The sequence below is a fragment of the Drosophila sechellia genome, chromosome 3L (genome assembly GCF_004382195.2).
Source record: "Drosophila sechellia strain sech25 chromosome 3L, ASM438219v1, whole genome shotgun sequence".
Classification (NCBI taxonomy): Eukaryota; Metazoa; Arthropoda; class Insecta; order Diptera; family Drosophilidae; genus Drosophila; species Drosophila sechellia.
In genome coordinates this window covers 21,441,887-21,563,782 of record NC_045951.1, presented here as the reverse complement: position 1 = coordinate 21,563,782, position 121,896 = coordinate 21,441,887, and the positions used below count along the sequence as shown (strand labels likewise).

General features: G+C 43.3%; 10 protein-coding genes across 12 annotated transcripts; 5 read left to right on the top strand and 5 right to left on the bottom strand.

The window, feature by feature from the left end:
* Positions 1 to 17,181: 17,181 nt before the first annotated feature.
* On the bottom strand, positions 17,182 to 17,561 carry LOC6616539 (male-specific opa-containing protein). Its single transcript, XM_002040862.2, has one exon. It carries the CDS (start codon positions 17,505 to 17,507, stop codon positions 17,304 to 17,306), a length of 204 nt encoding a protein of 67 aa, XP_002040898.1. The 5' UTR covers positions 17,508 to 17,561; the 3' UTR covers positions 17,182 to 17,303.
* A 2,256-nt stretch (positions 17,562 to 19,817) lies between these two features.
* On the bottom strand, positions 19,818 to 19,985 carry LOC116801175. The gene has a single exon (XM_032719230.1). The coding sequence runs from the start codon at positions 19,945 to 19,947 to the stop codon at positions 19,840 to 19,842; it is 108 nt and encodes a 35-aa protein (XP_032575121.1). The 5' UTR covers positions 19,948 to 19,985; the 3' UTR covers positions 19,818 to 19,839.
* Positions 19,986 to 22,885: 2,900 nt separating this feature from the next.
* On the bottom strand, positions 22,886 to 24,345 carry LOC6616538 (60S acidic ribosomal protein P0). Its single transcript, XM_002040861.2, has 3 exons — positions 24,238 to 24,345; positions 24,033 to 24,126; positions 22,886 to 23,958 (listed from the first exon to the last, which is right to left on the bottom strand). The coding sequence occupies exons 2-3, from the start codon at positions 24,084 to 24,086 to the stop codon at positions 23,059 to 23,061; spliced, it is 954 nt and encodes a 317-aa protein (XP_002040897.1). The 5' UTR covers positions 24,087 to 24,126; positions 24,238 to 24,345; the 3' UTR covers positions 22,886 to 23,058.
* Positions 24,346 to 24,570: 225 nt separating this feature from the next.
* On the top strand, positions 24,571 to 25,741 carry LOC6616537 (dnaJ homolog subfamily B member 4). Its single transcript, XM_032717988.1, has one exon. The coding sequence runs from the start codon at positions 24,749 to 24,751 to the stop codon at positions 25,133 to 25,135; it is 387 nt and encodes a 128-aa protein (XP_032573879.1). The 5' UTR covers positions 24,571 to 24,748; the 3' UTR covers positions 25,136 to 25,741.
* Positions 25,742 to 25,840: 99 nt separating this feature from the next.
* On the top strand, positions 25,841 to 27,485 carry LOC6616536. 3 transcript variants are annotated; one of them, XM_032717987.1, is made up of 3 exons: positions 25,841 to 25,930; positions 25,987 to 26,969; positions 27,102 to 27,485. In XM_032717987.1, the coding sequence occupies exons 2-3, from the start codon at positions 26,000 to 26,002 to the stop codon at positions 27,197 to 27,199; spliced, it is 1,068 nt and encodes a 355-aa protein (XP_032573878.1). In that variant the 5' UTR covers positions 25,841 to 25,930; positions 25,987 to 25,999; the 3' UTR covers positions 27,200 to 27,485. The 3 variants fall into 3 exon arrangements, with proteins under 3 accessions (XP_032573878.1, XP_032573877.1, XP_032573876.1); XM_032717986.1 differs by having other exon boundaries at positions 25,842 to 25,930; positions 25,987 to 26,743; positions 26,876 to 27,485; XM_032717985.1 differs by having other exon boundaries at positions 25,845 to 25,930; positions 25,987 to 27,475.
* A 1,849-nt stretch (positions 27,486 to 29,334) lies between these two features.
* Positions 29,335 to 33,872, top strand: LOC6616535. The gene is made up of 5 exons (XM_002040858.2): positions 29,335 to 29,541; positions 29,638 to 30,410; positions 31,018 to 31,804; positions 31,968 to 33,252; positions 33,310 to 33,872. Exons 2-5 carry the CDS (start codon positions 29,667 to 29,669, stop codon positions 33,380 to 33,382), a joined length of 2,889 nt encoding a protein of 962 aa, XP_002040894.1. The 5' UTR covers positions 29,335 to 29,541; positions 29,638 to 29,666; the 3' UTR covers positions 33,383 to 33,872.
* A 10-nt stretch (positions 33,873 to 33,882) lies between these two features.
* On the bottom strand, positions 33,883 to 35,194 carry LOC6616534. The gene has a single exon (XM_002040857.2). It carries the CDS (start codon positions 34,987 to 34,989, stop codon positions 34,411 to 34,413), a length of 579 nt encoding a protein of 192 aa, XP_002040893.1. The 5' UTR covers positions 34,990 to 35,194; the 3' UTR covers positions 33,883 to 34,410.
* A 486-nt stretch (positions 35,195 to 35,680) lies between these two features.
* Positions 35,681 to 71,969, bottom strand: LOC6616533 (tyramine/octopamine receptor). Its single transcript, XM_002040856.2, has 4 exons — positions 71,433 to 71,969; positions 39,843 to 40,274; positions 38,185 to 39,273; positions 35,681 to 37,286 (listed from the first exon to the last, which is right to left on the bottom strand). The coding sequence occupies exons 2-4, from the start codon at positions 40,164 to 40,166 to the stop codon at positions 36,894 to 36,896; spliced, it is 1,806 nt and encodes a 601-aa protein (XP_002040892.1). The 5' UTR covers positions 40,167 to 40,274; positions 71,433 to 71,969; the 3' UTR covers positions 35,681 to 36,893.
* Positions 71,970 to 77,389: 5,420 nt separating this feature from the next.
* Positions 77,390 to 77,722, top strand: LOC116801119. Its single transcript, XM_032718841.1, has one exon. It carries the CDS (start codon positions 77,446 to 77,448, stop codon positions 77,665 to 77,667), a length of 222 nt encoding a protein of 73 aa, XP_032574732.1. The 5' UTR covers positions 77,390 to 77,445; the 3' UTR covers positions 77,668 to 77,722.
* A 1,135-nt stretch (positions 77,723 to 78,857) lies between these two features.
* On the top strand, positions 78,858 to 80,909 carry LOC6616532 (glucose-6-phosphate 1-dehydrogenase). The gene has a single exon (XM_002040855.2). It carries the CDS (start codon positions 78,979 to 78,981, stop codon positions 80,578 to 80,580), a length of 1,602 nt encoding a protein of 533 aa, XP_002040891.1. The 5' UTR covers positions 78,858 to 78,978; the 3' UTR covers positions 80,581 to 80,909.
* The last annotated feature ends 40,987 nt before the right edge of the window (positions 80,910 to 121,896 follow it).

Below are 121,896 nucleotides of genomic sequence, written 5' to 3'. Positions count from 1 at the left end.
TTTATGGCTGGCAATTCAAAAGTCTTTAAGATTTTCACATTCCATGCATTGTGTGTCTGCCAGGAACAGCAGTGGGACGGAGCCAGAGCCATTTTTTTATGCACGATACCCTCGCTGTTCGAATTCCGTGGGAGTATCAGTGCTGTATAAATTCAAAAGTGCAAATGTCCTCTTCTTTAGTCACCAAAGTTTTCTTTCTGTTCTATACAGCAAATACCCCAGAAGGAATTAATCAAAATGATACTCTGAATGGGTCAAATAGTTGGCATTCTCTATTAGTTCTCTTAAAGCTTAAATATAATATGTCAATAATGACATAATGTGACCTATTTTTCCATCTTGCTGAAAAGCGATCTTTAGTTACACAGATGCACTTATTAATGATCTTAGAAGAAAGCTGAACTCTTGCGACATGTTCTTTAAAGGTTTATAAACCCGAACTAAGTTACATTGGAACAGAAATTAATTTATATATTAATATATTTTATAGGGTAGGAACTTATCAAAACCACGTTGTCATTAAACTCCAGAAAATAGAAACGCAGATGCATCGATTAAAGTGAGATTTTGAGTGCTGTCATATCCCTACAGTGGTGATAAAGAGGAACCCATAAGTCGATATCCCGACATCCTTCCGCCCATTGAGAGCTCCTTCGCCTGGTGGTGAGGGTGGTGGCACTGCGAAGAGGACTGCGTGCAGTGCACATAAATCGAGATCCGCACCTTCTTGGGCATTGTCAGGATACGAGAGGAAGTCATCCTTGCCACCGTCTTGGCTGTAGCCCCTGGTTTCGCTGCCTGGGTGCCTGGGAGTTTGGTGGTCCGCCTTGGTTTTGGCCCGGCTTGAATGGCGTGGATAGCGCGGATGGCTTGGTTTGCCTTGCCCTGGTTGGGTTAGATAGCGATAGCGATGGCGATGGCGATAGCGGAGGCAAGTGGCATAACTATGACTAGGAGCGACATTGTGCGATATGATAGCAGGAGCGGGACGCGCTTTTATTGTCGTTGTAAATCGTTGCCGTACGTTTCGGCATTAATAAAAGTTAGCAAATAACTTGACAGACCGAGATAGAGCATGGCGCGAGCGAGATGGGAAGACGATGGAGAGATGGCCGCAAGTGAGGCGGGTTTCGGTTTTCATTTTTATTGTGCTCGTCCCCAAGTTGATTGTTGATGACTGCCTCCAGCTGCCGGGCCATGCGAAGCTCGTCCTCTGGGAGCATCATGGCACGCGGTTGGAGACCTGCCACCAGGGGACCAGGACCAAGAACAGGGACAGGAGCAGGGGCAGGTGCAGACCGGGGCCCATCTCCCGGGCGGCGATATTCATGCCGGGCACAAAGAAATTGAGTAATTTGTTGGGTCAGGCGGTCTGCGTTGTGGTTTGCATAGCCAAACAGGTTAGCCTCTCAGCCGCCTCTTCCTGCGTATCCTGTTTCGGAGCTCCCCTTCTGATTGATGCCTCTGAGTGTGGAATCTTGTCCCAGTTGCGAGGAGGTCGGCAGACATAACTGCATTCGAAAAGCAGTTAAGAGGACTGCTGGTGGCAACGGGGTTTGGGGGGCACGTAGCCAACTTAGATGAGATTCTTGTTGCTCTAATCTTTTCAACGGATTTCAATACAGACGCTGTGTGTCTGGCCTCCTAACTGCCAAATTGAATACCTAAACTAAAGTTATTTTCAACCGCAGCCCAAACTATTAAATAAATCGTTACCAAACCTAAATCTTTTTAAAATCAATTTAAACCCTAATTTACGGAAAATGCAGCAAGCTGACGGATAAAATTGAACTGTAAACCTGATACGACTAGCTATCTTAATAAATAAAAATTATAAATTAATTATTATTAAAATAAATTATTATAAACCAACAAAAAAATGGAATTTACAATGAATTGAGGAATTCCAATTTTGTTTGAGCACAGCAAAAACTAAGGTATCCAAAAGAGTGTATATTTTTAAAGTGTGCTTTATTTTATTGGTATCTATTTCACGTAAATTTAGTAGCATTTCGATGAATATTTCGTAATCAACTTTGAAATACTCCGTACACTTCCTATTCCACATTCTTTTCAAACCTGATCCTGATCTTAAGTTCCCTGTAATGGATCCTTCGTCGTCGATCTGACCGTGTCAGGGGCCACAGACGCGTCCTGTCAGCAGCAAAGGACTCTAAATTACAAGCACACAATCTAGCAAATGAGAAAACAACAGCGAGCAGAGGAGGAGAGGAAGGGGGAAGAAGGAGTCAGGTGGAGTCAGGAGCAAATAGATTAGGCAATGAATTGATGCATACCTGCCAGCCAAGCAGGATTCAGAGAGGACTCAGCAAGGACCTGGCAGGCAGAGGGAGCTAAGAGTTTCGAGTTGTGATAACCTCAAACCGCAAGAGGCGGCAAGAAGAAGTTGCCTGGCGGAGCAGAAGTCACAGCCAGAGCTGCATATTGAGCAGAGCTTGATAAAGGGCTTTTGCCCCGCCATGAAATTGGTTATTTTAAGTCGTTCTCTTTTTGTTGGCCTCGGACTTGCAACCTGCAAGTTTCTGTGGCCCAGCCAGCCACCAGGATATGCAAACACAAAGGAGTAGCTCAGCAGGATGCCCGAGCCCAAGATTAATGGCAACAGAAACACGACGAATTCGGGCCAAAAGTAGCTGAGATCTTTAATGAAGGAAAGCTTAAGCCGCAGCTTCAGCTTTTCAAATGGCACCTCGTTAGCGCTCAAGTGATTCAACAGAATGCTTAACATGCCTAATGTCATCTGACGCAGCGCTCAAATTAATAGCCAGACACTTTTCACCTGACCAGTGGTGGAGGGGGAGGAGAAGGTGGGCTGGATTCTGCTGGAAAATTCTTACGCACAATGAAAACGTTACGCTGTTCTTTCCGCTGCTAATCCGCAGCGCACACATCAAAAAAACGGCGAGGGTGCTCAAGTACGGAGCGTTTATAACAGAGCCCTAACAATTCCACATAATAAATGGCCTCGACTCGGTTCAGGACTTGGTTCGGGATTGTCCTCGGTTGCTCTCCGATTTTATGCGTTTTCCTTCGCAATAGTACTTGGCAATAAAATGCGAAATGCCAGTGCCAAGTCTAAGAGAATCACATATATGCACTGGACAAAACTACCATCAAGTAAATCAAAAGTCACATTTTAAATATGGTCATTCCTTTCAAATTATGATCCTTAAATCAAGAGATTTTAAATGGGAGCTTTCACAGTTTCATAATAACTATCTGATTGTAAAAATGGCGCAGTTGTTTAACTTATTCTATTCATTTCTAATAAACTTACAAATACTAAACAAAAACAATCGAAAAAAGTATTTCTAAGATATATGGTAAATACCGAATAAATATCTTTCGACGTTTTTATTGCCAGATTAAAAGTGCTATCTTCTTTTTTCCCATGTACCGATCCACACTCATACATGCGGAGGCGAACTGGCCATTATGACTAATGGTTGACATTTAACATAATCTGCTTAAGATGATTATTGAAAATGAGTGCCACTTATGCCAAATGTTGCGTCATAAATATTCATGCACTCTCTGCTTAAGGAAGCAGCAGTCCGAGAAGTGGGCGTGGTCGGGGATACAAGCCCGGGCGGTGGAGATCCAAGAACCCCCCACCACCACCCCGCATTTATAGGAGACGCCTGTGCTAATAGAAAGTCGTCAACTCGTCGAAAGGCATAAAAACTTGGCAACATGATTTATACATAAATATACGTACTTGTACTATATCGTAGGTTCGCCACCCCCCTGCCCAACCACATCGAACATAATGCATATGTATGCCGTGTATTTCTGTATTTCTGGATTTTTATGCCCCCTCACCAGCGCGAGAAAATAAAACTCATTTCGAGTTTCGGTTTGCTGTGCGTGTCGGCCAGCGAGTGTGAGTCCGTAGTTTGATTTATTGGAATTTGGCGTATATTTTACAATTTAGCGGCCATAATTCATTTTGTCGGTTTTGGCGATGCGTTCCCTCTGCCCTGAGTGGAGCATTAAGATATGCATATGCAGTTTGACACTTATGATATACAATGGGGCTTACACACTCGCCGAAGATGCGGCTTATGAGATCCCAGATGCGAGTGGGTAGCGGGGTTAGCAGGAAGATCAAAGGGATGATTGGTACCCACAAATGGAGCGACCAGACGTAATACCCCGGCATTAGGTGATGCAAAATGCAGTCGGATTTAGGAGTAGCTCATTTCAGAGAACAACACATTGTATTCATAATAGTATTCATAATTTATGAATAACTAACACTGATGGTCTTATTTTTCCGATAGGTCTTAAAAAATGTCAGGAAAAGAATACCAAGCTATCATAGCACCATTTCATACACAAACTAACTAGGGATTGTGTTCGCTTATCCTGGCTTGTCCTGGCACCCTACCACGCCACCCGTAACCCCTAATCTCTGACCGTTTCCCTTCTGGGCTTGACCCCGCTCCGTTTTGGCCCGGGCGGCAGCTGTTTGTTGGAGGCCTTTCCCGGGTCTCCCGGCCATATTGCAATTGGCAAGGCCAGGCTGGAGGCGTGGATTTCGGGCCTGGCCTGCGGTTATGTTAATGAGCTTGCACACAATTAGCAGCTGCTGATGATTCTGGGAGAGCAGGAGCCTGGAACGGACGCGGGGATCGGAGGTTGCCACTCCAATTCGTTCCCATGTAGTGGCATTTGTGCTTGTCACTTCAATTATGGTAAATATTTAATGCAGGAGGAGTGGAGGAGGGAGGAGGGACAGGGACGCATGGGGTGACCATATAATAATCAACGCAAAATCAGTTGCGCATTCTAATAAATAAATAAATAATCCTGGTCCTTGCTTTAATTACAGAACGCAAAATTAAATTGAAAATAAAATGCCGCAGATTGTGTTGTGTGTGGAGCCGGGATTGGCCAAAGGATAAAGGATACCAAGGGCTGTATTAGGGCAATTGATATGGAATGCTTCACAAGCGTTTCAGCATCGAAATGTTCAATTAACGTTGTACGCCGAGTTATCAATGGATTTTCGTCGAGCCAAAGTACGCATTATTTTAATTTTAATTAAATGGTGTTTGCAATATTCTTTAAACACTTTAGCATTTGGGAAAGAGCTCAAACTCACTACTTCAACTACAATAATTGTGCAATTGATGGCTCAATGACTTTCTAATTCACAATTAATGTGTTAAGATTCCTACAATGGCAAGCAAATACCTTGGTTAATTAAGCATAAATTATGATGAATTGCATTTGAATCTTTGCCAAGATAGTTTGCCGGATAGTTTATATTCCTGGGCACTCGACAGTCGAGCAGAGTCCTGGACTTTCGGCGCTTTTTTCTCGGTGGGATACTTCGATAGATTGCATTCGCAATTTGCATTTGAATATTTCAAACACGAATCTAAAACCGCCAGCCAGCCAAGTTGCTACTCAGTCAGCCATGGTCTGGCATCATTTGAACTATCGAACTGAAAAATGTCCTTTTAAATTACAAAATTGCAAATTAAACTGTAGCCAAGAGGGGCTGGCTGGTGTAGGAGTCCCAACAATCACTTCTCGGTCTTTGTCTGCCCTGCTCTGAGACACATGCTCTCCCTGTCTGTTGCTCGGTCACATAATTCAATTCCAGACGAAATACATGCAATTTCTTTTGCCAGAAGATAGCACAGCAATACATAAGTAAAACATAATTGAATTCAAATTTGTGCAATCGTAAGTAACTAAGATACAATTATGTACGTGGCTGGTCTGCTCCATTCTCCATTTCTCTCTACTTCAGATCCCTCTGGCCCGCTGACTTTCTCCCCTGATTCCACTAGACCGACGACTGTCAGTCTCGTCATGACTACATTTTGACACACAATTGAAAGGCAGCGAGGACACACGCACACTGCACAGAAATTCACACTCGCACTCACACCAGCACTCACACACCCACAGCGACCCAGGACTCAGGACCCAGGACTCGGGACTCGGCAGACAATGAAACGTAATCACACTAATGGCTCCAGGAGCAATGAAGCGCACGTAATTGGTAAAGAGCTCTCTAGTATGTGAAGCAGGAGTGTTGAACACCGCCAAATGCAGTGCTATGTAGTGCAACGGTAATGCTCCGAATCCCTGATCTGTGATCCTTTCACTCCGATTTCGAAACGGCAACTAAAATTAGAGCACGTATTTCTTTTTTCTCTTAGGTAATAATGTAGTAATTCCATGATTCAAAACATTTTCTAAGCACCCACGTGTTTGTGTTTTCTAATTTCAATCCTAAGAAAGACCGAAAGTAGAATTTGAAACAACATTAAAGTATGTTTCTTAAGTAAGTTATGATACTTCAAGCAACCGTTTACTAGCTTTAATTATTATAAATATGTATATTTATAGGCGATTGGTTCGATAGCTATGACTGCCAATCAATAATCACAGCTGACTGCTATGTTGTTCCCATCTGTCTCTGAACCATTAGTCTGATGATTGCAATCTACAAACGGTGAAATTTCCTTGAAAATCACTTGAACCGTAGCATATCACCCGTTTCCACCCAATCCGACCCATCCACCCACTAACCGACATACTCGTGCCCAGATCTATTATGTAGAACACGCTTTTGTGTCGCTATATTGGTTAACTTCGGTGGTTGGTTGTCCCAGAGTTCCGCAGTCCTGGCGTTCTGGTGTCTTGGTTGTCCTGGAGTCCTTTAGTCCTGGAGTCCTGAAGAGTTTCGGGTCCCGCTGGGGCTGCCGATGCGTTGCACTTTCGTATAGCATAGTTTTTAGGGCGTAAGCAAAAGTCGTTGGCGCTCGTTACCATTACCCGCACACAACCACACACGCACGCACACCGACGTACAAATGATGACATGTGATGTGATGTGAAGAAACCTGCGCGCCAAAGAAATGCAATTACATGTTACCGTTGCTTTCTCCCCGATGCATGTGTGTGTGTGTTAATGCGAGTGCCGCTGTGTGGGTGTGTGTTTTATTAATGAGTTGAGTTTCAGCTTGAGTTTGAGTTGGGGCTCGAGTTCGAGTCCTGTGCTCTGCAAAGTTTCGACTTTGCAACGGCATATTGAAAAATGATGCAAGTGTCTCCATTCCCTTGCTTTTTAATGCGAAAATGAGCGACTGTCAGAGGGATAGATGGATTGGCACAACGACTAGGGGGGTGAAGAAGGCCTGCACTTAAAGAAACCGCGAAATGTTGCATTTGAGGGGGCTTTTCCTTAAAGTCATAAATCTGAGGATACTTACTGAAAGGTTTTGAATCTCCAATTGTTTACTTAAGTCGTATTATTACTAAAATAAAATATATGCTCACTGAATATCTATGTTTTTCATGCATTTACGGCTAAGCAAACCAACCAAAAATTAATCCTTTGAAGCGCCTCAAGATAACATTTAATTAGAATTCAGTTATGGTTGGCTATTATATTTCTAACGATTTTTTCTCAGTGCTCCGGGCCTTGCTGCACTTTGTGATGCGAGAAAGAAAGAGTTTGGGGCTGATTCAGAAAGTAATGAAAAGTTTTTGCTGCTGCTGCTAGAGAATCTCGAGAAATGTCGTGTGTGGTAAATTAAAAATCAATACCTCATTTGCCAAACGTCGTCAGGCAAAGTAACACAAAAGTTGTCATAACCAATAACGGTAACGATCATCAGACCCGAGATAACCATCATGTCGAGATAATGGGCTTAAGGTGTACACTTTTGCGAAGAAAGAGTTATGAACAATATCGAAGCGGGTCGGGTTGGGTGGCCATTAAAAGTTGGATGTGGGCTAATGGCATTAAGGAAAGTTTTAACAATTTCACAGGGGTGTGTAAAGTTCCTTAAAGAGTCGGCTGGCTGATAAAACAAAGAATCATCAGTAGGTAAATTCCATCAAGTTATCTGTGAGTTTGTCTTAGATTTGTACTTGAATGAAGCTTGGTAAACAGCGCTTTAGTTCGATACTTAAATATCTGATTCAGATTTGATTTCCTTATTGAATTGAATTTCTTCCCGTATAGATCGGTTAGAATCACTTCTAAGCCACACCACAACTGACGCAGTTAGTAGTTAACCTACATTCTAAACAAGCCCGCCAGCAATAATCTGGTAGACAGCCCAATCACCTTCTCCGAAAGTGCAATCCCCCACATCGAGGCGCCACATTGGTTTGGCCTCCGGACAAATGGAGATAGACGGAGGGATCCAGTGGGATGTGTATCGCAACGATCCCTGTCGCTCACCACGATGCAGAGGAGCCGAAAACCACAGTACTGACAAATAATGCTAATGAGCGTACAAAAACTGTCATTTGCTAACCAATGAACTTCCGTCAATTGGCGTCGAGTAGGCCACAATGGACGGGACGTGGGTGGCGGTGAAGCCGAGGGGTTTTGGCCTCGTGGACGCATCGGACGCAATGGTTGCAGAAACGGCGGCGTTTTGGCAAGTGCCTCCAACCAGGCAGACAACCGAATTTCTGTAGCACTCTCCGCTATAATAATAGTTAGTAGGGCAACCGCAGGGCAGAAATCGGGCCGAAAAGGGATGTGTCGGGGACCAAGAGCAGAAGGACACGTCTCCAAGTAGCTGGGCGTTGATTGGACTTTCTCCCGTCCTCGCCGGAGTCTTTTCCTCAGTGCGCCTGCCCGACTGCCGGCGGGCATTTATGTCAGTTTGTCACGATAGGCGATGGAAGCACAGAGATTACCTTGGTTAAGCTTAACAATGGCTCCATGCCACGCCAGACACCAGGATCCACCCCCAAGCCCCCTCTGGCCCGCATCCACGTCCAGCACCGTCCTCATCCTCGTCCCCATCCCCATCCCCATCCGCATTCACTGCCACATCCTTACCCTCATCCACATCATCAAAATGCAGCGCCATCCAGTGCCTGAGCCCAGAGGCTAACTGGCAAAACGGTCGACGATGTGGCACACTGGTGTCAGCAGCATGCGCTGATCAAGTGGTGTGAAGAAGATAGGAGAGCACTTCCTAGCCAGCTAAGGCCAAAAGCATAACCAACTTGCTGGTACAATTATACAAATTGAAGTATTTAACAGTAACATATATGTTTACCTTGCATGATATTCTAAATTTCATTCTATATGATGGTAAATTAGTTCAAAATAATGCTGATCGAATAGAGGTGAGCCCAATCTATTTTCACTCCAAGTTCCAGGGTCCGTTGACCACTGTGCGGCTCTGGAGTTGGAAAACTAGCAAAACGTTTTGGGCTCGCGTGCAGAGCTGTTGAATCGCATTAAAATCAGTTTGCTGCATCTTCACTGACTGCAGTTTTCGGGGCAAGGACAACACCGGCATGCCACTGCGAAAGGGGGTGCGGGTGGTGATGGGGAAAGGGGATCGGGAACGGGGGCCTAGCTCCTCGCCTGCTCGCTCGATTGGCTGCTGTCAGCAGCATTTTATGTTAATTTTCATTAGCACTGCCAGCGTCGCTGGCTCTCTCTGCCTGGGCAATTTGTATGGAAAGTGAATTTGAAACTTGGTTACCCGCGCCAGCACTCCCACCACTCACCTCCCCCGCCTCCACTGGCCATTGCAAAAAAGTGTGCCAATGGGCAAACTCAATATCTGGCCACTGAATGCGGAGGTGGATGCATATGTCACAGGTCATCAGATGGGTTTCTCTTGGTTCGGCAAAACTACAATTGCCAGATGGTATTTTAATTGTTTTGCATTGTTACAAAATAATCCTTTAAATATATTTCGAACTTTTGTTGAAACAAGCTAATGGACTTTATGATATACGCATGTCAGCGGAATTCAGTCACAATAACAATAAATACTCATTCTTTCACCTAGTTTATTTAATTACATAGTGGTTAAAGCATCGAGTAAAAAATTGAGATACATATGGTATGCATCTAAATACCAGTTGCTTTTGATAAGTTTGTAATGATATAACGACTCAAGTGTTTTTTCAGAAGAGTAACTAGGTATTGATTTTTTACCGTGGCTGTATCTTTGTGCGTGTGTGTGTATGCGCTGCAATAAAATTGGACAACAAAGTATTTTTCAATTAGCCATGCTGGAGTTTTCTCTGGATGGTGGAGGGGGCGGGAAGACCGGAAACGAGATGAGCGAGATGAGCTCGTAAAAACAATAAATGCAAAAGTGTCCCCCTCCTTGTCTGCCACCCGACTTCCGTCCCTTTCTATGGCGTTATGGCAATTGTAGCATTTGTGAGACTTAAACGGCAGGCACAAAACATAAAATCGAAATGACCTTACTGGCGTTTTAATGCCAGAAGAGCTCCATCTCCAAGTCTGCGAATTCCAAGATGTTTCGTATTATATAATTACATTTAAAACCCACTGGAAAATACGCCAAACTTACCTTGCACATGTGTCTTTTGCAACCCAAGGAGTTTTCCACCCCATTTTCTCGATGTTTGTGCCATGGCACTTATCCATTAGCACCCACATTAGTTGTGAAACACGCGCTTGATTTAGCACTTCATTTGTTTGATGATTCGTTCCTTGATTTCGGCTGGCCATTAGGCAATCATCGCGTCATCATCTTAATGAATTTCCAAAAATTTGGCGATAATAATTAAACGATAGCGCAGCCGAGGCAATGTCAAAGTTCATTAATGCAGCTACCCCGCGTATCGATGTCCCCTCCCCCCTCGCATCACTCGATCGCTGTTTATGGCTGCCTAATTACGGCAATCAGGAAAACGAAACGAAATGAAATGTAATGAAATGAATTGAATCGAAAGCAAGGCAGCAGCAGTCGAACTATTTTCCCACAGTTGCACACACACGAAACTCGAATGTAGTTGAAGAAATAATTTCCACTTATTACTAATTAGTGGGCCCATGTGGGCGGAGGGGGAGTGGCGCCGATGGACGCCATAGAAGAGCGCACGAATCGTGTAAGCAAGTCGGTGCAGTTAGTGGGTTTTATAGGCCTCTGCGCTGCTGCTTCATTAAGCTGCATTTTCAGGCCAGTCAGCAACAGAATCGGCATAATCGAGAACATCCATTACGCGGCCCACACATCTGCACTGTCCACAGTGTGCATTAGCTAATGAAAACCGCTGCTGCATGTTCTCGGGTTAGAAGAGAGGACGTGAGCGGACCTGATCGGCCAGTTCAAGGGTTACGTCGATATTACAACGACATGTTGTGCTGCGACTCACAATCAACTTTGATTTTTCGTTGGACTGTATAAAAACGCTATTGTCGAGCTGCTCGACTATCAGATACCCTTTGCCCAGCCAGTGGAATTGCAATGGACAAATTTCCAAAATTTGTTTGGCATATCGATAGAAATTCGCAAAACAAGTAATATAATTGAAAATTTCGAACTTTTTTCAAATGGGTGGGGCTCTGCAATGATTCTCAATAATAGTCTGCATATGTACTTATTCTTAATTTTGTAGATTTGGTAGTTCTCGGGAGCATTACATATCATTATCATACGGACGGACAGGTGGATATGGTCAACTCGACTCGGCGAGTGATCCTTCCCTCCTAAGAGGCCTCACTGTACTGATTAATATACAGAGGTGCGTATGTGTGTAAGTGGCACTTGACTTGTTCGACATAAACATGAAAATGATGATGTCACATTTGCACAATTGTGCGTACAGCAACGGCAGCGGCAAAAACAACAAAAACACTGTCCTTAGGAACGGCCGTAATTGTTATTGTTGTGGAAGCCTCGGTAGTGCATGCACCTACCTACTCGGCACCATCCACACACAGATCCAGATCCCAGAATGCCGCCCCCATTTACCATCCTGTGTGTACTTAATGTGCGTAGTAGATCGGGCAAGCGTGAATCTGTTGATATGGCGATTAAAAATCGAACTGCCAAATAAAAAACGACCGTGCTTCGATGTGTGAGTGTTTTAAACAATGGCAGACAGAGGATTTTATTTTTTGCATTGCCGTTTTTTCTGTGCAGTTGCCGTGTCCTTTTGCGTCTCTGTGTGTGTGGGTGTTTGTGTTTTTGGCATTGGACAGGACAGGCGGCATCGGCGGCGATAAAACAAAAGCCGATTTTCAGTTGAAAAGTTTAATTGAACAATGATAATGTTGGGCGGCGTTTTTTATACCAGCGGCAACAAAATGCCGGCGCACAAAAACAATCAAACGAAAACGTATGAGTACACTATGAGTATACTCACACACCCGCACACATGGGTGTGCATAATGGCCGGGCACTTTGCCATCACAACAAAGCAAATTGGTTAAAAGCTGAGCCAATATTGCGATAGATTAAAGATCAAGCGGCGCGATGAACAGTCGCGCCAATATCGACACTAATCAGCCCTCCGGAGTGCGGAGTCCTTCGGCACCAGCACCAGCACTCAACACTCAACACTCAACACTCAGCATTCTGTCAGTATTTCCCCGACACTCACGACTAATTTGGCCCCGAGGCGCATTAACTCCATTTAAACTTATAGTCAAAGTTTCAGCGCGACCGAAACGAACTCTGAAATCAATTCATTGCATTTCCATTTCAGGGAGTTAGTTGTCCGAGTGCGAGCCTTATGGCAACATAATTCCAACCGAGCAGGAACTAGAGTGCATCTCGAGTCACTGAAAGAAATGACGGAGGGATGGTCCTTAAAAACAGATTAAAGGAGCAGGGCCAACTATGTTTTAAGAAATAAAGAAGAGACGATTATGTACGTATTTGTCAGCCTTATATTGGTATATCTAGGCACTAGAGTGCCACCAAGGTAGCAAAAAAATGGAAATTACTCGAAAAAATATCCATGGCGTTGAATATTTATCTATACGATCTATACGAGTTTAAGTACACACTATAAATTCATACTGGATTGTGACTTCAATGTCCCTTAAATTGTATAACCCTTTTGTTCGCAGTGCATATTTTTTGGAAGTGACGAGTCTCGCCCGAGGACATTTCGGGCACTCGCTGTGAATGTTGAAAGTTCTTTGGGGAGCGGGCGGAAAAGCCTTCGTCGGTTAGACGCCCTTCCCCTGTGAATTTCCCGGCGGGGAGCTGATCACAGTCCATTTGTTTGGCTTTGTTGCTGCCACAACAATTGGAATGCAGGGCGATTGTGAGGCGGAATCCAGCTCAGATATCGCCCAGCTCTAGTTGAATAAAATCTATTCCTCTCTGCCGCCTCGCCGGTATGTACATAAATATATTTATGCATTAATTACGAGCTTACAGTGCGGATGACACACGCAAGTCGGGGGAGGTGGGCAAATATGACAAAACAATAATGAAAGCTTTGACACGACTAATTGCCTGCGGCGTTTGCCGTCTGCTCGAGTTTCGCTCGCCCAAACTCGGCGAATTTGTAATTGAAATAATGCAATTTCCGTTACTCGTTTCAAATAAATTTTACAGGAAATCTCAAAGGGCTCGTCGACATTTGCCACACCCCGTGTATCTCAACCCGACCCTCGACCTCGCTGAAAACTTAAACCAAAATTCATTAAAACTTTGCATTGTTTCCCCATCAAGTTCAGTTTCCCTCTCGCTAACGCGCACTCTCTCCCTCTATTTGTGTGCCAGTGTGTGTGTGTGAATCTTATTTGAATAGGTATCCATTTTATTGTTTATTCTAGACTTTTGGTATAAGCATGTCGCGACTAATTCCAATTAATTCAGCAGACAAATATCCTCGAACGACGGAAGCGCAAAACTTGCAAACTTCCGAGCCGCCCCTAACCACCCACCACCCCTCTAAGCTCCAGCCACCCCGCACCCCCCTCGGCTCACGAAATGCTGAGCATGCAACTTTGTTGGGCAGGATGGGCAGGAATTGTGGGAAATGGGGAAGGGGATTGGGAAACGGCGCGGACTGTGAGCTTTTGGCTTCGGCTTCGGCTAGTTGTATGCCATTGATTTCTGTTGTTGTTGGATCAGCTCATGTTGGCGTCATTGTTGTTGGTGTTGTTGTTGCCAAGGTCGTTCTCGGCTGCAAGGCGGAACAAACAGAGAAACCTGAGTGTGATGCACAGTGGTAGCCACTCAAAAATGACAAGGCTAGTCGATAGTAATGCAAAAGGTCAAATGATAATCAAATCTTAAGTTCATAATCTTAGGAAACCGCAAGCTAATCAACCAATGCTAACCAATAGATATTTCAACACAATCTCACTTTTTAAACATTAAACACAACCCTATAAGTACTTAAGCTCATTTGAATTAAAGTTTAACATCTTGGATTAGAAATTTGTAATGTTTATGGGAAACATTTATTAAAAAAAAAGCATTCAACGTATTTTATTAGTGTTCTTAGAAACAACCAAAAAACAACCATATTTAACATTTTTTCATCCATTTAATAATTATTATTCTTTACGATATTTGCCAGACTTAACATTTATATTAAGTCGGCCCCATAAATTGATTATAATCTTGCAGCTCGGCTAAAAAACTAGCACAAAAACTAATAATAAACCAAATCCGACGCTTATTGTTTATAAGCATTGATCTTAGTGAAGATTGTATATATAAGCATAATATTTTTAAACAGTAATATGCATTGCAAAAACCGTTTGTGGAAAACTTTAAAACTTGCTCTTTGTAGCTACATTGTTCTATGGTGCTAAAACTTAAGAATATATATTATTATCAAAATTATCAATTTATATTTTATCGATTATATATTGTCGATTATCACAAAATTTACATTTTTGAGCATCCATCACCACTGTGCCAGATAATCAAATTGCCGAAAATGCGAGCAGAGCGAGAGGGCAAATCGGAAACATTCAGAACCTGAATCGGAGTCCTGAAGTTCTAAGATTCCTGCCCCAGCATGTGTGCATGTGTAAAATCAGCTTAGAGCCCCTCGCTCCCTCCATCCCACCCCTCCCTTAAATCTCCACCCCTTTCTAGGCTGTGTGCGAGTGTGCTTGTGTGTGTTTCGGTTGGCAGCTCGGGGTTTATTTAAGCAAGTTGAAAGTTTTGGCTTGCAAGATTTACCTTCTGCCAGTGGAAGACAGCTGAAAACTTCTTTTTGCACCACCATTGACTTTTGTATTTGTTACAATTTCTTCGGGTAATTCAGATTTTAGCAATCTGCAACGTGCAACCTGCCGCAGCCAGCTTCCTAGCTTCCTTTCTCCCTCGGGCAGACTGTCTGTCTCAAGGATTCTCTCTTTTTGCTGAGTTCGAGTAATTTGTTTGTGCCCAAAATGCTAAGACGCTGAAATGAAACCCACACAGATTTTACTTAAGTGTAAACAAACGAGCGGAACTCGAAAATACAGGCAGGATTATTGGGACCACAGCTACAAGTAGATTTGTAATTCTTCCCCTGCTTATACGAACAGCTTATCTTATCATAATATTGTTGGTTTTAACGAAATATATATATTTTTGTAAAATAAATTAATAAATTCGTGATAACGTCTTGGGAAATCCGTACAGATCGTTAAACTGAAATCTTCAAAGGAAACCATCCGACTTAATTTGCATACCCAAAACACGCCTATGCAGCAAATTCATTAAGCCATATCCCTGCTCATTAGATGTTCAAATAACTTTCAGATACTTTGAGGGCAAACATAGCCGAAAAGTTCCTGGCCCGACGGATAACATGGCCAAGGGTTAATTGGCTGCAGTCGGGCCGAAAAGTGAATGAAATGGCTGGGACGGCAAATCTCGTTTGGATGTTAATCATGTTATTACTTGGCAAGGCAATTAATTAATGTGAGCTATTTATACATTATGCATGCGCCAGATACAAATGTATCTGTATCCGCATCTGCCTATCAGCACACACTCGGTTTCCTTGGCTGTGGGAGGGCGACTGGAAAATGTGCTGAGCCAAGCTGTCAGAGAGTTCGGTCATATTTGTTTTTATTATTATATGCATATGTTGACATTTACAAAGCCAACAGAAAGCGGAAGCGGAAGATGGGGAGGGGTGATATCAGCTTGTGCAAATAACTTTTTGTATCTATGATCCATCAGCAAATGCAATGGACGACAAAGTTTTCCTCGGCAAAAACAAGATTTTTTGGTCCCAACCCTCAGCTCCCCAAAGCCACCCCCCTCCAAGCCTCCTAGCATCCAAGCCTTGAAGCCTTGAAGCCCACACCACGCCACCGAAACCATAAACCAAACACAGTAAAGACATTTAAACAAATCAAGCAATGAAGCTAAAAGTCTGTCAACCGTATCACACATGAGACCCCTCGTCGCCCCGAACCCAAAGCGGAATGCTTCATTTGGCCCAAAAATGCCAGAGCTTCGAAAGGGTTAACAGCACATGGGTCGCGGGAGGGGAGGTGCAGGCAACGGGGGAACATCATACTGGTTACTGCTGTCTTAAGTGATGAATATCTGGAGAGAATTCGGATGCGCTTTAATGGATAGATTGCGTTAGAAGAACTAGACCTCTGGGACCTGGTGGCAACGTAGAGTTGAGTGGGCAGAAGCGTAACCCTTCATATAGGGGTTACTATTTTATTGTTAATTCGGAAAACAGATGTTTCGTTACTCTACTTGATTGACCGCCAAGCGGAATCAATCGAATTACTGGAGAAATTACCAACCCTAGCACAATGCACTAAAATCACAATTTATTGAATACTTTAGTTCCAGTGCCAATTATGCATCTGCCAAAGCAGCGAACTAGTAAATTGATTTTCTTTCGACTCTGAAGAGTTCCTTATGGGTCTCATATGGTCGCTATTATCGCTATAATAACTAAAGTGAATGTGATATGCATTTTATTGGACCCTGAAGTAGTTAATCCTTTGTTTAAGTGGACGGTTTCACAAAAATTAGTTCCAGTTTTCAGGCCTTATGTAAAAAATCTAAAACGAAGTAGAACTGAAAAACAAGACAGAGCGATAAAGTCCAATATCGCAACTATCAGATACCCCTTACTCAGCTACATGCAGTGTCAGAGCAATACAAGCTGCAAGCTGCTTTATGCGCTAAATTGGGAGAAATACCCAACGTGTTATTGAGATAAATCCAATGATTAGTTGAATGGCTTCACAAAAATATTGCAGTTACAAGTTTTAGTTGAAAGAAACCTAAGGCGAAGTAAAACTGAAGAATAATACAAAACGCTGAAGTGCAGTGCCCGCGACTATCAGATACTCTTTACTTAGCTAAATTCCGTTTCAGCGAGATGAAGTTCCGCGAGTTCTACGCAAGCAGTAAACTGCTTTTGTATAGTGAATTGAAAGAATTACCTCACATTGCAACGCAAATAAAAATAATTTATTAACGCAGTTTTACGCCCATATACATATATTACGCTTTTCTTAATGCCCCCAATGTGTTCTTAAATCAAGGTTGTGGCCTTCTTCCTTCCGAAGAATTCTATCCAATGGTTATAACGTTGTGATTGACATTTTTCTTTCTTCCGGAGCCACCCGCTGGAGGAGCTGCAGCTGGTGGTGGTGCTGCTGCTGAAGGTGCTTCTGCTGCTGCCTCTGGAGCTGGCAGACTAGCCGGATCCTCCTGTGGTCTGGCCAAGGTCACCGCGACCAGGACGAACAGCACGCCGATCTGTAGGAAGTTCATGGCCAGTATGGTATGAATGACAGGGCGGAAGCGGTGGGGCCCTTTATAGCTCGCACTGATCCGGTGGAGCCAATAGGTGGAACCAATGCAAATCGTATGTCTGGCGATGATCTCGCTCGTGGGACAGATTCGGCTTCCAGCGGCCTGTGGCAAAATTAAATTATACACAGTAATTTGTGTAAGTGGAAACATTTTACATGACATTTAAGCTTGCGTTCCCTGTTGCCTGTGGTTGTCTGGTGGTTGCTCCAACCCGAAAGATACACCGCACACATGAAAGATATACACACTGCATAGAGGGGTGTGGGAAAGGGCTTTGCACTTTGTCTGCTGGGGCGGAATATGCCGCGTTCAGTTCTCACTTTGAGCTTATTTTTGGGACCCCGCCCCGCCCACTTTCCATCGACCATCCCGCTCCACCCGGCAAACTTTCCACGCAACTGCAATGGTGTAAGTGGTCTCGGGGGATGCGAATATTTGGGGCGGAGGAGCAGAGGGGGCGGGGCACTCCCTCAATGCGGTCGTGTAGTCAACTTCAACTTCACTTAAAATCCTTTTTGCCATTACGTTTCGATGCATATGAGGTTTTGTTTCGGAAGGCAAGTGCTGCTGCTCCTGCTCCTCCTCTCGGTCTCGTTGGTTGGTTGGCCCTTTCGACCCGCCCTGAGCTTATTTATAATTTAAATTTGGCAAAAACTTTTGCCAGGTTGCATTTCCAACCATCCGAGTGGGTGAACTTTACTCTTATGCAAATGACACACACACACCTCGGTTCGATGTCATTCACAAAGTTCCACCTGCTAAAGATCGAGTTTTTCGGCACAGGCCCGAAACGAGGAGGAGTCATTATGGCCTATCATTATGGCTATTAGAGTGCAGCTGTGCCTCGACGGTGGTCTATGCGTCGGTCACCTGGTTCTGGATCATCTTCCTACTCCGAGAGCCGCGAATTCGGCCGAGTTCAGCTGGAAAACATTTATATACGAGTTTATCTGTGGGGCGGCAGCAGTTCTAAGCACCAGAAAATAAACACACTTTTAATAGCTTTATCAAAGCCGAAAAGCCTCCTTTCCATATAACCAACGACGGCCAAAGACAGTTGGCAAACTCCGACCAATAAAAATTAAAATATTTAAGCAAAGCGTAAAGATGCAAAGCTGCGCAGTAAAGAAAGATACATGACCCTGTGTAAACGCCACGAGGAGTACACTCAGAAGAAAAAAACATGAAACTGGATGGCTTAACAATATGAAATAATTAAACAGATTTCCCAGTAGATAGTTTGTTTGTTTTATTACGCAAAAGTAATCTGCTCTATCAGGTGGTATCCTTTGATTCAATTTCTCCATAACTCTATTGATTGAAAGGGTCAGGAGAGGCGCTGTCCATATGTCATAATACCATTCTGCAGAGTACTTACTATTTTTCTCAGTGTGGGATCAGCACAGAGCTCTCAGCTCCATGGCGGGTTCTATGGCAGATTAAAAATTCCACACAACCTGGGTGGCGGGATGAGGATGGGTGGCCTGCGGACCGAAAGTATCATTGCAAAAGTTTCATTCGCTCCTCTGCAAAAGATTTGGAAGCTGCGGTATAAACGCCTGGCGGCGGAGAAGCCCCCTTCGCCCCCTTGCCCCTTCATTCGTGCTCTAAGTATTTTCTCAGTTAATTATGCAAGATATACGGTTAAAATTTTGCAATATTACGTGCATATTTCAAATACCTAACGTGAAAATTCGTAAGCGTAAAAACGGGTGCCGTAAAAATGCCTCCAAGGAGCACGAGCATCCGAGGGCTCCTGGATTCGAAGGATACCCCCCACACACACACACCCGCACACACGCGCGCTGGGTGACAGCTGTGCTGAGATGGAGGCCAAAAGGTTATGCCTCGTACGTGGCAAGGACCGGAGTGCTTCCCTCTCTAGGATGTGGGCCTTGGGTGGCAACTCCCCTGGCGCACGGCTTTTTAATTGCTCGTTTGGCTTGCAATCATCACTCGTCGTAACGGGTTTTGTCGTTTATTGTTACCGTTAACACAACCGTTAGCACTGTCCCAAGGAGCCCCTGCATCTTATTGAAGCGTCCCGTCCCGATTTCGAGGCCCCCAAGCCGGGATAAACTTATTTAAAGGGATTGCGCTGATTTAACGCTCTTACAAAATACATTTTATATACTATTTTATTTAATATATTATCTATGTATATATGAATTAATAAGTGGGGTCCATATAAGTCGAGATACCTTCCTTCCAAAACGAACTGGGACATAACCCTAAGTACGTATTAGTACTATCCACAACCACCTTCAGTTTAATTACATATGTATTTATTTCAAACTTTTCCAATCACGATGTTGTTTTCATTCGTGTTCACATTCTTCTGTGCCGTGGCCAAGGCCGAGGACATGAGCAGGACCAGTGCGGCGGAAAGGAGCTTCATTCCGAATGAGAAGAGTTACCCAAGCGACTCGCGCGTGGCCTTATATAGCCTTTCTTCGGACGGCGCTAAGATCGAGCGGAAAGAATCGCGATCCGTGGCTAATGCGGCAAGTTGCAGACGCAGACACCCTCCGATTTTCCGTCGATTAGGCCAGAAGCTAAGCACGACGCGAAAGGGGTGTTGTGGGTGGTGCTCGAGTGGGTGGGTTGCAGGGTGACTCCTGGATGAGTTGCTGGCTGAGCCTGCGTATGCGTGCTGTTGACTGTGATTTATGTGGGGCAGGGCTCCACTTTCGGGCTACCTCAGCGCGAGCTCGTGCTGTTGTTGGCATCTCAAAACATATGCATAGATAAATTATACGCGGTAAGCGCCCCAAATTATTCCCCGTCCGCAACTACAAAACCAGCCTCGGCAAACAGAGCGATGAGCAAACATTTTGATGTGACGAGACTAAATTGAGCATGTTGTGCCGGCGGATGCATGGGCGTGGAGGCGTGGGTGGGGACGTGGTCGGCAGCAGCCCCTGCTCCCCGACAAACAATCCCGTGAATGTTTCCCGATCTCCATTATTTCGTTTTTTGGCTCCCCTTTCGTGCCATCCTCCCCCCACACCGCCACACCTCATGGCACATCTCGGAAAATGTATTTGTATTGCACGTCAGTCAGTCGGAAAATAGATTTCTGTTTCAGTTATCATCTCGGATCCAGCCGGATGATGCTAACCAAAGCTTCGCCCATTTGAGGGGGTTTGGCTCCCGCTTCAACTGCTCACTGGATTCAAGCACTTTATATTTCGCTTTAAAGTGAAGAAAATCAATTCCTAGCTGTCAACTATAGTAGGAAAAATACTTAAGCAATTCATGCAGAATTATACTAACTGTTAAAGTGCATGTATAAGAACGACTCAAGTTATTTACTCCACTAACGAGTAGCTGATAGTCGAGGCACGCATGCCATACAACAACAACTGCAGTCCCTGATTACATTTTGTTGATCAGAACTTTGGCTAAGTAAACCACTTGATCCTTTGATGTCGAGTAGCGTATGTCCAAACATATTCTCGCGAGTGAAGTCATTTAGAGTTTGCTGGAGCTAAGTCCGTTTGGAAATTCCGTTTCCGGTTCGCAGTGCGCTGGTAGAATTCGCCGGCAGGAACAGGAATCGTTTAAGCCATTCCACAAGAATTAAACCGTTTTGCTCCAAATCTTTTGGGCAAACAAATCACAGCTGAGCGCACAGGGGGAGGCGGATGGGGAACTTGGGGAGCATGCACGACAGGAGCAGGAGCAGGAGCAGGACCAAGAGCAGGATCAAGAGCAGAAGCAGGAGCAGGAGCAGCATCGTTATATCGATGGCATTCACATGTTTAGCACACAAACGAAATGCCAGAGCAAAAATATGCATACAAATCTATCTGTGCGCATTGGATAGCCGAAATCGAGTCCAGTTTCGGGGGATTCCCGGTCGGCGGAGGGGCTTGGCACTTGGACCGGAGTCCTGAACTCGAATCTGAATCTGAATCAGAATCAGATTTCGAATCTGTCGACTGCTCCACATTTTGTTGTGCATGGCAAACATTGCGATGGAGTGTGTGATGTGATGCGATGCGATGTGTGGTATATCGTACATTGTCTGTATGGGTCCCTCGGACCACTCCTTCCGGATTTCCCGGCCCGATCTGCCCCTGCGCAGGCCACCGCATGGCTGCTGTCCCAATCAATTGTCCAAATGTCCAAACTTCATTTATTATGCGCATCACAAAAATTGAAGCAAATCATTTTGCCAATCGCATTTTGATTTCAAATGCCGCTTGCCGCTTGCTGATTGAGTGGCAAGCGATGGGTGGTTCGGTGGGTGGGGTATCCTGGGTGGTGCGGTGCGGGGCTGGTCAGCCGCCCCACAGTTTATGCTAATTCCTGTGTATATTTGACGCCAGCGGCGCCTGAAATTATGCAATGTCTTTATTAATTTATCTCAAAACCAAATGGGACTCTAACATACCGAGTCTAGGGATGACCACGTGACACGCACGTGGTAATCCTTCCGAAGGGTAATTTAAAATAAAGACACCCAATGGTTCGAGCCTTTTTATACCATTTAAGGTTTTTCGGTGGGGCACGCCAATTATTTCATATATATTACATATATACCAAAACATTTTTAACGAATGGTACTTTTTTTTGGCAAAATTTCCAGACATTTTCCCACAATTTCGAAGAGTCGAGAGGGCTCTGTCAAGGAGGGTATAATAACCCTATAACATACATAGACTGTATAGCCTACGACCCAACTACTTCCGAGGTGGCTCACGATCCCATCTCTGAGGCCCAAAGAGGCCTGCGGAGGATTTATTTTCGTCAGGGCCTTTCATTTCGGCCCGGCTATTTATGCAGTGTTTAACTTGGCCCGCGGCTCCTGCTCCGCCAGCTCCCATCTCCTGACCACCCCCTCCTGCGCACCGAGCGCGACACATCGCCGCGAGGGCGTGGCACTTTCACGCCCCAGTCGCGTAACTCATTTTCGCTCGCCAGACGAGCAGAGCAAGACATTTGCAGGAAACTGGGAAAAAGGGAAGGAAAGTTTCTTTTGCCGCCACTTGGCACATTCTTAATTTCTTGCGTATTTTGTCAAGACAAATTGAATTTTTATGAGCGTCTCTCCTCCGTCGACGATGTCCTTTGCGAAAAGCAAAAGAAATCGCAAAAGTCGCAGCCGACGACGGCAGCAGAAACTTTAAACTTTTCTCATCTTGTGAAATTCATTTTATCGCAAGTAATTACTTTGTAAATATCCGGATGACCGAGAGCAGCTGCAGGCGGCACCTGCCGTCGCTCGGATATTTAAAGGGGAATGAAATGTCGCAAGCCTTCGGATTTTGGAGTCCGAATCCCACCATGTCCACCCCTCGAATCGCGTGCAAGTTTAAAAGACAGTTGAGTGCGCTTCCGAGCAGTTTACAGCATGTTTAATGCAACTTGCCATTGGGTCCGTCAAACCGCGGCAATAATTTGCACATAGAAAACATAACAGCGGGTCTTAGTGGGTAAACGCCGAAAGCGGAAGCGATGGTCCGCGGGCGCCGCAGAGGGCATCCTGGAATCGGAATCCAGCTTAGTCGAACAGACCGAAGCCCATATCATCGTCCTCCTCCTCTGATTCGGACTCGGGCTTCTTGGCCTCCTCCTTCTTCTCGGCAGCTCCGCCGGCGGCGGGGGCAGCCGAAGCCGAAGCAGCGGCGGCGAACTTGCTGGGGTCCTTGATGTACTCCTTGATGGTGGTCGCCTCCTTGAACTCCACCTCGGTGGTGGCAGCAATGGCCAGCAGGTTCTTGAATCCGTTGGCAATGCTGTGCGGGGCCGAGGCGATGGTGGGGTAGCCCACGGACAAACAAACGGCGGCCAGGTTGGCCACTCCCTGTTGGAACTTGGCGCGCAGGTCCTCGGGCTTGATGTCCAGGATCTCGGGCGAGAAGATCGAGCCGGAATCGTAGACCTGGTTGACAATCAGACCGTACGAGAAGGGCGAGATGTTCAACATGTTGAGCAGTGTCGCCTCGGAGGCGCCGACCTTGTCGCCGGGCTTCAGGATGGGCACATCGTTGATGATTTCAATTGTTCCCTTGGAAATCTTGGTCGGGATGGACAGGGCCTGGAAGAAACTGGTCTTCTCGGGTCCCAAGCCGGTGTTCTGGGCCGGGATAATGACGTGCAGAGGGGCAATAGCGCCGGGACGGGCGGGGGCGCGCACCTTAGACTCCAACAGCTTGTCGCGCACCTCTGCGAGATCGCCCTTGGTGAACACGAAGCCCACGTTGCCCTTGATGTGGGGCAGCAGCTTCTCCAGCTGCGGGTTGTTCTCCAGATGACCGCGGATGGCCTTGCGCATCATGGTGTTCTTGCCCATAAGCACGACGGCCAGTCCACGCAGGCTGGTACGGATGTTCTGCATCTGCTTGGAGCCCACGTTGTCGGCGCCCACGATGAAGCATTTTGGGAACTCATCGAACAGTTCCTGGAGGAGGGAACAGTTAACAGCATAAGCCAGGCGCGAGCTAGTAAGCTATTTCTAGTCGGTTTTATACTTACCACAACCTTGATGAAGTACTGAGCCTTCCACGCTGCCTTGTTCTCCCTAACCATTTTGATTGTGTATTAGGGACTCGTCGGGTGAATTTAAGAACTGTGAAATACGTGATAACGATTAGTCGGTGCTGGACCAACACCGTGGAACAGTTATGGACCCGAAAATGGTCGGGATGCAACATTATTCCGAACTTTTAGCAACACTTACCAAAGCACAGACTTTTCGGTTTTCGCTCACAGAACGGAAAGAGGGAAGTTGGCGGCGGCAGCCAGTGTGACCGCTTCGGTGGCGAATAAGATACCGCACGGTCGGGAAAAATACCAAATCCGATAAGCGATATGAATATTTTCCTTCTTCGTAATATGTAATTCCTTATAACGTACTCGAAAAGAAAGATTTATCAAATCATAGATTACTAATAGGCTAGTAATGCTGCTATACAGCTGCTACGCTTGTCAGAATACCTTCTGTTAACTAACAGGGCTTCTGGTGGTAAGGTAGGGTCACTCTGGCCACTGTCGGGCGATAACTTATCGATTGACTGTTAGTTTCTATTTATTTGTAATATTGTGTTTAATCCGCGAATCGAATCCGCAATATATACTCGCAATACCACATAAGCACCAACAAGTCGACGCGCTGCCTCACATTCTATACACGGCACAACACCGCTGGACGACCATCTCAGCCAGCACAAGGAGAATCCCATTTCGCCACAATGGGTAAAGATTACTACAAGATTCTGGGCATCGAGAGGAATGCGTCCAGTGAAGACGTCAAGAAGGGATACCGCCGGATGGCTCTCCGCTACCATCCGGACAAGAACGACCATCCGCAGGCCGAGGAGCAGTTTAGGGAGGTGGTGGCCGCCTTCGAAGTGCTCTCCGACAAGGAAAAGCGCGAGATATACGACCAGCACGGCGAGGAGGGACTTAAATGTGATGACGAGCCGGCTGCGACCTTCGCCCAGCCCACGTCAGACATGCTCCCCTTCATGTGCGCCGTCGGTGGAACTGTGCTCTTTGCGTTTGCCGCCTACAAGACATTCCAGTTCTTCAACCGGAAAAAAAAGGATTCCCACGGCGATGGATCCTCCTCGGAATGACCTAAGGATCCAAGGGCTTGGTGAAGCAATCTCGCGTATCTAGAGTTCTTCGTTGAATAGTCTTTAAGATTAATTTATAGGAACTTAATTATTGACTGTTGATCTAATGCATCCTGCGTTAATTATTGATTAATTTATTTATTTAGAAAGATAAACAAAGATTATGAAGTGCGGCCAACTTTTGCTCGAAAATAGACATAGCTTTAGCCAAATCGAATGATAAAACGGATAAATATTGGAGAACGAACTAATAGCATACAAAAATCACGTTTTTAATGTCATGTTTAGTTTTTGCGATTTAAAAAACGTTTATGCGATATAAATATTAAAAAAAAAACTATATAGTAGAGAAAATTTAAGGCAGTTGCTTATTCAAAGTTCAATAAGCAGAGCCAGTCTGCTACTACGTATAGTATGCTCCACATAAGACGGAAATACAATTTGTAAATCAAATTTTTTAACGGTTTGTTGTTCTGAAAAAAAATGACATATTTTTAGATGTTTCTCTTCCCACTCGCATTATAGTACTCCTTCGATGGCCACCTAAAATATGATATGACTCGTATTCATAATAAAATATGATGGCATCTGCCAGAGAGGACCGAATTTGTTGGTACTTTTTTCTCAACTGTAGAAAAGAAAGACGCATTTAATTGTTTTAAACAATTTTTTCTTGGCGCCAAGGCGAATAATGGGCGGCTGATACGATGTCTTTATCGATGTTTTTCCATGCAAATAGCATCATCGTTTCGATAACACACATTTCCCCCATCTTTGGCAGCGCAGCTAGCTCAGGTTTTCTTAGTATATTTTTTCTTTTCTTAATATATACATATTATATATATTCGCAGGTGGCCGACAAAAATGAGCGACGTCTACAAAGATCACTACCAGGTTCTGGGCTTACCGAGAAACGCCACCGACAGTGAGATTAAGGAAGCTTTTCGGCGGCTGTCCCTGAAATATCATCCCGACAAAAACGAGGATGGAGCGGAGGAGTTCCTTAGAATCAACGAGGCCCACAGCGTCCTGATTGACCATCAGAGAAGGGCCATGCACGATTTCTGCTTGCAGTCCGTGGACTTTGAAGTCATTATTCCCGCCGAGAACGCTAGTTGCCAACTGTCTGAATTGGGAAATGCATTGTTCCCAATGCCACCCGAAACGCCGCCAGGTAGTTTTCACAAAAAGCTCAAAGTTGCTGTCTTCATCGGAGGCATTCTGGTTGGTACATACGTGGGGTACCGGGTATTTCAGAAACCGCCGCCATCGATCCCAGTTCCCCGGCCAATCACTCTTCCAACGCAGGAACTAAGCCATTCGCATCTCGGATCCCTATGGACATTGACCTCCGGGCTATTGGCATTGAGATCGAAAAGAATACTGGGACTCGGCAAACTGGTGCCAGGAGCAAATGGTCGAGTTTCTCCTAGGACTCTGAACGCGCCCTTATCTTCGGCTGCCGAAGTCGTGGCCAAAACAGTAATCCGAGGCCCAGGAGCCGTAGGATCTGCTGCAACTTCCAGTTCGTCCTTAGCATCGGCTGCGAACGTGGCTGTGAAATCCCTACCAGGCAAAGCTTCAATGAATTCTGCTACGGAAACAGTGGCTAAAACACTTTCCCAGGGATCACGAGCTGGACCATCTTCAGCTTTCAAAACATATTCGTCCCCAGCGGTGTCATACTTGCGCTCTCTTCTAAATTGGGCAACTACACCGAAATGGGGCAAGGCACCACAGGCTAAAACACTTTCCCAGGGATCACGAGCTGGACCATCTTCAGCTTTCAAAACATATTCGTCCCCAGCGGTGTCATACTTGCGCTCTCTTCTAAATTGGGCAACTACACCGAAATGGGGCAAGGCACCACAGGCTAAAACACTTTCCCAGGGATCACGAGCTGGACCATCTTCAGCTTTCAAAACATATTCGTCCCCAGCGGTGTCATACTTGCGCTCTCTTCTAAATTGGGCAACCAGAGCAGTTGCTGCCTTGCTGTATGCATGCTCTAAAATATCTTCGTATTTGCGTGCTTTGGCCGGACGCTTTAGGAAGCTCCTTTAGTCCCACCCTTAGACGCCTCCAAAGACACTCTTTTCAAGGGAGTCGCCGCCACTTGGGTATGGACCGAAAATTGAAAAATTCCATTGGTGACTCCGCTAAAAACGCGTATAAGGCAACTCAAACAGAGCGGCGCCAAAATCTAAAGGCAAGTCCTAAAACATGAGAAGTTCCACAAGTAAACAGAAAATTAAAATAAAAGGGTGGCCAAATAATTCCCCGACATTTACGGGTGTCCCAGTAAGCTAAAACAAACAATATATACTTTTCCAAAATAAATTTTCTAAAATATTGTTTTCATACTCTGCAACGGATTTGGTTATATATATACAGCTATACGGTAAAATTCTGTCGAGCCTCTGCAGCTGAGTGAGGTCCGATCGGGTTGTCATAGTGTGTTAGAGAGAGATGACAATGTAATGCACGCCAGTGTGAATAGGACATTAGAGAATATGATGAAGAAGGGACATGTAAGAAAATCCCTTCCATGAAGGCTGGTAGAGTTGATCGGCACTTGCTGCGCGGCCGCACCAAATCACAAACTGAATAAACAAAATGGATGAGACTCCTCTATTGTCGACATATATATTTCAGTGGATAAAGGACAGCACTGCCCCCAGGAGAAAAGAATGTTAATTCTAAAGCAAAGAAAGGAAGGGTAAAAAATCCCTTGAATGCTCTGCCCAAATCGTATCCGATGCCATAAAACCGATGATGACTTACCCATTTTGTATATGTATTCTTGATGGGATTGAACTATGTACATCCTATAGCTCCCGTAAAAGTAGACTCGAAAACTATTGTTGCGCGACTCGACTAACGGATACTTCTTGGTCTGTGCAGAATTTTTAAAATAAATATATCTTCAGATAAGAAGGACCTGGGTTACATATATGCATAGAATACTATGAAGACATTATGTTAAGCATATATTTAGGTCTGGATACTAAATACATATAGGTATTAATGTATATTATACTCGTTATTTATAGAGTAAAAGGGTACATATACTAGATTTGTTGAAAAGTATGTCACAGGTAGAAGGAAGCGTTTCCGACCATATAAAGTATATATATTCTTGATCAGGATCAATAACAAAGTCAATTTGGCCCGGTCCTGTCAGGAACTATGAAAGCTAGAAGGTTGAAATTAATTATAGCGATTCTAGAGACCCATGTTGCCACGCCCAATCTAACGCCCACAAGCCGCCCAAAACTGCCACGCCCATACTTTTGAACATTTTGGGATATTCTTTCATTCATTTATTTGTCTTTTTTTGCCATAAAACTGTTTGCCTTGAAACCATCATTTTAAGTTATTTTTATTCACGTTGTTTCTCTTTTAAGCTCTCGATTCAAACTCTTCGACCTTGATATATATAGTTAATTCTATCGATATAAGTCTTTCCTAGTATTTTATATTTATACACAGCTCACAGCCTCTCCCACAAACAGGCCAAAACTTCCACGCCAACATTTTTGAAATATGTTTTCATTTTTTTTCGTTTTAGTGTTTGTCTTGCCAAAAAAACAAACAACTTGTATAGAAAACATTTTTACCGCGTCCCTCTTTACACCTGCAAGACCCCCAAAATATTCACACTTTTAAACCATTTTTAAAAATTTTCTGATTTTATTCCCCAATATCTGTCGATATTCCAGAAAACATATGAAATTTAGCGTTCGCACACTACTACCTGAGTAAACGGTATCTGATAGTCGCTTATCTCTACTATAGCATTCTCTCTTGTTTATATTAACTAAAACCTCTTCTGTTCACAATTCCACTTTTATATTTTCGGAATTCCCTTTCATCTTTTGCTGCGTAAGCAATCCTAGAATTTGAGGGCTTAGTACCCAATTAACAGCTCTCAAAGTTCCCGAGATATCGGCGTTCATACGGATGGACGTAATACTGACGCTACATATTTAATGTTTTTTAGAATTTATCCGCTAATTATATAAAATGGCGATCATATTAAGAATCTCATTTATGTGCTTAACATAATGTGTTCATAGTATTCTAAAAGAAAATTCCAAAAATTTAGCGATTTTATACCGAAGCAATTGCCTGGCTTGAAAAAAGCTGGCCGCCAACACAGCTGCCTATCGATGACGCGTGACTGATAGCGCCATCGATAGCCTCCGCACAGACGTGGTTTTCCCAACTTGCAATGCAGCAAATTAACGGATGTAATGCGACGCATAGCTCCCCGTTTTCTGGAAACAAGCAAACGAAGCAACAGCCCGCAGGTTGATCCTTGCATGACAACCGATTGAAGGAGAGAGAGTGAGACATCAACGCGCAGTTACGGCATCAAGGGATTACAGTCTGGTCAAATATTGGTGAGTCCAAGACCCGGATGCGAATTCGGGATGGGGAGTCTGTTGTTTACTGCGCATTACGTTGGTCGATCCCCCCTAAACGATCTGCTTTCCCAGGGCAAGCTAGCAAAAGGAAAACAAACGCCATGTCGACAGAACGAAGTTCGGATTCAGCTGAGCCAGCGGATTTGGCGCTCTTGTTGGACCGCATTAACATCAACAACAACAATAATAATAATAATAATAATAATAACAACAACAACAACAACAACAATAACAATAACAATTGCGGTCGCAGCAAGAGCGGTGGAACTCCCAGGAAATATGCGACTGCTGGAGCCCCAAGCTCCATTAGAATGTGCCCCGCCAGCAATGTGAACAGCAACCAGAGCAACAAACAACTAAACTCGATTTGCCAGCGGGCGCAGGCGGGCCACAAGCTGATGATCATAATGCGCGGCCCTTCAGGCAGCGGTAAGAGTACACTGGCAGAGTCTCTGCTGCGCCAGGCGCACCTACTCGATCGACACCAGGTGCGCGACTTTGTTCTGAGCTCAGACGACTACTTCAAGACGGGCCGCGGCTATGTCTTCAACCCCACTCTGCTGCCAGCCGCTCACGAGTGGAACCAGCAGCGAGTGCGCGATAAGGCCGCCTCCGGCTGGAGCCCCATCATCGTGGATAACACCAATACAATGGTGTGGGAGCTGCAGCCGTATGTCCAAACCGCAGTGCGTTACGGCTACGTAATTGAGCTTCTCGAGCCCAATACTAGTTGGTGCAAGTCTGCCAGCAAGCTGGCCCAGAAAAACGTCCACAACGTCCCACGGGAGAATATTCAGCGCATGCTAGAGCGCTTCGAGCGCACGACTGCGGGAGAGCTCATTCGGGTAAGAAGGCACTTTAAGTGGTCTCCATACATACATATGTATATAAAGATTGAGATTTATTCTTAACTGCAATCTCATTGTGAGTCAGCCAAAAATGTGTAATTGTATGTATACCCGTTACGCGAGTGTAAAACGTTTAACTACGCTCGATTAAAAGTCTTTAAGAGGTATATATTTATTCTTGATCATTATCCCTAACCAAGTCAATTTCTCTTTTTTGGATTTCATTATTTTTTCCGCCCAACATTTTTTTGAATTGCAAAAAACATTTAGACCACCTGCAGAAACATAGAAAGGGCATTTTTGTTGGCTACCTAAATTTGTAGGGCATACCACGGTCAATAAGTCAGAAAGTCTTTGGAAATCTGAGAAACAGCCCCTTTTTTGCAGCTCAGTGATCGGAATGTGGCAGTCTAGCCACAAACAGTTTCAAACTCTGAACTTAGCAACTAAATTGAGCAACTAGCTCGTTTTCATTCTTTATGAGTACAATTTTTGTATAGTACGTCATAGGTTGTATTTTATTTCGTACCCCGAAGCTTATTAAATAATGGCACTTACTAAATTTAGTATCTTTCTCTTCCTACCGGAACATTTTATGCGACAGTTAATGAAGGAGACAAAGTATACTGTGGAGCTGCCGCAACTACGCAATCACCCGCCCCTTCCTGCCGTGCCTATCATCACGAATTTTGAAGAGAGCAAGCCGCTGGCAGCCCCAGTCCCAGCGCCAGCGGAAAATACCTTTAAGCTGAATGCTAATGCCCAAACGTGGGTGCCCTACGAGCACGGAGCGCCTTCATACTGGTCGCAAACAGTGAAATCGGCAGACACAGGCGCCGCGACAGTTCCGGAAATTCCCGACGCTTTGGGTGCCGCAGCTCCCGTAAAGAGCGAAGTGTCTATTATAGATCTGCTCCGCGAAGAGAGCCAAATAAAGGAGGCACCGTCCAAAGCGGAGTCTAGCGAGGCAAAGCCCTTTCAGAGGCACAGCCTAGACTGTCCCAATGAACCGAAAGGGTTTGCACACCTGCGCCAGATGTATCCCAATAAACAGCTGACCGGCCTCTGGGACCTGTTTGTAAAGTGCAAGGCCGACGTGGATTGGGCCGTTGATATTCTATTGAAGGAGGACGAGCTCAACGCGGCCACTGCTCCGGATCGAATCGGATTTGAGGAAAATGTCAATAGCGAGGAGGCGGCGCAGTTTCAATGCGACTGCGACAAGGCGGCCGATGCCCTGGAATCTCCGATTTCCACTCCTATCTGCACCTCACTAACTTTACCGGTATCGAAGACCGAATCGAAGCCGCAACGTCAACCGCGCAACAAACGAGCATCGGCCCCCACCAACAAAGAGTTGCAAATGAAAATCCAGAATTGCTTTGTGTTAGGTAAGATATTATTCTAATAAGAGTCAATTTAAAATAAACTTATTATTTCAATTGCGTCATCAAATTCACTAATGAATCAAATGTATCAATTGAATGTATTTCCATTATATTATGTTAGAGATATGAGTTCGATGTCTGATAAATAATGTTTATTGATTTTTAGGCGACGAACAATACTCGGAGCACACTCGCAAAATTCGCGATATTCGCAATGGAATCCTGGATCAACCGATAGTGCCTAAACCACCGGAAGCTCCCGAAGGACCAGAGCTAGAAGAGCTGGAGGAGGAGGACCCTGAAGAAAATACTCTGCTGGAAATCGATTTGGGCACCTCTTTAATTGAACAGCTGCGCGATCAGTTCCACACAGAGGACGAAATGTTGCCGCCGGAACAGGAGCTTCCTACCGCAACAAAAATATTTATGCCGCGTCAGCTAGCCAAGCAGCTTTACATGTTGTGGATGGAAGCTGTCTTTAACCAGCTAGAGGAGACACGCCAGCAGACAATGCGCGATGACGAGCAGTTCGCCCGCCTGCTCAAGCATCCAGGTTACGCCGATTGCAGCGAGTCTCCGAGCAACGTGGCTGAGCTTCTGGATATGGAGTTGGCCTGGAGCATATACAACAGCGAGCAACTGGCCGCTAAGAAGGCAGCCGAGTTGGCCGCTCGCAAACAAACGCCCAACGATATAGCTACCTACCTAACCAAGATGAAGCTGTGTGAGACGTTCCCGGACGTTCCCACCGACACTGTGCTTGAGGTCTTTGCGGCAACCGGCAGCAATTACGTTCAAACTGTCGAGGTCTTGGACAGCAACGTAAAGAGTATGCTGAGCAAAGCGGAACTCTATGATAAGGCCCTTCGCGAGGGCGAAAAGCTTAGTGAGCAAATGGCGCTGGAAGAGCGGAAGCAGCAGCAACAAAAGCAACAGAACTCCTCCGGCCAAGGCCAGCGCTCCATCTCCAGTTCCTCCGCCCATGCCCGGTCGCCCCAACTGCAAGAGGAGGTCAAGTGCGCTGCTCTTCGCGACTTTGAGGAAACGCGAAACATGGCCGCCCATCACTCCCAACTTAAAGCGGAGTGCTATCTAAAGGCCAAACAGGCGGTACAGCGCGGCAATAGTAGCGTGGCGTTATACTACTCGGAGATAGCCAAGTTACACAAGCAGAAGGTCGACGTATTTAACCAGCGGGCGGCCAATTGCATAATGGAGGTGCATCGGCACACCCAGAACAACCCGGACCTGCTAGACCTGCATTACCTACACACGGTAGAGGCGATCAGTTGCCTGGACTTGTTCCTTGACCGCCACATAACTGTGCTGCGCAACACCACCCGCGTGTACAAGCACGTATTCATTATCACGGGCCGTGGTCTTCACAGCGCAAACGGAGTGTCCACCATTAAGAACAGGGTGAAGGCCAGGCTGGGCGAACGCCGTTTGCGGTTAGTAAGGGGCATTTTTCGTTAAAAGTCGTCTAGTTATTCACCCACCTATTTCAGATGGCAAGAGGTCAATCCAGGGCTGCTGCGCGTAAAGGTGTTTTCAGCATCGCGTCATTCAAAGAACTTCTGATTGGAGCCGAATTGCACTACAGGACTTGCGGGACAAAATGCGTTTCACACTGCCATATAGAAACAAAAGCAAGTGTTATTTAACTTTTGTAATAGCCTACAAAATTGTAAAGTTAAGTAATCATTTTCCCCTGTCCTGGTTGCTGTTTTACTTTCGAATGTGTTCTATAACCTATGAGACATTCCCAATTTTATTACTCTATATTACTTTCAATGCTCGTCCCAATTATTTTTAAGTTGGAATTATGCTTCCAGCGTAGAGTTCGTGTAAGACGCGAATTCGCAATGCGACTCAGGAAAGTAGTGATTTAGTATCTTCCAACAATATACCTAATCACAGAATTACTTATTTTTATACTAGTTTACTCAACTTAGTGTAAAAACCGTAGTCCTAAGGTACACGAGGTCCAAAAATTACCATTACATTTCAGATTGGTAAGCAACTATTGACATTTTCTTCATAAATAAATCGAAACGTGAGAAGGATATTATTCAGACAAGTTTTTGAACGAGTAGTACACTTAGGTAATTTATTTTTCAAACTGTTACATCAATCGATAAATTCTATGTTAGTAAACGCATAAGTCTGGATTCGACAATCAATTTGTACTAGAAATTACGCAGCAGCAAGATCGGACAATTAGCCATCGAACTTTCCAGTGTTTACATTAGTGGTTTAGTTCCAGGCACTGCTGATCAGTTTGTCCTATGAGCAATGTGAACCTTCCTTCTGCCTACCTGGACCATCTGCCAGGCAGGGAAGAGCATAACCTTGGTTTAATGTTTGAAACATGGAAAGACGACAATTTTTATTTACCACTACAAAATCTGTTAGCCTGGCATCGGAAAACGCGGGACACGAAGCTTAGGTAAACTGAAGGATCAGACGAGGATACACATCTGGGTGTACACCTGCTGACCGCTGGATGTGAACCATACATTCAGGTAAATGGTAACTTATTCTAGAACATCGATGGCAGTCTGAGCGAGGGCTCCATGGCTTTGGTTGGGTCGGCTGGACTGCGGTCACTAGGTGGGGTCCTTGAGCGGAGAGGGCAAATGCGGGTCGGAGACTCGCGCTCCCGGCGACTGGTTCTCCTTGCCCCCGTGCAGCCGGTTGGCCATCAGCTCGATGAGATTTGCACGTCCGCGCTTGGGCGTAAAGCGGGAATTGCCCGAGCTGGAAGCTTTATCACGGGGCGGGGTGCTCAGGAAAACGCCCTCGAATATCGTCTCCAAGCTGTTGGAGTCGTCGGCGTCATTGGGCGGGCTGATCTGGGCGTTTATCTCGTGCAGGGCCACGTACTGAGGATCGTTCTGGCGTTCCTCGTCCGGAAGGAGCCTCAGTGGCTGTTTGGGCGTCTCGATGTCCGACAGATCTAGATCGTCGATGGGCGACGGGGTGCGTCCATGCGGCGAGAAGGCGCGGATCTCGAAGGCCGGCAGCTCGTCGCAGCCGCCATCCGGGGTTTGCTCCTCGCGCTCGAAGGCCAGCGAGAGGTCACTCTCGCTCTCCATGTCCACGGAGGACATCGAGCACTGCAGGCGGAAGGAGCCGTTCAGCTGGTCTCCCTCCTCACACGTATTCACCGCTTCCGAGGTCTCCATTGGTCTGGCTGGTCTCTCAAGTGCGTCTCTGTCTTTTATTCATCACAGGGATGCGCTTCGCGGTCTGCCTGTCTGTGACCGCGTCTTGCTTCGCGGAAATCCGCGCTCGCAGGTAACCAATGTTTGGGATCAAGCCCTGTGCACCAGACAATTTTAAATTTTAAATCCCAACAATTTACAAGCCGTCACTTTGCTAGTGGTGAGAGACAATTGCGCTACCTGGAAAGAACCGGCGTTCCCTGCGAATGGCTATCGAACGCAGCCGATAGTTGCGGGCAAACAGCTAGTAACGATATGGTCGACCCATTACTGGGTCTTCCAACCATGTCGATAAAATGTAAAAAACAACTTATTCGTTTTCTGTTTTCACTTGGGCCAAGGGGAAAATGTTCTGCTGAAATAGTAAAAAAAAATTAATTATTTTCTGTACTAGTAGCAATAAGAATGTTTTATACCTCGAAACCGTTTATGGAAAGGCAGTTTCCAAATTGTTTAGTTGAAAAGTATATGCAAAAGAAATACATAGTGACGAAGGATACATAATGTGAGTTATCAAAAGCTGTCGCTAAAACTACGGGTCTTACTAGACCAATCATGTTTTCAGCTAAATCTTTTGAAAGTCTCGTTTTGAAACCTAGGTGTACTATCGTCCAATCTCCATAAATTCAAACGCTTTTGTTCTTATAACTTTAATTCGAATCTGTCTTTTATTTGTTTCGTTTATGCTTTGCTCGCTCTTGCTCGTTAAACAAGTTAATTAGTGAAACTATCGTACATCGTCGTTAAAAGACATAAATTGTGATATACATTTACGATATAGCATGTACTTGAGTTAACACATCCATTGAATTACGTCCTTTCCCCAATTCTGTTGCATTTCGTAAAGTGCAGTTAAACATTTATCTATCTTAAGTAAGTTTCGATGTGCTAGCTTTAAGCTGCCCACTCAACACAATAGTTGCTATGCCATAAAAACAATTAATTGTTAAATTATTTAACAAATAGTCCAAAGCGTTTTTGAAAGTATACATTAGGTATAGTGGTTTGGTTTATCGTTTACCTACAATTAAATTACATATAAATACAAATTGTTAAAGTAATGCCTAGAAAACGTTGCTCTCTTGGAAGTTATTATTTAGCTTAGTAGTTGCTTACATATCTTGAGCGCAGATTTAATTTAACTAACACCTTTTTGGTTTTCCATACGCTTAGGGTGAAACACGAAAGTTGCCACAATTCTTGTGCCTAAACATTTAATTTAATTGTATTAAATTCAATTTGATGCTTTTCTCGTTTGGGATGTCACTTAGCTGGAGTATATGTATAATGCATGTATAATTCTTTACCATGTAATTTTGATGATTTTCCTAGTAGCTGTGCCTCGAGCGAGGTAACATCCTCACTTAAATCGCAGCACAACCCATTTTAGTATGAGTATTGAACAGTCTACGCTTACTGTGGTGGTACATCTCAATCGAATCCGAACAACAATATATTAACAAAATGTTTAAAACTAAATAAAAGTATATTTTAAGTACAGCTAGAAATAATAGCTTAGCTTGAAACTATATATACACTCGAGTCTCAGCTTTGACTTACAATGTGGTGGATTTCAGTTTGCCGAAACGTTAAACATATAAATTATATTAAGCTTTATCAAATTCAACCACTTATTTAAAATTAGTTCCCCAAGAGAAAGTATAGTCCCGCATTTGAAAGTATATATGTGTTAGAGCAGTTCAATTCGGAAGTTCACCAACTGGGGGTCCAACTGTACATAGACTGAGATCTCCGCTGATCGCAAACACGACCATTTAAGTTTGGCACAAACTTTGAGTAACGCTCTCCCGCTCGAACCTTGGTTGGCCCGGCCCATATCTTCCACCCGCCCCCGCCAGCCTGCCTCAATTCAGGCCCAGAAGTCGCTTGAAGGCTCGGCGGTAGTCCAGGTTGAAGATGGTGTAGATGACCGGGTTCAGGCCCGAGTTGATGTAGCCCAGCCAGGTGATGAAGTTCTTGAACTTGTTCGTGGGGCAGCAGCTCTGGCAGAAGGGCAGGATGACGTACATGAGGAAGAAGGGCAGCCAGCAGATGACGAACACGCCCATGATGATGCCCAGGGTGCGAGCCGCTCGCCGCTCCTTGGACAGCGAGATCTTCTGCTTCTCCTCAATGAACTGGTTAACCCCGCTAGTCTTCTTCTGCAGCGGAGTAACAGAAACGGCGGCGACTCCCGTCGAGGATTGCGGCGGGGTCAGCTTGAGGGACGTCTGCTCTTCCGCCTGAGTCACGCAGACCTGGAATCGAGGTGAGGAAAAGTTTTAAGGTAAGGTAATTAATTAGCTTGAAAATGGTACAGGTATGTGTTCCTAAAAGCCATTTCTCCCATATAAAGACCCATAGTTGGACAACTTATATCGGCTTATCCATGTGGCTCTCTAAATAAAAGACCACTTTAGGTTTTGAACCTCATTGTCGTTTTCCTCGAATATCAGATACCTTAGCTGGTGAAAGTGTCAAGAAAATGTTTTAAAACAAGAGAGAATGCTGTAGTCGAGTTTCCCGACTATCAGATACCCGTTACTCAGCTAATGTGAATGCGAACGGTAAATTTCATCATTTTTCTGGGATATCGATTTTGGGGAATAAAATGACAAAAAAATTAAAAAATTTTTCAAAAGTGTGGGCGTGACTGGCTTGGTGAATTTTTGGCAAATCGGTAGAAATTTAAGCGACTAATCACATTATGAAAAAAATGTCCAAAAATTTTTCTAAAATGTGAGATTGGCAGTTTTGGCCGGTTTAATGGCGTTAGAGTGTCTTGGAAACATGGGTCAACAAACTTGCGCTGCGTCTATGTCTCCAGAGATCTCGACGTTTATACGGACAGACGGACATGGCTAGATCGACTCGGCTATTAACCCTGATCAACAATAATATACTTTATACAGTCGGAAACGCTTCGTTCTACCTGTTACATACTTTTCAACGAATCGAGTATACCCTTTTACTCTACGAGTAACGGGTAAAACTGGGTAACGGGTATAACGAAAGGTATTAAAAAATCTGTCCAAAAACTTATAACAGTTGTGAAACAAAACCCTTTATAATAAATATTTTGATTTAAATAAATGTAATGTAAAATGTAAATCAATTATGGGCTTGCAATATCTTCACGATTACGAATTGTCTCACCTGTATGCAACCTTTGGGATCGCTCCCGCTCTCCGTGCTGATCTCGGCGTCCGACTTTCCACCTCCAGAGTGGCCTCCGCCGGCCTGGCATCTACCGCCATCCCCGCCGGCGGGTAGGAGCTGTTGTTCGCCGTGGGGCTCGCAGGTGGACGAGGACTGCGACTTGCGGCCACCACGGGCCTTGCCGTGCTTTATGGAGTCCTTGATCTTGGCGCGACGCGACTTCTTGACCAGCACGACCACGTGCTGCTGTTGAGGATCGCTGTTGCCATGGGAACCCACTTTGGAGGAATCCTGCGGCTGGTGGGTTTCGCTGCTGATGCTCTCCTGGTCGTTCTGGATCATAGGCGTGGCGAACTGGGCGCGATCCCGGCCGCAGCACAGCCAGCTGGCTAGGAGGCGCGACTTGGAGCCGGAGTTGGAGGCGGCGACGGGCGAGGAGTTGGCCATCGGCTCCAGCTCGGTGGACTTAAGAGCGATCGTGTTGAGCTTGTTGGCCCTGGCTCGCTCCCTTAGGCGGCGCCGAGTGGCCACGAAGATCTCTATGTAGACGATCGTCATGATGGCTAGCGGAATGAAGAAGGAGCCCAGCGAGGAATAGATTACGTAGCCGCGCTGCGAGGTCAGCTCGCAGGGCGTGGCGCTGGTGAACTCGTCCGGCCAGTCGTTCCAGCCGATCAACGGCGGACTACTTATCAGCAGCGAGAGTAGCCACACCCCGGAGATGAGCAGCAGGACGCGACCCACGGTCCGCTTCTGGGCATAGTTGATGGGGTCCGTAATGGCCCAGTACCGGTCGAGGGCTATGGCACACAGGTTCAGGATGGAGCTGGTGCAGCATAGCACGTCGCAGGTGAGCCACAGCTTGCACAGGTGGATGCCGAACTCCCAGCGCCCCAGGATCGAGTAAGCCACGTTGAAGGGCAGCACCAGAAGGGCCACCGTGAGATCGGCCACCGCCAGCGAAACTATGAAGAAGTTCTGGACGATGCGCAGCGGCTTGTAGGTGAACACACTCAGAATCACCAGGATGTTCCCGATGATGGTCAGCACGATAATGACCGAGAGAACCAAGGCGGTGAGAAGGGCCTAGTTAAAATGGAAAACCAGTTAGGGAGAGTTTTGAAAAAACATAAATAAGATCAATTGATATTCAGACTTATTAAAAGAGTAGGAACTACTAGTTCGGTGTTCTAGGGTCTAGGAAGAGTCACTGGCTCTGCGTGGTAACTGTCACATTTAATATAAGCGAAATTTGTGGGTGGTAAATTTTCAAAAGAAATTGGCAAAACAAATGATAGAATCTATTAAAATGAAAACATATTTTAAATTTTGCCTAATCTCAACTTTCTTTTGTTCATTTTTTTATAGTTCTGATATCATGGTGTTTATACGGACAGATATACGGACGGACAGACAGAAGTACGAACAAACAGGCGGTTAGACTAACATGCCCAGATCTCTACGAGTAAAGGGTATAAAATACTTTATCAAAATAATGGTGAATAGTAAAATGGGATTTATAAGCCAATATTTTAAAAGGTAAGGTTTGTATGTGAATATTTTATTTCTGCTGTCAAACGTATATAATAATAAAAAGCCAGAAGCTATCCATTACTATTAATAATGAAATGAAACACTATCATTGTGCTTATTACCTCCCACTCCGGCACAGCCAGCTGGAGGCCCAGGACGCTGGCATGCAGCTCCTCCACAGCTCCTTCGCACTCTCCCGCGGAGTCCGGATCCGCCTGAGCCGTACTCAGTGCCGCGGTAACGGTGGTCAGGCCCTCCACCAGCGAGCCGGATATGTTGGCCACCGCCTCCGTTCCCATGCCCGCATCGGCATCCGAATCCGTATAGCCCCGTGCGGCGTTGTCGCTCCCGGACTTTGTGGTGTTGACGGCGGCCGCAGCGGTTAGAGCCGCCGCCGCCACCGTTGTGGTGACATTTACAAACAGGATCTGATCTGCCGATGGCATCTTTCCCTGCCCTGCCACTTGCCTTCTCTGGGCTCCGGTTGCGTTTACATGCGTCTCGGTAGAAGGGCAGACGTTGAGTGTGATTTCCCCGGCTTCTGTGCCTCTTTTCTGCGAAGGCAAATGGAGAGGAAAGCAAATTATTGTGATTTCAACACTTCGTTGGGAGGCGGGAATTTTCCTTGGAATTTTCCGGCTTACGTATGGATATTAAATGGCACAAACTCAACTGCATTGTATGGAGAGAGTAAATAACAATGTATGGAGATGGCATTGTACTAAAATAACTATACCATAGCTGTTTGCTTATATCAATTGGAAAGACTCAATCGGCTTAAACTTTTAACTTCCATATAGATACTTCATTTCGTTTGAATAATAAGCTTAAATATAGGCTTATCCATTGCGTTTGGAAGGAGTTCAGCCTTACGGATCAGAGTGGACAAAGTTACCGCACAAGTCTATAAGGATCATGTCATGCCAAATTATTTAGAGCTTGTCAACAAGCCCAAAGGACATTCGATTGATGGAAGGACCCGTCAAAAGAAAACCGAAAGGAATCACGATGGGAAGGTCCCTAACAATTTAACTGACAAATCTTGTCGAATTATCTGAACCTGGGATTAATTATTTAAAAGTAATTAAAAATGTCAGAACGAATCGGGTCAAATAGATGGTCCTAAGTAAATGTGTGTCGATTAGGAAAGAGGGTTCTAAGATGTTCAGGGGTATCACTTATTGTCCTAAGTCAATACACTCCCCACTCCCCTTCTCTGGTCATCGAATAATTGTTGCTCTGCTCTTTCCACTTCCGCCTGACACTTCACTATCCGCTAAGTCCTTACCAGCTTTGCTGAGTTTTGCTATCGGGCTCCTTTTCTCCGCCGACCAAGCCTGATACCAGTTAAAAGAACATTAATCAAAATAACCCGCTCATAAACTGAACTCTGTGAAAATGGGGAAAGGAAGGAGCAACTTTGAAGCAAACATTTTCATTCAGCAAAAATGCTGTTCCCCTTTTCGCTCCTCGGGCTGCCAGATTGCTAATGCCCTGAATCCTACCTTGATTTCCGCCTGCAAATGTAAAGCTTTTAGCGGGGGAATGGTAGATGTATTTTCTTTGTATTCTTTTTTCAGCTTCTACAAATAGGCGGGTAAAAAGTTTAAAGCGATTTTTAGTTGGTTTGACCGCCATATTCTAGCACAATTTGAGATCAAGAGTGCTTGCGGCAAGCTCACTGGTTGAGCCACCAAAAAGTCAAGAAGAGTTCGGAAAAGTACATTAAGTATTGTTTAAATGCTTGTGGCGCTTGTCTTCTTCTGTTCCTTTAAAGCATTTAGTTTTATGATTTAATCTATATCTATATTACCCAATACTTTACTAAACAAAAAGCCAAACCTTCCATACAATCCATTCCAAATCTATACTTTGCTTTGCCGTGTGAAACGAATTGGTAAGCCGATTTTCTGTTGGAACCTACGCGACATAATTGAATATCTCGTGGCAGAGAGAAACTTGGCACTAGTGGCGTGAGAAAGGGACTTTCCACTGTTCGTTTCTGCCTGCCGGCCGATAAGCTTATTACAAAAGTCCCTGATTAGGGACCCAGCGCCCAAAAACAGTCAAGGAATTGTGTTTGAGTTCGCGTGAGTGTGAATGAACAGCTTAGGATAGTTTGTCCCTTCCCTGGCCTGAGTTCAGTTGGGGGGAATGGCGAAAAGTTTTTTGAACTCGTTATGCAGTCGATGCGACCTTGACTGAACCGGCTTCCGCATACACACATACTCGTGTAGCTGAGCACACATGTATTGGCAGGCTCCAGTCCACATGGGCATGTCCTTTTTGGCAAACTTGTCGCTGGCGTTTGTGTGCTTGCATCTGCGAATTGAACGGGAGCAGCGAGTGGGCCAAAGTCTGGTAACTTAATGTTTGTGGAAAACTCGTATGGAAATTCAGCAAGTACTTAGATAATACCTGGCCCGACCAAAGCAAGGGTATCCGAACTTCGTTGGCGTTGTCGAAGCTGCTTTGTTTCCTCAATTTACGCCGTGTCCCGCTCATTAAATATGCAAGAGTTCCGGCATATCTGCAAGATACACGCATCCACGCCAGCAAAGCACCCACCCACCGGGCGAACCACCCACCACGCCAGCTTTATTTATAGCTCACATTAGGCACTTGGGCAGCTAAAAATACTGGGGCTCGAATCGCCTTTGATGCTGATCAAGTTGGCCACACGGAACGAAGAGATACCGATAAAGTGTACTCACTGCCACATGCATCTTGGGGAATTTCTGCTAATTGGCATTGATGGGTGTGTGAGCCACGCCCCCTTCGCGGCAGCCAGAGCCCGCCCTAAATGTTTCATTTCATTTGCATGATTAATGTGGCGTATAACAATTCCAATAGGCAGCATCTAAGAAAATTGGGAAACACATATCAAACGAACTTTGAAGGCGATGAAAATTCGTATTTTTGATTCTCTTTGAGCTGCGAGAATTTTAAATATTTTACGCGCAATTAAAAGCGGGCCAAATTGATTGGAAATTATGAAATGTTTTCGTGCCTAAGTAAACATGATTGGACCATTAAGGAATGTACGGTTCGGCTGGGCTGGAATGGAGCGGTGGCGCTTTGTGGTTTTCCTCCCCATTCACCGTTCAGTGATTTTCCACTTTCTGGGGCAATAAAAGTACGTTGATCTGCCGCCCAGTTGACAACTGGCCAACCTGCAGATAAGGTTCTCTTTGCCAATTTCCACCTGCGTTCATTTACTGGTCTGTTTCTGAATTTTCCAGAGCAGCACTTCAAGAAAAACAATGAACATTTACAAATATAAACTAAGATATATGTTAATGTATTTATTCATTAAATGCTATGTTTTATTTTATGTTTTGTTTACTGTCTATAGCCCTTTATAAAGCACTTTGCATAAGTTACAAACAGTTTTCGCCGAGTGTATCAGTGTGAACTACATCGCACTGAACTAGGCCTAAATGAAAATCGACCTGTACTCAATAAAATGCAATTCGAGTCGAGTCAAGTTGAGTTGCGCTCGGTGAATGGAAAGAGCGTGGAAGGAGTGGCCAGTCCCGGGCCTTATCCACTTATGGCAGGCTCTGCGGTCCATTCGAGATACCCAGGATACGCACTGCGAGTCCCACTTTCATGCAGTTTTGCGCTTCTATTACGCGAATATCGATAGGGTTTTTGGCTGGAAACTGGGTTAAGTGGCGCACTTAAACTCTGCGACTCCGTCCGGATTGTTATGGCTCCAGGGGGTGGGGGGTGAGTGAAACGTAACAACAAAATGCCAAGTGAGCCGGGGCTCAATGCATTTTAAAGAATCGGATGAACCCGTAGATTAAGCCACGGACAGCCTGCAAAGTTGATGTGCAGTTCTCTTGCGTAGTGGACTTTGGTACGTCTCGGGTGTCCGCTCTGTTTTCCCGCATTTTCCCATTTTCCCGCTGGCTGTTGCATGTGCCATGTGGGAAATTTCCCCGCCCGATGTCATTTTTCCTTCTTTTTGTTTGGCAATGACAAGAGCACACTGATGTGAAGAGCAATTGGACAGCGGAAGGAGGTTGGCGACGGTGTCCTGAGATAATGGCATGTGTGAAATCCGGACTGCTTCCCAAATGAGCAGCAGATTGATGAAGCAGAAAATATTCCCCGTAAAGTAATGAGCGCGGCTGCTGCCAACTCGGCTGATTGAACGGAGATGGCCATTACGAATTGGTTGGATCTTTGTAGTACTTTTCATTGCCTTCATGAAAGCAGCATTTTTGATTGCGATTTCCAGTTCTTGCCGTACTTCAACTGAAAGCCTTAAAGTCGAGAAATGTTGCATTAACAACCAAATGGTTTTAATATTACAACTTTTTATAATCCTTGAAGTAATTATATTTGTATTCAACATTTTGATTGGGTTCTTAATTAGGCGTCACTGTTACTAATTCTTCTGAAACCATTAGAAAAGTCAATAATGATGATTCACCAGATTCACCACCGATGATTCAACTATCGATGATTCTGAAAGATGTGTACACGTCAGTTAATAAGGCATCTTTTAAAATGTAGCTTTGCTTTAGCCTTAAAAATAACCAGTCCGATCCAAATTATGGCAATTGTTGTTGGCTGGACATGTTGCAATGTCAGCCATTTGCCAGCTGCCCAGAATCCATTCGGTCGGGAAACGGAAGCCTGGCACGTTTCAGGGAGTTAATGCGAGCCAAGTTATTCGAAAATTGATGTGCACTGTGGCAGAATCGCAGAGCCATTGAGTGAAAAAAGGAGAGAGATGTCAGTCCGGTAGACAGGAGGACAGACTGACAGACAGACGGATGGATGAATGGACCTGGGTTTGCATACCTGCAACTGATAAACATGAAAATCATCATCATCGGCAAAAAGCAAACCAGCCATGAAAAGTGCTAGCTATACGTGGGTGTACATGAGTGTTTCGATGTGGGTGGGTTTTTAGCAGTGACCCTCCGATAACTTAACTTCACATCCTGCACTAGTGGTTTCCTTTTACTTCATGGTAGCTTAAGGATTAATTCACAGAAAAAAGGCTTGCAGGAACTGGAATACAATTCGATCGACAATTCGCTGACAAACAAATTTGCCCAAGACCCACATGAAGACATTAATTTCGTTGGGGCTGGGAAAAATTCAACCTATGGAGGCTTCCCTGTTTGCTCTGCCTACATACACATTCCGTCAGTCAGTCAGTCAAAAGTTGCACTTCAATGCACATTTTGTGCCCTCCGAATCGAACGCCATCCCGAGACCCATCGCACATCGCAGGACGCGGACTCGCCAGAAGGATGCGCTGCTCTGCGATGTCCTGACAGCGAGGCCAAAGTTGCAAATGGAAATGCATTTTCCGCTGGCACACGTCCAACGTGGACGCCTTCAGTGCAGATTCTGCACCAATCCAAGTGGGATTGGGCATGGCTGCAATGCCTGTGGGGTTCCGGCATATTTAAGCTTGGCGAGGGTGTGCTTAGTATTTATTTGGACTTCCCTACTTTCTCCCAAGCTTACTTCGCCTTTGGTCGCCCTCCAGTTGGCCCTTCGATTGGCATCTCTGCTGGGCTTAAGACGAGTTTCTTTGACAATACATTAGTCAGTCAAAGTGAACTAGTCAAGGGGTGTGCATTTAAAGGGCGCTTTGAATTAGCAATTTCCATTTGCCATTACCTTACTCTTTGATGTGATTCACACTTTGAAAACAACTCAACATGTGTTTGTTTTATGGAGGAACTGGTGGACGCGACTTCCTGTTTCAATTAATTCCCTGCTGGTTGACCCTGAAAGTTTTGTTTTTGTTTTGGCTCACGCCAATATGTTGAACTATTCATGAATGGTTGGCCTTTTCCCTCTTTCCCGACAATCCGCACTGTGGGCGCGGCAGCAAAATCAATTTGCTAAACTAATTAAGGATATCATCTTTCTGGCCGAGTCGTGTATGTCTGTTTTGGCTTTTCAATTAGCTAAGAGCTACTCTACTCTGCTGCATTTTGTCCAAGTCGGAGTTTGATCTATATTTCCTGGCCGAGAAGTCAAATGAACGGTGCGATGTTTGGTTTTCAAACATACAAAGCTCCAATTGATTTCTGTTGATTGATTGACTCTATTTTCTGGTGTTCGGTTGCGTTTTTTCCGACTCTGACCATTGCCACTTTTGATTTTTACCCAAACAAATCAGAAATCCCACAATGCTGGTCTTTTTTCCTATCTGCCTTAAATGAATGCGCCGTTTTTTGCACTGTTTGTCTGCCGATTGTGTTGCAACTGGTCATGGAATTGCAAACTGGGTTCAAGTGGGTTGCTTGAAAACTTCTTTGATTGCAATTTGGCATGATTTGATTTGTTGTCCAGCAGATGGTTAACTAAGCTTATGGCCAATCAACCTGACTGCCTCCGGTGTGTTATTCAGTATCATATTCCGAGTCAATAGCCAGTGCCACTCAATGTTTTCTTTGGTTTCCTCATCACTCTCCCAAATAAACTATAGAAGAACAACTGCCAACATCTGCCAGTCAGTCAACCCATGAGCAATTTTCTAGGCCATCCGCCGCCAGCTGCTCCGTGCTTCATTATATTGTTGCTGTGCCGTTCACTTAATTAAACATTTTCGTTTAAACAATAGACTTGGGCACTCGCATTCACCCAAGAACAACAGAATACAATACATATTGGCTTGGGTGCTGCGAGATTACTACTCCATTGGGTTCGTGATCCGAAAAGAATAACAGCAAACGAAAATGTAGTAAGCATTGTTATAGCCAGACTTTCTGCTGGCCACCATCAGAGCAAGGGATTCCTGGGGGGCCTGTTTGGTCCTTTCGGAACGCATGGAGTACGTGTTGAGAGGTTTGATTGAAAAGCGATGGTCGATCGATGCAGTCATAAAAACTAAAAGGACATCGCCGTCCCACTTGGCGCAAGCTCATTTGTAGGCAAAGTGCCCACACACTGGGTCAAAGTGGCGACTTACAGACTACACTGAGCGAAATTGAGTCGGAGGGCTTATGATTTGAACCTTCTTGGCAGGACAAATCTTAATTGAATGGAGAAGCGATTGGGCTTGGTTTGTTTGGATGCGGATGGTCGCAAGTGCACATCACTCATTCGCACTGTTGGCAAGCAAACTCGATCTTGATCTGATACTACATATATCCATTATTGTTGCAAGTGTAGCTTAGTCGGCCCCTCAGACGTTTGCAATTGCGAATAGCACAAAAGAGAAACAGGACACATCCAACCAGAACTGAGCAGACGGTCCCATTTCTATAAAAGCTTCATTGGCTCTCAATAAAGTGGGTCTGTTTATGGACTCTGGCATTGATTGGGGGACATGTCTGGGCGTTTGGCAATCGAAAACCGTAATGCGACTTGATTTGCTTCGATTATATTTATATAGTTTTCCGATTGCGCCAATGTGGCGTAAAAAGTAACTGAATTAACGCCTAAGAAGTTTTCCACTTAGCCCGCTCATCATTTCTGGATTTTGGCTGGCTTTGACCCCTTGCCGCTCCCTGGCCATCATTGCTCCCCATGAATAAATGCATCAAAATCAAAGGGAAGTCAGATCGCTTCTGTTTTCCGAATTTTCCCCTTGCCCTGCTGCCTTGCTGACCTGCTTTAAAATTCATTGCATTTCTGTGCCATCCCGCCGATAGTTGATGATCATCATCAATACGGGCCCAGAAAGCGGAAAGCTACAGCTCGGAGCCGGCGAAACTGGAGGCATCCCTGCAGTGCCAGCATTGACATTGAGCGTATTTGTCAGGCACACAGAGCCCAGTCCCCCAACAATTCCCCAATTGATAGTCAACTTGCTCGGTGTTTGTGAGATGGAGATGTAGATGGAGCCGGAGCCGTAGCCGGAGCGGGCGGAAAAGGGAGCTTTTCCCAGCGCCGTACGTGCCTGGCAATGGAAACTCTTTGCCTTTGACGTTGACTGCATGCGACAAAATTTACTTGTTCGCATTTATTACATGCAATTTGGTGGCCCAGTGGCGTTGCCTTATGTTGTTTACTCAGCCAACTATGTACATTCCCTCCGATTCACGCAAAGATAAAAAACGAAAGCCAGAGAGATTTGATAACTTAGTTGGGTTAGATGGAGGGGGGAAATGGTTTAGTCTAGGTCGATTCGCCAGTTGTTTAAAGGGGTTGTCAGCAGAAACGTATTTTTATTGGCATAAGCTCAAACTAATCATCCCCTCAGATTATACAAGATCAGAATGCTAATACGTTTCAATAATATTTCATTTCTGCCCAATGCACTCCATAAAATTACCCAGATACGTTTCCAACTAAGAAACAGCCCATTAGTTTAATCTAAACAAATGTATCAAAATGACAGAGTTGCAATAATATCGCCCACCTGACAGCTGTCACAGGCATGATGGATTAACCATATAGGTTCCGACTGCGGAGATAGCAATGCCGAATGATAATGGCTACAAGGGGATCCGGCGGGAAGCAGTGGTCCTCTCTATAATTTCCCGGAATCAGAGATAATCCGTGCGAATCAGCTCGTTTGAAAATGAACATCACGGTAATTTATCGCTTTAAAAATCATCTATCTTCTTGAGGATTCTTCTCGAACCATAAATATTTCCCTCGATTTCTCACAGCAATCGCCTGTCCTAACGAATGTCCATATATATTTTCCCTGTCACATTTTGTACTTTCGCTAGCTTTGACATGGACATTGCCTATAAATCATATTTGGCAGCCCATTGCCACGGTCCACTCTCCCACTCCACCGGGGCTACCCACTGCCATTATAAGTTTGTTGATGGGAAAAAGTTTGCATACCCCTATTTTCATTTCCAGGGGTCGTTTGGGGTGGCAGGCTGCCAGAACTCAGCTCCGTGCACTCACAAATCACTTGAAATATTGCAGTGCTTTGAGCAATTTGTATGCATCAAATGCAAATATATAAAGCAACGTACGTCGGGCAGATATGCGAGTATATTACACAATTATGCCCGATTGTTGTTTATTGTGTGTTATACCGCCAGAGGCATCCCATCCCCCATCTCGCCCAGATGTGTCCACCTTGTTTTTTCCCTGGCTGTGATGCCGAGCAGCTGCAGGTGTCGTCGCACTCGAACATCAAGCAGCCAAGACCGGAAAAGCGTGTGATGGCTGAGAAAATATACGGAGACCAGGGAAAACTTTGCCTACTCTATGTCTATAGTGTATTTTTGCTAGCATTGGTCAGGTGACTTTTATCCACCCAATGGATGCGAGTTTCCGAAGTGTTTGGTGTTTTTTAAGTGGTGTTTTAAGGGGAGTTCTCTGACTGCAGGCCATATATGTATATTTGAATAAATGAATTTTGGAAATAATTTCTTAAGAACGGTGTATATATTCACTTTTGCAGTAATTAAGAAGTAAGCATTAAGAACATGCCAAACCGGTTATTATTGTTTTTGTTATCATTTGAGGATTCGGAGATCCCACTCTTCACATTTGTTCCACACCAGCAATCACAAAGAACTTTATTCATAACGCAATTAATATTTACTGAGCTGCCAATTGCTTGTACTTCCTCTGATCTGCAAGGGCGATGATCCGATCCTCCCGTGAACACCGATTTCCCAACAGAGCCAACACCTCTTCGAATCATTTTAGCATGATTTAGCCAGCATGAAACAGTCAGTTGGCTGATCTGCTGGCCGAAACAATCGCCTGTATATTTAGCGCACTGTTTTTCAATTTCTTCGATTTTTCCACATTTGCATGTGCCGAGTAACAAAAAAAAAAAAAAAAAAAACAGAGGTATCCATAAATAACCGATTCGGTTTTTAGGTATCGCCCATGCCTCAAGTAGTGTGTCGACAACTTTACGGCCCCACAAGGATTGCGATGGAGTGGCGGGAGTGGCGGCGGGGGGAAGGAAAATGGAAGGGTGCCTCAAGTGGTCGCTGCTGGGAAACTTTCGCTGCTCGCTTTTGTTTCGCCTTTATTTTTCCTGATGAATTCAACAAATATTGACAACGTGCGTGCCAAACACAAAATAAATCATAGTCGATTCTCGCTTTTATTTTCCATTTCCCGGCCTTTTTTCTCGCTTTTCCTCGCATATTTATTTACATGCCGGAAGAAGAACGCCGAACGGGAACGAAAATGAAAATGAAAACGAAGTCGACAGCGGCGGTGGCAGCGACGCACGTCATTAACAGCTCGTTTTCCCCATGGAGGGGGGTTTTGGGTGGGTGGGTGGTTTGGTGCTTGGTTGATTCTCGGCGGCGAGTGGGTGGGTTGGTCGCCGCCTTAGGCGCGTATCTGTGTGTCATATTGGGTTCGCCTCTTGGGGCCATCTAGCAAATGGAAATAAGTTTGTACATTGGCATGGAAACTATTTTGTACTTAGCATTGAAATAGTTCGCTACTTTGATTTGGCTTTGGAAGATAGGAAGTTGCTTGAGTGCCTTAGTGGAATGTTTGTCAATGCTTCAATCGAAACAGTCAGCTGTGTGGGTTCTCTATATGTATTTATATTTCGAGATTCTAAGAGATGTGCTCACTCAATTGTTTATCAGTGCCTCTTTAAATACTGATCTTTAAATTAAGTCACTATACATATGTATATACACACATGTATACAGAAAGGTAAACCAAGTTACTTTTCTAAAATTAATATCTTTTTACTCATTTCTTATTAGTATTTTTTTATGACTGGCGGCATAATTATAAATGCCGTGCGAAGCCTTGTTTTATGTCATAATAATGCTTATATAAGATATTGACTTTATCAATGTCTTATATTTGGCATAACAGTCTTAGTTTGGAGAAAGGGCTCTGGGGGCTTTTTCGATATTGGCTCACTGTGGGATTTGCTTCTTTTGCCTTCCAGCAATTGCCTCGCCTTTTTATTATTTTTCTTCTGCGTCTTTCCAAACTTTTGGCCTGGCTGTCCCTCAATATCTGCTATGGCCCAAGTTTTCCCATAAAAATTAACTAAATTGGCTTACCAATTATCGCAACTCAATGGCAATTAGTTTTGGAGCCACTCTTCTGGGCGGAACCTCGAGTGGATTCGACATTTTTTCTCAGTAGAATTGCTTTGCTTAATTTAAGCTGCATATCTTTGGGACTGGGAAATAAATGAGCCTTGAATTTTGGGAAATTGTTGATGTGTTCGACAACAAAATGCAAGCTCCTAACGCAATCCGCTCCTCCTTTTCCGCCTTCCCCATTCCACACAAAGCAAATTAGTTACGCCTAATTTGCAATTCATTGCAGGCAACAATTGACTTTGCCAATGATACAATTTGAATACGACCACCCCATCAGACCCCCGCCCACGACCTTCGAATCCCCTTCCACATGTCGATGCTTCTGGGAGGCTGTCTATGAGCTGCTCACTTTCCATGTGAACGCCTCAAGAGCCGTCTAAGATGATTGATTTTGTGTGCTTAAGTGGAACGGGGAGCAGGAAATCAAATTAAAAATCCTCACACCACTGGAAACCGCTGAGCGCAGAAATTGTGGTGCAAACCCCGGAATATACTCCCTTCAAGGGCCAATCCAATTTACATTTTATATAGATACATATTGATATTCGTAAAGCAAGAAAAACAAGCCTGTCCGGAGGCCTGACTATAGATTACACGATCAGACACTTAGAACTTGTATTTTCAAAAGGATGGGCGTGGCAGTATGTTAGAGTGGGCGTGGCAAAAACAAGTTCGCATGCTTAATTTTTACCGTTTATACGACAGACGGACATAGCCAGATCGTCTTAAATAGTGATCCGGATCAATAATATTTATTTATTTATTATGATAGATAGAATAGTTTACAAAACTAGACTAACTTAGATAGTATAGCATTAGCTACGGGGCTTACAGCTATATTTATTTACAATGTTTATTTACAATCTTAATTTAGTTAATATCTAATTTGGTAACTAATTGCTGGCTTGTTATGTACAAATGCCTGTTTTGTTTTTAGATTTTGTGGTATAATTTAGTTTCTTTGAGGAAAAGTATGAGTTTTTGTATGTTATCTGGATTGGGTTTGCTAAGAAGGTCTAGAGGGTTGGTGTTGTTAAATATATCTAGCTTGGTTTGTAGGAGGGATGGGCATGAGTTTAATATGTGGTTTAAAGAAATATCACCTTGGCAAAACGGACAAGTTGGTATTGAATTGGGATTTAGGTAGTGTTGGTGGGTTATGTTTGTGTGTCCTAGTCGAAGTCGTATTATTTTTATTTGGTCGAGTCTGGTCCAATTTGGGTGGGATTGTTTAAGGTAATCGCATGTGTGTGAGGTGTTCGTGTTAATAGATTGGTACCATGGACTGCAGTTTATTATGTGTTCTTTCTGTTTTGTCGCAAGGTCGGCTTTAAGGTGTTTTTTTATATCTGTGGTATTTATGTTTGGGGTGAGGATAAGTGGCATACTGCTTGCTGATTTTGCAGCTTGATCGGCTAGTTCATTTCCTTTTATTCCTGAATGGCCAGGAATCCACATTATTTTAATTTTAGGTGCGTGTTGCGTTATTAGCGATCGTATTCTGCTTGGGTAAAAGCTGTTATTATTTGTGTTTTGAATTGAATCTACTGCGGATAGGGAGTCGGAACAGATAATAAATTTGCCTCTTCGGTTTTTAGTAAGTTCTATTGCTTCTAGGATGGCGATTGTTTCGGAGGTGAGGACGGATGAATATGGGGGCAGTATGCCGTATTTCAAGACGTCTGTCTCCGTTGTAATGGCGAATGATATTGTGTAATTAATTTTTGAACCGTCAGTGAATATGAAATTATGTGTTTTGAGGTTATTCTTTGTGTGTTCGTATAATTTTCTGTATTGGTCTGGAGATGTTTGTTCTTTCTTATGGATTCTAAGTGACGTGTCTATTAGATTTGGGAGGGTCCATGGTGGTCTGTTTTTATGGAGTTTTATCGGTTTGTAGGGTAGATTAAGTTCTAGGCTAAGCTTGATTGTTCGGTCTATTGTTGATGTTTTTTTCTTATTAGCTTTTTTAGGCTTCAAGAACTTATGTATTGGTGTGTTTTTGGAGAAGATTAGGTTTTGGGATAGTTTGGCTATTTGAAGGTCTCGTTTCATTTCTAAGGGGGGAGTATTCGATTCGTAAAGTAAGTTATTTATTGGGGTAGAGCGATAGGCGCCGAGAGCTAGACGGATAGCGGAGTTAAACGGTGTTTTTATTTTGTTTAGAATGCTTTTGGGAGCATGGCCGTACAGAAACAAACCATACTCTAGTTTGGCTATAATTGTTGCTTTTGCGACATTAAGTAGTGTATGCGTGTTGCAATTAAATTTAAGACTAGATAGGCATTTTATTATATTTAGTTTGTTGTGTAGTTTGGGTAGAAGTAGTTTTATGTGTGTGTTCCATTTGTATTTGTTGTTTAAGGTCATTCCTAGAATTTTTAAGGACGTAACGCTAGGAATTTGGATGTTGTTGCAGCTTATCTTGCATGTGCAGTGACGTTTTCTGCATATGTGGAGGTGTTGACATTTGGATAGGGAAAGCGATGCCCCTGAGTAGGAGCACCAATTTTCTATATCGTCGAATAGATTGTCTAAGTTGAAATTTGTATTTGTGTTTTTGTTGAAATTTATTATAAGGAAGAAGTCGTCGGCATATGCGTTGAATTTAATTTCTTTATGTAGGGATATGATATTGGATAATTTGTTGAATGCTATGAGGAAAAGTATTACGGATATGGGTGAACCTTGGGGGATTCCGTTGAATAGGGGTAACGGGCTTGATGTATGCGGACCGACGCGGACAGTTATTTTTCTGTTGCTCATGATGTTTTTAATGTATTTTATTATTTTGGGACCCGTTTTCCATTCCTGCAATTGCTGGATTATGGAGTGCACACCTACTCGATCGAAGGCTCTTGAAAAATCAAGAGTGACGAGGGAGGTGTGCATTTTTGACTTCGTTATGAGATAGTCTACATAGAGTAGACAGTCCGAAGTCGATTTGCCTTTTTTGAATCCGAATTGTTTGTCGTTAATTAGGTTGTTATATGTCACTAGCCACCAGAGTCTTTTCGCAATTATTTTATCAAGTATCTTAGCTATACAGCAGTTGAGGGAGATGGGTCGGTATGAGGAAGTTTTCGTTTTATCGGTGTTTGGCTTAAGGATTGGTATGATTAGGCTTGTTTTGTAGGCTTGAGGTATGTGGCTATTGAATATTTCATTAAATAGTTTCGTTATTCGGTTTTTTGTTGTGTGGGAGCTATTTTTGATCATTTGATACGAGATTCTATTTAGTCCTGGAGCACATCCTTTTAATGTTTGTAGTGATGAGCTAAGTTCTAGATACGTTATGTTCTCTTCTATGGTTTGGGCTATTGGAGAGGGGGTGTAGAGATGTAGGTTGTTTCTATATTTATTGTTCCGGAACTCCTCTGAAAAGTTCCAGTCGCCGGAGAGGTCAGAGAAATGTTGTGCGAATATGTTAGCAATTTCGTTGCTAGCCAATGTAGTCTCATTATTTACTGGGTTTGTGATGGCATGAATTTGTTTTGCTGGGTTAAGTCCGCAGAAGCGTCTTATATTGGCCCATATTTTGGATGTGGGAGTAGTGGGATGGATGGTTGAGGTGAAAGAGCTGGAAGCTTCTTTTTTCCTCTTTTTTAGTTCGTATCTAAATATTGCGTTTTTGCGTCTATAGTCTAGAATGTTGTCAACAGTAATTGTGCGGTTTAATTTTTTCCAGGCAAGTTGTTTTTCTTTACGTAATTGGTCGAGGTGTTTGTTCCACCATGGAACCCTGTATGGATGTGTGTTAGGTGAGGTTTGTGGGATGGAGAGGTTTGCGCTATAAAGGATGATTCTGTTGATTAGAGCGGCTTCTTTGTTTACGTTGTGGGAGGTGGGGTATTTCTTGTTGGTTTGGTGGGTAAGAGCGTTGAACTGTTCCCAGTTGGCTTCTTTGAGTTTAAAAAAGGGTCTGTAGAATTTTTGTGGATTGGTTGTTGGGAATAGTGTTGTGATAATAGGGAAATGGTCGCTACCGTGAAGATCGTTTAGTATTTTCCACTTGGCGTGGGGGGCTAGGATTGGAGAGCAGAGTGTGAGGTCTATGTGTGTGTATGTGTTGTGTGTTGAAAAGTGTGTGGGAGATTTGTCGTTTAACAGGATAAGGTGCATGTTGTCAATGAATCTATGAGTTATTTTTCCTCGTTTATTTGTTGTTGGAGAGCCCCAGGATGGGTGCCATCCATTAAAATCTCCCGTAATTAGAGAGGGTGTTTGTTGTATGTTAAATGTGTTATGGAGTGTCTGGTTAGTTATGTTTTTGGTCGGAGAAATGTATGTGGAAAATATGTTTAATTTAAGTTTAGATTCTATATTTATGGCTATTGCTTCTATATCGATTGTTATGTTGAGGACAGTGTGTTGTATTGACTTATGCACTAGTAGTGCTACGCCCCCAAATCTGTTGGTGGCAATATTTGTTAATAGTTTGTAGTTTATTGGGGTTGGGATGTTATTAGTGTATTGTATATGGGTTTCTTGGAGGGAAATTATGTGAGGGGAGTATTTTTTGATTAGAATAAGGAGATGGCTGTAGTTGTTTAGATATCCTTTTAGATTCCATTGGATTATAGTTAGTGACATTTGAGAGAAAATTAAAGCTTATAACTTACTTAAAGGTAGTGTTAACGGTTGGGGTTTTGTGTAGAGTTTAAGGTTCTATATGGATTCGCTGTCGCTGTTGTTAGTGTGTTTGTTTTTGTGGGCTTTGGCCTTTAGTTTAGATGCTTTAAGGTTTATGGATAGGTTATTGGACTTATCTTTCGGGAAGATTTTTATTTTTAGGTCTTCTGTGAGTTGTGATGAGTATGCCGTAGATGGTTTTCTGGTAGGTGTGTAGTCGGTATCCATGTCTTCTAGTTTGTCGTAGCTGTGGTGGTGGTGGTGTTGGTGTGGTTGGTTGGATAGCAAGGTTGTTTTGGCTGGTTCAGTTGTTGGTGTCTTAGATGAAGTGTTTTGTGCTGCTGATTTGGGTGTGTGGTGCGGATTTTGGTGTTGTGATTGGGTTGTGTTTGTGTGAATATTAGGTGATGGAGTGTTTGTTGTCCTCTGGGTTGTGCCGTTTGTAAGTGTTTTGGCGTAGGTGTTTTTCGTTTGGAAGCCGTGACGTTCGAAATATATGTGTTGGGCCGTTTTATGGTCAACTTTTTGTGTGGTTTTAATTGCTGTTAATTCCTGGTTTTTTATGAACGTAGGGCATTTGCGGTCAATTGGGCTGTGTTGATGGTCAAGTTCTGGGTTATTTCGGCAATTTAAGCAGTTTTTTTCGTTTGTGCATTTTTCTCCGTCGGTTGTGTGTTTTGTTTCAGAGCAATTGATGCAAGTTTCTACACTTTTGCATATGGGTGTTGTCTCGTACTCGGACTGTTTCGTACCCGATTCGTACTATCTCGGGGAGCTTATGCGATTCAAAGGTTATAATTATAAGTCCAGTTTCAACTAATGTGATGTTGTTGGTGTCGGAGTTAGAGTTGGGGTTTTGCCGTTTTATTATTTTTTTAACTTCAGATACTTTTTGTGGTTTTAGTTCTTGTAGAATTGTGTCTTCGTCGATGTGTCTAAGGTCGTTACAGTAAATAACTCCCTTAGAGAAGTTTAATGTTTTATGTTCACTTGCTGTTACATCCACATCTGCAATTTTTGTTAGTTTTAGGAGTTTTCTGGCTTGTAATTCATTTTTGGTTTTTATTAGCAGGTTGCCGTCTCTTGTACGTTTGCATCCCTCAACTTCTCCTCCACAGGCAAAGTCCACCGATTTTTTTATGATGAATGGTGAAGTTCTTTCGAAAGAGTTGTTGTCATTTCTTTTAATAATTATAAATTTAGGTTCGCCTAATTGGGATTGGTATGTTTTTGAAGTGATTTTGTAAATGTTTGGTGGGTCTGTCATGATTGTTGGTTAAGGGCTTGAGCCCGGATTAGCGGTATTGTTGTTTTTGTTGTTAAGTTTTTTATTTTCTCTTTGTGGTTGATATTTGTTTATCAAGATTTTGCTGATAAGAGTTTTGGGCTTACGCGAAGCGAGGCTTTAGACTGAGTGGCACGACTTATCTCTTCGGAGGTTGAAGTGGTACTGGATCAATAATATATATCCTTTATAAGGTTCGAAACGGTCCGTTTTACCAGTTATATTCTATCCAACGAATTTAGTATACCCTATTCCTCTACAAGTAATGGGTATACAGAAAATGGATGTAGAATGAAAGAATGAAGATTTTGATATATCAGGATCACTAGATCACCAGCTAGATGATGTACCTAATCAATCTAGTCAAATAATTTCTTAATATTTATATGGTATTTAGGTTGTTTATCGATATCCACGCCTAGGAGCCACACATGTTTCAAGCTCAACTATTTAAAACTATTAAACTAATGTTTTTATCCGAAGCTAGTACTTTATAAAACATAATTATAAGCAATGATTTGAAGTGAGCAGATGGTGTAACTCCTATGCTGCGTAGACAAATGCCTGTTTTCCCTTTTAGAAGTATACATACCTGTCATTATTTACCTGCCACTAAAAAATAATTACTTTTAAATTAGTATCAAAAGCGTTGATTGCATATTTGCAGTCAGCACATTCCATTGCACAGCACAGCACTTCCACATATCTTAGCCGAAGGTTTCTGCCAAATTCGATTGGTTATAAGCAGAAAAGGCAACACACTTTCGTTGGGATCTAGTTGTCTTGGGGGTAATCCCGTACACCGAGAATAGATGGAACGGCAGAAAGAGAAAGGAAAACAATGTACTATAAATTATATTGCCTGAATTAATTTTGCTCCCGGACAAGCCCGGAACTTTATCACCTGCTCTAACTGGATCTGTTGCCAATGGCAATTGCAATTGCAAGGACACCGCATCGCCTCTGCGTCTTTGGGGCGCCATGTGCAGCTGGCAGATACATGGGGTAGTGTATCCATTTAGTAAATGCAACTCTCATCGGGGTAGTTGCAAATATTTAGCTAAAATATGCCACACTTTAACATCCTTAGACAGCAGAGCAGTGCAGAGTGCTGCCACAGTTCCCTGCCATTCCCTCGATGTGCCCGAGGCTCCTTTTGTTGCCGACTTGGTTGTATAATTTAATAAGGTCTGGTAAAAGGTATTGGCCCCGGCACCGGGAACCAGGCTAAAAGGAAGTCGCACACACCCGCATACACACGCACTGGCAACGGTCGCTGGTATTGCAGCACGTTTTGTAGTTTTCGACAGGTGGGTGGTGGGCTGGGAATGCATAATTTCATTATGCTTACCGAACAAAGGCTCTGGGACCAGGCAAAGGTTCTGGGCCATCGCGAGACGCAGATCCAAGGGTTAGAGATGGCAATAGAAGCGTATTTAAGGAGAAATCATTAGGAAATTTACATTCCCTGAATTAATCATCGAGATATGTAAAATACTTGAGGGTAATTCCCAGAGCACCACAGTTTCCTTTTCACATTCCACGGCCACAGCACTTAGACAAAAGGATAACTGGCACTCTGCCAGATCTGCGCCTTCGTCATTAGTTGGCCTGCCCGCCTCTGTATGTTTTATTCCTGTCCACGTCCTATAAATTACTTAGTGCCTTTCGGTGCTGAAGTGTTGCTCTGCGGGTTGGCCAGCAACCTGGCATCTTTCCCGACTATCCGACTCCCCGACTCTCCTACTCACCGGCTTTCCTGACTTCCTAGACGCTTCATAAATTTCAATTTATCTTTGGGACCGTCCGCCGCCTCACTTGTATCCTTGGACCATATTTATTTGCAGCTGTTGACAAGTAACATTAGGTTTAGAGCGATGGCAGACCTGGGGGATACAAAACGCCTCTAATGCATAGGGTTCCTGGACCAAAAGGCTAAGAAAAGGAGCGCTGGACACTAGGAAGACGGAAAGTTTTTTACGACAGGCCATTAAATTTATCTACCTAATGGTCCATAAAGTGAGTACAATGCACGTTCGACAAAGTACATTATATATGCATTATCTTCAAACTCAACCAAGAGATATTGGCTATCAATATATTAGGAGGTCTGAACAGAAGATATCTCAAAATCTACAAATCGCAACTCTACTTAAAATATTTCGTGTTATAATACAGTCTGTAAGGCCTTATGTTATCAATGGCATTATCTATAGTTTCAGTATTTGACAAGAATGTCAGTCATTAATCCGCGTTAAAAGTGCAATCTATAAGTGAATAACGAAAGGAGACTGTAACCTTAATACGTTCTTCTGGCGGTATTGAAGTTTTCATTAAAGTTTTATCCACCTTCATCCTACAAAAAGTTTTTCTTTTGGACGAGAAAAATGGGAAAGGTGGGCGAAAGTTGTACTCATTAGCATGCGGTCCGGTGTTTCGTAGAGGATGTCAGCTCCTGGCTGCTGGTTACTGCTTATGCGTGAGCAACTTTCAACGGCTGACAACAGTTTTGGCTGTTCAAGGGTTAAGGGGACCGATTGCGGATGGGGCCTTAACCGCTTGCTCCCCCAAAAGACAAAAGTGAAACAGCACGCGGGCAAAAAAGTTTCTCTATGCTAGGACCAGGATCCCAGATCCTGATACGGTCTGTGCCCCCAGTTCCCAAGTTCGGTTATCCCGCCCAGTCTGAGTGTGTGCATCTGATGTTCTGTCAAAACTGTTTGCATCAATGAAAGCGAAAACTAATACCCAAAACACTTGAAAAAATCGTGTATGGATCAGGTATACATAAAAAAACGATAAAGGTCAAGACGAAGTTAAAAATGTATATGAAAGAGGCAAGTCTTAATGTTTACCAGCACGTTTTTTTTATACTTGGGATTATTAGATGAATATAGGTTTCTTGGGAATATTACAAGATTTTTAGAGTGAACAGTGATTTCCAAAAGTAGTTCTGATATTCTTCTGTCCCCATTCTTAAAACCGTAGGGCTCATTTTCGTGCTTTCGTGGTTTTTAATTGATTAAAAACTGCAGAAATGTTACTTTATAGCGTATTTTGGTTGAGTGTTTCACCCACTCTGCTTTGTTTTCTCACATTCCCCACTGTCTCCGGCAGCTCACTTAGCAGACAAGTTGAGAGCAATCCACATGCATAGTTTTTCGAGTGCAATTAAGTGAAACTCGTGTTAGTTAGCGCAGGGGAGTGGATGGATGGGCAGGATGGTCGCCCAGGACATGTGGCAGCGAAGAGTATTAGCTACAGGATGGGTGACACACACAGAAGCCAAACTTGGACACGTTGCCATGACAGTGCTCCACGTTGAGCCACTGATCCGCCGCCGAAGGAGCGGCTCAGAATTCCGAGGGACTCCAGCCGAAGTTGTAGCTGCTGGGTTCTTTGATAATGTGAGTCATATGTAACACGCGTTCGCATACAAAGCATGTCATTAAAAGTTATTCCACCTCCACTGGAAACGTCGCCCCATTTCGCAGTGTACATGGATACATGTGACCCATAGCTCTGTGAAATGAAGGAAATTTGAATATGAAAGCGTGGTTGGCTGAAACAGTTATCATCGTTTTAATGAATAAATACAAAGACTATTATTACCATTTCCGATTGTATTTGACAAGAACATTCTTAATAATGTTCTTTGCGTCGTGTGCGCGTTAGGCATGAAGTACAGTAAGAACTGGCAAAGTGTAATACAGTTGCAACTCAATATTCAAGTTATAGGAACTACGTAAATCATCATGTTTATCTACATGCGCAGGGAATTTTTCAATTCTAAATTCATCGTAATACTCTGCGTTAAGTTCATCCTGTAACTTTTGTAATAGTATTTACCCCCAGCACCACTAGGGCAGGACGATCTAGAACAACAAGAGCAACATGGTCATCATATAAAAAGTATACGAGCCGAGACAAAATTACACGAAAATATGTTTGCACAACTGGGTCGGGTCATGTCCAATGAGGTTCGTCGCAGCTTTTGTCGCCGGTGGCCAGCAGTGTGCCTGCGTGTGGCATGTGTCCTTGTGTCCTTGTGTCCATGGGTCCATTTGTCCAGGAACAGGACATTGGACATCGGACAGCGGACAGCGGACATCGGAGGCGGCGCTCGTTGGTCGCTTGGCTGGTGTATCCAATTCCATTAAAATCAATTTGTCTATTTATTTAACCGATAATCTGCCGAAGCTTCAAAATCTGCCGGCCTGTAAAGTTGTCGGCTCCCTCTTTCCAATCGGAGCAAGTGGAACGGGGGGCGGTGGCATGGGAGGGAGGCGTTGGTAAAGTGTACATGCATTGAAAGGATACGACAGGTGACAGTGTCAGCGGGGGTCAGTGCTAAGGGGGTGAAGAGGAGCAACCACTTTTGTCAGCCTGATGCCATAGGAAGGCTCTAATTTGTCAACATCACGCCAGGTGAAATGTTTTAATTTTCTGCCCTCACTTTGGCGACCAAACGTCGATTTATTATCATCCCACCATGTTTCCTAGTGGGGTCGCTGGGGTCACCTCTGTGTAGTCAATATTTGCGTCAAAGGAGAGCATCATCTGTGCAGGCGGGCCACCAGGTAGTAGTTTTTACGACACTATTAACATCATTGTGTACGTGTGATCTATGCGATGAGGTGCCAAAGCTACCCTGGATACCAGCCCCTGGAGAAATCGTGCCTCACTTGAACTTTGATGGTCTTCCTCCTTTGCTCAACTTTTCACGGCTCATTTTGGCCTGTACATAAAAATCGACTTGGCGCCCGGAAAAGTAGGCAACATAAAAAGCATTAGGCCAAGAGCAAACACAAGGGACGGCAAACAGGCCGTCGAACAGCTGCCTGCGTTGATTTTGACATATGAGAACCATTTTCCCTATACACGGCACTTAATTATATTTCGGGAACGGGATGGTCGCAATACTTTCCCGTTTCGGGTTCGGGCCCTTTTCCGTTTGGTGTCCATTAAACGGCTAAGATGCGTCAACGAGGCTTGATTACATATCGATTCGTTGGTACGTTCCATTAGAAGCAATCGTGCGATTCTGTTTTGATTATTATAAACCCCTTCTCTGTAGAAGCTAAGTGCTTGGTAAAAATAGTTGGAAGACGATTTTTCTTCATGACTTTAATACACGCTTGTAATGCATTTCACGCATTAAAATAATGGTCGATTTGGGAAGTTGAGGACATTTTAAAATAATTGAATTTGAGTGTCATGCTCAGCTCCATGGTTTTCTGTAAACAAGTGGCTACTTCGACCTAATGCAGAGAATCATTGGACATTGAATTAGTACTGATTCCTACGAATACTAGACTTTTTATTGGTTCTGTCCTCAACAGTTAGCTTCATAGGCTTTGCGCCATTTCCCACTTTCTTGCCACTCCCCGCCTATCAATCAAATTCCTTTGGACCACTTAGCCATCTCGAAAGTTGGATCTGGTTGGGGGGTCATAGCTTTCGGTCTAGTGCGTTGGTTGACAGATTTTCCGTCCGTTGGCTTCCTCTGACAGTTTTTCCTTTTCTACTGTTGGCCACTTGAAGCGCGAATAATTTAAATTAATAAATTGAATTTAATTGACAAGCATTTTGAGTCGCCAGTGAAGGGGAGCACTTCTGTAAGAGCAGTGCCGAGTCAATGAGTTGTGCGTTTTCCAGCTTTGCCATGCTTTTCTCTGCCCTCAGATGCCCGATTTCCCTGTTCTTCGTGATTTCCCTGCTCGCTTTTCAATTTCCGCTGCATAAATCTTTTATGGCCGGGAACTTTGCACGTCGAACGCAGGGAAGCTAATCGTCAGTAAGCATTTGCTAGCCGTCTTGCACTTGGCCATTTGCTTTTTCGGCTTGGGTATTTGGTTTTCATTCCAATGCGTTTGCTGGCTGCTGATGCTGCTGGTTCTGGAGCACGTTAACCATGAGCATGAGCAACCCCAGACCAAGCCAAACTGCCCCTCTAACAACTCTGTACATTGGCAGGATTGGCTTTTTGCAAGTGCACAACATGGCGTATACTTGACTAAATTTGACCATTTGCCCGTTTAAACGGTTTAAAGCAGGAACCAGAATATTTGAGTGTTTGGCCCAGCATTGTGTGATTAATTGACGGTGGGGTCAGCGAACTCAATTAGTTGCCTGGCATTGATTGCTGAAAACAATCCATCACGGAAGGCCGGAAAACATTTGGCAGCTGCAGATTTGAGTAAGAGAAATGGCCTGAAAGCGTTTTTTCAAACGCAGAAGGGGCTCTTCTTAGTCAAACCACAAACTTTCCTCCAATAAGTCCCCTAAGCAGGCTCAACTCTCCCACCCAGAGTTGGGTCGGGTGGGCTCCTTACACTTTATTCGAATTATCCTATTAACTGCGCTTAATAAACATTCTTAAAATGCTTCACTGCCAGAGCAACTTTCAACATAATCTACACACACTTGGCAGCTCATAAGTCCGCCCCTCGATCCTCTCAGGATATTTGAGCAGTTAGGCAAGCTGATGACTTAAATGTCCTGGTGATGGCTTCGCTTGACGTCATCCTGTCGGCAGCTTAATGGCTTGATTATATCCCTTTGTCAGAGTGGCTGGCTGGGCTTTTTGTTTTAATTGTGGCTGAGTCTGGGATAAACCTCCGCTCCCACCGATGATTTATTTGAAACATTTTTGATTAATCGGCCGGACCGATTGTGCGCCAGTGATTTATTGGGCGGCACATCGCACCTTCACGCTCGACAGGTGATCCAATAGGTGGCCGCGAAACACATAATGCCGCGCACCGCTCCCTTTCACGCCCCTTTCCCCATGCCACATGTGGTAGGAACACGCTGCGACAAAGGGGTCCTGCCAGGAAATTTGGCAGACAGGCAAAGTTTCTTCGAGGTTCGCCAGGGACAAAAAACTTTTTGCTCAGTTTCCAAATTGCCGCGCTGTCTTTTGAGCCTCTTATTTTCAGATAAGGCCCGCAGAAGCTTTATTCACACTTCCTGGAAGCTTAGGTCTTAAGACTTTGCCAAGTCTTCAAATTAGAATTTCTATAATTTGCTTCTTTACTCAAAGGGGAGGGCATGTGATATGCCAGACGTCTGCCAGTTTTTTGGTATAGCGTTAAAATTATTTTTAAGCCACCCAACCCAAATGATAAACACAAATATACATTTTCTGGAATATTCGACTTGAATTTGTACTATGTTGAATATTCGGATCAAACTAACAAAACATTGGATTTTTCTTTGCTTATCCTTCGAGATGAGATTTACTACTGAAGAAGGTGCATGTTTCTTATTTATGGCAGCCCTATAGATCAAGGTTGAAGCCAATTTCCTTGGGTTTTGGTCATTTCCAACTATGTTTTCCTCCCTCTAGGTTCTCCGGCATATCTCCTCTGCGTGGCCTGCCACTCATTCATCCTTACATTAATTTCTTGCAGTTTAATATTCAATTTGATGCCAAGTCAAATGTTCTTTATCCAGAGCCAAATTTGACAAAATTAAATGAAACGTTTGAAAAACGCCTGTAAAATCACGCTTGAAGGGGAGGGGTAGACGGCATTAGGCAACCGCTCACTTTGATTGAAGGAGGGTCTGATGTGCAAATCATTTTCTTATTTGCTTCCTTCATTTTCCCAGAGTCATTCGACACACGCCAGCAGTTTTAGGGGCATTCCCCTTCTGCCGCTGCTCGTCATCTTCATCTCCATCTCCGTCTCCATCTTGTGACATCAGTTTTGATGACGCTGTCAGGTGGGGGATACCACCCACCCACTCACGTATGCCAGTCAAGAATGCAGTCATGCGTGTCTCGATTTCTTTCACTTTCTTTTCAGTTTCCACGTCACTTTCTGCACCCCACATCAGCGATGGTTCTGACAGTTAAAGTAAACCAAAGTAGCGACACAGGAACAGGAAACTTAATTGCGAAAGCAAACAGTTGCAGAATATGATGGGGGAGGGGGTAGGTAATTTATTCGAAAGTTCACGTACATGCCCCGCTCAGATTTTACTGATTTTGAGTATTTTAACAGTCCTACTCCCACATCCTTTAGCACTGGCAATTGACTTCGGATGGCCACAAATGAATCGCCTGATTGTCTCCATTGATTCCCTGCATATCCTGCGCAAAGGTGCCGCAGAACTTCATTCCGCCCGATAATCAGCCGCATTTATATGCCAGTCGGGCACAAAGGTCGCCGGCAGGAGCGTCAGCGGCAGCTGCCGACATTTAAAATGAACATAAATTAAATCATAAATTGCAACAATTTCCGGTAAAAACATTTACGAAGGGAAATCGCGAAAATGGCCGGGTGATGGCAAGGGAAAAGGGCGACTCGAGAAGAAAGTCGGCAGAAATGTGCTGGGGAAATCGAAAGGGAAATTGTTTTTCAATGGCTGGCAAATAATTATTGTTGTGGAAAGTCACTGCCAACGCCCCACCCCGTTCGTCCTTTCACCTCGCGCCCTTGAGTCTGCTCCATCAAAATCCAATTAAAAGTCAAACTAAAAGTATCTTAGTGTCGATGGCCAGCTGTTGTTGACAGCTTGTTTTGGCCGATGATTGGCCAGTTGGCTTTCCCACCTAGCCTGGCCCATTGTTTAACCCACTCGTAAAGGTGTCGCCTGTCATCATGCACATAAAACAGGAGCAAAAACAGAAAAACCAACCCGGGAATCCAAGTTCCCAGCGGAGCAGCATTGTGCTCAGTAGTATGCGCTTTTTATATTATTTTGGCGGTACGTAGGAATACGTAGTGAAAAGATCTGGAAAACAAAATGTTTACAACTTATCAAAGCATATCCTTGATGGATTCCTTGATTTACACAGAATGTTTTTTATTTTGAAAATATATTATTAAATTAACGTTTCACACTGAACCGAACTTCTTAATATATTTGTCCAGGTATATATTAATGTCTTATGTAACTATTTCTTCTGTTCATGCGGGACTTCCGCTAGTGAACTTGCATAGCCTGAGGAGCGTGTCGCCCGAGGACCCATCACACTTCCATGAGCAGCGTCATATCGCCACCGACGATTGCCCTTGTCCTTGCATCCACCTATTGTCCTTGCCCAACATACCCGTTGTCGCGGGCCCTAAGGTGCATTGTTTATGTGCTTTGGCCCGGTAAGTGGGTTTCTGATTGCGGAAATTAGCTGGTTCCAGGTCGTTGTCTCAGCCGAACCGAGTGGAGGTCCTGCCGGGTGGCGCCATGTTTTCTTTCCATTTGATGGATATGCATGCAAACGTGTGGCCCAACTGCTGTTGCACTTGCTCATCCTAAACAGAAGCCAGATGGCTGGGGTTGGGTTGCTTTGGCTGGCTTTGGTTTACGTCGCTGCGGTTAGCGGTATTTAAGGTTTTGCGGTTATTAAAAGTGTCAAAAGCGTGCAAATAACGATGACAGCAACACGAGAAATTTCCGTACTATGTGTGTGGAGTGTGGAGTGGGTTGTGGTAGTGTGAAGTGGAAGTGAGTAATGCTATCCTGGTGTCGGTGTTGTGACCAAGGCTGCTAAGGATCCAGCTTTTGTGCGGAGATCGCCCGCTTGGACTGATTCTGATGCTGAGTCTTTTCGCTAAGATTATTTGGCAGATTTAAAATCAGATTTATGTTTTCTTACAAAGAATTCTTAATATTTTTATAAGCACTATTTTATTGTTTTTTTTTTAAGTTGATGTGTTGATGCTTGCTGGTATAATATTATAAGTTAATTAAAGTTTTTGTACCCCTGTAGGACTTGTTCTACACAAAGATGAAACGAGTAGTTTTAATACAAAACTTATCCACTGATAATTTTCCATCAAATGTAATGAAATAGCTTAGAGGTTCCCTTCCCGCGCATTCATTTTCCCCCTTCAACTCCATACATTTTTAAGAGCGAAAAGTTGTACCAGATTTCCGAGTTCCGATGGCGCCGTGTGTGCTTTAGCACCCGGAATAGGCTCGAAATTGTGAATAGAATTGGGTCGGCGAGGCGCCGCAGGATGTGGATGTGGGGGCGGGAATTTCACGGGGTACCATTAAAATAGCTTTCAGTGTGGAGACTCAGCTGCATTCCCATTTCCATTTCAATTCCAATTCCGCTCGCATTTTTGCATCAACTTTAAGTGCCCCGCGAAGCTAAAAAGTAGTAAAGAGAGTAGTTATAAGCACGCATAAAGCGAACTTGGCTTCGGAATTCTGTGCGTCTGCTGCTTGCTTTGTAGCTCCCGATAATGTTGCCTACAAAGTATGCAATTAAAAGTCGTACAAAGTCGTACTCAAGGCTTTCGTCCTTATTTTAGCCGGCACTGGGCCAATAAAAAATCGCCTGCCAATCGCAAAGGGTACAGTGATAATGTAATAAGCTCCCTGCCCTTTGACCCTTATCCCAACCGCATGGCATACACATTTTTGAGAGCAAAACTTCCGGGGAACGGGGGCCGCAACCGCTGCTGATGAGATGCCTTTGACTGCAGCCTGCCAGGGCCGCGATGGCATATTGTAAGTGTCCCAAAACCCACTGCGCTCTCCACCCTCCTCCTCCTCCTCCTCCTTCTCTGCTCGGGGAAAATGCAAAAGAAAAGCGGTGAAAAGCAGCTGCCGCCGTCGCGTCCAAGCTGAGTGAGTGATGTGGCAACAATTTTTTATGCGTTTGCAGCCAACAGCCAGTACAGCACACTGAACATACAGTGGGGATTGGCTAGGGATTGAGGTGCAAATGGAGCGTGAAAAGAGCAGATCAACTGGAAAACCTGGAGGAAATTGCTGGTTTAGGTTTTAATGGACACACCAGAAACAAATGCTATTGAGGCGCAATATAAGTTACATTTAAACTTTAATCTTAAATGCAAACACAAAATTCGTAGTTTCCTAAAACTATCTCTAACTATACTTGCTTATTATTATCTATAAACTTATATTTATGCATTGTTGATCGTAACAATGGTTATTAAAATATTCGTGAAATATGATATTATTTTCTATTAAAATGTTCTGTTTGTTTTCCATTTCTTTCAGAACACCTAAAGTAATTAAACAGTCCACCCATGACAATGTTCCCTGTACCTTATTTCGCTAAAATGTGTAAGCATCATCTTCTGTTATATCGCGCACAGACACACGAGTTCTAAAGCAGAAATTAAAATCTTAGCACAGAAAATTATGCACATTGAGTCGACAGAACCAGCTTAAACAGACGAAAAGTTCAGGGTCTAATTGAAGAGCCCGCACATGAATTGGATGATTAATGAATGATTTATGCGCTGGAAAGTGTGTCGTAATTAGCATATTATGCAAATCGGGGAAACCAGCAGAAAAACTGACCAGAAAGCTTCCGTTTTCGGATAAACGGAGCCGGAGGTCTTGTCAGTCGGCTTGTGTTTTCAATTAACATGCACCACGCTCCATTTGCTTCACGCCCTAAGCCGAAAGTGCTTTCTTAGCCCTCATAAGTAGGCAGGCCAGTCACCTCTGTTTGCTTTCACGTTCAGTTGAAAGTGAACTAATATTGAGTTACTGCTTTGTGGTAGTTCAAATCTTTCCAGTTGCTAGACAAATTTGAAAAATTCCTGCAGCTGCTAATTTGTATCTCCGTTGCGGTTGAGTGGCCAGAGTCTAACCAAATCCACCGAACTATCCATCCGATCCTGCTCAGTGACGGCGGCACGTACTGTTGGCCGGGAAGAAGTCAGTTGAGAACCCAGAGTCGCATTCCTAACCGGCCTTGGCATATCCCATTATTATGCAAACCGCAGCTCGAACTTTCCTTTACAGTTCTTTACTTTCCTTTGCTCCGACTTTGAATGCTGCGAGTGTTTTTTGGCTCTTAAAATAATTTTCATCACGCCCGCTGATTGATTGATTGGTGGATGAATGTCTCCAGCCCCTTTCGGGGCATTCAATTAAGCGAATGCATTAAAATGTATATGCATCGGGAAGGCAGATCGAATGGAAAGCCAGAAATTGTGCATACCAAATGAAAATACCGAATTGAAATGATTTCCTCTTGATCGAATTCATTGTTATTGTGTTCGTTAAGAGTTTATAATGGCATTTTGTGCCACGGAGGCAGCTTTCCGAACCAATTAGGGGGCACTTCAACGAGTCCACGATGCGTATGCGTTATGGAATCGAAATTACCGCAATTAGTTGAATAGTTTTATTGGGCGCATACTTGGCATATACTAAATAAATACTCACTTGGCCTGCGAATGCCTTTAAAAACAAAACCTATTGTTTCTGTGCGGCAGCGGGGCGTGTACGTAATTTAAAATGGGAAGCTAATGGATGGGCTTGGATATTTATTGGCAGAACGATTGAGGCCCAGCGTGTGCCGAGCTCCCCGTGGAAAGCACAAGCAGACTTATTCATTAAATCACTGGGCATATTAATGCAGATGAGCCCAAGCAACTTGCAACTTAATTTGTATATTTAATTATTTTTCAATTACCATTTTAATTGATTTATGCGACAACATCATTTACAATTCCGCTGCCATGTCGCAACGTTTCGTATCGGGGTTTAATGTGTCATTTCAATTCGGTGGCCAAACATCTTCGGGTGGACAGCGTAAATCATTGCCAATTTAATTGAAAAGATTAAACATTAAAAATATCAATATTTCATTGATTACATTGCCGGGCTTAACTGCATTAATTTTGATTGCTCACTTCCAATTTTCTTTAATGTATTTTTTGCGGCTATATAAAAGGAAAATAAAATGTCACAGTTTCCCCGACTAACACATATTTTCAATCAGATAGGAACCCGCTGGTTCTGTGCATAAAGATAAATTAATCTGTTTGGGCATATGCCCACTTTATTTGCCTAAATACCCAAGAGATTTCGGTGATTTATCGATTAGGATCTTTGAACAATTTTTACACCAATTACTCGTAGAGTAAGAGGTTGTAATAGAATTGCTAAAGTTTATGTAACAGGTAGAATGAATCCCATATATAAAAGTAGAGAACGTGTAAACGTGTACTTTTACGCCCACACTTTTAAGAAATGTTTGGATTTTTTTCATTTTAATATTTGACTTGGCCACGCCCCCTCTATAGCCCAAAGCTGGCACGCCCACACTTTTAAAAATGTTTTGAATTTTTTCATTTTAATATTTGACTTGTGTATTTCTATCGATATGCCAAAAACATCTTGACCACTAATTGTCGGGAAAGTGTCAGGCTCCTTACTTTTAAAATTGTTTGTTATTGTTTTCATTTTTATATTTGTCTCGCCGACTTATTTCGATATGACACGTCCCCCCAACGCCCACAAACCCCTAAAACTGTCACATCCACAATTATGAACATTTGTATCGATGCGCCAAAACGGGTATCAGATAGTCGAGGAAATCGACTATAGTTTCCTCCCTTCCTCCAATTCAAATTATTCATATTTTCTGCTTGAATAACTTAGAAATATTTTTGTATTCACTCTTTTGCACAGATTTCTTTAAAATGTGGGAATACAAATAAATTCAACAAGACCTTAAAGAGTTTCTCGCCGCCTTGGCAGACAAGCAGCAAAATACAAAGTTGTGAATTATTAAAAACGCTTTTAGAGTTGTTCGAGTCCTGAAACGTCTTTTACTAAACGATGCCGGGTTGTAGCTGAGGTGCAGGTCACATGTTCATATACGTTGGCATATATTTACTTGTATATTTATGTACAGCAACATATGCACGTGGATTCGTATCTGTGTCAAAGTCTTATTGAAATTTTCATGAGGCGGCAGTCCGAGCAGATAATGTGGCCTGCCTTTTGATTAGATTTTATGTAAATACTTTCTGGGCAACGAACCCCAAAGATGGAGCGCCGCGCTCGGGGGCTGGAAGGAGCCACCAGCCACCGCAGACCGGAAAAATCAAATAAATATATAATCATGAGGTTGGCGCGAAAGTTAGCCGCGCTTTTCAAATTGGTATAAATGCGGCACGCTTTGGGACAAAAGCACTCGCTGGGTCGCAGACCCCGGGGGCGTATAGCCGGGATTTTCAGCATGCGATTGTGCTAAGTCTGTTACTTAAAAGCCGCAACATGAAATAAAATAATAATCATGCTCACGCTGTTGAGTTCGCAGCCTCCCAAGAAAGATTCCGGCACCCGCAGAACCGCTTTTCCGCAAGAAGTTTTAGGTGGCACGCACTCGGGAGCTGTGCCGTTTAATTAATTAAAGGTGTTCAAATAACACACGGCGTGGCACTTGGGAAACCTTCATTCTTTTTCCCTAATACACACATGCTCTTTTTTGGCATTCCCAGTGTGGATTGCCTTTTTTCCTTGGCATAGGTAATGGGCGAAGTTTTTTTTTTTTTGGGATTACGGAAGGAATGCGAGCGAGGAAAATGTGTGGGAGATTTAAAAATCTGATTTCTTAGGTTCTGTCTTTAATGAAAGTGGGTTCTTTGAAGAATATTGATTGATTTATAATTGTAATGTGCTGCCGAACTTGATAGAGGTTCAAAGAAGAAATATGCTGTGACACTTTTTTATTTTTTCTTTGAAAAAGTGTCAAATTTGGGCTGTGTGTCTTTTGTTTTGGAAGTTTTCTTGTTTTTTGTTTTTTTTGTAATTAAAGATGTTTACTTTCGCTATAGTATAACGTTTAGTTAAGATACATGATTGATGTTGGTCATTTGGTTAAGATAAGTTACTAGAATTCGTTTAAGTTACGACATTATTAAACTAAAATTTGGAAAATTATGTTTAGTTTGTAGGGCTATATTATTAGTATTTGATATCTATTTTTAAATAAATAACAATTTCTTGTCACTTCTTATAAAATATTTGGAATATCCTTAATCCGCAATTAAGCTGGTGTTTTGCCTTACCTGCTTTTATCAGTTATTAATTTTGGGTGAAGCCTTACGACTTTCTTTTAGTTTTCCTGCCACTGCCACAACACCTTGTCGCTTTGAGTTGCAATGGCCGTAAACATTTTGTGGCACACTTCATTTGAATATGCCTGAGTGGACTGCAAGTTATAATTGTTTGCAATTTATTTATTACACAAGAACGAATTCTGTTAATTGGTTTGGCCCGTCGTTAGCAAAGCTCATTTGAGAAATTTCGGTTTGGTTTCGGTTGCTTTGCCACGCCAACGGAGCCCAGGAAACTTTTTCACCAGAACTTTATGGTTCGCCCTCTTTTCCTGTGCGTAATGAATCGATGAAGATCGAGAGACAATCGAATCGAATCGAATTCAATTTGCGTTGCCTGCGTCGGAAAGTTGTTGTTGGCTGGTAAATTGTCACTTGAACTTTGCGGGAAACTCTGAGCTGCCAGCTTCTAATACCGCATCACGAAAGATGGAAGAGCTCGTATATATCGACGCCGCCTGCTTCCGCCACTCGCGTCCACACCCAACGCCAATTCGCACGGAACTGAAGGCGAGCGGTCCGTCCTTAAACTTCAGCCACCCGCAACAGTTCGCCTCTTTGTCGGCTCCCCTTTTCGGCCGGGCCGAAACAATTCGGGTCGGAACGAGTGGTCCGCGTCGGCAAAGCAGGGCAACGCCGCTCTCTTAACGATTCTCTCTTAGTTGCCAAACTGTTGATTCAGCACGGGCCCAAAAATACTTAGTACATTTTGAACGCATCAAAAACAAATTAAAATCATTTACATTTCCCTCTGACTTTTGTGATCTAATGACATATTTATTGTATATAATATATATTTAATATCTAGTCATGTTCACTTAACACCTACAAATGGTCTTAAGGGAAGAAGGACTGTCAATATTAGCCTCTGCTATCATAAAACTGCAACTTCATTATGGAAAAAAATGTTGATAAGGGCAGAAAATTCGATTCAATCGATTATTATTAAAATTGCAATCTCATCGGACATCGACAATCCAGTTATGTAGACAGTTTGTAAAAACTAAAATGTTGCTTGAATAAAATTAAAGCCGAGTGTCTTAAAAAGTAATAGGTTGACGCCTCAAAATAGGACAGCATTCCCGCTGCAAACGGAGAATTTCGAACTCGTTTCTTCACTTTCACTTCTTGACGCACTTTCGGTCTGTGTCCTGGGAAAATGGCATTTACATGGAGAATCGTGCCAAGGAGACAGCTGCAAGAAGTGGCAATTCGCATCACAGATTCATGGCAGGATGATGAGCACGAGAAGAAGGGCTGTGGTTATTCGCACACTCCGTTTCGCAATGATACAATAATTTTCTGTAGCTCCTGCTGCTCCGGTTATTGTTCTTGCAGCTTGAGCTGGCTGCAGGCAGGAAACTCAATTATCTTGGAGCATGAGTCTGAAAAAGATGAGCAGCGTACCAGGATTATTTGAAAGCTGCAACCCTTTGGCCAGCCGGTTATAGACTAGGTCCCAGTTGTTGTGGGTCGCCTCGTGCTGAGCCATGTTGACCGCACCTCCTCCCTGCTGATGTCAATTAAAGTTTCAGAAGTTGCATGTCGCATCAAATTATCCTGCACACAGGCACACATTGGAAACAGCTACGGTGTTTATGCCATTAACTTTTCACGCATTTTTTGTTTATCACGAATTCAGGTAGGATGCGTGAAAACGGAGCCGGAACTTCTGGTTAAAGGAAAACAAGTCAGACAAGTCCGTTGGAAATTACTCTTCCCTATTAATTTTAACAACTGCAAATGAATATATGTACTTTATGCACTTTTTCGCCTTTAAATCTTACTTTTCCACTTGTTAACTACCAGAGTAATAAGTCAAATTGTTACCTTTACGTAAACGTCCAAACCAAATAAGTCTTGAATTTGGGCTGTGATTTGAATTGATGCCTTCAATTATCGCGAAGCCTCATGGCATAAACGTAGTAAGGGACAAAAAATAAATGACTAACTTTGCGAGAGTTCCTGCCGAATAATAAAGCCAAGTGGGCTCTTAGCAGATGAACAGGGCGGGGTAGGGACCGTTTTTCATCATAAACACCGACAGTCCGTCAGAGCATGTCCAACACATTTAAGTGTGTGATTCACATGGTGCTAGCTGTTTTTCAGACAAAGCCTTGACTCACCTTAAAACACACACTTACAAGAGTCTGTGTTTACGGGCCAGGAAAATTTGCATACCCTTCCCACATGGAAATGGAAAATGAACAAATGCGAAATGGAAAATGAAAATAGCAGTCGCTCTTTGGGAAACCCAACAAACACACTCTTGCAAAGAACACATATATTGTGATTTTTTTGAAAGTGAAAGCATTCATGCAATCCATGAACAAAAAACTTTTTGAGCATGCAGTTTAGGCAGTCTATGAAACTTTTAGATGCCCAGATAAATATTTTTGGGCTAAAACTAACTAAAATTTCTATATAATCTTCAAATCCAGCATTTAAAAATCAAGTCCATCACTTCTCTAAATTTCTGCGTGGTTCTGATTTCAGTGAATCCAGTGTTATATTAACAGTTCACTGGTTACCAGAGAAGAATTTATGTAGAACGTAGAACCCGGAAACAATTTCCTTAATTTGACCCGAATGGAAAATCCACAAATTATTTCACATTTCACTTTGACTGTCAACCCCCAACAAATAATAATTTATCTTCGAGCGCAAAAAATGGAAAATGAAAAGTTGCAAATTACAATGGCTCGGATCGATAGTTGGCCAATATGCAGTGTGCATATGCATTCTATATCCCCGTGCGGATATATCCAGTATCTTGTCCCAGCTTAACTGTTGTTGCCATCCGATTGTGTTTGTAGTTGTTTATGGCACAAATGAATTGGCATCTTTCGAATACTTTCGGTTTGGCTGCCCTGCGGAGGATTTCCACGCTCCCCCTTTCCTTTCCTTCTGCCAGTCCATTTCCATTTCCGACTTTTCCCGGTGCCGCTCTTTTTCACTGCATAATCGCCAGAGATGTTCGCCTGTTTGTTTGCTATTCTGTTTTCGGGCTCGTCTATGTGTTGGTATGTATCTGTGTGTGCGTTCTGGCAATGCATTGAACCAGAAATATGTAGATATGCCAATGAGTTCCTTTCATTCTGGGCCCTCTTTGTGTGCCATTTGCCATTTGTGCGAGGGGCTACCAGTTTCTGTCCAAGGTTATAGGACCACTTTCCCCTTTCAGTACGAGTTAGAATAAGGTGGATTAAGCCTTACTTAATTATTTAGTTTCACGCTCTTATCGATTTATACTAACCTTACCTAACAATTTACCTGTCAATTCTACAGAGGGTCCTTCAATTTCACGGAATTACTGCTGAAATTGCTCATAACATTGCGTTTAAAGGTCAACTGTATATTAAGAGATGACCAACGGTCAACCTGAGGGTCGAAATTTCGATTACTTTCGAAGTAAAATAATATAGCACTGACACTCCCGTTGATATCGGTAAAACATATGTACATTTAAATAGCCCAACTACTTAGTTAATTTCGCAAACACTCTGCCCTTTTCAAATGGAGATATCGCAGTGCCGACAAATCTTGATTCATTTGATGAATGTGGACCCAACGATTCCGCTTTTGTGGCTGCGGAATCCCATGAAAGATTAGCCACGAGAATGTTGGGAGTCGCTCCTGCGGCTTCCTTTAATTATGCGAACAGGGATTTTTTCGACTCTCTTCTTTTGTACGGCTTGTGGCTCGTGGCCCACGAAACGCTGAAGTTGATGGCAGTTCGTTTAAGGAATGCCATTTGGCCTGAATGCAATAAAACAATTTAATTAAATTTTATGTGATCCCGGAGAGAGCAAATGAAAGCGAATAAAGCACAATAATCTCGTGGCTGATGGCACATATTCTGGGCACCCAGACCGCCCTTGGATTTTGCCTATCTTTATGAGGCAATTATGAGCTTAATGGTGTGTCTAAGTCGAAGGCGTCTCCATATTCGCCCCATGTCCTTTCAATTTGCCACAAACTGTCACACATCATCGGGAGAGAAGCCCCTTCCCGCCTGATCTGTTCCATGGGTCATTTAAAAACTTTGGCTTTAAGCAACTGTTTGCCGAATATTTCAGACCACCCTTGGTCCTGTACGTTTCTGATTTATGCATGTGTTTAAAATGCTTAGCCGGTGCATAAATCGTTGGCAAAGTTTCGCCTGGGTCAGGCTCGTCCGCATCTCACAAGTCCCAGCCACTTTGGCTAGGCCATCCATCCGGAGCTCTTCCTGTTTTGGGCTCATTGACCACTATTCTGTTTGTGTTTATGTTCTGGCCTAGAAATTTCCTTTGTTTGCTGATTGAAATTGACTTTCAAGGGGCGCCAGTTGGGCTACTGAAGGAAGGAGCCGCAGTAAATTGAGGTATGGCACATCTTCTTGCTGTGTCATTGAAAAGGTCAAGAATCCATGGCTGATGTGCCGGATTCGAGATGATTCAACTAATTTGTCTGTTATGATCCAGAGCAAGAATTTATTCATATCACTCATATTACATATAAAAAAGTGGCCAAGGCCGAAATTTGACATCATTGGCCAATCTGTTGTTAACTTTATTTTTTTTTTATAAAAACCAGATCATTACTAATTACGAATAGATATTTGTAAATACCATTGACTAAATAAGAAAAAAATTGAAATGAGAACAAGAAATTACAGCAACCAGAGCATCAGCAAGAAACATGACCATCAGATTCTATAATTAAATTCGCTGTTATCCTTATTATTCCTTAACTTGATTTTGCAAGCTATAAGTTTCCTTGCACTTGGCAATTAATACTTGTGTCGAACGCACTTCATCCGGAATCAATCACAAGGATGCCTGTATATTGAATGGAACTTATCTTATTCAAATGTTAGTCTCTGTCCTTATTCGGTTGTAAGTCCAAGCTCACTTGACCAATGCCCGACCATGATTATGGGAAAATAACAAGCATACGCCAGGTGTAACTGGAATGGCTGTTGGATGTGGCTAGTACTCGTAAGCCGTTTTTGCAAGGGGATTGTGAATTCCAAGGGTACTCCGGGTTAGTTCATAAACAAAGCCAATTAACAGCGGTAACAGCCTCCTCTTGCAGCTCAAGATGTCCAATACGAGAGGCTTTACTGCCATATCCTGGCAACTAATCTCTGCACTACTCCTTCCATATTGATTGCCCAGAGTTTGACAGGCACGTAGAAACACAGGAAAATGAGTTCGGTCAGAAAGTGGAGGGAAATACAAAAAGTTCAAGTTGAATTAGTCCTGATTTCGATTCGTGCGGCACGTTTCTTCGGTTTGTTTTCTTTAACGCGTTTCTAGTTCTTATTTGTTTTACTAATTTTTGGACTTTTCTTGCGAAGTCAAGAAAAAAGCATTTAAATTGAATCTAAAACCGTCACAACGCCGTCACGACCTTTACTTATAGGCAATGGGCATTTATGCAATTTTAAAAGTTATTATTATTAAGCACTTTGTGAGCTACAAAGAACCCTTGATTTTAGCTAGAAGTTAAAACCGCAGGATACATTTGCGACCCTTTAAATGCCCGTCTGTTCGTCTAGTCTCTCAGTTTTAAAGCTTTCCGCATAACTATTTCCTTTATAAGTCTATTCCTATGAGTCTGACCTACGTAATGAAACCATAAAAAATTTTGGTTTTAACTCGATCAAAATCGGACGACTATATCATATACTAGCTATTGATCATTTTAATGTTTAATTTAGCTTCGACTTGCCGATTTCTCTTCCGTTTGAATGTTCTGCTTTTATTGTGGATGCAGACTGCATCCCGAATGTGAAAAACTGATGGGAATAAATTAAATTATCTGGTTAAAAGAAGTTAAAAGCATTAAATATACCGTAAGGCACCATGAAATGTCAGCAGCCTAATAGATTTAGCTCCACCCAATTACATAGCACGCAGTGAATGAATGTGCCGCGATCGTGAATATGAGCTCTTAGACCCTCTGGATTTGCTGCGCTATGAAGATCTCCCTGGCTCTCTTTTGCATCATCACGCTGATGATGCTGGTGTGCTGCTTCACTGTAGAAGTATCAATGGCGAGGACAAAAAAGTGTAAGCCCCCTCTTAAGTTGGCCCCAAAAAAAAATAAATGCCTTAAAGTCAAGCCGAAGAAGAAGCCTGGTGCCACAGGATCTACACCAGCAGCAGGCGCGGAGGCGACAACTGCAGCTCCTACCTAATAGATGGACCATTAATGGTCCAGCATGAACCAATAAACGGGAGCAGAATAGAATATTCGTCTCGACTTTTACTTTATATTTTAGTAAAAGGGTTTTCCCATTTGAGAGCTAGATTTTCAATGCGGTTCTTCCTATAGCAAACTAAAAAGGCCCGTCCACTGCGGCATCAAAGCATCATTCCAGTATCCGGTTGGATGGGGCATAGGAATAGGAATCGCAATAGGAGGCCACTCATATTAGCTGCTCCGGATCTCACATGTGTGGCACGCAGGGAAATAGAAATGCCACTGCAGTTCGGCTCCCTTGGGTCGCTCGCTTGCACTTCAAGGGTGGATTAGGGAATTTGAATTGATTGAATTTGAATTGCAGGGCACGAAAGGGCTGCTGCACATCTCGGGTGCGTTTATGGGAACTTGAGGCTTATTGCCACCCGATCCGTGCTCCAAACAGTTTGTCTGCTAGCCAGAACGTTCCTGTTCAGCAGCCTTCCGAGCTTAAATCCCCTTTCCGGATTAGTGGTCTGGCCTGTTGACTAAAAATATTTTATTTTTGCTGCTAGGAAGAGCGTTTAGTTCGTTGAAAATATTCAGGCTTAAATCCTTATGTTGAACTTGTCTATTTCTCGATAAAAGTGTTAAAAATCTGAAATTCAATTCTTAAAAATATAGTTTGAACGAATTCCTATTCCTTCGTTGTTTATCAGTCTAACACGAGAGAGAACGATTTAGTCGGGCTACTCGACTATCGGATACCCGTTACTCAGCTGGATAAAGAGTGCGGGAGGTAGAGGTATGATATAGACTAAGAATAAAATACTTTTTTCGAGGCTGATTTTGCTTAGTTTCTGTAGATTAAAATAATATGAAATGATTGATGTAATTTACACCAATTTAAAAGTAATCTAATAGAGCAATAGAGAAGAGTAAATCTAAAGACTTTACATTGCTTTTGTTCTTCCGGAACGAATTTTACTATATTTTACAAATTGGTCTTCCATATTTGCTAAAATATCCAGAAAATTTCTTATTTGTATGATCTTACTCACAAGGTAAAAACGGATTAAACCCCTCCAAAGTCAAGTTCAAGACTAACAAATATGGAAAACCGAACATGATTTAATAAATGTCCGTTTAAAAACTATTATTAAAATAAAACAAATGTGTGATTTACGATTTTGGCCTCAGTCTATACCTCCAGGCAATATCTATCACTGATCCTTTAAAATTAAGACTATTTATTCTTGGTCAAAATTTTACGTTACCTTGCTTTCTTTTATTCTCTCAAAATTATACTTCAATTAAATTCCCCGAAATGATTTCCATGGACCCCAACAATGAGGAGGCGTATTCCATCGTGGTCTTCGGAGCCTCAGGCGGATTGGCCAAAAAGAAAGTGTTTCCGGCGCTTTGGGCTCTCTTCCGGGAGAATCGGATGCCCCAGGGCACCAAAATATTTACCTTCACCCGGTCCCCGCTGCAGACAAAAACGTACCGGCTGCAGATTCTTCCTTACATGGAGCTGGACAAGCATCGGGACCCCACGAAGTACAACCTCTTTTGGACGACCGTGCACTGTGTGCAGGGCGAGTACGACAAGCCGGAGCACTACGTGGCGCTCACGGAGGCGATGGTCCACCAGGAGACAAAGCACAATCAGGTGCGCGCGAATCGGATCTTCTACCTGGCGCTGCCACCGATCGTGTTCGATCAGGTGACCCTCAATGTCAGTCGAAAGTGCAGCTCGACCACGGGCTGGAACCGAATCATAGTGGAGAAGCCCTTCGCACGGGACGACATCTCCTACAAGGCCTTCCAGACCTCGCTGTGCAACTGCTTCCGGGAGTCGCAGATTTACCTGATGGACCACCTCCTCAGCCGGCAGGTGATGCAGAACTTCTTTGCGCTGCGCTACTCGAACCACTTGTGGGGCGAGACCCTGAACCATCGCCACGTGGCGGCGGTGATGATATCCGTAAAGTGTGAGCTGCCGGTGTCGGTGAATCGGGCAGACTACTTTAATCAGTTCGGCATTATTCGCGACGTGATGACTAACCACATGATCCAGGTGCTGGCCATGTTGGCTATGGATCAGCCGTACGCCAACACTGCTGACGACCTGCGCGCCGAACGGCTGAAGATTCTTCGCCAGGTGCTAACTCCCAACATAGGCGATGTCGTCTTGGCCCAATACCGCAACAACCGGCGGGAGAGTGAACCCGCGAAGTGCGGCTACACGGAGCACACCTACATCCCGAAGGACTCCTTTACGCCCACATTCGCTCTGGTGGTGCTGCACATCAACAACCGCCGTTGGTCCGGAGTACCATTCATCCTGCGGGCGGGAAAGGCCTTGAACGACACAAAGTCGGAGGTGCGTATCCAGTACAAGGCGGTGGACTGCGAAACCTTCCCCAGCGACAGTACTGACATTCGAAACGAGCTGGTCCTGCGATCCTTCCCCACGGAAGAGGTCTTTATGCGCATGCGACTGAAGCGGCAGGGCGAGGATATCTGCCTTCGGGAGAGCGAGATCAACCTGCGAGTGGATGATCGGGGACCGAAGGGACTCCAAGGACTGCCCGGCTACCTGCTCAACGTGTTCCAAGGCGACCAGACGCTCTTCATGCGCTCCGATGAGCAGTGCGAGATTTGGCGCATATTCTCACCCGTCCTAAACACCATCGATTCGGATCGTCCCCGCCCGTTGCACTATGACTTTGGATCACGGGGTCCTTTGCTGGCCTATCGCAAGGCCGAGCGCGCGGGCTTCGTCTTCTTTGCCACGGACGAGTGGCATCAGAGCGAAGAGACGTTAGAATATACGGTCAAGAAGAGCAAGCAGCTAATCGGACCCCACACCGCCCTCAAGCCAGTAAGGGATCCTCGGTCCAAGAGGCCGAGCTCCAATCCTTAGGCGTAATGATAGTTAAAGCTTCAACGAAAGTTTTTTAATTAAACAAGTGCAGTCTGCTGTGTTGCACCAGCTGGCCATCACTTCACCTTGGCTGCCCAGTCCAACCCTTCACCGCTGTCCGTTCCATTCGGTTCTACTCCGTTCCGTGCTGCCATTGTTGCAGTTGTTGCCCATGTGGCCCATGTTGCCGGTGAGGATTTCGCCAAGAGGGGCGTAAACAACACGCATGCCTTGGCCATTGTCCTTTGCAGAAAGGAGTGCGAGGCACTAGAGTCTATGGTAACTACGAAATTCTCTATCAAATTTATATCTACTTATATTTGTACATACAAAATTGTTTTCAGTTTAATAAAAATTGTATTTAAAGGTAATACATTTAATTTTTTGTGCTGCTGTCTTAATGATCTTTTAAATCATTAATATTCTATACTTAAGTTCTATTTTATCCGCTGGTCGTATCTTTATTCCAATTAACCCAATTAAAGCAGATCATATTGTAAAAAGTGAAAGACTGCTGGTGCTAAGAATGTACATGTAAGCCCAAAAAGTCAATACACCAAACTCACTTTATACTTGTATTCGACATCCTTGCTTATTCAGAGGTCTTCGTCCCGGGCAGTTGGTCAGTTGTTGTTCAACTGGCAAGTTCTCGGTTTCGGAAAGTTTTCAATAACTATATAGCAGTTGATGAAAAAAGTGCACACACACATGAATTGCAAACTACGGTGGAAGAGAGTTTGCAATAGGAAGGAAAGTTACTCTGATTTCTTAAGCGCAACTTTGGCTAAGAAACTTTGAACTGCTCAATCACCAGTCTATGACTTCTTGTTTACCCCGTAATCTTTAGTGTGGTCACTTGCTCCTCATGAAGATGGCGATGATGCCGCGCTGATTCAGCAAATGTCGAATGTAAATCGCATTGTTAAATGCGAAATGGTAAATTGCATTGTTATCTTTGGCGTGCGTTTGCTCAAAAGATTTTCCTGCCACGCCATCGCGAGAATATTTTGAGACCACTTCCCCGTCTAGAATATGGTTCGTCCTTGTTGATTTTCCATGGCCTTTGTGGGCCACCCACGCATATGCTTTGTGTTATTTTCCTTTCTATCAGCTCGTCTTCCACGGTTTTTGCCAGCCCCGCTCCCTTTGGCAGCCAAAAAAGTCAAATAAAAAGATTTTCCTTTCCCCCAAAGATTTTGGCGCTGCGTCTGGGCTATGAGAATCATTAAAAACAATATTGTCCCTTTCAATTGAGATTGCCTTCGGAGTTTATTTATTTTATTTGCCATCCTCGTGCCGTTGGCGCTCCTTTCATATGGGACTTCTGCCGTTCTGGTTGGCTGCTTGTGATTGCCTATTTAATTTGCTATAAACATAAAGGGGACGGACGGGCGTCGTAAACCGATTAAATTATTTTGTGCTTATTTCGAAGAAGTAAGCAGGTTACCGAATTAACGCAGGTGCAACCTAATCCGGATTAGATGTGCTCAGATCATCGTTGCGTAACCCAAGCCGCCAAACGAAAGGCGTACCTAATCGACCCTGGAAACTAAAATTCGGGGAGAGAGGAGCAATCTTGGTGAATCTCTGGCATGGAATGGCTCCCCTTCTCGTTCTCCGTACACTCATATGACTGGCATCCTTCTACGTCCGCTTTGGGGTTTCGGATTCCACCATTTCACTTTTTAATACCCCACAAACAGGGGACCCAAACAAACACACCTGCGGGGGAGCAGGGCAGTGCAGGACGATAAAAAACGAGTCCTGGCTGCACACCTAGTACCTAGTGGCAAAAAGGATTTCGTGTTTGGAAACCGTAAAGTGAAATTAAAATGGCTCGGCAGTGCTGAGCTGACCAAAGTCCACCTTTTGGAAGGGCGATTTCTAGAGCGTGGGCCATGGACGCAGTTAAGGTGGTAAAGCAAATGGCCAGCGCGCTTACAAAACACGGGCAATCAAAAAATTGTAGTTAGTTGGCCATCGACTCATCCTTCGACACGGTTCATCCACATCCCGCCCACTCGTGGGTGTTCCGTATGTCAGTGGCGCTATCTTTACGGCTATTGCAACTGGTCCTCCAAAGAACCGATGGTCCGATGTTAGGATGGTCGGATGGTCGGATGGTCCTGTTCCTGACCAAGTTACAGCCACCTACAACGAGCGATTACAACCCGTGACACTCTACACAAGTTGTGGGCCAACATTTTGCGGTCTGGTTTGGAAGTGAAGTGAAGGAAAGGAAAGTACAGAAAAGGAAGGGAAAGATTCCCTGGTCAACATTTCAAATTGCTTAATTTAAAAGTGACTGGCAAAAAAGGAGCAACACGGCGTGATATAGGGTTGGGTAGTGGAGCGCAGGGATGTTGGGTTCTCGGGCGTGTGAAAAAATAGTTAGCTAAATGTTGACTAGCTCGGTAAAGGGACTTGTGGCTTTGGAGGTGTTTCTGGTTATGCTGCAGGTTTCGGTCTGCAACAAGCTCGTAATCAAAGCAAACGAATTGGGCAGATTTTCAACGCCTGTCTCGCCGAGGGATGTGTGATGAAAACCCAGAAATATGCTGGTGCAACATGAAATGGATGCGGATCTGAAGTCGGGATGAGTTGAGTTTTAGTTCGAATCGGACTGGAAGGGTGTGAAATAGTGGGATTTGAGTAGTGGGACCGTTGATGTGAGCCAGCGAAGGGGAAATGTGAGGCATGAGAACAACATGAAAAGTAATTTGAAGAGAAACCAATCTACTGCTTATGAAGAGCTTGCAATTGGGTTTCAGTTGTGGTTTGTGAAAGCTGAACTATCGCAATAAGTGTAGGTCTTTGTATTTTTAAATCAGTAAGAATAAAAGCGCAAGCCATAGGCAATTTAGATAGTTTGAATTTTGAATTTTATCAGTAGTTGGGATATACCATTTTTAGAAATATTTAACGTTGTACGTAAATAATATGTGCTGGCATGCAACTTCTTTGCCTTTTCTGCTGCTACTCTTGCCTCTTAGAACCTGCCCCAAGGATTCATTTTACGTATGCGTCTGAAAAGGAGACGCAAAGAGAGCTTTCTAATTAAAAAGATATTGCAATTAATTGATGGTTGTCCTGGCCACTTTCATTGGCAGTTGCTATTCTGGAACATGTATGGGTGGCAACAGCCATCTTCGAGGCATTAGCTTAAAGAGTTTAGCTGCTCTTTTAGATCCCGACGTCCTAAGTCCGTGTGGCACGTAAAAATGCGGTTTATAGTCCATGTGCACTTGCGACGGCATCTCCTCTTTCCACGCTCATCAAAGTCTTCCGAATTGCTCTGGAAGGAAATGCGGATGCAGTGGACCTACACAGAGAGAAAAAATCCGTATATATGTTGGTGATGCTTATTAATAATATAAACAAATAAATTATTTTTTCTTCAATCTGTGTTTACAAAGCACAATAAGACACAATTACGCCTGCTGAATTATAATTGTATTGTGCCACAGGGAAAATATTTATAATTCGGGTAACGAAAACTGCCAGAATTATTTCCATATAAATTAATTATTCTGCATATTTTCAAAAGTGAATTCATGCTCCAATTGTCCAAGTATACTTTGTGAATCGCACATTCCCATATATTTCCCTAGTGCATTACACAATGGCGGCATCCACGGTTGCAGCTTCTGATGTTGCCGTGGTCATGGTTGGTGCCCCTGTGTGCGTCGTTCGCTGCACTTGTGCTGGTGTTAAAACGTGTCATTTGATGCGTAGGATGTCGTAATATGAGCTAGGTGCTTGACTTTCCACCCGTACCCAGGTCCTCTTTTATGTGCTCAGTGAGTCAGCTGCTTTTACCCGACAACCTCCTCCGAAAAGTCCTGAAATACTTCCCCTTCAATGCATATACATATGCAAATTGTCTGCGCTTTACGACCGGCTTCTCATTCATGAATATTTAAATTCGAAATGTTTTTCGGGATGCTTTGATAATTTAATAATCCTATCCATCTTGCAGGGGACTCGAAAACGTCGAAAACCTAGGAAATTTGTTATGTGCAACGATGTAAAAATTTAAGCATTGCGAACTTATTTCAATATTTTCACATTTTCAATAAGTTTTCGGTTTCCAATCTTGTTGCTCAAACGAAATAACACTTATGTAAGGAAAATCAGAAGACGATTTTTTTGTTCAGCTTGTCTCTACAGAATATAAATGTCAAATTGAACCAATGCCAGTAAAATATTTTGTTCCGCTTTCTACTCATGTTTTCCTCATTCATGCCCTTGCATTTTATGACGTATTTTTTATCGCACATTAGGGTCATCTGCTTGGTTCTGAATCCAAATCGAAGCTCTGCCACCATCGAAACTGGTTAGGACTTATTAGAAGTGACACACGACGAATCTCGTTTGCTGAGTCATCTCCATTTGAGTCCCGCCCCTCGGTTAAGTGGGTCTTGGCCCTATTTGATATCTGTTTTGCTCAAATAAATATTATGCGACAATTTGCCGTTTATTCCCGGATCGTAAATACGGTTTTATGCTGAGGAAATTTATTTGTTATGCGCTTTTGGTTTTTCCCAACAAGCTATGAAGTGCTTTTCCCGGATCCCCCACAACTGCTGCTCCTATTTTTATTGACTGGGTTGAGTTATTGCCGATGTGCGAGGTAATTCACTCTAACTAAAGTGTACTTCCGCTCTGAAGACCCAACCGACGGCGTATTATAATTTGAAAATGGTTCTTCTCGCTGAGCATTTTCATAATGGCAATTTCGATGTGAAAATCTAAGAGATGCGAGCGCCGTGGGTGCGGTTCGCCCGACTTTAGTTACGGCTGCATTATAAATTTCAAATGCAAACCCAGACACCTCGTGCAGAACCTGTCCAGGAACCGAGTCCCATTTGTCAGGGTTATGTGCTCGCATACGTCGCGGTTTATGCACATCCACCCCACATCCTCCTCGCTCCACACCCAACACTTGACTCCTTGTGCGACAATCGTCTGGGCTGCATTACGCTAATAACCTAAACCGTGTGAGTTATGGCGGGCCAACTGCAAATTTCGTTTTGCTAGTGGGCCAAACTGGCGGGGGAGGCAGCTTAAGCTGAATTTGTGCTGAAAGCGGCCAGATAGAAGGATGCGCGGTAAGGAGATCTTAGCTCCTAATTGGCTCAATGAATTCCTTGGAAAGCATTGAAAAGGCGCCTGAGATTTCTGGACTATTAATCATTCTAAGATAACATTAAACGAGAGTAAGTCAAGTGTAAAGGGTATATATAGATTCGACGAGAAGCATGTAACAGGTAGATTACTTTTGATCGGGATCATATTTCTTTTAAAATTTTTTCTTTTTTTTATTCTTTTAAATTTTTGTTTGCCCATTTATATCGATATTTAACACACATTTTGAAATATCTTTCTCGCACTCCGACTAACGAGTAACGGATATCTGGTAGTCGAGCAACTCTACCAAAGTGTTCTTTCATGTCTTATTTTACGTTCTACACAGTTTATGCTATTCTGACTAAAAAGTTAATTGCTGTGAAATGTTACAGGTATTGTTCACATTTAATGCATTTAAACTCTCAGCGGTCTTAGCTGATACACCGAATTGCCTAACTTCTGCACATATTACATTTTCATAAGGATTTACCGGACTTGGAACTTTTTGAGCAGTTCGACACACCATACTGCGTCTGCGTTTGTCAGGCTTTCGAGGCTTCGTTGACAGTGGAATAACTTTGATCAGGTGACTCAGCGGGGGAAAACTCTCCCCGTTGCCACTTCCGTTAGTTGACAGGCTCAACGGCGACTGTTTGGCTCACTTCCGGTTGCCTTGGGGCGGAAGTTGACCAAACGCCCAAAGGTCGCCAGTGTGTGCATCTGTGAGTGTGTGCGTGTGAAAGGAACTTCCGTGGTATATCCTGGGCCAAGGGTCGCCATTGTCATGCTACGCTCCGGTTTGCGAACCCACTTTCTTGCACAGCAAATTTTCGTTTGACAGTTTGTGGGCATATCAATGACCTCTGTCCTCTTAGCCAAATCTGAACTCATAAAGGGGCCGGCTACATACAGTATATGCTACATCATACAGACATTGTATATGTATAGGTTCTCGTCAAATTGCTGGCCTTTTAAAGGATTTTCGCCAAAGCGAGGCTCCATAAAAGTTGATGATGACCACATCAATTTGGTTTCCCTTTTCGCCACTCCACTTAATTAGTTGTGGGTGGTTATGGTGTACATTTTTGCGTTGCTGTGGACCAAAGCTTAAAATTAAACACAGTTCGCATGCCGGGAAATACTTGGGTAACTCTGAGCTGAGACCCCGGGTAACGTGTTGATCATGCTCTGCATAATAATATAATGGGCCATAATGGCCCAGTAATTTTTGCAAGCTAAAAGGGATATTAAATTTAAATTATCGAAAATCCCTTCAAAAGGCTCACCACCTTGGCTTAATGCCAAATTTTAATTTAACCTAATGGCTGAGAGGATTTTTAATAAAGCCTGACTAAATCCAACTGCAAACTAAAGGAATTGTTAACACAGTCTCATCTCTCGACAACCGCACATGGAAACTTAATATACGCATAAAGTTTTGAGATTTATCTGATTGTTGAGCTTAAATAAGTTTGCATAAATCACAACTTAATGCGTCATATAGATCCGCACATATTAACATGTCCAAGTCGTAAATTCTCGGTACAAAGGGAAATATATAAAAATGCTCATCATGTTCGTCTACGGCCCCAGGCCAAAGCCGAAAGGAAAAAGCACCAAGGACCAGTCGGTCTGGACCCGAAATCCCAAAGACACTGCATGTCCTTTGCTGGCTCTGTTGGTCCTGGCGCCATGTGATTTTCGACAGGGACTGGGTGGAAAATTATTTCACATTTGAAAGTTTTTGGGGCTTGGGAAGCAGCGGTTCGCAACTTAACCTGCCAATTTGGTTTATTGTTGTCCGAGAAAAGCTTTTCGGATCTGCGGCTGCTGCTTTTCCTTTGCCTAAGTGCAGATACCCCAAGCGAAAACAAAAGCGCCTCAGGCACCGCATCCTGCTCCCCTTTTTTCTGTTTCCTTTGAGGGCGGCTAATTCGACTGCAGGTGCGGTCGCCATTTAATTGCATTTGCGCTGGAGGAGCTGCTGCATTCGGAATTCCTTTTACGCATTATTATTTAACTAACAAGTAGCTAGAAAACTTTTAATACTTGGGCCAACTTTTGTCTTTAAATTGTTTGCAGCGCGCAGCGCAAAGGACAAAGCTGCCGTTGACAGCCGGAGGGCTGGGAGCGCGGAGTATGGCACAGGGCGCAGGGCTGTGGATGAAGGGTCCCAAGTAGAGGATGCAAAAAGTATGTTTAAATTAAATAAGATAAAATCTCATAAAACGAAAATAGTTCCCCTGCGTGCGGTGGCTGCCTCTTGTCCTGCAAAAATGCTTAAATCAAAAATTTATCTCATTAAATCCGTGTCTCGTCTCTGGCAACTTTACTCGCCACTCTCGACTGCTTTGACACTCGTTTAATATGCGAAAATATTTTCTTAACTCAATTTAATCCTCAGACTGTGTCGTGCCATTGTGGCTAGAAAGCATGAGTAAAATATGCAGACATATGACTTTTCTGTCGTATTCGAATGAATTATTCTGGCATGTGTCCCGAGATTATCTGTGGATTTCTTAATTTACTCCTGACATGGGGCAAGTTCTAGTTTCCATAGCCCTCCCTTCAGATCTGCTCCGCCGAACCCCTCAATTATACTCGTAGTATGTACTCCTTCGCATGTGCGGGCACAAAGAATTCCATCGCCGCTTGGCTGCGTTTCAATTAATGCAATATTTGCCTGCGAACCGCATCAGCAGCTACAGAAACAATCGCTAACGTTTTTCCCGCATTCGAATAGGCAGCGAACAGCAAATTGGCCAACGTTCCTTTCATTTGCTCTCATTCATTTGCTGCCAGCGAGATTCGCTGCCAGGATAAGGCCCCAAACAAATTTGTGCCTCTGTCGCTGGCAGCAGGAGCTGGCTGGAAAGGTTCGAAGCTAAATGGAAAAGTGCAGGATATGCGACAATTTGCATTTTTATGCAAACTATTTTAGCTCAATTATGGCCACGCCCCACCCTCATCAGCTCCACTTGCCCCGAAGGTTGGGATCCTGTTGGGATCGCTGTTTCCATTCGAGGTGAGTGCGTGAGTTAAGAGAAAGAGAGAGTAAAATACAATCATAAAGTTGGAAGGTGAAATAAGAGATAGCGAGAACGACATAGTAGATTTTCTAGACTAGCAGATACCCATTACTCGACTAGTGAAAACTATTTGCGAGAGTGCAATTGTGTAAATTGAATAAAAAATTAATACTTTAGAATGTTCGTTCGAGAACCTCTACTTCTACTGAAAATGTCCTGACCTGTATGTGCAATAAAATAAATGATGTCGAGACTTAGATACCTTGTTGATCGCGGATGGGTTCAGGATATCTGCAGGCTCCTCACGAGCTCGGCTCACGGCTCCACATCCGCTTTCCATCAGAGAGCGTTAGCCAGGCATGCGAGAAACTCATTTTGTTTTGGCCTATAAAGCACGCGCGGCTGCTCATACAGGGGAAGTCGCGATTATGGGCAAGTCAGGGCTTCGCGCATAGGCTAGCACATAACTTTGCATACTTTGAGCGGGAGTGACGTATGTGTGTGCCGTGTGCCTGTTCCTCGGCGCAATCTATATGTTTATAGGGAATTTATGCATTAGTCGCACCTGCCACGCACCCACTCACATGGGCACGGGTTGTGGGCCAGCCGTGCGCAGCTTTAGGGCCATCAGACATGTAAATTAACATAATAACCATCAAGAGCCCGAATCTGAGGCTGGCTCAAATCCAGACTCAATCCTGAGGGCCACGGGGCTGTTGTCGTGGCACGAAGTCCTCGGGCTGGATATGCGCTTACGGTCTGGTGGCTTGACAGGGTATTTATTTTGGCTGTGAAATTTGGCCAGGTATTGGCGGTTCCAAAGTAAGTTATCGTAATATTTACTTTATCCCCAGTACCACTTCAACCTCCGAAGAGATAAGTCGTGCCACTCAGTCTAAAGCCTCGCTTCGCGTAAGCCCAAAACTCTTATCAGCAAAATCTTGATAAACAAATATCAACCACAAAGAGAAAATAAAAAACTTAACAACAAAAACAACAATACCGCTAATCCGGGCTCAAGCCCTTAACCAACAATCATGACAGACCCACCAAACATTTACAAAATCACTTCAAAAACATACCAATCCCAATTAGGCGAACCTAAATTTATAATTATTAAAAGAAATGACAACAACTCTTTCGAAAGAACTTCACCATTCATCATTAAAAAATCGGTGGACTTTGCCTGTGGAGGAGAAGTTGAGGGATGCAAACGTACAAGAGACGGCAACCTGCTAATAAAAACCAAAAATGAATTACAAGCCAGAAAACTCCTAAAACTAACAAAAATTGCAGATGTGGATGTAACAGCAAGTGAACATAAAACATTAAACTTCTCTAAGGGAGTTATTTACTGTAACGACCTTAGACACATCGACGAAGACACAATTCTACAAGAACTAAAACCACAAAAAGTATCTGAAGTTAAAAAAATAATGAAACGGCAAAACCCCAACTCTAACTCCGACACCAACAACATCACATTAGTTGAAACTGGACTTATAATTATAACCTTTGAATCACATAAGCTCCCCGAGATAGTACGAATCGGGTACGAAACAGTCCGAGTACGAGACTATATCCCACTCCCACTTCGATGCAAAAAATGCCTCCGCTTCGGTCATCCAACACCCATATGCAAAAGTGTAGAAACTTGCATCAATTGCTCTGAAACAAAACACACAACCGACGGAGAAAAATGCACAAACGAAAAAAACTGCTTAAATTGCCGAAATAACCCAGAACTTGACCATCAACACAGCCCAATTGACCGCAAATGCCCTACGTTCATAAAAAACCAGGAATTAACAGCAATTAAAACTACACAAAAAGTTGACCATAAAACGGCCCAACACATATATTTCGAACGTCACGGCTTCCAAACAAAAAACACCTACGCCAAAACACTTACAAACGGCACAACCCAGAGGACAACAAACACTCCATCACCTAATATTCACACAAACACAACCCAATCACAACACCAAAATCCGCACCACACACCCAAATCAGCAGCACAAAACACTTCATCTAAGACACCAACAACTGAACCAGCCAAAACAACCTTACTATCCAACCAACCACACCAACACCACCACCACCACAGCTACGACAAACTAGAAGACATGGATACCGACTACACACCTACCAGAAAACCATCTACGGCTTACTCATCACAACTCACAGAAGACCTAAAAATAAAAATCTTCCCGAAAGATAAGTCCAACAACCTATCCATAAACCTTAAAGCATCTAAACTAAAGGCCAAAGCCCACAAAAACAAACACACTAACAACAGCGACAGCGAATCCATATAGAACCTTAAACTCTACACAAAACCCCAACCGTTAACACTACCTTTAAGTAAGTTATAAGCTTTAATTTTCTCTCAAATGTCACTAACTATAATCCAATGGAATCTAAAAGGATATCTAAACAACTACAGCCATCTCCTTATTCTAATCAAAAAATACTCCCCTCACATAATTTCCCTCCAAGAAACCCATATACAATACACTAATAACATCCCAACCCCAATAAACTACAAACTATTAACAAATATTGCCACCAACAGATTTGGGGGCGTAGCACTACTAGTGCATAAGTCAATACAACACACTGTCCTCAACATAACAATCGATATAGAAGCAATAGCCATAAATATAGAATCTAAACTTAAATTAAACATATTTTCCACATACATTTCTCCGACCAAAAACATAACTAACCAGACACTCCATAACACATTTAACATACAACAAACACCCTCTCTAATTACGGGAGATTTTAATGGATGGCACCCATCCTGGGGCTCTCCAACAACAAATAAACGAGGAAAAATAACTCATAGATTCATTGACAACATGCACCTTATCCTGTTAAACGACAAATCTCCCACACACTTTTCAACACACAACACATACACACACATAGACCTCACACTCTGCTCTCCAATCCTAGCCCCCCACGCCAAGTGGAAAATACTAAACGATCTTCACGGTAGCGACCATTTCCCTATTATCACAACACTATTCCCAACAACCAATCCACAAAAATTCTACAGACCCTTTTTTAAACTCAAAGAAGCCAACTGGGAACAGTTCAACGCTCTTACCCACCAAACCAACAAGAAATACCCCACCTCCCACAACGTAAACAAAGAAGCCGCTCTAATCAACAGAATCATCCTTTATAGCGCAAACCTCTCCATCCCACAAACCTCACCTAACACACATCCATACAGGGCTCCATGGTGGAACAAACACCTCGACCAATTACGTAAAGAAAAACAACTTGCCTGGAAAAAATTAAACCGCACAATTACTGTTGACAACATTCTAGACTATAGACGCAAAAACGCAATATTTAGATACGAACTAAAAAAGAGGAAAAAAGAAGCTTCCAGCTCTTTCACCTCAACCATCCATCCCACTACTCCCACATCCAAAATATGGGCCAATATAAGACGCTTCTGCGGACTTAACCCAGCAAAACAAATTCATGCCATCACAAACCCAGTAAATAATGAGACTACATTGGCTAGCAACGAAATTGCTAACATATTCGCACAACATTTCTCTGACCTCTCCGGCGACTGGAACTTTTCAGAGGAGTTCCGGAACAATAAATATAGAAACAACCTACATCTCTACACCCCCTCTCCAATAGCCCAAACCATAGAAGAGAACATAACGTATCTAGAACTTAGTTCAGCACTACAAACATTAAAAGGATGTGCTCCAGGACTAAATAGAATCTCGTATCAAATGATCAAAAATAGCTCCCACACAACAAAAAACCGAATAACGAAACTATTTAATGAAATATTCAATAGCCACATACCTCAAGCCTACAAAACAAGCCTAATCATACCAATCCTTAAGCCAAACACCGATAAAACGAAAACTTCCTCATACCGACCCATCTCCCTCAACTGCTGTATAGCTAAGATACTTGATAAAATAATTGCGAAAAGACTCTGGTGGCTAGTGACATATAACAACCTAATTAACGACAAACAATTCGGATTCAAAAAAGGCAAATCGACTTCGGACTGTCTACTCTATGTAGACTATCTCATAACGAAGTCAAAAATGCACACCTCCCTCGTCACTCTTGATTTTTCAAGAGCCTTCGATCGAGTAGGTGTGCACTCCATAATCCAGCAATTGCAGGAATGGAAAACGGGTCCCAAAATAATAAAATACATTAAAAACTTCATGAGCAACAGAAAAATAACTGTCCGCGTCGGTCCGCATACATCAAGCCCGTTACCCCTATTCAACGGAATCCCCCAAGGTTCACCCATATCCGTAATACTTTTCCTCATAGCATTCAACAAATTATCCAATATCATATCCCTACATAAAGAAATTAAATTCAACGCATATGCCGACGACTTCTTCCTTATAATAAATTTCAACAAAAACACAAATACAAATTTCAACTTAGACAATCTATTCGACGATATAGAAAATTGGTGCTCCTACTCAGGGGCATCGCTTTCCCTATCCAAATGTCAACACCTCCACATATGCAGAAAACGTCACTGCACATGCAAGATAAGCTGCAACAACATCCAAATTCCTAGCGTTACGTCCTTAAAAATTCTAGGAATGACCTTAAACAACAAATACAAATGGAACACACACATAAAACTACTTCTACCCAAACTACACAACAAACTAAATATAATAAAATGCCTATCTAGTCTTAAATTTAATTGCAACACGCATACACTACTTAATGTCGCAAAAGCAACAATTATAGCCAAACTAGAGTATGGTTTGTTTCTGTACGGCCATGCTCCCAAAAGCATTCTAAACAAAATAAAAACACCGTTTAACTCCGCTATCCGTCTAGCTCTCGGCGCCTATCGCTCTACCCCAATAAATAACTTACTTTACGAATCGAATACTCCCCCCTTAGAAATGAAACGAGACCTTCAAATAGCCAAACTATCCCAAAACCTAATCTTCTCCAAAAACACACCAATACATAAGTTCTTGAAGCCTAAAAAAGCTAATAAGAAAAAAACATCAACAATAGACCGAACAATCAAGCTTAGCCTAGAACTTAATCTACCCTACAAACCAATAAAACTCCATAAAAACAGACCACCATGGACCCTCCCCAATCTAATAGACACGTCACTTAGAATCCACAAGAAAGAACAAACATCTCCAGACCAATACAGAAAATTATACGAACACACAAAGAATAACCTCAAAACACATAATTTCATATTCACTGACGGTTCAAAAATTAATTACACAATATCATTCGCTATTACAACGGAGACAGACGTCTTGAAATACGGCATACTGCCTCCATATTCATCCGTCCTCACCTCCGAAACAATCGCCATCCTAGAAGCAATAGAACTTACTAAAAACCGAAGAGGCAAATTTATTATCTGTTCCGACTCCCTATCCGCAGTAGATTCAATTCAAAACACAAATAATAACAGCTTTTACCCAAGCAGAATACGATCGCTAATAACGCAACACGCACCTAAAATTAAAATAATGTGGATTCCTGGCCATTCAGGAATAAAAGGAAATGAACTAGCCGATCAAGCTGCAAAATCAGCAAGCAGTATGCCACTTATCCTCACCCCAAACATAAATACCACAGATATAAAAAAACACCTTAAAGCCGACCTTGCGACAAAACAGAAAGAACACATAATAAACTGCAGTCCATGGTACCAATCTATTAACACGAACACCTCACACACATGCGATTACCTTAAACAATCCCACCCAAATTGGACCAGACTCGACCAAATAAAAATAATACGACTTCGACTAGGACACACAAACATAACCCACCAACACTACCTAAATCCCAATTCAATACCAACTTGTCCGTTTTGCCAAGGTGATATTTCTTTAAACCACATATTAAACTCATGCCCATCCCTCCTACAAACCAAGCAAGATATATTTAACAACACCAACCCTCTAGACCTTCTTAGCAAACCCAATCCAGATAACATACAAAAACTCATACTTTTCCTCAAAGAAACTAAATTATACCACAAAATCTAAAAACAAAACAGGCATTTGTACATAACAAGCCAGCAATTAGTTACCAAATTAGATATTAACTAAATTAAGATTGTAAATAAACATTGTAAATAAATATAGCTGTAAGCCCCGTAGCTAATGCTATACTATCTAAGTTAGTCTAGTTTTGTAAACTATTCTATCTATCATAATAAATAAATAAATAAAAAATTTACTTTATCCTCGAATACTTGATACATTAGCTAAATATTCTGTTATGATTAAGGCGGCGTTGCCCCATCGGAAACTCTGCATTCAATAGATGGTTAGTGTCGACAGTGCTGCCAAGGGAACCATAATTTAATCATAGTATCGGGGTAAACTAATATTTAATCGAGAAGGAACGCTTTTTCTGGAATCTACGGATCTGGAATCTGAATGCTGATTTGGTCAGATTGACGTAGCTACATATGTATATACTTTATTCGGCCGAATAAGTAAAATTAGGATACATATAGTTCTTGTCTCTACAAGCGAAACGAAGAAAAGTAGTATTGAGTTATGCAAAATTTTCGAGTTTGAGAGAAATCATAAAATTTAGCAATTATGTATGTTCGGCCACGACTTCTCTAAAAATATACTGTGGTAAGATGTAGGTAAAACGGTACTCGAAAACACAGTTTCCCCACAGTTTCAATCCACTTCCAGCACTTCCAACAGGCGTCTTCTTTTCCACTAACAACTCTCATCACTTCCAATGCCTGACTGGAAAATTGTATCTAGAGTTCGAATGCTGGGGCCTGGAAGAATCTTAACTTTCTCCGGTTTTGTTTTTAATTAGACTTTGATAGTGATAAGTTTGGCAACACATTGTATTTTAATGAGTACCTGGAAAATAACCGTATTCGTGTTAATTAATTAATATGGCGAAGCAGTTAAGACGGTGAAAAGGAACAATTAAGAGTACAATATAATCTAGCTGGCGTATCCATCGGGTTTCCATATTTATCTCGCAAAGTACACATCCGATATTGACTTTACTGAAAGCCTCATGTCCAGAGGAGCCATTCCTTCCAGTTCACTCAGTCTCATTTGGATGCAGTGCGTAATTTTTTCATATTTGCCTCTCGTTCGTACTGGATCTTCCCTCTCGTTCGGACCCTTCCGGTCTTTTGTATCAATTTATTAATCTGCGTGCTTGGCATGTGTAAAAAACAAACAGTCGCTATCCGTTGTTAATTAATAGCCATCGCATTGAGTGCGCAAAAAAGCGCGAGAGGAGGGGCCTTAAATTCCACTTTACGAGCTGCGGCAACATCATAATAAGCATGGCGTTAAGCGGCTCGCATTGCACACGCGAAAAAAACCTTTAAAAATCAGCTGAGATCAGACCGCGGCAAAAAGCAGGATTTCAGTTTTTAAGGACGGCGGCTCACTTAAGCGCACATGAGCGCTTTAATAAACGGTTCCACATTATTTATGTTCGGATGTTGCTGCTGCGCTTTGCTTTTGCTGTTGTTATAGCTGCTGCTGCCACTGCTGCTGTGCATGCAGCTTAAATATTTTTAATTGCATTTCGCGTAATCACCGACACCTACGCAGCACAAACGCCATCAGCAGCAGGGCCACGCCCTCTCCGCCCCCGAGCCAAAGGCGGGGCAAGCGATGCGAACATTTTTCCAATAGTTAATGGCAATTTGCTGTTTTGCTATTTACGCCAATTATCCAGCACTTTCCAGCAACAACATGAAAGCCAAACCAAACCAAGCCAAGCCAAGCCAAGTCAAGTCAGCCGGCGCTGAACAACACGGCGCACGGAGCACGGACCATGGAGCAGACCATGCAGACCCACGTCGAAGTCCACGGAGCCCCCGACGGAGGACCCCGTGAACTCCACTGAATCGTGGCAAGTGCAAGTCGCGATGCGGTTGCAGTGTGCCAGTGCGAAGGTGTGTGTGCCAGGGGCTTTCCCAAAAGGGGGCTTCACTGGCAACGCGACAGCAACGAATCAATTGGCCAACTGTGCTGCTCACCGGAACAAGAAACCGCTGATAATTCTTGAAATGATTATGTACTAAGCCAATCACTAGTTAAGATAATAATCGAATGGAGGTATATAAACCATTAATTTATTGAGACGGTAAGTGAGATCCACAAACGGTGTCGCTTCATATAAAGTATTCGATTTCTTTTGTTAATAATATATACCATTACCAATATATAGCCAATATCTTTTATTTTAGATGGTAAATACGAACCCCGTGCAAAATTCTCGGCCTCCTGCCCTGCGATGTGGGCACCAGCACACTTACGTCGTGTAAAATCGTCATAATTGAAGCCTTCAACAAGTTTCACATACAATTACGGACACCTTTGGCTGGCCGCACGGCTGCACGGCTGGCTGGTCGGGACCAGCCAGTAATGGGCACTGGGGAGCCCGACTTGTACTTTGTGGGTCCTTTTGTTGCAGGCAGCACACGGTGTGACACAGGCGAATCGACCCTTTGTCACTTGACCGGGCGGCGGTCAGTTGCATTAACCGCTGAGTGGGGAAGGATTAATAAATTCGAGCGTGGATATATGTAGTTATATTAAAGCCGAGCCAGGACGAATGTGGCTCATTAATGGTGTTTAACATTTAACAGCGGCCTACACATAATGAGTTCACCTTTAACCTTCGATAATGCCATTTACCAAGCACACCACACACAAAGCCCTAAGTACTGGGGAAGCAGCAGGCCACATTTATTTTAATCCCCTCATAATCCTCTCGGAGTTTATGCTAATTGACAATCTGCGCCGTGCTGGTAGTCAGTCCTGCCATGAATTTCGACGAAGTGCAACCTTCGTTTATCGGAGTACACGCTAGTCCTTCGCCCCTTCGGCAGTAATCTAATTAAAGCATTCAAGTTTTGTCTAATTTGTTTCGCACAGTTAGTTCTTGTTGTGGGGCTTACTGATTTTATTAGCATTCAACACAGAGCGCCAATTAATTCCATTAGTGGTGGTGACAACGTCTTGTCGACTTCCTCCTTCCAGGACATTGTGCCCCAGCAGCGCAGAATTAAATGCAAACAGCCCCATTGGGCGCATTCCGCTGATCAAATCAGCAGAGATAAATTCGCCACACACAAATCATTCCAACTTTTTAATTGCTATAATTACTTGTGCAGGGAAGGGGGTGGTGTTGGGTGGCTCACCTTCCTGATGTGATTAGCAGACTTCGGAATTAAAAATTGGCAGCGGTGTAGGAATGCCGGACCGAGTCGGCAGCTTATAGCAGCACATAAAATTTCGTTTTAATTACCTAATTTATGCAATGAAATTAGAAAGACGAACAATGTTGATTTTCTGATCGCAGGGGTGGGGTGAGAAGTATGCTTCGGCCACAAAATGTTATATTTGTTTGAAGAGATGATGAATAAAATTATTCGTTACGTTGACTCATTACCCAGTCAAGTTGTAATTATGCGAAGAGAGTGGTGTAAATCTGTGAATCTGTATACTTAATCTTAACTTTCTGTCCTTTATAGTTCCCGGCATTCATGCGGACAGACGGACAAAAAAACGGACATGGACAGATCAACTCGGCTGGGGTTACATGTTAGGATTCCAAGTCCCTTCTTTTTACTAATAGCTGTAACAATATAGAAAATGTTAATTTTTTGATTGGAGCCCCTTTAACAGTTTCACAATAATTATAAGCATATTTTTATGCTAAACATCTTACAATTGTGCTTTAATGATAAAAATATGACAAAGGGTTTATAAGTCGGGTGCATTTGTGACATTCAATTGACGTATTGACTTAACTTTGTTGTTCTTATCGCCAGCAAACAGTCGCATTTTCCTTAAATAAAATATTACAGTATTTGACTTAAGAGATTAAAGAATAAAGCCACAAACTATACCATCCACCCTCGCCACACCGCCACCCTCCCTGCTTAGTTGCACCTTCCCGTTCCGAATGTCACACTGGATTTATTACTATTTGATTGGTTTTATTTATTTACTCTGGCCGCAAAATGACAACTGCTGGGGCCAACCGACCAGCCGAATGCGTCACAATCACATGTGACAGTTTGTGACTAAATACTTTCGGTTGGTCGTTCGAGTTGGCTATTTGGATGAATTATTCATCTAGGACGGCAGGCTGCAAGCCAAAATAAACAAGCTGCAATTATCCAGGGCTTTGGCAGGGCTGCACTTTGTTTATGCTATTGTGAAATTAAATTTTGATGGTTTTCTACCGAAATTTAACATGATCGTCGGTCGGACAGGTTCCGTGGCCATAATACACAGTTGACAAATGCCTGCCGTTAGCACAATCTCATTGCAAATGCTGTCTGACATCAATTTGCGAGATTAATTCATCCGCATACATCTGTCTATTTAAACATAAATATGCACATCTTCGTGCACGAGTGTGCGTTTGTATCCTTGTGTGCTCGGAGCAAACAGACAATGCCTGTTGACATTCATTGGAGGGGGGGTTGGGGAGAAGAGTGGGGCACTTCTGGGCCGCCTGTTTATCGAACTGTGTAATTTATGGCATTTGTTGTTAATTTGTCTTGCCAATCGAGCGCCCATCTCTGCCTCTTCGTCTAGTACTTTTCGTCCTAACAAAGCCGGAGTCAAATAGTCGGGCAAACAGTGCGTATACTTGATGTATGGCATACAATCGTTGCTCAGAGCTTACCCCCGGTCCCATTGACAAACCAACGCACGTTTAACCAGCCTTTGAGTTATGGCCATCATGTGTTAACCACAATATAAATGCCTTATGCAGGTCGGTCAGCATTTGACTGAGTGAAGAACTAGAAAGGGTCACTAAAATTCATAGATAATGCCCCTTGCTTAAATATAATTGGTAACAAGTAAGTTACAAAAATAAAATCATAGGTCCTGTTAATATTAATAGTCGATTAAATACGTAAGTGCCTTCAAGTTTTGTTAATTGGTTTTTAAAAAATGATTTTCCAGTTAGAAAACACTAGGACATTCGCTCTTGCTGGCAGCAGATGTAATAAATATGAAACTTATATATAAACTTATATATATATAAGTTTAAGACAGTTTGTAATTAGCGATGCAGGCAGAGAAAGCAAAAGTGTGCACGTGGTGAAAAGGCTTTAAACTTTCTCTGAATACACAGAAGCACACTGCCCGAGTTTTATTTTGCTCCGCACTTGTTTTCATCAGAGGGCTCTTAGTGTTGTTCTTGTCGAGAGGCTGCAAAGTTGCATATTCACATGAAAGGAGAAGCCGTGAAGAATGCTTGGGGAATTGTTTCCGCTGCGTGTTTGCAGCAGTCTTCATTGAGTCACACAGTCATGGGTTCATTTTGGATGAGACGAGATGCACGAGCTGCTCTGAAGGCAAGTGCGTAAAGAAAGTTTAATATTTAATATACATCAAGGAGGAGAAACCCTAATGACTCGGCTAGTTTTTATTGGACGTCTCACATGGCAGGACTATATGCTCTTTGGTGCATTCCGTACATTCTTTTCTGGAAATATGGTCACCATTGTGGGACCAAAGTTATAGCCAACACGGGTTGTGGCCGACCCCCACTGGCCACCACTGTCCCACTGGCCCACAAATCACATGCAAGTCGCAATTAAAACGTTGTCAATGCACAATTTTATGCTACCATGTGTAGTGGCATAGTGGCGAGGAATTTCGCAATATTTGTATTCTTTTGTGCCGGCTGGGAAGCAACGAAATCTTTTACCCTGCCACCGGCACCACTGCGGATTCGTTACTTGAGAGACAGCAACACGAAGGGTGGAGCCGGCCAGATTCCCCATCCGCCCTGTGTACACAAGTTCACACAGCTCAGTTTGCTGCTCGTGTTTGCATTTGCTGTTGATCTTCAAGCTTGATTTTACTCTAGCACCCCGAAAAAAGTGCGCGCATTTTCTGCTCCTTGAATAAGGACACGGGGTGGGATGGGATGGGTCGGGTCGGGTTACGTGGGGATGGTTGGCCACACTTCAGTTGCACGCGCTGTTTATATTGTTGATGTTAATGCCATTGCCAGTTGGGCAAAATTCCTGGTGGGGCAAATGCATTTCGCTCATAATTGGATGGGATTTGGTTCAGTGCTGGCTTTCGGGTTGCAGCGCTAACAATGGGTTAACATTTGCCTTATCCCTCAAGCGGAGAAGGGGGAAATGCCGAATAAAACCTTGAAGGATTTTGTAGCTTCTGCACTTAACCCTTATCGCTTTGGCGTTCCCAAACATACGCTACCCTGCGTACTTTATTCAAACATTAAATTCGCGAGTATTTAAATGAGATCCTTCTAAAATTCCACAATCGGTAATGGCACGACAGCAGGGAGCACAACAATGCGAGTGACAATTTAATTAACACATTTCACGCTCAAAAAAGGAGATGAGGAACTGCATTTTGTGGCAGCAACAATTGGTTTCCCTTTGGCATTTTAATTATGCATTTGTGGGCTTCACTCGCTGTTGCCATTTTTCAGATAGCATATTTAGTAAAACAATTTAATGGGTCCGCCGATTTGTGTGCTTGGGTAAAGCAATTTACGACCGGCCAACTTTAAATTAACACGCAAACAAACGCTTAAGTTACACTTTGCTGGAAAATGTTATTTCTAATGTGCCTGCGCCATATAAATTAGTTATCTAAAGCATCGCTTTTCAGGTCGAAATTATATCTTAAATAAGCCAACAATATTTTGTGCACCAGCATGCGAATAATTTAATGATTATTGATTTTCTATTTGGACTTTATGCACAGGCTTTATGAGTATGGTTTCGTTTAATTTGGCGCTTTCTGTATCATTTTCAAAATATATATTTATTATGGCTGTATCTCGATCTCTATATTTAATTATGTAATTGGTTTCAGGAGAACTCAAGCTTTAGCAGCAAAGTACTCCGATGCTTTCTATCGATTTCTCGTTGCTGTTGCGCTTTTCCAGTAAACTCTAGTTATGTTTATAGGTCGACACTGTTATTGTTCATAGTTGACAGCTTACAAGGATTGCACGCCACTTGCAGTGTTCTGTGTAGTATTAAAGTCGTGACTGAATGACAGGGTTAAGCCCAAGTCAGCATGGGGCCCGGGATGAGCTGCCCTGGGGAAACTAGTCCAGTATTTTCAATAAGTTGTGGAACTCCAAGGTGAAGCTTGTGACAAGTAGCAACGCATATTAAACTTCGATGACAAGTGCCCAAATACCTTGTACGCCCCAACTAGTGAGCTACACTAATGGCAGTCTGTCCGTTTTGGTCCTTTGCGTTTGCAAATCCATAGGTTTGATTGATTACTCTTCAACAAAATGCTCATATCGATGCCTGCTAATACCCCGAAAGTGGATCGGCTTGCGATAGACAGACAATTGGGGAATAAGCCCGTGATTGATGAGACTTAGTTGAAGTTTCGCTGTTTTCACCTAATTGCATAGCCGGAAAAGCAAGAAACTGTTAATATACTACGGCCGGAGGAGGAGCCAAGAAACTGAGGCGGGAACTTTGCATATCCATGGCACGTTCTACAATTTAATTGCGAAATTGCAGGGCGAATTAGCCGACGCGCAATCATAAAACAAACTGTCTGGCAGGGCTGTGAGTTTCCCAGCTGCAGCTCCTTTTCGTCCTTCCACGGTGTCCCGGATGCCGGAAATGGCTGCCAGTTGAGTCAACAATAAACGACGCTGGGACTCGAGCACAAAGTTTCACCGAATCTCGGCACGAGGAGCTCCTCCTGGAGCTGCGACTGCAGCTGGACGACAAGGGGTACGACATCCGTTGGCAACAATTCATGGCATATTTAGTTGGCGGGCTCAGTGGCTTTAATTTGCCTGGCCGGCCACCTGGGGAAACCCGGAACGCGACTTTTGTCCGTCCGTCCGTGGATATATCGAGTTCTATATGAAGGCGCAATTGTTTGTCGCTTGTTTTATGGTCTCAACACAAAAGCAAAACTGGCAGCACGCAATTCCGAACGACTATAATAATTTCAAGCCTTACATCTTTAAACTTAATTTTGGCTGTGTAATTTGTATTATTACTATATTTTGTTCAGTCTCGCTGTAGATTTGAGTAAGTAGAAATATAAGTATTCCCTTTGGAGGACCCTTGTTTCGGGCCATCTTTTCAGCGAGCACTAAACAATTGTAAAATCTTGTAAGCCCTATTATGACCAATCAATTTGGTTCTGCTTCTCATAAATATAGTAAAGTCGAGTGGGTGCTGCCAGAGGAATCATTCCAAGCGTATCCAATCAAGGCATCGCCCACGCCCGTCAACAATCCCAGTCATGTGTACTCTAGTACCACCAGGAACGCCCCTATGGCGGCATGCCCCTCGCACATTACTCCACACCACCCCAACTCTGCCTGCCCCATGCCTCTCATCGCACTTTGTTTACCATGTTGCCACACACTCATTTAGCGCTGAGTTTGTTTTGTAATTGCTTTCCATTGTTGGACTGAAAATTGCAAAATGTTTGCACTACACTCACAGGATTCTCATCCTGCGTGCGGAGGAGAACAACACCTCGGTGGGGGCGGTAGGAAGGGGCCAGTGCCAGGTGGTGGGGCACCACCCCCATTTGACTACCGGTGCGCATAATTGTGGACTTGGCAACGCTAAACGGCAATTGTCGACGGCCCGCGAAGCATTTGCCAGGAATCAACTTTAGTAATAAGCTGCAGCACTCCCTCGTTGCCTTTTATTAATAAATGCCCAACAGCTGGGCCAGGACAAAGAGCAAACCTTTCCAATTATGCACAAAGGTGCTTTATTATTAATAATATACCTGGGTGTCTTGGCGAATTCTCGGAAATTCGAATCGCGACTGTCGATGACACTCGCCAATTGTTTAGCGACCTTTTCGGGCAGACCAGGTCAACAAAAATAGAGCTCAAGTTCAATAGCCCTCCAGGTCGGAGGGCAATGTCAAAGATTGTCCTGCTCCTTAATGGAATTTCCTGCCACTTTCTGCGTATTAAGCACCTTGACTCCGTTAATTAGTGGTTGATTGTGCGCCTCGTTAGGCCGTCGAACCAAAAGGGAAAGAAAAACCAGTTAATGAAGCCCCAAAATGCCTACATTGTGAGGTCGCATTAAATGGAGTTATTCAGTATTTAACGAAACGGAGATGGGGTAATAGCTCAATAAATTTAGCATTCCGAATTGAAGATTATAAGACATGTCAATGCTCACAACGTATGGTAATTGTTCTCGTTATTGGTGGAGAATTAGGGTAAATACATTCGCGTAAATAAATACAAAATACACCTAGAGCTGTACTTGTTTTTTTACTGAAACGTTGAGATCTCAGTAACTATAATAAAGAAAAATACACTTAAGTGACGAACGATTCTGATTTTAAACAAAAAACCAAAGAGGTTTTTTAAAAATATCTAGGCTGGACCGTTTTCAATTAGTCGACTTTTCGAGCAATCGACTAAAAAGTTACAAAAAACCTAAGTGTCTTTTTTATCAAGTTTGTTTATAGTTTAGACATAATTTGTTTGAAATACAGAAAAGCTTTTGAAAAAGCCTTCCCAACGTAAGATATTTACCTCTTTTAGCTGTCTCTCCGAGTTTTTCCAAAAGTGTTCCTTACGTCGACGTATTTTACATAAAAAATTTGTTTTACGATTATTAAATGACGTTTCTATGCAGACAGACAACAATTATTTTAATAAATTATATATGTATAACAATAATTTTTAAAAGTTTGTTGGTGCGTTTACCCCCACTAACCTTATATGTTTACAAAGTCACGCTGTACGAACCCATTAGCCCTACTTTCAATTGTTGTATTGCTCCTTAAGATTGGACGATCATTCTTCGTGTATTTAGTTTCCATTGCACACACTACTGTAACTACGTGGATGCCTTTCCACATTACCCTCCTAATTTCATTGTCCTGGTACATTTGTAGGGTTGGAAAGTATTTGAAGCCTCTAAAAATTATGTGGAATGCATTAGTCACTGTAGTCCCTGATAATTAATAATATCCCATAATAATATTCGATAATTAATATCCCAATCTGCTTGGATTGCGCTGTGCCCTCAATCCATTAAAATGGGCTAGGAAGATTTTTGAATGCTTTGTTGGCATGTATCACTATTCTTTCCGGCAGTTACTTTAAAAAAGTCGATATGAGTACTTTAGGATTTATTGGCAGTAAAGTCTTATCCTAGGAATTTATTATTCTTTACTTTAATATATGTACTTTAATAATGTTGTCCGTAGGAACCGTATGATCTTAGAAACTATTGAGGTAAGAACGCACAAACCGGTCAAAACTGCCGCGTAATTTGACTTACTTAATGGGCACTTACTCTCGCTGAGTAACTGATATCTGACAGTATAGGAACTTGACCATATCGTTGTAAGCTTACATAAATTTGTTTGGTCCTGAGACTTTCTGTTGGTCCTTGCGTTGTAATCCAATGATTGGTAGACGGAATCTAATCTGGAAAAATTTGAGCTTATGAGGAAAAAATCGAAATTTAATGAACATCAAGATCGGCGTTGGTTTTGCTTATACGTATGCAATACAATACAATCTAATATATTATAATATATATATAAAGCCAATTGTAGTCTCTTTCGTCAAAAGATATTGGGCAGAATCTGAGCTATAAATTAAAAAGAAATCTTTATTTATGACGTATCTGGTATATGTGCTCAAAGGCTCGTAAAAAGTCTTGGCAAGTACTTAGCCTTTTTGTTTTCCATTGAGAAGTATCTTTCTAAGCCGTCAGCTCGAATTTTATTCGACGTCGCACGAATACTTAATTATTCTCTCATACTTAGGAGAAAATACATATATTTAGCATGCTCACAAACGCAAATGTTGAACGCCGAGTTATGGTCTGGAAAAAGATTATGGGGAACTGGAAACACAATTCCTAAACATTTCTTTAAATATTTTCCAGCAGTATAATGTATTTCCACTGCCAAGCAACATGAACTTGATTTCAGCTATAGAGCTTTAGAAAATTTCTTATAATCTACAATTTTTAGGATACTTTTAAGAACCAGAATATAATTTTTTCGTGACCTGTGGAAGGAATAAAGCAAAACGAAATTTGAACAGTACAATACCAAGCCTTTGTTAATCTGCCTCTTTACTTTTCTTAGAACAACCAAATGACGCGACGCACATTGGCTTCAAATGAACTCCGATGCCTCGAGGCAATCAGTCGTTCGGTGTCGAAGGTCATGAGCTTCGTCTGCATACAAACATACATATGTAGGAATTCGTCGGAGATCAAGGCCAGAGCCAAACCATATGCAGACCATCATACTAAATAATCCAAATAAAGAAATGGGAATCGGGTGCAGGGAAAAGGCAGACTAGACCGACCAAGCAATCCTGGCGGGGCACTTTGAGCTATCTATTTTTGGACCGACCACATCAAACCCACCGGTCCGCATTATTTTCATTCATATTCATATCGAAATTCGAATTCAGATACTGATTCATTCGTAAACAAACAAGCGCGCGACAAAGTAATAAAAATGAACACACGCCGCTTTTCCATTTCCCTTTCCTCATTTTCCAGCGTATTCCCCTGACAAGATATGTTGACTCGTGTAAATAAACAATATGCGCATCATACATGCACAATAAAAGGCCATAAATAATGCACCCTGGCAATTAGAGTGGCAAACAGTGTTGTAGAATTTCTAATATATAAAAGTTAAATCGAATATGGTGCGAATAGAATTTCAATTGCCATGTTTGTTAAGCGCACACACAAGGGAACAAAAACCAAACAAATGTCGAATAGGAAAAACCTTTTCAGCAAAAATGAATTTCGGAGTAAACAAAGTGCTGCCATGCATTTAAATGGAAATGGAGATTAAAAATCACGGAATTGCATTCGAATGTAAGTGATGTGAGTCACCGTATTCCTCGACTATCTCAACTAGACAACTAGAACTAGGGAATTCATTAAAGGCTGCCACGTGGAGCTATAGATTCAAGTTCAGCTCCAGAACAGCCTGATAAACGGATACCATTTCGTGCGCCATAATTTATATCCCGTCGCAATCAATCTCGCCTTGTATTTGGCTTCTTATTCATTTGCATGCGACCGCCGTTTGTTTGCTCATTTATAATGGTCAGCGGAGCTGCCCTTGATTCTTTTCAGCTTTCAGCTGGCCCCAACAAATCCAGAGCCATTTGTAAACATTGTGTCAAATTTTTGCTGCATTGCTGCAGAATATTTATAAATATTTCCCATGCTCGTCTGGCCTATACATCATCATATTTGTCCGTTGCCATGCTGCACGAATTTCCCCGCCCGTCGATTTTTATAAACTGAATGACAGTTTTCCTCTGTTCGTTTGCAGACACATGTACACAGTTTGTTGACTTTTGATATGGGTCAAGGCAGCGCGTCAACTTCCCTCCTCTTTGGAGACTAATGTGGCATCCACGTGCTGGCAATTAGTCTGCGATGGGCCTGCTCAAGGGGACTGGGAGCTTGGAACTAGAAGGAAATGAATTCGAACTTGTGGCTTCATTTGGAATTCTTCCGCAATTAGTTTGATTAATTTGGTGACAGGGCCTTTCATATCCAGCAAGACATGTCCAAAAAGAGATGCTTAAAAAGAGCATATTGCATACGCCCCATTTGACTTATCGCACCTTTGCCCGATTTGATTCCCTGCTCGGAGCGATCTGTAAATATTTGACAATCGTAAACATTCTCGCCCCACTTGGCTGCCAAATCGACGGCGTGGCTCATACGCCATGTTGTCCCCTCGCCCGTGGAATATTTGCTCCACGCTCCCGGATGCCGCCGAGGAATAAAATTTATGAGCTGCAGCTTAACTTTTATCCCACCGCAAGTAAGCCACACAAAAATTTCGCTACTCAAGGCAGCCAAAAAAATAAAAAGAATACAAGCAGAAGCCGAGAGAGATGGGAAAATAAAACTTCCACTTGGCGCCGGGGGAAGGCTAATTTTAGAGCTCCAGCCACTTGAGAGCTCGCCACTTGGACCTGCACACTTTTAATTTCCTCACTGCAGTTCCTGCCCCGGTCCTTGGGGTATGCTCAGCCCGGATAAGCCGGCCTGTCTGAGCTGACCCGACCTGCCCTCAGGTGACCCTCACCTGGACAACTGGGCAACTGGGCAACGGAGTGGGGTATTTAGCCCTTGGCAAGGGGTGCAACCTTTTATTTCTGACGTACATTACTGCCTGGCCCTTGACCCAGTGCCCCGACTGCTGAGCCTAATTAGTTGGCCACTAAGCCAAACTAAATCGCCAAAAGTTGGCTAACCGCTTGCACGCCATTTGAACTGCGATTTAAAGCGCCATTTATTTGAATTGTGGTATGATACAGTCTTTGCAACAGACGAGTGGATGATGGGCAAAGCTATATTTAGCGGCAGCCCAAAATATTTTAATTAATTTAGAATATTTGTGAAAAGAACCCTTTTTCCTTTCGAGAGCAGCGGGTCATAGACAAAGATGAAAAATTGCCGCTAAGTAGCGCAAGTATTTGCAATGAATTTATGAAACGGAATTACAGGAGACAGGCGGTCGAGGGCGCGGAAAAGTAATGGATACCGTTTCGAGGATGTCTGCTCGGAACATTAGACTGGGTCCTGCTTGAATTTGTGGAATTTTAATTGGGTTGGCCGGACTAGAAGAAAGAAGGCGGAAGAAACCAGAAGAAACCCCTTGAGATACTAAATGGCTGGCCAGGAAATTGGCATGGAATTGTGTGACTATTAAAGAAAGGCTTACCTCATAGGAAATTGAAATCCAAGGCGGATCTCAGTGTTGGTTTTCCATTTGCCCAGCATATCCCGGTCTTATGCCGCCTACTTATCGACCCAGGCCACTAAGCCCAGTACAATTTGCCCCTATCCTCTGGGAGCTAGCATGGAACGCATTCGGCAGGAAAAATGGTCAGATGGACAGGCAAATGTTTGAACATGTCCAGTCATAATTTGTGCTGCCAAAGCCAAGCAAACAAACATGCGGCCCGAGAGAACTTTGCCCAAAACCAGTGAGAGAAGGCTAATAAGGCCTCGTCCCTGGGCTTTTGATTGATTAAGTGCCTGCATGTGACGCGGCCCTCGACGCTTCTGATGGACTGTCGGATGCTGGATGCTTGGATAAAGTTGTAAAAATCTATAAAAGCGTGCCCGTTCCGATGCCTAAACACATTGTAAACATTCCCGTCTTTCGAGCGCCGGTCGTGTGGGCACTTTTATGCACATTACATTTATTACTAATACGCCACGTAAACACTTAAAGCTCAGTGGGAAAAAAAACGAAAATTGGAGGTGGCTGGAAGCGGGGCAGAGCAAACAAGCTACTTCCGGGCCATCAAACTGAGCCGCACGAACACAAACAGACAAACAAGTCGGGCGCCAAATGACGGCTGGTGGTGGGTCAGTGTGCTTTCGAGGTGGCACAAAGCCCGGCTCATAACACGGCACCCACGCCATGTAGGCTCTTTATTTAAATTGTGTGCGGCTGCTCTACATTGCGGTCGAGTTACTCGCGGATACTCGCAGTCGAGAATGCAGGATATCTATAGGAAAGGAATCTAGGAATTTATCAATATTCGATGATCGAATGGGTATGGCTGTGCTGACAACGATAGTATTGTGGCACTCGATCGTATTATTACAATCTAATCACAAAAAGTGAGATTTAACAGAATAGGAAGAAGTGCCATAATTCCAACTTAATGTTGATTTATCCTATAAATACTAAACTTTATGATGACTTTATAGTTTCATAACTCCCCATTCACAATCCCTTTGTTTTGGTTCTCCGAGAGCATCATCTTGGCCTGACTGCTCGTTTCGGAATGTATCTTATATTTATCCTAAATTTATATGCACGCAGTGCTCGACCGCAACGTGACATTGTCAGATGTGTCTGTCCCGGATCCGCACTAGGTGGTTGGTGGTAGGCGGCTGTTGGTGCGACCGTGTGTGGCTGTGCGTCAGGGGCAGGAGCGGAGTAAGCAGTTCCGGGATCAGCGGTGTCACACACACGCCAAGCTTCAACAACGAAAAAAGGCAGCCATAAACACATAAACTGCGACGGAGACGAGACGGGACGGCGACCTCCTGGGCTCGTTATTATGCAGAAGAAAATAATAACAATTCCGGCCCGGTTGACTCCTGGAGCTGCCGCGGTGCAAGGGGAGGTGGCCAACTGACAAATAGCAGCAGGTAGCAGGTAGCAGGTGTTGCCAAAACATAAGAAGAGTAGAATCAACATGAAAGGATTTCAGCTGGGCCTCGCTTTTTATACCCCTTACTTATTGACTCCAAGGCTACGTTGTAAGAACCTTTATGAGCTCCTTAAATCTCATCTACCAAAACAGGATATGTAGGATAAAGAGGACTAATTTAGGTTTACTATTTACCAAATAGACTACACTGAGAAAAGTGGCCCTTTAATCTGAAGTAATGTTGAAAATTAGTCTTGATTTCATCCATAAATCTATGTAATGATTAAACCAAAGTTGTGAGAACCCATATTATCAACAGTCGAACACCTTGACTTAAGGACGCAAACTTTTTGTTCTCGGCAAAAGGCATAGCTGGCCAAGTTGAAATCTTTTGACATGAGGCCTGCCTGGGCCAAGTCAGAGCCTGGCAGCGAGTCTGGTTTTTGCAGTTGCTCATCTCGCTCTGTCACCCACCCGCAATCCGTAACCCGTAACCCGTAGCCCGTGATCCGTTCTCCATAATCCCCTCGTAGCCAGACTGTTCCGGTGGCAGCCCATGCATCTGCATCTGTTTGTTTGCGTAGGTCTGTCTGTTGCAGGTGTTTGCTGAAGGCAGTACATCAGCCGGATGCAGACACGACCGAAGCAGCATCATCCGATGGGCAGGACTGGCGTTAGCATTTTTGCAGGCACTTATCGTTGGAGGGGCTCGGTTCTGGGAAACGGATTCCCCATTCAGCCGGAGATGGGCATGCAAATATTTGGGGAGCCGAGTGAAAGCGTCCGTGGGAATGGCTGCGTTCAGCTTTGCTGCATGTCTAAGCTGTTGCCGCTGTCAGGGAGCTTTCCATTCCCAATTCTCGGATTGCCGGATAGTTGGATTGCTAGATTGCTGGATTGCGGGATTGTCGGAGTCGGGGACTCCCCGTTTGCGTTAAGTGTGTGTTAATTTTACGCCTGTGTGGTGGGTATGCTGGGGATATCTTTTTGCGGCCAGAGTCGCACATGTTGAGGTCGAGTATTCGCAATTTGAATTAAGTGCTCGCCCCACCAACCACCCACTATCCGCCCACTCCTGTGTGTAATGGGTAGTGGCTCGCCTCAGAGATTTTATTGCGGCTAATTGCCCATTCACAGCCCCTGTCAGCTGGGCGTCGGACTGTTGCCTCCTCGGGTGTCCCGAATTAAAGGCAACGACTCTGCTCCGTGATTATTGGATCCGAAATCGCAGATTTATGCGGCAAACAAGAGGAGCCATCAAGTGCCCACACGTGACCGGCTCCTGATAGCGACAACAAACTAATGCGTTTTTAATTTGTAGCGTTTTTATGGCCCAAAGTCCCACTGAGCAAGGACCAGCAGGAAACAGGAAAAAACCAAATTAAATGGCAAACCGCTGACTCGACGGGACTGGTGTACACACTTAGCGTGCTGGTCGCGTCCAGAAAATCGGACTACTTTATGCAGAGGCCTCACCAGGATCATGGTTTAGGCTGAATGAATAGAACGAAGTAATTATAAGATATGTACGCGCTTGAATATCAAAAATCTCAATTTTTTATTATTGAACTTAAACGTAGTTTTAAGCCCCGCCATAACCTCCGCCACTGGCTGCCAACCACAAAGTCAAAACATTCCCATTTTGTTTACTCTTGAATATTTTTTGGACAACGCCAACAGCAACAAGAACAAGGTCAACAAATTTGCACACAGCATTTATGTAAAATAGGCGACATTTGTTTTATTGTCCTGGGCGGCCTCATGTCATGGCATCCCCTCAACATCCCCACCATCCCATCTCCAACCCCAAGACCCGTACCCCAGGAGCATACGTGCGCCACTTCACAGTCGTCGTCCAAATGTTGGAGAGCAGCGAGCACGCTTTCATTTTAATTGCACACATGCTTATCATTTCAACAACAGCGCAGCGCAGACATCGGACAACATTTATACCCCTCGAATGTATATATACGTACCTACACCCGTATAAAGTGGCTGCCCCATCCACGCGACTCCCCAACCCACCACAGCTCGTTAGCTTTTCGGGGGGAGTGCGAAAGCCAAAAAATGTTGCCAGGCTATTCCTGCCATCCAATTCACTTGTCCACCGCTCCCCGTCGCAGTTTCGCAGCCTCCGCTGCCGAAATTTGCAAACGGCAACAACGTCGAGAACAAGGCAGCCAACAACTGTTGAATATATATTTATATACGACGGTAAAGGATGCCTCGGGATGCGATATTAAGGATACCCTATCGGATAAATCATTTATATACATTTAAGTACTATACATAGAAATATTAGTATAAGCAGTCGTAGTCACAAAAGAAGTGGTGTATCTGTATTTCAATATCCGAAAGTTATACTTATTAATGCGTCACATAACATGTTCACTTTCGAATTGTGATGCCTTCCATTGGCCCTAAATATGATGGTACATCATACCATGCCTAAGGGTCAAGTGTATTCTACCCCCAGCAAGGGTATAAACATGCATACATATGGAAGCGAAAAGACTGCAGGCAAAACCATAAAAGTCAGCTACTTAAACGCAATTGGGCTTTAATATGGCGGCTACCCAGGAACAGAAGCTGGAGCGAGTCTAGGGCCATCAGCAAATAAACACCCGGCACGAACAGATTTTCTGCGGGAGGAGAACCGCTCGACTATAAAAGAGATTTACGGTCTTCGAATTTATGACCCCCGCTCGAATCCTGGGCGGATAAATAGAAACAAGGTTAAGCTCAAACGGGAACAAATTCCGCTCTGGCCTGTCCTGGCATTTAACTCGCATTGTAAATCTCAATTAAAGTTATCCCCATCCCTGAAATCCGGATGTCTGCGGCTGCTAGAAATGCTCGGCATGCGATGGCCACTCAATATAATTGAACTCTATGCGTTTGACGCACAAGCCAAAGGCACACAATGTGTCTTTGATGGGAAACTTCAGTCCTGCCAGGAGGAGCAGGTGGTTGCTATTGTTATTATAATGACCGCGGTCTCGTGGTGAGCCAAATCAACGAAATTGAATTCAGTTTTAATCTGGAGCTGACTTTAAGAAAGCCAAATGGGTGTTTTCATATCCCACTTCTAGGGGAAAACAAAAAATTAGCAAAAAGAAAGATTTGGAAAGAATGTAAAGTCGCGATTGTACATGACTAATCCCATTTCAATATTCTCAGATAAGAGTTTAAAAAAATATATTCTTGTAGATTATTGGACATTTTAACTAGGTATCCTTACCGGGGGAGATACTTGGTTTCATCTGCCACTTAAGTTCAAGACTTTCAGTGGCAGCTCACTGGAATCTCAACCTTAACTCCCATTTATCACATTGTGACCCCATTCTTATCCAGAGATCTGCTTTAGCCTGACCAACTTGAATAGTATTTGCATGCCATTCCGCTCATCCCCGTTTTCAGTTGGAGCTCCCATTGTCCGGTAATGGGAAAAACTCCATCTCAGTCTCCAGTTAAGCGTCCTCTGCTCCGCAGCTCCAATTGCGTGTTCCTTCTCCATGTTCCGCATGGCAGAGCTCACTTTTAGCTTCCTCAGGGTCCAGCTCCACCTCAATCATCTCCAATTCCAGCCTTCTCTGGCTTAAACCGTTTTAATTTCTTGCACATTTTACGCGCTACTCATCTTACCCGCTCACTCAGTCGCACACAAAGGGTTCCAGATAGGAAAAATATATACCTGAAATCGGGGAATCGGGGGAGGTCCTACAGTGGGCAATGGGCGATGGACTGTGTCTCGAGGGCAGGCCAAAAGTGTTTGGTTCCTTGGTACTTGGCGGCGTGGTGTCCGTGTCAACGTAACTTTTATTTCCCCTGATGGCTGCACGTAAAAAGAGCGAACACTCGAGCACCCTCACCTGGCGCCCATCCCACCCACAACCCCTCATTGTTGTCGGTTTTTTATGACAAAGAGGCGCTTGCAGCGGCCCCCCGTGAAAACGGAAACAGTCAAATGGCGTGGGCCCCCTTACACGGAAAGAAATGGGATTGCAAAAAGTGTTTAGATAATAAAAAGTCAATGCCAAGTCAATGTGGAAAAACAAGTTTTACAAATATAAAAAGAAGAGAGAACATTTATTGAAATTTTTGAAAACATTTCGAAAAGAACATTTCTTGTGCCACTTCCCCAACCGAAAACGGCCGAGCCAAAAAAAATAGTGTCCTAAAACGGAACTAGCCCCCATTGGTGGCCACTGCATATGTGGGGTATGGATAGTCGAGATATGCACGGCAGGACAGAACCCACGTAACCAAATTTATGATGTCGTTATTTACATGGCATAAACTTTTGCTGCCCCGTTTCGCCAGTTGCAAATAGATTTCACGCTTTGTTTTATATTCCAGCCCGACACCCTATTTTTTTAACGACCAACCTTGGTTCTGTAAACTGATTTAAGCTTGGGGTCTTTAAAACATGACTTCATATATGTGTTCTATATGTGTCATCTGAATTCGCAGAATAAAATTCAATCGAGAGTTAGCCTTGCAGCTCTATTTTGAAGAGTATTTGCTCGTCCCGCGGACCCATTTAGTCATCTAGTCTCTTTTTTTATAAATTCCACGCTATTTTAATTGGATTTTATCTTCCCACTGCCATTTTCACAGCTGCGAATCGCGTTTTCCTTCCTTGACCGCCCTTGTGCTGTTGTCGTTTTCATGCAACGTTGATTTTAGCTTGAGGGAAATTGGCAAATGAAATGCTTCGTGTAAGTAACTGACAAAGGGGGATCCGCTCCCCCAGAGCCTGCTGCCCCATCGCTTTTGACATGTTGGGGCAGGCCGCAGGGTGCGAGCGTTGAATGCCACTAAGCCACAAACACGCACGAGTACTTCAGATACGAGGGGCGCAGAGTTGCGACTGCCACTGAAGTTTGGCCCAAATCAATTGGCCAAATATTGATCCGGTTGAGGCAAACTTTCTTGGCCGGGCCCGAAGAACTTTTCTACTGGCCATATTTTTCTTCGCAATTTGGATAATAAGTAGTGGTGTGTCAAAAGCGAAAACGCTGATGGGCTTGAATATCCCTTCAATCGGTTAGCCCTACCCACCCCACCACCAACTGGGTCACAAATTTGTTTTGACCCGTCCCACACGTTCTGCCAACGTAGGCAATTAAGTCAGTGTGGGCGTGGCTGGGGCGGTCTCGTTACACAGACCGCAACATACGGGTGGGCAACGGCAATGGCAATGGAATAAACATTTTTCATTTAAAGTGTCCTGGCCAAATGACAATTCGATTGAGGCACATAATAGATGGCAGATGATAACTACGGGCGTTTGCGAGGGGAAGTCCACTTAAATTCATACAATTTGTTTTATTTCGACAACGAAGAAAAATTGTTCAAAGCAAGACAAATGTTTCTTTGTGCGTTGAAGGCATTTCCGAAATGAAAATGAAAACGATAATGACAATGCCGATGCCGATGCCGAAGCCAATGCCAATGCGAAGGATGATGATAATGGCAGGGGGATAAGGGACTGTCACCCCATAAGAAGGATAAAAACGGCGACGGAGCTGTGGAAAATGTTTTCTGCTAGCATTTCAACACGATGTCTGGGGCTTTCCTAATGGACAAACAACAAGAATTTAAGTGCCGGCTTCTCACAGGCGGAAATGATGAAGTGAGGGGCATCGAGGAATGGCTTCAGCTGACCATCAGTCACAAAACCGACTGGGACGTCCTTCAAGTTTCACCAAAGTTTCTCGGCATGCGGTTATGACTTTACGTCGCCAAGAGATACGCTGATTTCGTAATTGGTTGTGGCGTAAACATATTGGCAGACATGTTTCTTGAATCTCTTTTAACTTAATGCATAGTAAAGCATTTATGTTATCAAACATAAGTGCAATACTCAAGGATAATTCACTTTTTTGTTGATTGTTTTGATGTTCAACTTTTTGAATATATTATTTTTCTTTCGAACTGTCGTCCTTGGGAACCGAAGAATAAAATCAATTTGTTTGTCACAATATAATTGAACAACGCCTGACTGAGTTTCCCTCCAAGCCCCTGCGTATTTCAACTTCCTCCGATTGCCGTTTGGTTTTGTATTTTCAAAAGAAGAATTCAACACGAATCCAATTTTCATAATGGTTGGCCATTTTGCGATGGCCCCAAAGTCATTGTAATTTCAATCCTGTTGTGCACACTGAAGGTTCGTTAAAAGTAGAGAGCAGCCACAAATCAATTAAAGCAATTCGACTCCACAAGAGATTTTGGAGTCGGAGAGTTCCGAGAGATAATTTAAAATGAATACTACTTGACTGTGAAATACCTGCAAAGATTAATGTTTCATAAACCATCGGATTTCCTTTGCCTACAGCCCTCGGATCCTTTCTAGCGCAGCTCATCATCCGATGAGTTCTCTCAGTCATGCAACATTAAGCATTTGTCTTTACCACTTCCCAATGCCTCTTCCCCAGTCGTGCTCCTCCTCCTCCTCCGCCTGCTCCTGTTCCTCCTCCTCCATTATTGCAGTTTAATCTGCCCGGACCATTGCATACTTCCGAGCGAGCTCGCATGAAAAAGCGCCGACATAAATTTTTACGCATTTTCGCGGTATACATACTTAATGCTACTATTAATTTATTGTTCCAGCTTCCGCGGGGTGCTCAACCGTTTTTTAGCTTCATAAAATAGTAGTAAGAGGTTATAAATATTTGGAAATGCATGAGTATATTTTTTTATTTTCTATAGACTTTTTATACTTTTTTAAATTCGCAAGATATTCACAATACTACTATATGAATATTTTAAATTCTCAAAAGGCTAAACTAAATTATAAGATACAGCTACTATGTATATATAAAAGAAGTAGTAAGTTAATAGTGCAAAAATAATAACCAACGACTGACCATTATACTGATATACCATCGGAGCACCAAGTACGCGCAATCGATGGGAAACTGTTGGAACCACTCAGGCTGGGAGTACGAGTACACATCTGTGTGTAATTCATACACACGCTCGGCTCGAGTGGGTGCACCTCTTTTGATCCCCGTCCGCTCCCCGTGCTCACGCATGTAATTCGAATGATTAAACTGTTACGGGGAACAAAGTACGAGGCAAGACAATGACGAAATGAGCTGAGTTGTGCCCAACAGAGCGGGGGGAAGGTTCCCCCTTCTCGAGCGGCGGCAGGAGTTTTCCAGTGCCCTCAGGTCGTGTGAGTTAATGGTGAAATTTCTGGCAATCGCACCCAGGCTGCCTTCCTTCCGAGAATACCATGAAATATGCAAAACAACTTTTCATGGCCCGCATCAGCATCTGGGCATCGCAGCAATAAATACTTGCAGTTGCAGTTGCAAGTTGCAGATGTAGTCGGAGGTACTTACACTATATCAGCAGTTGCGACAAGTTTACTTGGTGTTTGCTTTGAAGGCGTCCTGCTCAAGGATAAGTATTTGCCCACCCGGGCCGGAAGAATCAGGATAATTGCATCAAATGGGATATGTACACTTTCCTCCTTCGGTTCTTAAATTTTGGCTTTTCCCAACCGTTTTTGTTGCTCCAACTGCGCACAAAGTATTATTTAGTGTGCTTTGGTTGTGAGTTTTTTCCTTGGAGTCCCTTGTCCCCCCTCCCTGCACAGCCGACGAACTGCAGTTTTGTCGCCTGCAGTCGTTACTACGTCTGCTGTTGTTTTCTTTCTCCATCCACTTGAATGAAATTTCCGGCGACAGCACTAAACAATCATAATAACAGATACTTTTCCCTCCGCACACAATGCTTTTCTTTCTGTCAGTCTTCCTTCCTCTGGTCACCGCCTGCTGTTGGAGGATGGAGGAGCGACTGGGTGTCAGTCAGTGGAGCGTTCAAGGCAGTCGGATAGCCATCCATCCATCCATCCGAGTCTGTTTGTTTCTTTAAAAACATCAGACGGAGGCAAAAACGTGTGCAATTAGTACTGAAAATCAAGCGGGAAAATCGGGGTAAGAACTAAAAACGGCAATTAAGATTGATTTGAATTAACACATAACACACTAATGATGGTAATGTGCGAAGTCGATGTAGATGTAAGTTTAATTGGTAATTACGCTCTGATTAGTAAAAAAAGCAAGTAAACGAAATCAAATAGTTCAAGTTATTCGGCACTGATTGAAGTAGAAAAGGGAATTGTAGAGTGAAGAACAATTTCATTCAGCGTCGACTCCAAAATGCTTATTTATGTTATCTTTATTTATTCAAGCCAAAATAAATTGTTTCGTTACGTAAAAGTCATTTGCCTGACTGACGATAAAATCAAAAATAAAAGTATTCCTCTCCCTGTTTCTGAATTTACCCAGCAGCACACAAACAAATTCAATTTGGCAGCAACCAAATTTTTCAAAATTCATTTAGCATGTACAATGTTGTTTATTTTTTTTAAATAAATCTGATATGTATACTTCACATATTTTTCTTTAATTAAAAGTTCAAATTGTTTTTAATTTCAAAACACTACGAATTTTATTTAATATAGCGAAACACCCCATACCACTCTTGGTTCAAAATCAACGCGCAGTAAGTTCTGGTTGACCTCGGTCAACTGATTCCTCCTCGAGTGCAGCAAGGCGATAGCTTTTTGCTTAGAAAACAAATTGAGTTAGTGTCTTGACCTACTCAACGGCGCGATTTTGTTTGTGATTTGTGCCTAGAGGCAGTCGAGAAAGGCAGACAGGGAAACTTCTGTTTGCTTTTGGAAGCAAGAGAGCTGAAGAGACAACAAGTAAGAGAAATAGAGCCGGCGAAGAGAAAGTGGCGGTCGGTAAAGCAGTGCGGCAGTACCAAATTTAAGCATTTGAATTCAACACACAAAATATATTAGTTAATGAACGCCCAATTTAATGGTATATAATGGTATACATTTAAAAAAACATAATAATAAAATTATAACTCAATTTTTTAATCAGTTCTGTCAAAGTCCTGGATATCTAATGCGGAAGCAATAAGTGTTCAGAACTACATTGTCTATTGTGATTGTTTACAATTCTAAAAGCGCCGATTCTTTAAGGTTTATTGCTCTTTGTCCAACGAGGCGTATACTGAATATTGCGCATACGCCACGCATGCCGGTCCCCAGTCGCTGCCTGCAGAATTTTTCCCAATTTCGTTTAACAATTAAAAGCCATTAGGGCTTTACAAAAAGTATTCGTGGAAACAGCATCTTCAACCCTTGGCACCCACTATATTCTCCCCGACTGCAGCTGCTTTAACAGTTGTTCCTGTTGTTGTTTTGAGGTAATGGCGTGTCATTTGCATTTTGCATGATGGCAACAAAACAACAACTGTTTGGCCTGGGTGTTCGTTGCACATGATTTTTGTGAGTGGGGCGCACAGAATGCGAATGAGAAAGATGTGTTGCCCAGATCCAAACAGCTCAGTTGGGTCAAAGTTGATATGAACTCGACTACGATGATGATGATGATGATGGTAATGAGATGCTGGCTGGCCAGCACCAGATGCATTTATGGATATGACGTGCTAATGCGTCGAAGCTTTTTCAGTTGAGAAAACTCCAACTCGCTTGAAAACATTTGGAAACAACATCAGAGGTAATAATTTTTCAGCTGCGCTCCATTGCAGATTAAATCCATTAAATCTTAATTAGTCACGCTCATTTGGTCCCACATCACAAACAATTGAACATGTTTAAACCTACGAAGTTCGAAGCCTTCGCAAGGACCCAAAGGTAACTCAAACGTCGAGTGTCCTTTTGTTGACTCTGTCGAAAGCACATATATTTTCAGCCGTCATTAATTCGCTTACCGGCGAATCGAAGCGTTCATTAATGCACATGTAACGCAATTAATTTTGCAGCTTACAACTTGATTTACAATTTTATTTTCAGCTGGCTATTAATAACAACTTTTAAGCGAGCCGTAAGCCGCGACCAATCAGCACCGCAACCAAAACCCGTATTAAAAAAAAGCAAAGCGATCCAAACTAAATTCAAATGCCATGGCTGTTCAATTTTTTCAAAAATTTGATTGCGGTTGCCCATTTTATTGCCATGATATTCTGCGTCAATAATAAAGTGTCAAGCGATTTTTGTTATTGCCATGTTTTGCACGTTTTTAATATTGAAACTCTGTTTTGCTCTGCCCCCAAATGGCAACTGTTGTGCTGCCTCCTTTTTTTTGTGGCTGGGATAATACAATTTTCAATTTTTGATGTCATCGAGCGCACCGCACGGCTATATTTATTTATCAATGGCATTTTCGATGGCCATCAATGCGGAGCTATTTACATTCGAGTGGCGGGCATGCTTTATTGCATTCATCGAATATTTTTTAATTAGTTATTTGTAGTTGAATGACTTAATTTGAACACTTTCCCAAAAATGTTTCAAGTGTATTCGCAGAGTGCGGGATGTTTAATCAAAAACAAATCAGGCTGGCGATATAATCAATTTTTGTGGTTACCTTCAGCAGTTCTTAGGATATAATGAAATATTCTTTATGATTTTCCATCAGCTAAGCTTGACCATTTCAATATCCTGGCTGAAGTCCGCTTTCGACTAAACTGCGATCCCATCTCCTGTCCATTTGGCCTTCTTTTAACCAACCCACCCACCCACATTTCGCTCGCCCATCGGGCACATAAATTACGGCCACAACTCGCCGGCATAACCAACTCGTTTAGCTAAACTCGCACAATAACTGCAAAAGCCAGTGGAACAGTTGCCATATTCCGCTCGACCTTTTCACTTTCCTTGCTCACTTTTCTTTATTTTGCAGCCGCACCGCCCCCGCACCGCCCCTTTCGACTCCACCACCTTGTGCATATTGTGTGCAATATTAAAAGAAAACCCGGGGCAGTAGCAACAACAATGGGACTGCAAACAAACCGAGACCGCGTCTGGAATTTCAATATCCGAAGCTCGTGTAATATGAAAATATTGAATTTTAAATTCAGCCATATTGTTATTATTATTAAAACCAAGGCGGCCGAGAAGAAAAGGGCATTTCTATTTAAGGACGACCTAATGCAAATATATTAAATTACAGTCGAATTATAAAAAAACAGCACAAAGGAAAACATTAACAAAAGATTTTCGTGCCTCCGCCTTCATTTTCCCCGTCTGATTGGATTTTCCAGCCTCCGTGCCGAACTTCTAACCCCGCACCCCGCCCCCGACCCCAGCAACCGCAATTAGGAGCTGAATCGATGGCTTCGCAGGGATCTCATGGTGCGAAAAACTCGGAAAGCGTTCTCGCTGCAATTAAATGGCGCCATAACAAAGTGCAATTGTTTTAACTTGGCCGAAACCGAAATTCGCTTTTAAATAGTTTTTGCCCGGCAATTGTTGCGATCCCTGTGTGCGGTGCCCCTTTCAATTCGATTGAATTTGATTCGGTCAATATTCATAGAATCAAGAGCGAACTTTTCAACTTTTCTGCGGTTTAAGCCCGAAACTTTTTATTGGCGTTGGCAGTGGGCTCCTAGCCCTTCTTCCCACCCGTTTGTGGCTTTGTTCGACTGGCAAATGAAAATAGTTTGCTGCCTGCGCATGCAGGCCGAGGAACTAAGCAGCATTCAGGGTCAAATTTTAGCACGATACTCACGAAAATTAAGGTCGAAACAGCTTCTGCTTCTGGTCTTCTTGTCCCGGAAACTTCGGCGAATGATTTCATATGACAACACACAAATTAAAGTGCCAGTTTTGCCGACAAATAAATGATTTGGTACAAGAGTTTGAGAAAAAATAAGGAATAGCTAAAATTTTAAAGAACTCTGCCGCGAAAGTTCCCTAACTTTCTTGTTTATTGACTTTCTATCGAGACATTTTTTATGCCGAAAGTTGTCTGCCCTCCCCACTGAATTACAATCCCATAAATAGCAGCTGCTCAGCTTGAAATACCCTCGACGGAGCAGTCCATCCGACTCACCTGCATATGGGAGCAGTCTTATTGGAAAAACGCCGTGCGGAGGA

Bases quoted from the DNA above. Each gene is read 5' to 3' on its own strand.
- LOC6616536 (XM_032717985.1), top strand. From the start codon at position 26,000: ATGAGCGACGTCTACAAAGATCACTACCAGGTTCTGGGCTTACCGAGA.
- LOC6616539 (XM_002040862.2), bottom strand. From the start codon at position 17,507: ATGAACTTCCTACAGATCGGCGTGCTGTTCGTCCTGGTCGCGGTGACC.
- LOC6616537 (XM_032717988.1), top strand. From the start codon at position 24,749: ATGGGTAAAGATTACTACAAGATTCTGGGCATCGAGAGGAATGCGTCC.
- LOC116801119 (XM_032718841.1), top strand. From the start codon at position 77,446: ATGAAGATCTCCCTGGCTCTCTTTTGCATCATCACGCTGATGATGCTG.
- LOC6616533 (XM_002040856.2), bottom strand. From the start codon at position 40,166: ATGCCATCGGCAGATCAGATCCTGTTTGTAAATGTCACCACAACGGTG. The intron at 39,274-39,842 runs GTAATAAGCACA...CATTTTAACTAG, and splicing joins TGGCTGTGCCGGAGTGGGAG to GCCCTTCTCACCGCCTTGGT. The intron at 37,287-38,184 runs GTGAGACAATTC...CCTCGATTCCAG, and splicing joins ATCCCAAAGGTTGCATACAG to GTCTGCGTGACTCAGGCGGA.
- LOC6616538 (XM_002040861.2), bottom strand. From the start codon at position 24,086: ATGGTTAGGGAGAACAAGGCAGCGTGGAAGGCTCAGTACTTCATCAAG. The intron at 23,959-24,032 runs GTAAGTATAAAA...TCCCTCCTCCAG, and splicing joins AGTACTTCATCAAGGTTGTG to GAACTGTTCGATGAGTTCCC.
- LOC116801175 (XM_032719230.1), bottom strand. From the start codon at position 19,947: ATGAAGCTCCTTTCCGCCGCACTGGTCCTGCTCATGTCCTCGGCCTTG.
- LOC6616532 (XM_002040855.2), top strand. From the start codon at position 78,979: ATGATTTCCATGGACCCCAACAATGAGGAGGCGTATTCCATCGTGGTC.
- LOC6616534 (XM_002040857.2), bottom strand. From the start codon at position 34,989: ATGGAGACCTCGGAAGCGGTGAATACGTGTGAGGAGGGAGACCAGCTG.
- LOC6616535 (XM_002040858.2), top strand. From the start codon at position 29,667: ATGTCGACAGAACGAAGTTCGGATTCAGCTGAGCCAGCGGATTTGGCG. The intron at 30,411-31,017 runs GTAAGAAGGCAC...TTTATGCGACAG, and splicing joins CTGCGGGAGAGCTCATTCGG to TTAATGAAGGAGACAAAGTA. The intron at 33,253-33,309 runs GTTAGTAAGGGG...CACCTATTTCAG, and splicing joins CTGGGCGAACGCCGTTTGCG to ATGGCAAGAGGTCAATCCAG.